The sequence below is a fragment of the Erpetoichthys calabaricus genome, chromosome 4 (genome assembly GCF_900747795.2).
Source record: "Erpetoichthys calabaricus chromosome 4, fErpCal1.3, whole genome shotgun sequence".
NCBI lineage: Eukaryota > Metazoa > Chordata > Cladistia > Polypteriformes > Polypteridae > Erpetoichthys > Erpetoichthys calabaricus.
Genome location: NC_041397.2, coordinates 317,407,321 through 317,538,811, shown reverse-complemented (window position 1 = coordinate 317,538,811; position 131,491 = coordinate 317,407,321). Strand labels below are relative to the sequence as shown.

Genomic DNA, 131,491 nt, shown 5'->3' with positions numbered 1-131,491 from the left:
AAGGACAGCTGCAAGGGCTCTAGGGCAGATAAAGAGGCGTTTGTTAGAGGAATCGGTGAGCAAGTGACACACCATCTGTGGTCTAGCGACTCACGTCCTGCTTACAGAGGAATTGAAGCATTACGCACATCCAAATCTTTTCCTCGGAGAGTCGCAGTCAGGGTGGCTAATGGATCTGTCCTTATGTATGACACTGCAGTTGTGACCCACTGGCCTGGCTACTTTGAGCAGTTGTTCAAAGCTGATCCTCCGGCCAGGATGTTGGATATCTCTGAGTTCTTGAGGCTGCTCCTCCAATTAGCTATGAACTACCCAATCTCACTGAGGCTATAGGGATCTGTGGTATCTGGGGTGAACTTCTCCATGCTGTTCATAAGACTGTCCTCCTGGCATGGCAAGCAATCTTTGCATCATCCCAACTGACTGGAAAATGGGACTTGTCGTCCCTATCTGGAAAGGGAAGGGTGATCGCCTGGATTGCAGCAACTACAGGGGGATAGCACTGCTGTCGGTGCCAGGTAAGGTCCTTGCAAGAGTCGTCCTCAATAGGATCCGTGACCACTTGCTCACCTACCAGCAACTGGAACAGTGGTTTTACGCCTAAGAAGTCTACCATCAACCGCATCCTGTCACTGAGGGATGTCATGGAGTGCAAACGTGAATATCAGCAGAGTTTCCTTGCAGCCTTTGTCGATTTTAGTAAAGCGTTCGACTCAGTTGATCTAGCCGCCTTGTGGGACATCCTAAGGGTTCACAGGATCCCCTCGATGTTGCTGGATATCATGAGCTGCCTGTACACTGGCACTGTGAGTGCTGTGCAGAGTGGAAGCAGAACCTCTGTTTTTTTCCCAGTTGATTCTGGGGTTTGTCAGGGGTCTGTTTTGCCCCTTCTCTGTTCAATGCTTGTATGGACTGGGTGTTGGGCAAGGTCATGGGGTCCAGCAGCTGTGGGGCCTCTGTTGGTGAAGAAAGATTCACAGACCTTGTTGCCTTTGCTGACGATGCTGTGATCATCGTGGAGTCAATGGAGGCCCTGATCGGGGCTCTCGAGAGACTGAGTGAGGAGTCTGAGTGTCTGGGCTTGCGAGTGTCCTGATAAAAACCAACAGCCAGGCCTTTAATGACCTCTTGGGCATGGCCATCAGCAGTGCGTCTGTCTGTGGATAGAGTGTCGACCTTGTTGAGGGGTTTACTTACCTTGGGAGACCATGGGAGGTCATGAGGTTGCTGGAAAGGGGTGTGTGGCACTCCCAATATCTATGCAAAAGGATGAAGGTCCAAGTCTTTAGAGTCCTGGTGCTTCCTGTCTTGCTATATTGTTGTAAGACATGGACGCTATCCAGTGACCTGAGACAAGGACTGGACTCCTTTAGTACTGCGTCTCTCCGGAAAATCCTTGGGTACTGTTGGTTTGACTTTGTGTCAAATGAGCGGTTGCTTATGGAGTCCTGAATGAGGCACATTACCTGCATTGTGAGGGAGCGTCAGTTACGGCACTACGGCCATGTGGCATGTTTCCTCGAGGGTGATCCGGTTCGTAAGATCCTCATTGTTAGGGACCTGAGTGACTGGACCAGGCCAAGGGGTTGCCCACATAACACCTGGCTGTGACAGATAGAGGGTCATTTCCAGAGGGTGGGACTAGACCGTGTATCTGCCTGGGGGGTTGCAAACTGAGATCCCGAGTTGTTTCGTCGTGTGGTGGGTGTGGCAACGCACTGTACCAGTGCATGCTTCCCAACTTGACTTGAATTGATTGTCAAACCAGTTTCAACCAGTTCTGACAACATTGTTCTTAAGTCAGGTGCTCTCAAAGCCACAACCACACAAGGCCAATTACAAGCCACCAATTAACTGAACATGCATGTCTGTGGAATGTGTGAAGAAAACCAGGAGTGACACAAGACGAACTTTCAGATCTGATAAAGACGACGACTGGGTGTCAAATTCAAAGTCGTGAAGCTGAATCTGTGAGTGAGGCTGCACCTCCAATCCCTCGGCCATCAGCAATCCTGATTTGACTTTTGCCAGTTCAGTTCCTCTTCTTCACATTTCGTCTTATTTTGAACCTGTGTCTCTTGATTTTGAAGTTCATTTCTTCTGATTGAATCATCTCCTTTACTGCTTGTGAAGCTTCAGCTTTACTCCATGATAAATTTCTACATAAACTTAACATCTCTCAGCACTCAATGGCCATCTTGTTTTCTGGATAGTAAATCATTGAGCAGCCAGTCATGAGTTTTTTGAAAATTCATTACAAACATTTAATTCTCAGGCAGTTTTTTTTTTTAATTTTAATTTTTAAATTTTTATATTACATGTATCCATGACCTGTGGGGCGACCCTTAAATGTTTAGTTAGCCACTGGAAATGGAAGATCAAAAGACAGGGAACAGAAGGAGAAAAATGAGGATCAGGGGTGTATTGTGAGAAAAGGAAAAATCAGTTTTGTGATGAAGTGTGACAGGGGATTGATTTTGAATTAAAGAGGTGGACGGTGACAATCAAAAGTGTCGTTTAATATAACCAGAGGTCGGTGTGGACAGTCCATTAGAACTCTGCTCGACGGTGACCTTATGGTATTTATCGTTGTAACAGCTGACCCCTTACCCAGACCGGCCAGTACGCTATCAAGACTATTCCGTGGATAACCTGAGGCTTCCTGCTCTAATAACAAGCCATACTCCTTACAAGTTGTACTTTTTCCCCACACGACGAAATAATCAGCAAACAGTAGACAGGAATGTTAAATCAAACACAGATATATTGTAAATGATAAAGACAAAACAAATATTCAATAATGTTAATATGTGCATGCAAAACACCACTATTCCAATGACATCAGTGACTAATTATTATATAAAACACAAATATGCAACTATTTACAAAGAACCCTCCCTTGCCCTTAAACATTAAATAGAAACATGGAACACATGTCCTCTTCCGCTTATCCGAGATCGGGTCACAAGGGCAGCAGTTTGAGCAGAGATGCCCAGACTTCCCTCTCTCCAGCCACTTCTTCTAGCTCTTCTGGGAGAATCCCAAGGCGTTCCCAGGCCAGCTGGGATACATAGTCCCTCCAGCGTGTCCTGGGTCTTCCCCGGGGCCTCCTCCCCGTTAGATGTGCCCAGAACACCTCACCAGGGAGGCGTCCAGGAGGCATCCTGATCAGATGCCCGAGCCACCTCATCTGACTCCTCTCGATGTGGAGGAGCAGCGGCTCTACTCTGAGCCCCTCCTGGATGACTGAGCTTCTCACCCTGTCTTTAAGGGAGAGCCCAGACACCCTTTCAGCCGCTTGTATTCGCGATCTCGTTCTTTCGGTCACTACCCATAGCTCATGACCATAGGTGAGGGTAGGAACATAGATCGGCTGGTAAATTGAGAGCTTTGCCTTGTGGCTCAGCTCCTTTTTCACCACGACAGACCGATGCAGAGCCCTCATCACTGTGGACGCCGCATCGATCCGCCTGTCGATCTCACGCTCCATTCTTCCCTCACTCGTGAACAAGACCCTGAGATACTTGAACTCCTCCACTTGGGGCAGGATCTTGCTACCAACCGTGAGAGGGCACTCCACCCTTTTCCGGCTGAGGACCATGGTCTCGGATTTGGAGGTGCTGATTCCCATCCCAGCCGCTTCACATTCAGCTGTGAACCGATCCAGAGAGAGCTGAAGATCACAGCCTGATGAAGCAAACAGGACAACATCATCTGCAAAAAGCAATGACCCAGTTGTGAGCCCAACGAACCGGACCCCCTCAATGCCCTGGCTGCACCTAGAAATTCTGTCTATAAAAGTCATGAACAGAATTGGTGACAAAGGGCAGCCCTGGCAGAGTACAACTCTCACCGGAAACGGGTTCGACTTACTGCCGGCAATGCGGACCAAGCTCTGACACTGGTTGTATATGGACCGAACAGCCCTTATCAGGGGGTCCGGTACCCCATATTCTCGGAGCACCCTTGACAGGATTTCCAGAGGGACACGGTCGAACGCCTTTTCCAAGTCCACAAAACACATGTAGACTGGTTGGGCGAACTGCCATGCACCCTCCAGGACTCTGCTAAGAGTGTAGAGCTGGTCCACTGTTCTGCGACTAGGATGAAAACCACACTGTTCCTCCTGAATCCGAGGTTCGACTATCTGACAGATCCTTCTCTCCAGGACCCCCGAATAGACTTTTCCAGGGAGGCTGAGGAGTGTGATCCCTCTGTAGTTGGAACACACCCTCCAGTCCCCTTTCTTAAAGAGGGGGACCACCACCCCGGTCTGCCAATCCAGAGGCACTGTCCCTGATGTCCATGCAATGTTGCAGAGGCGTGTCAACCAAGTAAGTCCTACAAAATCCAGAGCCTTGAGGAACTCCGGGCGTATCTCATCCGCCCCCGGGGAGTTTTTTGACCACCTCGGTGACCTCAGTCCCAGAGATGGGAAAGCCAACCTCCAAGTCCCCAGGCTCTGCTTCCTCATTGGAAGGCATGTTAGTGGGATTGAGGAGGTCTTCGAAGTACTCCCCCCACCCACCCACAACATCCCGAGTCGAGGTCAGCAGCGCACCATCACCACCATATACAGTGTTGACACTGCACTGCTTCCCCCTCCTGAGACGCCGGGCGGTGGACCCGAATCTCTTCAAAGCCGTCCGAAAGTCATTCTCCATGGCCTCCACAAACTCCCCCATGCCCGAGTTTGTGCCTCAGCAACCACCGAAGCCACATTCCGCTTGGCCTACCGGTACCTATCAGTTGCCTCCAGAGTCCCACAGGACAAAATGGTCCCAGAGGATTCCTTCTTCAGCTTGACGCCATCCCTCATTGTCGGTGTCCACCAACGGGTTTGGGGATTGCTGCCACAATAGGCACCGACCACTTTACGGCCACAGCTCCGGTCAGCCACCTCAACAATTGAGGCACGGAACATGGCCCATTCTGACTCAATGTCCCCCACCTCCTTCAGGATGTGGTCGAAGTTCTGCCGGATGTGGGAGTTGAAGCTACTTCTGACAGGGGGCTCTGCCAGACGTTCCCAGCAGACCCTCACAACAGGTTTGGGCCTACCAGGCCTGACCGGCATCCTCCGCCACCATTGAAGCCAACTTACCACCAGGTGGTGATCAGTTGACAGCTCCGCCAGTCTCTTCACCCGAGTGTCCAAGACATGTGGCCGCAAGTCCGACGACATGACGACAAAGTTGATCATCGAACTGAGTCCTAGGGTGTCCTGGTGCCAAGTGCACATATGAACACCCCTATGCTTGAACATGGTGTTCGTTATGGACAATCCGTGACGAGCACAGAAGCCCAATAACAAAACACCGCTCGGGTTCAAATTGGGGGGGCCATTCCTCCCAATCACGCCCTTCCAGGTCTCACTGTCATTGCCCACGTGAGCATTGAAGTATCCCAGCAGAACGAGGGAGTCCCCAGAAGGTATGCCCTCCAGCACCCCCTCCAGGGACTCCAAAAGGGTGGGTACTCTGAACTGCTGTTCGGTGCATACGTGCAAACAACAGTTAGAACCAGTTCCCCCACCCGAAGGCGGAGGGAGGCTACCCTCTCGTCCACCGGGGTAAACCCCAATGTACAGGCTCCAAATTGGGGAGCAATAAGTATTCCCACACCTGCTTGCTGTCTCTCACTGGGGGCAACTCCAGAGTGGTTAGAGAGTCCCCTCTCAAGGAGATTGAGTCCAGAGTCCATGCTGTGCATCGAGGTGAGCCTGACTATATCTAGCCGGAACCTCTCTACCTCACGCACAAGCTCAGGCTCCTTCCCCTTCAGAGAGGTGACATTCCACGTCCCAACAGCCAGCTTCTGTAGCCGAGGATCGGACCGCCAAGGTCCCTGCCTTCGGCCACCACCCAAATCACACTGCACTCGACCTCCTTTGCCACTTCTACAAGTGGTGAGCCCATGGAAAGCGGGGCCCACGTTGCCTCTTCGCGCTGTGCCCGGCCGAGCCCCATGGGTGCAGGCACGGCCACCAGGCGCTCACCATCGAGCCCCACATCCAGGCCTGGCTCCAGAGGGGGCTTTATGGCCCTGATAGGATCACCCAAGGCGAACTGGTCCTAGGTGAGGGATGAGACAAAGAGCCGTTCAGAAAACCTACCATGAAGAATAAAAACTTTGGAAGGTGTTTTCCCTCATCATGACGCGGGAACACAAACACAGATTAGTTATACATGGCAGTTGAAATGTCGTGATAAATGAGTCCAAAGTTATTAAAGTTTGGCGTTATTGATATTGGCTGGTGTGATATCTTGTTTCCTCCCAACAACAGAAAAAAACGACCTCACAGTATGTGTCCTCAGCAGTGGTTGGCAAAAGTCCAAACCCCAGGGTTTCTTGGAGCTGGCTGTTGTGATAATAATCCAGATCCTGAAGAAGCAAGTAATGGACTGGTACGATGATTGGAAATGAGTTGAAATATGCGTAAATGATTCTTTTTCTTCCCCTCTCTCTCTCCTCACCTATATTTTGCCTTCAACTCCTCTTTTTTAAATGCAAAATGTCCCGGATGTATCTGGTGAGTTCAACAAGCAATTTCTGTCTCGGGGCTGCGGTCTCTTTCCACAACATTTACCGATGCATATATAACGAACAGTAAATGGGACTATGAAACAAAACGCAACACACAATATACCTATTATTATGTAGCCCCGTTACATCGTAATCCATTCAGATAAGCTCATTACTGTCGACAACACACATTCAACTCTCGCCATTGCAGCTCCTGATGCAAACCCAGCCACAAGGGATACACAAACCAGTGTGTTTCTTTGTGCCGCTCCCAAGCCTGGATAAATGGGGAGGGTTACGTCAGGAAGGGAATCTGGTGTAAAGATCAATATGCAGACAACAATACAGATTTTCATGCCGGATTGGTCTAGGCCCAGGTTAACAAACAGGGTACTGGCAGAAAGTAGGTCACTGTTAGCTGAAGAAGGAGAAGAAGAGGGGGGAAGGCATGTTTGGACACATGAGTAAGGTAAAGAGAGTGAACCTGAGGGTAGGAACTTTGAGTGCTGGCAGTATGACTGGTAAGGGGAGAGATTTAGCAGATATGATGGAGAGATGGAAGGTTGATATGTTGTGCGTGCAAGAGACTAAATGGAAGGGGAGTAAGGCCAGGAGGATTGGAGGTGGATTCAGATAGTTCTATCATGGTGTGGATGGGAGGAAAAATGGGGTAGGGGTTATTATGAAGGAACAGTATGTCTAGAGTGTTTTGAAGGTGAAAAGAGTGTCAGACAGAGTAATGATTATGAAGCTGGAAATTGGAGGTGTGATGATGAATGTTGTTAGTGCATATGCACCACAAGCTGGGTGTGTAATGGATGAGAAAGAAGATTTTTGGAGTGAGTTGGATGAGGTGATGGACAGTGTACTCAAGGGACAGAAAGTGGTGATTGGAGCGGATTTCAATGAGCATGTTGGTGAAGGGAACATTGGAGATGGAGGTGATGGGTATGTATGTGTCAAGGAGAGGAATGAAGAAGGTCAGAGGATAGTGGAGTTTTCCAAAAGGATGGACATGGCTGTGGTGAATACGTATTTTAAGAAGAGGGAGGAACATTGGGTGATGTACAAAAGTGGAGGAAGATGCACACAGGTACATCACATCCTATACAGAAGAGTCAATCTGAAGGAGATTGGAAACTGCAAAGTGGTGGCAGGGGAAAGTGTAGCTAAACAGCATAGGATGGTGGTCTGTAGGATGACGTTGGAGATCAAGAAGAGGAAGAGAGTGAGGGCAGAGCCAAGGATCAAATGGTGGAAGTTGAAAAAGGAAGACTACAAGGTTGAGTTTAGGGAGGAGGTGAAACAGGCACAGGGTGGCATTGAAGAGTTACCAGACAGCTGGGAAACTACAGCAGATGTAGTAAGGGTGACAGCAAGAAGGGTGTTTGGTGTGACATCTGGACAGAGGATGGAGGAAAAGGAAACCTGGTGGTGGAAGGGGGAAGTACAGGAGAGTATACAGTGGAAGAGGATGGTGAAGAAGAAGTGGGATAGTCAGAGAGATGCAGAAGGTAGACAAAAGTACAAGGAGATAAGGCGCAAGGTGAAGAGAGAGGTAGCGAAGGCTAAAGAAAAAGTGTATGATGAGTTGTATGAGAGGTTGGACACTAAGGAGGGAGAAAAGGATCGGTAGGCGAGACAGAAGGACCAAGTTGGGAAAGATGTGCAGCATTTGACTGCTGGCCTCAAGTTCTGTTCAGAGAGGCTCTAACTGGGATTTGCTGCTACTGGGAAGTGTAGTGGACTGGAGGCTTGATGAAGATTGGAGTTCGCATATAAAGGACTGGGCAGGAAAGGAGAGGCCTTGGAATCAATGACAAGTGCTGGGGTTTGCAGTTTTTTAATTCCCAGTATGCTGTGTGTCAAAATGACAAGGAGACTGTCATCATGGTCCCTACAGTCCCAGAATAGCCATGTATCTGGGCTGGCCTGCTGGCTCTCTGTCATCTTATTGCATTTCACACACGGTGACCCTCCTGCCCTGTCTCAACACCTCCTTCACTGAGACTCTCTATCCAGGCTTTGGGCCTTTCTTTTTTTCTAACTCCAGTGTAACAATCTGCTACCTAAAAGTAGATGACAACTGACTAGTACCTCAAATGGTCACTTGATGTCCTCTCAAGTGCAGTTCCTCTTTTACTTGTAGTTTGAGGATAAAATGGATTTTACATAATGTTTTTTTTTTTTTGGGGGGGGGGGGGGGGGGTTAGCAGCTCTCTGACTGAATTTATAGATAAGAATGCAGGCAAGTGCAACTGTCAGTGTCAGGGCCTCCATTATTATTGGGTTTGAGTAGCCAATCAGGGGTGTGTGTGTCATAGAGATGAGCGGGGATGAATACCAGTCTCCTCAGACACCCCAACAACTGCTGTGACCCCTGAGTGTCACTGGATGCCATCTGTTAAGTAGGACAGGCATGTGGTCCTGCTGGAGCAACACTAATGAAAGGCACTATATGGACTAAGTGTCAAGAGTTATTGAATAGTGACTATATGTAGGAGCACAGAGTGACTGAGGTGACTACAATGTTGTCCTCTCATTAGACGTTTTGTGTCCCTCCATTTATCATTCAAGTGGTCCATCTTCTGAATGAATTCATTGTGAATGTCTGAAGACGAGGACTCACCTCTCAGTCAGTCGCTGCCGTAATGACAGAGCTGTTTGTTTTACTGAGTCATTTGATGTTATGTTAGACATTAAACTGCACCTCCTCTTTCTTGTCCACAGATTTGTCTTCACTGGTACCCTGGAATGACTAACGTCGTCAAAAAATGAAAGTTTGGTCAGTTGATAAATACTTGACATGGGTGCAAGTGTGTGTGGGCCTTGCAGTGGACTGGCCCCCCATCCGGGGTTGAGTCCTTCCTTGTTCAGAAGAAGAGAACAGATGGACTGATGGGGTCTCTGATTGGTCAGTAGCAAAACTACTGCCTTCTATGGCTACTATAAATTATACACACCAATTTAGATAGATAGATAGATAGATAGATAGATAGATAGATAGATAGATAGATAGATAGATAGATAGATAGATAGATAGATAGATAGATAGATAGATAGATAGATGTGAAAGGCACTATATAATAAATAGACCAGCTATACACCAGAAAGACTAAAAACAAAGAATATGTCTGATTTCATTGTTGCAGTAACACTGAGTCTCTATATTGGTGTACCGCTGTTGCTATAAAGTAGAATTTCTTGCACACTTTGGCTGAATAATTTGTTGGCTGAAAGTGCCCAGTGTTGATGCGTTGAAGCAAAACGCAAACAATGGAATCTTGAGAACACAAACATGACACCAGAAATGGAGAAACAACCCGAGAGTCAGACGTGTGGCGACTTTAATGGAAGTGACAGAGTGGTTCTACTATCTCTGTATTACACATGTGGTAAATCTCAGCTGAGAAGGTGAAGAAAAAGTATAAAGTGCACTATAAAAGAAGAAAGAATTAATTAAAAACAATAAAACACTTGAACAGATGCCGTTAAATGTTATTGCTATCCAAGATCTGTTTGTTTTTTTACTTTAATATGAGTCCAAATGGGTGAAGCAATCACAGAGTCACATGACTTTCAAAGCTGTAAGATCAACTGATTCTCCTGTAGCCAAGCTGCTCCCACTATTGGCCACTGTCCATATTACACATCTGGAAAAGCTCACAAGTACAAATCTGGAGATCTAAATAGTATTAATTTCGACATAAACCTTTAAAGAAACTGAGTTTTTTTTAGGTTAGATATTTTTAAAAGTCAAATGGTCTCGATGTGCTTTACTTTTTGTCCCCATTTTATTTGAATTTCTTAATAAAAAGTAAAAAAAAAAAATAATCAGTACAATTGTCAGTCAGTTAGTCATTTTCCAACCCGCTATATCATAATACAGGGTCACAGGGGTCTGCTGGAGCCAATCCCAGCCAGCACAGGGCGCAAGGCAGGAACAAACCCCAGGCAGGTAGCCAGCCCACTGCAGGGCACACACACACCAAGCACACACTAGAGACAATTTAGGATTTCCAATACACCTAACCTGCATGTCCTTGGACTATGGGAGGAAACCGGAGTACCCAGAGGAAAACCACGCAGACATGGGGAGAACATGCAAACTCCATGCAGGGAGGACTCAGGAAGTGAACCTGGGTCTCCTAACTGCGAGGTAGCAGCTCTACCACTGCGCCACCGTGCTGCCTATATTAATGCAATTGATATTTGTTAAATCATTTAATACCTTCTGATTTGTAAATACAGTCATGTGAAAAAGTTTGGGAACCCCTCTCTGCCTGCATAATAATTTACTCACCTTTCAACAAAAAAGATAACAGTGGCATGTCTTTCATTTCCTAGGAACATCTCAGTACTGGGGTGTGCTCTGAACAAAGATTTTTAGTGATGTAGTATTTAGTTGTATGAAATTAAATCAAATGTGAAAAACTGGCTGTGCACGAATGTGGGTCCCCTTGTCATTGTGCTGATTTGAATGCCTGTCACTGCTCAATGCTGATTACTTACAACACCAAATTGGTTAGATGAGCTGATGAAGCCTTCATAGACAGGTGTGTCCAATCATGAGATATAAAGGTATTTAAGGTGGTCAATTACAAGTTGTGCTTCCTTCCCTTTGACTCTCCTCTGAAGAGTGACAGCATGGGATACTCAACGCAACTCTCCAAAGATCCAAAAACAAAGATTGTTCAGTCTTATGGTTTAGGGAAAGGCTACAAAAAGCTATCTCAGAGGTTTAAACTGTCAGTTTCTGTAACTGTAAGGAATGGAATCAGGAAATGGAAGGCCACAGGCACAGTTGCTGTTAAACCCAGCAGGTCTGGCAGGCCAAGAAAAATACAGGAGTGGCATATGAACAGGATTGTGAAAATGGTGACAGACAACCGACAGATCACCTCCAAAGACCTGCAAGAACATCTTGCTGCAGATGGTGTATCTGTACATCGTTCTACAATTCAGCGCAATTTACACAAAGAACATCTGTATGGCAGGGTGATGAGAAAGAAGCCCTTTCTGCACTCATTCATTTTGGAACAAAGTGCTTTGGCCTGATGAGACAAAAATTGAGTTATTTGGTCAAAACAAAAAGCGCTTTGCATGGCGGCAGAAGAACACCGCATTCCAAGAAAACACCTGCTACCTACTGTCAAATTTGGTGGAGGGTCCATCATGCTGTGGGGCTGTGTGGCTAGTTCAGGGACTGGGGCCCTTGTTAAAGTCAAGGGTCGGATGAATTCAACCCAATATCAACAAATTCTTCAGGATAATGTTCAAGCATCAGTCACAGAGTTGAAGTTACGCAGGGGTTGGATATTCCAACAAGACAATGACCCAAAACACAGTTGGAAATCTACAAAGGCATTCATGCAGAGGGAGAAGTAGAATGTTCAGGAATGGCCGTCACAGTCCCCTGACTTGAGTATCATCGAAAATCTATGGGATGATTTGAAGCAGGTTGTCCATCAAATTGAACTGAACTGGAGAGATTTTGTATGAAGAATGGTCAACAATACCTCCATCCAGAATCCAAACACTCATCAAAGGCTATAGGAGGACAGCGTCTACAGGCTGTTAGATTTACAAAAGGAGGCTCAACTAAGTATTGATGTCAGATCTCTGTTGGGGTGCCCACATTTATGCACCTGTCTAATTTTGTTATGATGCATATTGCATATTTTCTGTTAATCCAATAAACTTAATGTCACTGCTGAAATCCTACTGTTTCCATAAGGCATGTCAGATATTAAAAGGAAGTTGCTACTTTGAAAGCTCAGCCAATGAGAAACAAAAATCCAAAGATTTAAGAGGGGTTCCCAAACTTTTTCATATGACTGTAAACACTTATGTATACTGTTTGGTGGTTGCCTGTCCATAGAATGCATTCTCCAAATGAAGAAAGAGTCAATTCATGTGCAACATCCACCTCAGATCTGATAACTTATGCATTTGTACTCTGGCACAGTTGCCACATGTTTTGTGTGCAGTCAAGTTGGTTGGCATAAAGCTTTGTGCTCAGGAACAGATGGCACAAGTGTTGTACAAGTGAATAGGACCCATGTAGATGCCAGGCCATTCAATCTGCATTGGGATTACAATGAAAAGATGGTCTCCATCAGTGTCCATATTAAAATCAGACTCCTGGTGCTGTACTTACATGCCACAGAGGAGATGGTAAAGTGAAATATTTATAATTGTATATAATTCATGCAAGAGTAAGTGTGTTTTTGCTGAGAGGCTTTGTTTCTCCCATCCAGATACAAATAAACCTCCTTTGAACCTATAACTTTACAAAGCTGTGAAGTGCCCCCCAGGTCAGCCACAGTTAATCCTGGAGCCTGTTCACACTCATAATGTCCACCTGTGATGTTTTATGTGCCTTTATATATATATATATATATATATATATATATATATATATATATATATATATATATGTTTAGACATCTGACACTGGAAGCCACTGACAAACCCTTCTCTTCTTTGCCAATCTGTAGCACAGAAAACGTTAAAGCAATGCAGTTTTAACAGACGTCATTGAACCGACCAATTAAACTGTCGAACGTCATCTTTCTACGTGCATGCATGTCCTAAGAGTGGCCTCTCCTGTGCCACAAAATTCCTATTAAAATGTGAGCAGCCACCGTGCACGCACACGTAGCTTTGCCGGCATTTGAGACCTGAACTGCACTTCTGTCACAACTGAGAGTAAGCCCCCTTTCCCCCCCCAAGCTACTGCCGACATGAGATCCCTTTGTAAGCCACGGTAAGCTGAAACTAAGATGCTTCACACTGTCTCTTGCTCTTCCAGAACTACGAGGTCATGGGATGCCTTTTTGTCCAATTGGAAAGTGCAGAGGGATGTCTTCGCAGACTGTATGAGCAGCTTCTGGGGAGTGCTACATCAGGTTTCGTGTGAGTGGAGAGATGGCTCTGCCAATGGGCTTTAACTGGCACTGCCAATCAGTGCCCTGAGGATTGTAACTCAGTAAGCGTAGCCATTTTTATTTTTGACTTATTGGTAGTTTGTGGTCATTTGTTGTATTTTGTTTGTGGTTATTGTTCTATTTGAGGCATGGTGGTTAGTGGTTTGCACTGCTGTCTCACAGCTGTCTCATATTTTTGTCTACAAGAGTCAGTCCAGCATAGTTGGGAGATGTTTCTCCAGCCAGCCCTCAAGGGAACCTAGAAGTAAATTCCATCATTATAATTCACTCAAAATTAGTTCATTTCCTCCTTCCCCATTAAATTCAGTTCATTTCACTAACTTCACAGAAGTGTCTGAATATTTGCGCGTTTTCACCAAACAGGAGGAGAAATTAATTCAGCAGGGGCTTGCTCGTTGCTATTAGTGTGGTATGTAAAAGTAAAGTAAAAAGTAATGGAATTACTTTTTCCCTCAATGTAATGAGTCAAGTATTTCTGTTACACTTTCAGAGATGTAATCAGTAATTTACAATGCCTTACTTTCTTGGAGTAACTATCCTAACTCTGCTCATCAATAAACTGTCATTATAATATATGGTACTAGAGACTGAACTTTAATATATAAAAGAGAAAAACGTCATTAGAAAAAAGAACTTCTAAGTAAAAGATTTAGAAATTTAGTTTATATTTTATTGTTAGTAGCCTTGTTGCTCCAACCTATTTTGAGTAATTTACCTTCAAAACCTCACAATACTTCATTCAATCACAGCACAGATTCAGACCACTCAAAGTGCAGAGACACAATCAGGGGGCCTTAGTCTCAATAAACAGAGCACATGAAACATTTTGCCAACAAGTGTTAGATAATTAATATAATACAAAAACACAAAGAAAAAATAATAACAGAACAATTTTCACTCCATAACAATTCAACAGAAACAAAAATAAAACACAAACACAAAAAACTGCATTTACAAAATAAAATTTAAAAGACAATGAAAAGAATAATTACAAAGAAAAGACGCCTAAGCCAGAAGTGAACTCCTGGGGCCTCATGTATAGACGGTGCGTACACCCGTTTCCACACTCACATCAAGATGTATAAAAACTAAACTTGGCGTAAAGCCACGCATGTCGTCATGCCAGCTCAAACCATTGGGTATGCAAGTTATCGGCTCGGTTTTGCAATCTGGCAGCACCCAGCATAAAAACAGTGTTACTGTTCCAGGGTGGCTTCCCTTTATTTTTTAGATTCACATCCCTGACGCGGCTTTATCAGACACACTGAAATTAAGCGCATATCATTTATTAGTTTAAGGCATCTGATTGTAATCAACCTGTAATCATATAATGGTGCATAGAATGGCCAAACTATTCCAAATCCTATAGCTGCTTTAGCGTTGTTACTCTCAGTGCACCACTCAGAGTATTTTAGCCCACTGTATCTGAGTGTGGAATCACAGCTCTACAGCAGCTGATCGGAATCCTCTACGGCAGATTGTGCCAAGAGCAGAGAGAATTCTCGGGGTACAGCACATCATCTCGCACATGCTGCCTGAGCCATGGGTACAGTCTATTTGAACTTCCCTTTCGGCAAATGCTTCAGAGCCTTTACTGTAGGGACCTCGTGGTTTAGAAATAGTTTTATCCCAAAAGCTATAAACACATTCAATTAGTCCAACAAGTGCTCCTGGTTGAATTGTTTGTACTTATAAGTACAATTACCATCCATCCATCATCCAACCCGCTATATCCTAACTACAGGGTCACAGGGGTCTGCTGGAGCCAATCCCAGCCAACACAGGGCGCAAGACAGGAACAAACCCCGGGTAGGGTGCCAGCCCACCGCAAGGCACACACACACACACACACACACCAAGCACACACTAGGGAGAATTTAGAATGGCCAATGCACCTAACCTGCATGTCTTTGTACTGTGGGAGGAAACCCATGCAGACACGGGGAGAACATGCAAACAAGGGAAGCGAACCTGGGTCTCCTAACTGCGAGGCAGCAGCGCTACCACTGTGCCACCGTGCCGCCCTAAGTACAATTACCTCACTGTAAACTTGCATTACAGTTGTAATATTGCACAACCTGAGGCACTTACGCTTTCATAATTTATATTTTCATTTTTTTTATCATATTATTATTATTATTATTATTGTTGTTTTTGTTTTTATTTTACTATTCTTTTTTTTTTTTAACCAATGCTTTTTTAATATATTTTATTAATTTTTATTGTAATCATTCCATACAAACAGATCAATTTATAACCAAACAAATTAAAGACAAATCAAACCCCACCCCTGAGAAGGAGAGCTTAGCTAAAGGAGAATTGCTTAAGTCTTTTTAATAAGACAACATTAAACAAAGGAAAGGGAGAAATAAATATATATGTAAATAAGAGATGGAGAAGGGAATTAAATGCGGTAATAGTTATTTCTCTTATTCTAAAATAATATTGATCAGATCCTGCCAGGTTTTGAAAAAATTTTGTACAGATCCTCTAACTGAGAATTTGATTTTTTCCAATTTCAAATAATATAAAACATCGGTTTCCCACTGACTTATCAGAGGAGAGTTAGGATTCTTCCAATTTAACAGAATAAGTCTGCATGCCAAAAGTGTAGTGAATGCAATCACCGTTTGCTTGTCCTTCTCCAATTCAAGTCCATCTGGAAGAACACCAAACACAGCTGTTAGTGGGTTAGGAGGGATTGTGACCCCAAGGCTGTCTGAAAGGCACTTAAAAAATTTTGTCCAAAATGATGTTAGTTTGGTGCAGACCCAGAACATGTGACCCCGTGAGGCAGGAGCTTGATTGCAATGTTCACAGGTTGGATCTTGCCCTGGAAACATTTTGGACAGTTTTAAGCGAGACAGATGAGCTTGATATATAATTTTTAGTTGAGTAATTCTATGCTTTGCGCATATGGAGCTCGAGTGAATTCTCTGCTTTGCTACCTTCCACTCCTTTTCTGATATATTGATTAAGAGATCTTCTTCCCAATGTCCTCTTGGATCTTTGAAAGGTAGGGACTCTAATTGGATTTTATATAATGTGGAAATGGTGTTTAATTCCTCGAAATTGAGCAGTATTTTTTCCAGCATTGTGGAAGGTGCGAGTTGGGGAAAATCGGGCGATTTCTGTTTAACAAAATTTCTAATATGAAGATAGTAAAAGAAATGTGTAGCTGGGAGGTTGAATTTTGAATGTAATTGTTCAAAAGATGCAAATATGTTGTCTATATAAATATCTCTGAGCATTTTAGTCCCAAACCTTTTCCAGGTATTAAAAACTGGATATGTCTGTGAGGGTTGAAAGAGGTGGTTTTCTTGCAGAGGTGCCACCAATAAAAGATTTTCCATCTTAAAATGCTATCTAATTTGGTTCCATATTCTAAGTGAGTAAAGCACAATTGGGTTATTAGTATATTTGCGATAACTTGCATTTATTGAAGAGCAGAGCAGGGAGTATAAATAAGTACTACAGGATTTTACTTCTATTGCGGACCAGGCCTGAATATTTTCATTTATTTGTGTCCAGGTTTTTATGGCTTGTTTGTTTGCTGCCCAGTAATAAAACTGAAAATTTGGTAGAGCCATGCCACCTTCTGCCCGAGGTCTTTGTAGGGTCGCTCTTCAGATACGTGGGTGTTTTGAGTTCCAAATGAATGAGGTTATTGTTGAATCTAATTGCTTAAAAAATGATTTATTGATAATATATTGGAATGTTTTGAAATAAAAAAAGAAGTTTAGGAAGGATATTCATCTTAACAGCGTTAATTCTTCCGGCTAGAGTGAGATGAAGGGTTGACTATCTATCCAGGTCTTGCTTAATTTTTTCCATACAGATGGCAAAATTTTGTTGATAAAGAGCTTTATGTTTACTTGTGATATTTACCCCTAGGTATTTAAACTGATCTGCTATGGTAAAAGGTAGGGTGTCCGATCTGATATTATATGCCTGTGAATTCACTGGAAAGAGTATACTTTTATTCAGGTTAATTTTAAGACCAGATATGTTTTGAAATTCTGTTAGTGCTGTTAAAACTGCAGGGACAGTGTTTTCTGTGTCTGATATATATAAGACCATATCATCTGCATATAGAGAAATTTTCTGTTCAAGTCCTTCTCTGACAATCCCCTTTATCTGATAAGAATTTCAGCAGTGAACCGCCAGTGGTTCAATAGCGATTGCAAACAACAGTGGCGACAAGGGACATCCTTGTCTGGTGCCACATTCTAGCTTAAAGTAGTCTGAGCAATTGTTATTAATACAAACTGAAGCTTCTGAATAGGTGTACAGTAGTTTGATCCATGCACAAATATTCGGGCCAAACCCAAATTTCTCCAATGCAGTGAAAAGGTAGTTCCATTCAATCATATCAAATGCTTTTTCTGCGTCTAATGATAGTAATATCTCTGGGGTGTTTGATTTTGCTGGTGAATATATAACATTAAACAAGCGTCGGAGATTTGAAGATAGATGTCGGCCTTTAATAAATCCAGTTTGATCCTGTGATATTACCGAGGGCAGCACTTTCTCCATCCTTCTAGCTAGAATTTTTGAGAGTATCTTAACATCATTATTCAGGAGTGAAATTGGTCTGTATGATGCACATTGTAACAAGTCCTTATTTTGTTTAGGAAAGACGGTGATTAATGCTTGTCGAAATGTTTGAGGTAGTATTTGGTTGTCTCTAGCTTCTGTAAATGTTGCCAATAAGAGGGGAGCTAGCAGAGTGGAGAATTTCTTCTACGGGGTAACCATTAGTGCCTGCTGATTTCCCGCTTTGTAGTGACTTTATAGCATCTAGTAATTCTGTTAGCTTTAGAGGTTTATCCAGTTCCTCAGCACTTAAAGCATCTATTTGTGGTGTCTGTAATGTATCCAGAAATGCATTAGATTGTGTGTTGTCTTCTTTGAGCTCAGTACAATATAAGGATTTATAATAATCTCTAAATTTGTCCATTATATTTTTATGGTCTATAATTTCTTTTTCATTCATGTTGGTAATTACTGGTATTGCATTGCGAACTTCTTGTTTGTGAATTTGTTGAGCTAAAAGCTTATTAGCTTTTTCTCCGTGTTCATAGTAATGATGTCTAGACTTATAAATAAGTTGTTCAGCTTCTTTAGTTGTTAAGATGTTAAGTTCTGTATGCAGGGCCTGCCTTTTCCTGTGGAGAGCTTTGCTTGGACGCCTAGCTTGTTCTTCATCTATTCTAGTAATTTTGCTTCTTAGCTCTGATATTTTCTTGGTTTCTAATTTATTTCTGTGAGAAACAAATGAAATAATTTGTCCTCTTAAGAAGGCCTGTAGAGTTTTCCAGAGTGTTCCTGCGGAAACCTCTGTGGGCGTGTTTGTCTCTAGGAAGAAGCTGATTTGTTTGGATATAAATTCTGTGCAGTTCTCGTCTGCCAGTAGAAGAGGGTTAAGGGGCCATCTGCTATTCTATAGGAAAATATGTTTATGGAGGATTTGCGTATTGAATCTCATTATACCATACAATAACAATGAAGGAATTCAATTCAGTTCAATAGAAGAGAGCGCGTATTTACAAAAGATGATGACTGGCTTTTAAGTCGATTTAGATTTCCAGGTGCTATTTCTTGGAGCTCGTGATATCATTGTTAAGACAAAATGTTTATAGTATGTATATTAGATTATATAGATATATTTTTAATTTCATTTAAATAATGTACTGTATATTATTATTAATTAAACATATGGACACGGTGGACATTGATAGCGATGAACTGGCGCCCTGTTCCGGAATTGTTCCTGTCTTGCGCTGTAGGCTTGGATGGATAGATTGATAGAATAATTAAACATGTACTACGAAGATATTTCATTGTTCCTTAAAAGTTTTGAAGACTCTGTGTTCCAAGCTTGCAGATGACTTGCTTTCCATTTATTAAAGAACTGATTGTGTGACAATTGGTTAAGTTGGAGAAAGAAAAGGAAGGGCAGGAATTGGAGGTTAGTATGTTTGAAAGAGACAGTATTGCTGCAATAAATTATTTCATCGAAGGTCGCGCACTGCGCAGAAAGCATCTTGCGGGAGGCAGGAACAATCTCTGGACAGGGTGCCTGCACATCTCTATCACTGCGGGACATTGCTCCCATGTTTAATACATGCTTTAATTTTTTTCATCATGAAAATGATATCAATTATACATCTTAGTATTTAAATTGTTCAGAGAGCTGTAATATCATTAATGCAATGTATTCTGTGTCCTGTTGGCGCAACAGAAAGCCTGTTTAATAAGAAGCAAGTAGTGATTCACACACATAGAGTACATAGAAAAACACATAGAATACGAAGCATTTAATGTGCTACTTTAGTTACTGTATGATGGGATTTGACAAAACGAGTAAATTAAGATTTTAAGATGAAGTTTATGACGTTCTACTTTAATGGCACAATAAACTATGTGATTAAAGTGGAAATTCCAAGATGACATTTAAAGTTTTGTTTCCCACTGTGTTCTTTTTTTTCCCCTTTGCTCTGTACCATGATATGCTTCCATATGTCACAGACAGTGGGCTACGACTCACCTTTTCAAGGTGACTTTGATATCTGACCACTTCTTCATCATTTCAGGCAATGGGCGACTTTCTGAACTTGAACTTTCGAGTGTCTCCACCACTCTGTCACTCAATCAACTTCCTTTTGTTGTTTATTTCACTGCTTAAACCACCAAATATTACGTTTTCCTTGCCTCCACTAGGTATTCGCTGAAATGATTTTTTCCTTTGCTTTTGCCATTATCTTTTCACAGAACGCAAAACATAAGGGCCTATTTTTATATATTTGCATATTCAAAGAGGTGTAACTCTGGGTGGAGTCAGGGTGGGGTGGCAGGCGCGTTCACGTTCGTTACATTTCACGCTTACTAGGATTTATATAACAGTAGAACGTGGAAGTTCCTATGCACAGATTTATGCATCTGGATTTTTTTGTGTGTACGCACATTTCTGTTTTTGTCCGTACTCCATGTTTTAGTGTGAATTCTACACACAACATTATACATTAGGCCCCTGGCTCTTCCATAACACACTTCTATCTGATAAAGTATAGCTTTAAATTCTTTTAAATAATCCTAGTCTTAAAGTTTAAAGGAGTATTTGAGTCATCCACAGGAAGAAGTCCATTTCTGCAGCTTTACTTTCAATAGCAAAATGAGAAAAGCTATCCTTGAATGGTCTATGGGGTAAGTTAGCTTTTATTACTCAAAGATTAGGGCTGGGTGATTTGGGCTAAAATCAAAATCTCGATTAATTGAACATTTTAACTCGATTACGATTAATGAATGATTATTTATTTATTTTTTTTTTTTTGCCCTCGTAGTTCACTGACAAGTTTTGTACAGTAAATATGCTCACATATTACAAGTGAGAGATTTTTGAATGAAGGGTGCATTACTTGATTTTAAAATAATTGAAGGAAACACACTATCTACTATCTGTGATTATTTATTGAACATCAATGTTGAACAACTGAAATTAAAGCACACATTGCCTAAAACGAACAGTCACTTTGTTCTTATAAAAAAAGTCAAAATAAATAACTTGCACTTTTGGAAACAAAATAAATTATTTTCAATGTTTTTCTTATTAAAAGTAGAAAATAAGCAGTATCTCTTCTAAATAAAATAACTCATATATCCTGTAAATAATATTTTAAACAGTGCATTTCTTGCATCTTCTGTAAACAAATATTTTAATGTTGTAATGAAAACAGAACTCTCTAAACACTGTTGCATGAGGTGAGCTTAGCGATCTTGTCATGTCACTATATGAACATGAATTTACTTTAAGTTCTTACTAAGAAACACGAGCATGTTAACCTTTTCAGGTTTCAGGCAGGACCTGAGGCATGTAACAATGTTTCCGCCCGAACTGAAAACCCGCTCTGATGGGGAGCTAGTAGCTGGTATGCAGAGATACTTTTTTGCCACCTTACTTAGAGTGGGAAAGTGTACATGATGCTTCCTCCACCAGTCCAGTGGATTTGCCTCACTATCCAGCATGGGGGACACCAAATAGCTGCTCATCTCTGCTTCTAGCGATTGCTGAAGTGACAGAGTGGGTGTAGCTGAACTTGCTGAAGGTGTTGCCTCACTCCCTTTAAAAAAGCTTCCTAATGACCTCTTTTGCTTTTATGCTATTATATTTAATTAAGCTGACGTGTACTTACCAATTGCAAGGTGTAGGCGGTGTCCAAAACACTGCTGTCGTAACCATCCATTAAGCACAGCAGCTTTGACAACATTAGCACCGTTGTCTGTCGTAATGGCTGAAAGTTTTTCTTCTGCGAGGTCCCATTCAGAAAGCATATCTTTCAGACCTTGCGCAATCATATCTGCCGTGTGATCGGCTGGAAAATATGCCGTCTCAAGGCATCTCTGGCGCAGCTTCCAATCGTTGTCAATGTAGTGCAAAGTAAGGCTCAAGAATGGGTCCATCGTCCTACTTGACCAGAGATCAGATGTGGCTGCAAAATGTTGAACATTTTTCAGTTCAGCAGCTACATTTTTACAACAAGTCTTGTAGGGGAGACTGGGGACGGTTGCAACACTTTTTGCATTCCCCTTATTTACTCAGAGACTGTTTGGACTACACCAGCCAAATTTGTATACTATAAACTTACATCTGTCTGCTAATTACCCATAGTACTTGTAGTTAATTATATTTTACATATCCTGCACAATATTAATTTGAACTGAAGAAGTCAGATGTTGCAACCGTCCCCAACATTGGGGACGGTTGCAACATGTTAAACATATATTAAATTTCAATAATTAACCTTTGCTTTTTCTCTGAACTTGCATAGTACTGTGTAAATCTACAATTATACAATAATATTAAAGTAGATTTTTATTCATATTGAAAGTTCTGTATTTTTATGTCACACGGGATTTTTTAAAAATGCATTTATTGTCCAAACATGGATCTGCTTTAAAACAAGTCAAAAATATTGAATACAAAATGAATTTAAAGTCACCCCAACAATTCTACTGGCTCTCAGGATAAATCTGCCAGTTACTAGAACAATTATAATATAATTCCTACTAATTAACAGTATTTAAACATACATTTATTGTATAATATTGAGAATATCAAATACAACCCAAATAAAGTTGCACAGATATTCCTAAACAGTGGCTAATCACCCCTCATATAAAGTACCCCACATCTATACTGACTAACAGTAGAAATCTGCCAGTTAGCAGAACAATTTTGGGAACTGGCTTCCAGTGAACCTTTCTACAAACAACAAGAACAAAATAATGCAACTCTTTTAGTCAGATTCACAGTTGTGGGTATGGAGTTACCAAGTGCATTGATTGTACAAGCTAGTGTGACAAGTGGGCCTCTTTCTGCTGAGGTAGCTGCACCAACTTGCCTGTCACCACGTCTTGCCACAACCCTGTCGGGAGTTTGAACAGTTGTTATCCCAGTTTCATCCATGTTCCATATGTTTTGTGACTGAAACTTGTGTTTGTCCAAAACCTGGCTTAAATTGTTAAAAAATTGTAAACATTTGTTTCATTAAAACTAGTTGCCCTCGAAAGGCTTGTGGCTTGAGGACGTCTTATTGAGAGAGTTGGGTGCCGTTTTAAAAAACCATTAAACCAGTCAACACCAGCCATACAGGCCTCATTCCACTGTGAGGGAAAGTTACACGTATAGTGAGAGGCGAGTTGAAAATTCAAGCCTACGAACCTGAAATAAAATGTTATAAAATGTAAATAGTTTTTATTATCTTTCACTTTTTACCGATATTACCCTAACCCTCTCACCCTCTTACTCTCTTTATACATTTCTGTTAATTTCTCTTACCTCTTTAGGACTTAACCCATAATCTAAGTCTGCTGCCCTTTGTAAATACTGTTTTAGACTCCTCTCTTGGTCTTCTGAGAACACTCTTCTGATGGTCCAGTACCCTGCACGTGGTAACTTATCTGATCCCTCACTTGCAAGCTTCTCTCTTTCCTTATGGAATCGAAATAAGGTGGTATGACAGATGGAAAAGTCCTTGGCGACTGCCCTGACTGTCCTGCCCTCATTCCTAATTACGTTTGAAGCTTGTTCCAAAATTTCGAGGGGAACCCCTCTGTTAGTAACTCTCTTCCTCACTCTTGGCATACTGGAAAAAACAGATTATTTCTATTTTTAGATCCATAAACTACAGTTAAGCTGTATAGCAGAATACTTCTGACTTAAACTGAAAAAAATGTGCTGATTCTGAACTAAAAATGTTAAAAAGTAATGATATGTAGTCTATTTCAATATGGCTGGTTGGCTTGGGGACGGTTGCAACAAGTTGTTGCAACCGTCCCTGACCTGCCAGCCATGACAGAACACCATGTGCTAGCTATTCAAAGAGTCAGGGAAACATGCTAACAATACTTTTTAAAAGTCAACACCACAATGATTTGAACTAGATATGTTTTGATTAATTAAAATAAAAGCTATGGACAGTAAGTCAAAAATACAACTTGCAAAAAAAATTACTTTCATACCTTCAAAACAGTTATTTTTCAATAAATGCAGCAGCAGATGATGAAACTGTATAGTTTCTCTCTGGTGGAGAGAGGGCCTAACTGAGCATGTACAGTATGAGTATCATCACTCTAGCATGTTTCTAATTGGAGAAATAAGACTTGTTGCAACCGTCCCCAGTCTCCCCTTCATGTCTGGCAGCGCAGTTTTAGAAAAATGTGATCACGATGGCACAGTGTATCTTCTGTCGAGAGTTTTAACGAGGTGTTTAAACCCGCTTCGCTCCACTGTAGCCAAGGGAGTCATATCCTTTGCGATGTAATAACAAATAGCGTCAGTTATTTCTTTCCATCTTCTTGAACTCTTCTCATACTGTGTGGCATTTGTGAACACTTGTGTTATCGACATCTGCTTTGTGGAGGCACTTGTTGCTGGGTCGCTTGTCAGTCTCTTTTTGTTTTTTGTTGAGCCATGCACTGTTCATATTCAGTAACGTGATTGTGCTTCAAGTGTTGAAACAAATTGGTGGTGTTACCTTTGGGCGTCGAAACTGTTTTTCTACAGTGTCTACATCTGACTTCATTTTGTTCGATGTCATCCTTACTGAAGCCAAAATGTGTCCAAATGACGGAGACTGCGTTTTTCTTTGGTACAAGCTGCTCTTGTTGCTCAGTTGTGTCAGTGTTTAAGCTCTCCATGCGAGACATGTCGGCGGAATAACTTAACGTAACGGAGCGGGTTCACGTGACTCCACACGCGGTAGTGTTTTTAAAGGGAAAGTAATCGAAATAATCGACCTGGAAAAATTTGATCGATTATAGGTTCTGAATGTCGATTTCGATTACTTTTCGATTAATCGCCCAGCCCTATCAAAGATAGATAGATAGATAGATAGATAGATAGATAGATAGATAGATAGATAGATAGATAGATAGATAGATAGATAGATAGATAGATAGATAGATAGATAGATAGATAGATAGATAGATACTTTATTAATCCCAAGATAAATCTATACTGACTTAAAAATACACAGCATTTTTTTGGGTCTTCCCACATCACAAAAAAAGAACAGCTTTTGTAATGGATAATGGATTAGAAAGTAATTTAGTGGTTTAACCCTCTGCTGCAATTAACTAAACTACAACACCATTTGTTGGAATGAAGCCATTAAACCATTTGCAAGACCCTTTGATACCTTTGTAAATCCTTCACTTTAGCAAATATCCTCTTCATTTTGGGTCACACATGGTGAGGCCAAATGTTTTGTAGTACCAAAGAGGAAAACTGATTATTTCTAAGAATGATGGACCAGACAATGAAGACAAAATGTCCTTTGATCAACCACAGAGGGAAGTCATTAAGACTGACTTGGGTTAGTAACCATAAAGGATCATTATTATTAACTAAATATCTGCAAATTGCAAAAATTGAGATTATGATATCTTTAGATAAGAAAGTTCCACAAGCTGATCTTCTCTTAGTAGTATAAACGTCTCTGCTACGCCTCAGGGCTCTGATGGCCCTTTATTTCAACATATCACTTTTCTATATCCTCCATTTACTAGCACATCATTATAAGACTGGACTGGGTTGCCCACCAAACTACATTGCAGGCTGTCCAAGTCCGAGCACCAAAATTCTGGTTTACAGTAAAACAGTACTTCATCTATTTGTTCAAGAATGTGTAGAACAGGCATACAGTATAATAGCAAGGAACACCAACTGTTGGATGCCCAGACTTATAAGGGAAGGTGTTGACTTTTTTTTGTAATTTCTTCTGTCTGTTCATTGAGACTCAGGATCCTTTCCCACCAAAGAAACAATCTTTATCTGAGATTTCTAGATATTCTGTGGTGCTTTCATTTATGGTTTTATGATATTAAACACTGTAGCAATTCCTCTTAGACATCAAGTTTCATTCCATGTGGACTTGTGTAACGAGTCGTACCCGATATGCTGAAATGGGCCGATCGCTACCACTCACCTTCCTAACTGTAAAGTGGATAATAAAAGGATAGACCAATATCACCCCATGAAGTGCCCCGCCATACGTCCCCTTTTTGAGATAATCAGCTCTAAACGGTTTAAACGGTCTGGAGTTTTTTTTTTTGTTTGTTTTTTCTGTCCACCCTGGCCGTCGGACCTTACTCCTTTTCTATGTTAACTAATGTTGTCTTATTTTAATTTCTTATTTTGGCTTTTATTTTTCTTTTCTTCATTATGTAAAGCACTTTGAGCTACTTTTTGTATGAAAATGTGCTATATACAATAAATGTTGTTGTTGTTGTTAATGAATATATACAGTATATTCGAAAAGGCAGTTATAAGGCAATTTCAGTAAACAGGAGAGCATATACAAAAAAGAAAGACAAAGAAGAAAAACAGCAATGATCTCCTTCCCCCCAATATACAACAACCCCCTATACAGTACATGTAAATAGAAATAAATACAGTAGAGAACAAACCCCCCCAGCACCCTCCTGAAGTTTAGTCTAGAGTTCAAGTCGACTCTGTATAACAGGTGAATGAATTATAGATGCCAGCTGATGCAAAGAAGTTGAAGTCTTAAATGTAAAATGATTCAGTCAGTACTGTGCCATTATAAAAAAAGAACTTCACGAGCTCACCACAGTCTGATAGTTGTAACGGAAAGCAGGATTCACGCTGACCTTCACCAATCTAGATAGGTCTTTTGAAGCTGCAGAACCTTTTTTGATGGCCAATGCAAATGCATTGATCAGTTAGGTGATTTGTTCCTGTCCTTTTTCTCTGATGGATGTTCTCCTCCTCCTTTGGCAAAATGGCACAATTTATGAAGAGTCCCTCTCAAAACTGGCTGAGTCCATTGTTGAGTTGCTCTCATGGGCTCCATTCCAGAAGAATAGTCGATTCTCTCAGCTCACAGTCTAATGGCTCATGTGGACTTTAGGTTTGTCAAAATCAAAACAAATCACTTCTCATTCACTTTTGTGCAGGTCAGCCACTCGAATAAAAAACTTGAATGAAACACTGGAGAAGTTAATCTAAATGGAACAAGAAAATAAAATAAAAAATATTAGTTTACAGTCGATTAGACCTGGGAAAGTTGACACATTAATGTTTGCAATTAATGTGGCCAGTTTAAGACATTAAAAAATATTGTTGTATCCAGATGGTGTTCATTTTCTTGATTATGCATACGAATATAGATCCAGAGGAGTGGGAGGAAAGGAGAGAGGTGGGAGGTGGGGTGATGGTTTGGTGGGGGGTTATGTCAGTCCTGGTTTAATGCTAGAGAGAAGTCACAAAGTTATATATATATATACAGTCATATGAAAAAGTTTGGGAACCCCTCTCAGCCTGCATAATAATTTACTCTACAAAAAAGATAACAGTGGTATGTCTTTCATTTCCTAGGAACATCTGAGTACTGCGGTGTTTTCCAAACAAAGATTTTTAGTGACGCAGTATTTAGTTGTATGAAATTAAATCAAATGTGAAAAACTGGCTGTGCACAAATGTGGGTCCCCTTGTCATTGTGCCGATTTGAATGCCTGTCACTGCTCAATGCTGATTACTTACAACACCAAATTGGTTGGATGAGCTTGTTAAGCCTTGAACTTCATAGACAGGTGTGTCCAGTCATGAGATATAAAGGGATTTAAGGTGGTCAATTACAAGTTGTGCTTCCTTCCCTTTGACTCTCCTCTGAAAAGTGACAGCATGGGATCCTCAAAGCAACTCTCCAAAGATCTGAAAACAAAGATTGTTGAGTCTCCTGGTTTTAGGGAAAGGCTACAAAAAGATATTTCAGAGGTTTAAACTGTCAGTTTCAACTGTAAGGAATGGAATCAGGCACAGTTGCTGTTAAACCCAGCAGGTCTGCCAGGCCAAGAAAAATCCAGGAGCGGCATATGCCCAGGATTATGAGAATGGTTACAGACAACCCACAGATCACCTCCAAAGACCTGCAAGAACATCTTGCTGCAGATGGTGTATCTGTACATCGTTCTACAATTCAGCGCAATTTGCACAAAGAACATCTGTATGGCAGGGTGATGAGAAAGAAGCCCTTTCTTCACTCACGTCACAAACAGAGTCGCTTGTTGTATACAAATGTCCATTTAGACAAAACAGATTCATTTTGGAACAAATGTTCCCTGCAAAACATTTTCCAGAACATCACCCTGCCTCTCTTATGTTGCCTTTTCCCATAAAATAAAAAAAAAAACAAAAAAAAAAAACAAGCCAACTTCTTCCATTGCTCCATGCTCCAGCTCTGATGCTCACATACCCATGGGTACATTGACCGGTTTGTTGTTACGCAGCAAGCCGTGATGCACTGTTTTCTGACCCCTTTCTCTCATTGTTGGCTTCGAGTTATTCAGCAATTTGTGGTTCAGTAGCTTTTATGTGGGGATGGACCTTACGGGCTATTCTTCACTCCCCACACTCATCAATGAGCCTTAGGCACCCATGACCCTATCGCCAGTTCACCCCACTGCATACTGGGAATACCCCACAAGACCTGCTGTTTTGAAGATGCTCTGAGCTAATCGAATAGCCATCACAATATGGTCCTTTGTCACAATTTGGTCAAAGCTGCTCAGATCCTTACAGTTGCCTATTTTTCCTGCTTCCAACACATCACCATCAAAAACTGACTGCTTACTTTCTGACTAATATATGCCACCCCTTGACGGGTATCACTGGAATGTGACAATCAGTTTTATTCATTTCAGCTGGTAGTGGTTTTAACATTGTTGGATCGATGTATGCTATCTGGCCCACAAACAATTTCAGCAATAATTATATAATCCCTCACCATTACATTATGATCCATATTACTAACCGAGAATGCTAAACCGGATGATGGACGCAGGCACATCCGGCCATGGGCCGTAGCTGCAAAAAGACGTACTGCGCCGGCGCAACAAACAGTCCGCGAGAGTCGGCTGAGGACCCGAGAAAGGCGGACAAAAGAGGGCGAGAGAGGCGGATGAGGGGCCGCGAGAGACGCAGGCGCAAAAAGAGTCCGACAAGAGCACAGAAAACAGGAGTGAGCACATACAGAAAGGAGTCACAAAAATGAGGCTCAACAAGCACCAAAATAAGGAAAAAAAACATTAAAGAGTACTCAAACGAGGGGAAAGCACGAAACACATTGCACACGAAACTAAACACACCAAAAAAAAAAAGAACAGACGAGCGCACAATAGCAAGGCACGACCATACCCCCGCCACCCTACAGGCACGGGACGGGACGGGACGGGACACACACCAAGAGGGGGATTCAACAAGCCCATGGAAGACCAAAAAAAAGAACACAAAACCACCCCACAGACCCTACAAGCAAGGGACGGGACACACACAAAGAGGGGGATTCAAACAAGACACAGGAACACAAAAAGAAACAAAACGCTCGCGCAACAACGATCCCCCCCACACATCCATAAGAAAAAATGTCTCGACTCCAAAAACGCAAAGCTCAACTAAAGCTTCTAACTAACGATGTACCTAAAAGTAAAAACTTTGTGAACTGCGTTAGATCCTACAATAGTTCATTTGCTTTTAGTAAATATCAGGCCACCAAAAGGCAATGGACCATACTGCTTTCCCATATGTGCACAAATACTGCATCGCATTGGAACAGTGCACCCTGAAACAAATCAACAACGCAAATATGCACAAATCTACATCCTAGATCCACATTACGCAATCTATCAATCAAAGTGTTGCATCGCAACAGGCACGGATTCAAAACGAAACACCTCCCGTCTCAGACATACGTTAATGGCAGCAAAGGCTACAACGGGCTTCTCACACAGCACAGGCAAATCGATTACAGCTCCAAAACAACACGTCCCAAATACTACACATGCAACAACGCGCCTCTCAAACGGCACAAGCAAAACATACACCAGGAAAATTCATTCGGATTAATGAATGTCATTTGCAATCATTGTCATTCAGTTCACTTCCCTGAAGAAACAACTGGCAATACAAGTTATACATTTACACGTTGTTGTCAAAAGGGTCAAATTAGACTGCCTTCTTTACATTCATATACTGAATATCTACAGAAGATTCTAACTGACGATGTACCTGAAAGTGAAATCTTTATCAACTGCATTAGATCCTACAAATCGGTATCCACTATGAACATTAACGGTGGCACTGCACGTGACATCCGTCTTGAAAAAATGTTGTTTATTGATGAATGTTCAATGGCATGAAGTCACTTACTCAACACCATTCATAAACTTCTACAAACGTTTATGAATAATAATATTCGATTTGGAGGAAAGGTACTTTTATGAGGAGGAGATTTTAAACAGTGATTAGCTATTCTTCCAGATGCCATGCACTCAGCTATTGTTCAGTGCACCTTAAAATACGCAGACAATTGGCATTACTTTCAAAAGATAGTTAGTAAAAAAGATACGATGTCCAGAACCAGATCATAACAATTGCTTATTACAACTGAGAGATGGTACACTCACCAATACAGATGGACTTCAGCCACATATTATTACAATTCCTCAAGCCTTTATCTGCGACGACTTAGTTACAGAGACATTTGGAACAGCAATCTCATTAGACCAAATGCCCCTTTTAACACAACGCACTATATTATGTCCAAAAAATATTAATGTGGAAAACATAAATACCCAAGTCATTCCATTACTTCCTGGAGAGACACAACTCTTTCTAAGCTCTGACAAACTTGACTCTGATCACAACAATAACCATCTTAAATGACCTTACAAGTTCTGAGCTGGAATTACCTTTTACACTTAAACGGCGTGTACAAAGAAATTTTCAAATAAACCTTTACACTGGGCGACACACTTTATTGTTTGATTTCTATTTGCATCATCTACACCGTCACACTATTCTATATCTCATTCATACATCACGCTCTTTGTCATTCCCAACACCAGGGGTTGGCGAGCGAAGCCCACCCCACAGACCCTACAAGCAACGGACGGGACACACACAAAGAGGGGGATTCAAACAAGACACAGGAACACAAAAAGAAAGAAGACGCTCGTGCAACAACAATCCTCACCACCACCCCCCCCCCCCCCCCCCCAACAAACACACATCCATAAGAAGTGACACCCAAAGCCACATATTCTAAAGTGAACGTCAACACCTTCACACTAGACAGCATAGGTGTCAGCATTGGTGGATCTCCTTACAATAAAGCACTATTAACCGTTCAACTGCAGAAAAGGAAACATATTAACAGTGACTGCGATCCTCCGGAGTGGCAGCAAATCTGTTAATAAATGGTCGTACATGTCACTCAATATTCAAAATACCGGTCCCAATCACAGAGACATCAGTATCCACTATGAACATTCACAGTAGCAATGCCCGAGACATCCGTCTTGCAAAACTGATAATTATTGATGAATGTACAATGGCATCCAGTCACTTACTCAACACCATTGATAAACTTCTACAAACGTTGATGAATAATAATATTCCCTTTGGAGGAAAAGTTCTTTTATTAGGAGGAGATTTTAGACAATGCTTAGCTATTGTTCCACATGCCATGCACTCAGCTATTGTTCAGTCCACCTTAAAATACGCAGACAATTGGCATTGCTTTAAAACAATACAGTTGGTACAAAACATGCGATGTCCAGATCCAGAATATAACAGTTGGCTAATACAACTGGGAAATGATACACTCACAAATACAGATGGACTTCACCCAGATATTATTTCCATTCCACAATCCTTTATCTCAGACGACTTAGTAAAACAGATATTTGGAACAGCAATCACATTAGACCAAATACCCCTGTTAACACAACGCACTATATTATGTCCAAAAAATATTAATGTTAATCACATTAATAACCAAGTCATTTCATTACTTCCTGGAGAGACACAGATCTTTCTAAGCTCAGACAAAGTTGACTCTGATGACGACAATGAACATATAAATTTCCCCTTAGAATATTTGAACACTATTAACCCTGCCGGATTACCACAACACGACCTTGCCCTTAAAAACGGAACAATAATCATGCTATTAAGAAACCTTAACACAAAACAGGGTTTATCCAATGTCACACGGTTAGTCGTCAACACCATGACACGCAATGTTATTCAAGCGACAGTTCTTACAGGATCACATGCTAACAATACTGTTCTCATTCCTAGAATTGACCTTACAAGTTCTGAGCTAGAATTACCTTTTACACTGAAACGCCGACAGTTCCCCATTAAACCTGCATTTGCCATGACCATCAACAAATCACAAGGACAAACCATGGACAAGGTTGGCATCTACCTCTCTGAACCCGTTTTTGGACATGGACAACTTTATGTTGCCTTCTCACGTGTTCGCCGTTCATCTGACGTTAAAGTTAAAATTATAAATAATCCATGCCAAGGAAGACTCATTCAAGGACAAGACACCATCTTTACTGCTAATGTTGTATACAAAGAAATATTCCAATAAAACATTAATATATGACAAACACTCTATTTGTTATTTCTATGGGCATCATCCAAAGCTGCACACTATTCTATATCTAATTCATACATCTGACTCTTTCTCATGTCCCAACGCCAGGGGTTGGCGAGCGAAGCGAGCAGGGGGCGGAGCCCCCTAGTACAGTGCAGAAATGCCCTCTTGAAGACCAAACTCACATACAGGGGATCAAGTCTGCCACACTATGAAGGTCCTTAAAGATAAAATGTAATGTTTTCTGGTAAAAACATCAATGTTGTGCAGCCAACAACTAGATATATGTTGCTAGTGCAGTGTACATGTTTTTCAAGTCACCTTCAGTTTCCACATTTTCAGAGGACCACCAGTTTCATATTGTCTATTTGTTGATGTACACAATTGGAGTGGGACATGAGGGTCGTTACCATCTTCTCTTGATCTTGAAGGAAAGTCAATGAAACACAAATGGCTGCAGCTCAATGATGTGTTGAGGACATTCAAAGACTGCCATCTAAAGTGAAGAATTCAAACCACAGGAGCATCACAAATAAAGTGGTGGATTAGAAAGAATAACTTCCTGGCAAATCCTACTAACTTCATATACTGTAGCCAATAGCACACTGTGGTGCATGACATGTGACACCACTATATCACTTTAAGGCATTAATGTGCTCATTTTACAACACGATTCACCTGTAATTTGATTTGATCTTTACAATGAACATCCATCCATCCATTGTCTCCCACTTATCCGAGGTCGGGTCGCGGGGGCAGCAGCTTGAGCAGAGATGCCCAGACTTCCCTCTCCCCGGCCACTTCTTCTAGCTCTTCCGGGAGAATCCCAAGGCGTTCCCAGGCCAGTCGAGAGACATAGTCCCTCCAGCGTGTCCTGGGTCTTCCCCGGGGCCTCCTCCCGGTTGGACGTGCCTGGAACACCTCACCAGGGAGGCGTCCAGGAGGCATCCTGATCAGATGCCCGAGCCACCTCATCTGACTCCTCTCGATGCGGAGGAGCAGCGGCTCTACTCTGAGCCCCTCCCGGATGACTGAGCTTCTCACCCTATCTTTAAGGGAAAGCCCAGACACCCTGCGGAGGAAACTCATTTCAGCCGCTTGTATTCGCGATCTCGTTCTTTCGGTCACTACCCATAGCTCATGACCATAGGTGAGGGTAGGAACATAGATCGACTGGTAAATTGAGAGCTTCGCCTTGCGGCTCAGCTCCTTTTTCACCACGGCAGACCGATGCAACGCCCACATTACTGCGGATGCCGCACCGATCCGCCTGTCGATCTCACGCTCCATTCTTCCCTCACTCGTGAACAAGACCCCGAGATACTTGAACTCCTCCACTTGGGGCAGGATCTCGCTACCAACCCTGAGAAGGCACTCCAGCTGATGATAAAAAAATAACTGGATTTTGAATAAAGCAATAAATGCATGCCATAAGATGCCCATCAAGGAGGGCTTTGGGAACTATCAAATTATTTAGTTATTAATTCAAAGAGTTAGGTAACCCAGCCACAGGGGATGCACAAACCAGTGTGTTTCTCCATGCCGGTCCCAAGCCTGGATAAATGGGGAGTGTTACGTCAGGAAGGGCATCCGATGTAAAATTTTGCCAAATAAATATGCGGACAACAATACAAATTTTCATATAGCATCAGTCGAGCCCTGGGTTAACAACGACCACCACCAGTACTGTTAGCCAACAGGGTACTGTTGGAAATTGGGCTACTGTTGGCAGAAGAATAAGAAGAAGAGGGGGAGACGTGTCCGGAGGCAGGAGGAGAGGAGGAAGATAAACAGAGTAGAACTGAGGGTAGGAACTTTGAATGTTGGCAGTATAACTGGTAAGGGAAGAGAGTTAGCAGATATGATGGAGAGAAGGAAGGTTAATATATTGTGAATGAAGAGACTAAATGGAAGAGGAGTAAGGCCAGGTGGATCAGAGGTGGATTCAAATTGTTCTATCATGGTGTGGATGGGAGGAGAAATGGAGTAGGGGTTACTCCGAAGGAACAGTATGTCAAGAGTGTTTGGGAGGTGAAAAGAGTGTCAGACAGAGTAAAGATTATGAATCTGAATCTGAATTAGTGCATATGCACCACAAGTTGGGTGTGCAATGGATGAGAAAGAACATTTTTGGAGTGAGTTGGTTGAAGTGATGAACAGTGTACCCAAGGGAGAGAAAGTGGTGAATGGAGCAGATTTCAATGGGCATGTTGGAGAAGGGAGCAGTGGAGACAAGTAGGTGATGGGTAGGTATGGTGTCAAGGAGAGGAATCGAAGAAGGTCAGAGGATAGTGGATTTTGCCAAAAGGATGGACATGGCTGTGGTGAATACGTTTTTTAAGAAGATGGAGAAACATAGGTGTACGTACAAGAGTGGAGAAAGATGCACACAGGTAGATTACATCCTATGCAGAAGAGTCAATCTGAAGGAGATTAAAGACTGCAAAGTGGTGGCAGGGGAAAGTGTAATTAAGCAGCATAGGATGGTGGTCTGTAGGATGACATTGGAAATCAAGAAGAGGAAGAGAGTGAGGGCAGAGCCAAGGATCAAATGGTGGAAGTTGAAAAAGGAAGACTGCAAGGTTGAGTTTAGGGAGAAGGTGAGACAGGCACTGGGTGGTAGTGAAGAGTTACAAGACAGATGTAGAAAAGGTGACAGCAAGAAGAGTGCTTGGGATGACATCTGGACAGAAGAAGGAGGAAAAGGAAACCTAGTGGTGGAATGGGGAAGTACAGGAGAGTATACAGAGGAAGAGGATGGCAAAGAAGAAGTGGGATAGTCAGAGATATGCAGAAAGTAGACAAGAGTACAAGGAGATAAGGCGCAAGGTGAAGAGAGAGGTGGCAAAGGTTAAAGAAAAGTCGTATGATGAGTTGTATGAAAGGCTGGACACTAAGGAGGGAGAAAAGGACCTGTACCAATTGGCTAGATAAAGGGATCAGCTGGGAAAGATGCAGCAGGTTAGGGTAATAAAAAAATGGAAACATACTCACAAGCGAGGAGAGTGTGTTGAGCAGATGGAAAGAGTACTTTAAGAGGCTGATGAATGAAGGGAACGAGAGAGAGAAGAGGTTGGATGATGTGGAACTAGTGAATCAGGAAGTGCAACGGATTAGCAAGGAGGAGGTAAGGACAGCTATGAAGAAGATGAAGAATGGAAAAGCCGTTGGTCCAGATGACATACCTGTAGAAGCATGGAGGTGTTTAGGAGAGATGGCAGTGGAGTTTTTAACGAGATTGTTTAATGAAATCTTGGAAAGTGAGAGGATGCCTGAGAAGTAGGGAAGAAGTGTACTGGTGTTGGTATTTAAGAATAAGGGAGATGTGCAGGACTGTAGTAACTACAAGGGGATAAAACTGATTTTTTTTTTATGAGTTTAAATACTTGGGATCAACAGTACAGAGTAATGGGGATTGTGGAATAGAGGTGAAAAAGAGAGGGCAGACAGGGTGGAGTGGGTGGAGAAGAGTGACAGGAGTGATTTGTGACAGACAGATATCAGCAAGAGTGAAAGGGAAGGTCTACAGGACGTTAGTGAGACCAGCTATGTTATATGGGTTGGAGATGGTGGCACTGACCAGAAAGTAGGAGACAGAGCTGGAGTTGGCAGAGTTAAAGATGCTAAGATTTGCATTGGGTGTGACAAGGATGGACAGGATTAGAAATGAGTACATTAGAGGGTCAGCTCAAGTTGGATGGTTGGGAGAGTCAGAGTGGCGAGATTGCGTAGATTTGGACATGTGCAGAGGAGAGATGCTGGGTATATTGGGAGAAGGGTGCTAAGGGTTTCCTCCCACAGTCCAAAGACATGCAGGTGAGGTACATTGGTGATTCTAAATTGTCCCTAGTGTGTGCTTGGTGTGTGTGCCCTGCCTGGGGTTTGTTTCCTGCCTTTGCGCCCATTGTTGGCTGGGATTGGCTCCAGCAGACCCCCGTGACCCTATAGTTAGGATATAGTGGGTTGGGTAATGGATGGATGTTCCTTTACATTTAAAGAATTTATTTAAAAAAAAAGTAAAAACAAGACAGAAAGCAAAAATGATTCACAAAAGGTGACATTTCTAAACAGACACACCTGAGTAAATAAATTCAAGTGTGAAATCCAAGAACAAAACCAAAAACTAGAGTGAAAATATCAAAAAAAAAAAAAAAAAAAATCACTACAAGGAGGTATTCAAAAAGTGAACCTAAGAACATAAACTGCCACTGCAGCCAACCTATGGCGTAGTTAGAATTTGACAGGCCTGGGGTGGTCCCAGCAACTTAGACTCAAAATAAGAGGGTGAGGTACTTAACATAAAGGACTAATATATACATAATTAACATTGTGCAACAAAACAATACACCTATAATAAAAATAAAATGTAAAAAAAACATATCAAAAAATGTACAAAAGGATAATTAAAGATTAAATAAAAAGAAAACATATCTGACTTAAGGATCAAACCATAGATATTCTTAAAGAATAAAGAGGCGGAGGGTCTTGGTTCAAAAAAAACAAAAGCATTTTATCAATTCTCCTAATTTAGAAAACTACTTCTAACTTCATCAGGATTTGAAAGAGCTTGTGAGCTGATGTTACTCATATAGGAGCTGCCAAAGGATGGCATTTTGTGCAGAGATTGGCACACACATCCAATGAAATGCAGAATGTTTTAGAAACACTGAATAACGATGAAAAATGAAGTGATTTCCAAGCATTTCTCCTAAGTTTAGAGCTGTCAGGCAAGAGAAAAAGAGGAAGGCCTAAGAGAAGGTTTTTGGATGTGGTGACAGAGGACATGCAGGAGATGGGTATAATAGAACAAGATACAGAGGACAGAAAGATATGGAAGAAGAAGATCTGCTGTGGCAACCCCTAACGGGAGCAGCCAAAAGAAGAAGAAGAACTCAAAGAGTTAGGTGAAGGGAGATAAAGAATACAGGCTAGATTATTTTTCCAGTTCTCATTACAACTTTCTTCTGTTTTCACTTGTAATGCTTGCTGAGTATGTAGGGACAGATGATATGTTGGGTCAAACCTTCTGTAAGAATAGAAAAAAGTCTTAGAAACAGCAGAGGACCCATCAGAGCATTCGTTACTCATTTTGTTAAGCAGCAGTTAAGAAATCCTAGTGTCTCATTCAGAAACATTTTTAAAGATTTTTGTATTGGTTAAAAGCACACTGTATGTGAATATGAGAGGGGCAAATAGTAGGCCTTGATGTTATCCAAGGTACCCCAGCAGTGATCTACCTAAAAGTGCGGTGCAAATTATGCCTTGGCATTCATGGGTGCCATTCTGGACTGAGGCTGGATGTCAAATATTAGTCTTGGAAAATGCAAGGAAAGATTTTAAAGAACAGGATAACAGCATGTCAAAGCATCCTATAAATGAAAAGGATTTAGAATAAACAATGTATAAGTAGCAAAGACAAGAGGCACAAATGAAGGATTTGGAGCTTGGACCGCAACTCACATGCCTGTCTTTTTCTTTAATACCCAGGAAGTCAATGACCCAGAAGAACAAGAATAATGCAATGTCTCCTACCGATGACAGAAATTAAGAGTCACTAGAAAACACATCCTGAGATGTTGGTGACAAGTGTTGAAGTTGACACAAGTCTTGTAAAGATGCAGGCCTTTATGACCCTGAATCTTCTTAAACTACCTTTATGTATTTATTTCATTACAATATATGACGAGTAACTTCCTTATATCAGGTACTTAGATCAAGTACTTGTATGGAATTCTGGGAGAAAGGACAACAAGGACTGTTAGAGGATTCCTGTCTGGTGTTTCTGTAGGAGGCTTTCCTTCGGCCTTGAATAAATGCTAACTCCAGAGATGATGTAAACCCTCTTACAATCAAAGCTTCGGGATATTAAATTTGGATGAAGGTTGTGGCATTAACTCATTGACAGAAGGATGAAAGTCCACAGTCATGAACAATGAGGGAAGGAGATGAGAATGGAGGATTCTTGTTGTGTTATTTGAGAAGTAAGCATGAAGGGGAGCACCTGCAGAAGACAGATGAGTTCAGGCCTATACTACCAGTGTGAAACAACAGTCCCAAGAATGCACCAGGGCCAAGAGAAGATAGAAAAAAAAGTTTGATGTCAAAAGAGTGCCAAAACCAAAGGCTTGAATGCTAACCAGTAGTGAAGTCAAAATAAATGTGCCAAAAATGATCTTCTGTGGAAAGCAAAAATTCAATCATGAAAGGTTTATGGACAACATCAACAAATGTGGACAATGAGAGGAGCAGGCCACCATCTTATATAGGTCTGAAATAATGACATTATATGACACATGACTAGCAAAAGACATTAAAATTATAAATAATAGGCTAACACCACACAGAAACACATCAAATGGTGTTATCTACCATCCAAATGATAGTAAAAAAAGTTATAGTGAGTCACAAAAATAATTATATTGACTTACTGAACATAATAAATTACATAGTGATGAAGGATATTAAGTTAATAAAAATGTACAGTAGAATAAAAATAAATTACAAATTTAACTCTGTACATGGCAAAACCTTAAATCATGTCTAGGTCAATGGAGGAAGGCCCACTAGAGGGCAGCAGGTCTCCAGATTTATTATTTTGTCTCATATTTTGGGTCGTCTCTTTCTTCATCCCTTCTTTGCGTGCTTTGTATTTTTTTTTTTGTCAAATAAATACACATTTCTTTACAGACCCCTGTGTTTTGACTGTATGCTAAAGCTGGACAGACACTAGGGGGATGCTGTTACTTTGGTGGTTCATTTTATTTCTCATTAGAGAGAAATGGACATTAAGATTTGACGCTATGTGTATGGTGAGATAAAGTAAATGAAGCCTGAGTACATTTTAAGAAGTAACTTTCAATATCTCCCTGATATGCAGTGTAATATTCAACATTATAGTTATTCCAACAATGTTTTATATCATTCCATCATGGCACATTTGATACATTTTTAAGATGGAAATCTCAACGACTGAAAGGTTGACTCTAATAGCTAGTGGGTATTTGTTTAAATTTACCTTCAGCATTTATAGACTGCAGAGGGTTTTGTTCATTCCATGTTCTTACTTGCTGCTGTGCTTGATCATAATTGTTTCCTGTTGACATAGAAAAATATCAGTGTAAACACATTCAGATGTTAAAGCATAAAGGTGAGATGAGGATGTTTAAAGAGTGAAGTCCAACACGGATGAATCCTAGCTAGAGCAGCTACAGTGGCTTTCAGATTCCCAGAGTAATAGAAAAGGATAGAAAGAATTTTACATCCTTGTGAGCTCATGGAGCTGGGAACAAACACACCCTGTGATACACTCTAGTGGATGGAGGTGAATCCTTCTTCTTCTTGTAAAACAGATTTACACTGAGCAGTGCTGCAAATCCTGAGGGGAAAAACAGGCAGACATGTACTGACTTCACCTCAAAAAAGTATGGGGCTCACATGTGATGAATGTCTAATGATGTTGGTAAACAATTTAAAAGTGGAAACTTGTGAGCTCACGTTTAGGTTTAACATACCAGAGGATGCTGAATTGTTCCTTGATCTAAACACAGCCGCTACAATCACTATGATCACCAGCAGTGCCACTGCCACAATCACTGCTATCCACCAGTGTCTTCTGTCCCCACTGTGTAGCTCATTCTTAGTTTTAACCAGATCTGCAAATCAAACATAGTAAACATACCATTAGCAAAAAGATGAAATACGTACAAAGTGTCAGGGTTATCAAGGCATAATGTGTAATCTTTTTTATTTGCGGAATTTTGCAAAGTAAATGCATTCTTAAGAATATAACATAGGTGACTGGGGCCTGGCTGGCAGATTGTTTTGTATTATATTGTATTGTATTGTATTGTATTATATTGCATTGCATTGTATTTATTTATTTATTCATTCAATGGATCCATTGAATAGAGGCTATCTGGCTAAAAAAGGCATTTCCCCAAAAGTCTCATAGTCCATAAATAGAAAGCAACTAAATCAAAATAAGAAAAACAGCTTATCACATGTTCAAGCCTTCACCACCTTTGCGAGATGTTGGTGGAAATTCTAAATATTTAGGCTACAATGTGACTGCCCCTGGCCAAAACTGATGGGGCAAAAACAATCTTTTCTCAAACTAGTGGGTTACTACCACTGGTTTGTTCCCTGCTTCTCTGAGTGAGCCAACTCACTGACAAAGCTCACGAAGAAGAAGGCACCCAACATGATCGTGTGGAAGCCCGCTACTGAGGCCGTATTCTCTGACTTGAAAACAGCTCTAATGTCAGCTCCTGTGTTGCTTTCTCCTGACTTTTCTCTCCATTCCTTTCTCCACACTGATGCCTCGGACAGCAGCCTTGGCACCATACTGAGCACTCATCAATGGAGCCAAACCTACAGAGGATTTAAAACTTGTAATTTCCATCAAATTAAAATGGAACATAGTGTATCAGCTAGCCTTAAGGTTATGAAAGAGTTAAACCATTAAAGACTCATGCCTGTATTTTTCTTAATGTATGGGAAGCCACCATAATTTACCAGTTCTAGGTCAGGAATGTAAGAAGTGATTTAGTGGACATAGAAAGGTGATTAGGTGAAGGTCCCTGTTAGGGTTGGGTGGTAACTATGTTTTGATTATAAAAATAATGGTGGCAAGCAGGTAAGGGACAGAAAAGCAATTATTTCTGATAAAGCATGAGAAATTATTGGTGGAATGGGTAAAAATTTAGGAATGAAGGATATGTGTTTTTGAAGTGAGGTAATGATGAAAAATGTTCAAATGCAAAGGAGATACTAATAAGAACTGTAATAAATACAAAATTCATCCAACAAAAGGCACTAACTTCATTGAACTTAGAAGGCTTTGTGCATTTTGCAATAAAGTCTATCCTGGTTGCTCATCCCAGTCTCAGAGTGTTTACTTTGAAGTGACAGTGAGTCCATACTTCACAGCAAACATACCATCATGCATCTCAGTCGGAAATTGCTGGATCAGAGGATGAGGTATGCGGCAATTGAAAGGATGGTCGACTCCATCAAGAGGGTCATCACTCAACTCCAATATTACCACCACATAAGATACTTTACCCTGGTTTTGGACCACACTCCCCTCCAGTGGCTCTGTTCCCAGAGGGACTTGAATCCCAGAGTTACAAGTTGGTCTCTGAGCCTCCAACGTTACAAGTTCACAACCTTGAAGAGAAAAGGGACTCTCCATGCCAACGCCAATGCCCTCTTCCATGCCCATAACCTCACGGCTACAGCCACTCGCCCCACTAGGGCCGAGCTGATTGGGATTCTGTGTCACGCATGTGTGTCTGTGGATCTCCTCACAGGCTCTGTCAAGGTATGTAATGAGTACGAGGGGGTGCTGCTGCTAACTCTTTTCTCTCCTTCACTCCATGCAGTGCTGAGAATCTGCCCAGTGAGGTCACCTAGCTTCCAGTCCTGCAAGAACAAAGCCACCAGACTCCCGGAAGGAGGCATCATTCACAAGAAGGAAGTGCTGCCAGACTGACCTGACAAAACTGTCTAAAATGTTCTGAAACCCTTTCTCTTCATTATTTTCTTTAGCCCAGAGTTGAGAGAAGGTTACACCAAGACAGGTGTTTATTTTTATGTTCGCCTTTGCATTAAACGGGATGACCCGGTTGGTGCCCCAAATCATCCAGAGGTCTTCTGTTATTCCTGTACCCTGCCACAATATATACAGTATATACGCACGCACACACTTACACACACACCCACACACACACACAGGCTAACAATTTGTTCCAACGGAAGATTTGATTTGACGTCACTATACTTCCTTAGAAGGCTGGCATCCTTCAACATCTGCAGTAAGATGCTGCAGATGTTCTATCAGACGGTTGTGGTGAGCGCCCTCTTCTATGCGGTGGTGTGCTGGGGAGGCAGCATAAAGAAGAGGGACGCCTCACGCCTGGACAAACTGGTGAGGAAGGCAGGCTCTATTGTTGGCATGGAGCTGGACAGTTTGACATCTGTGGTGGAGCGACGGGCGCTGAGCAGACTCCTATCAATTATGGAGAATCCACCGCATCTACTGAACAGGATCATCTCCAGACAGAGGAGCAGCTTCAGCGACAGACTGCTGTCACTGTCCTGCTCCACTGACAGACTGAGGAGATCGTTTCTCCCCCAAACTATGCGACTCTTCAATTCCATCCGGGGGGGGCGGGGGGGGGGGGGGGGGGGGGGCTTAAACATTAACATTATACAAAGTTATTGTGTGTTTTTACCTGTATTATTATCAATCTTTAATTTAATATTGTTTTTTGTATCAGTATGCTGCTGCTGGAGAATGTGAATTTCCCATTGGTATTAATAAAGTATCTATCTATCTATCTATCAGATTACATCTTGCCTGAAGAAGGGCCCTGGGTTGCCTTGAAAGCTTGCATATTATAATCTTTTTAGTTAGCCAATAAAGGGTGTCATTTTGCTTGGCTTTTCTCTACATTTAAAATAACTGAAATTTATGTCACTTGTGACAAACCAACCGCATGGAAAGACTGGGGGAAAAGAGCATCGGCAGTGCAATACCTTCCCTGGAACGTTAGAGGGAAACTCTCCTGGGTGGCTGTGGCACCATGGATTCCTGCAGGGTATGCTGGGACTTGGCACAGCCCTGTTGGGTTCCATGGGGGCTGCCAAGGGGAGCTGCAGAGCCCTACATTGGGCTATCGCCACACCTGGGAGTGATTCCAGGTCCGATTAATGAGCCACCTGGAACACTCCCAGGACCTGCTTAAAAGGAGCTGCCTCACTCTATTCGAGGAGCCAGAGTCAGGTGGAAGTGGACGAAACTTGCTGGAGGAGGAGTAGAGGTGGAAAGAGGGAAAGAATGTTGTGAACATTTTGCTGTATTTCTGGGGAGCAAAGAAGAAACGCTTCCCCAACTGTAAATAAAACATATTTGCTGTACAATACTTGTATCTCTGCCTGTCCGTTTCAGGTTACGACAGCTGTAGGTGCCCCAGTGGTTCACATGCTTTATATGAAAGTTAAGTTTAAATAATTAGAAAAGGTAAAGTAGCATCACTCAAAATGGTAAAGGCACAATAATGACAGCAGTACTGGATATTTGGACTCATGGAAGCTTGCAAGTTCAACATCCCTTAAACTGTGAAGCAAACAGACAGAACAGAAAACTGGAAGAACTCATTTGAGGGTGTGAGGGTCACACTGCTCCTCTAAAGGGGTGATGGAGGAGACTCAGGCGCAGAGTGTTAAATAACAGAAGGCCACAATCAAACACATAAAGCAAAAAGGCACACACTCCTGGGGCCTTGACCACAGAGTTAGAGGTGTCGTGCCATTTCATAGTGGTTTACTATTCTATAACAATACAAAAAAACACTATAGATGTGGATGTTACAATAAAAGGGGACTTTAGTTACCCAAACATTAATTAGGAAAAAACTAAAATATTGAAGGATGGGAAAATATGTTGATAGATTTAATCAATGGCTGATTTTTTTTTAATTTCATCTCTGTACTTTAAAACACCATTAGGATCTACTGATCAGAATAAAATAAGAATAGCACTGTTGTGACAAAGCACATATTTAAAAAGCAAAACTGTTAAATTTACTGTTACTTTAGTAAGGCAACCATTGTGCCAAACTGGAACAAATGTTTTAATATCAAGATAGCTGTAGAGCAGTGGAGAATATTTACATGAAAAATACATAAATTATGACCAGTTCAACCTAAAATGTACTGTACTAAAAATATTGAATATGAAAATAAAAATAACTCCTCAGGAAAGTTAAATATTAAGAAACATTAAAGTTAAATGTAACCTGTCGCTCATGGGAGCTTGAGGATAACATTCAGGTGCTGTCACCAACTTTTCTGTCACTTCAGAACTCCCTGTGAGGACATATGACACATACAAAGAAGCCCCCCCCCCCCCCCCTTCCTGTCCCAGCCCTATAAAAGTCAGCCAACCCCAGGAGAAAGTATAATCTTCTTGAACCTGAGCCCATGAGGACGGAGGTCCAAATTATTGAGCTGCTTTAGGAAGGGGCTTTCTTTTAAAAACTGCCTTAAGATGCATTGAATTGAAAATGGACAGTGGCATTTTTTGTTTAAGTTTATGCAGTGCCATTGTGCACTTTTTTATTTAAGTACTCAAATTTAACAGGGCTGACCTTTTGGCTCCCCAGCTATTCAACAGGATGTCATCAAATTACTCGCGTGATTACAAACCATATAATACAGTTAAGTACAAGAACTATAACTACTGTGCTAAACCTAGGACTTGTAAGGTTCAAAATAAATGGTCAGTAACAATTTATAAGGAATATTTTGGAAAATGCTAAAGTGGATCTAAAAGGGTTCTTCCACTATTTTAGTGACTGAAGAACGGTCATGGTTGGCGGTGAAGTGCATTATGAACAGTAAGGGCAAATTAAAATATACAGGAAAATAAATAGCAGCTTCTGTTAATTCAGGTTTATCACTTGCAAAAAGGTTAGCAATATGGCTGTTCCAACAGGGTATGTGAGATACATTTGGGGATTACAGCGAGATAGGGAGAGAGAGCAGTGGTGGGGTGGGGGGGTCATTTTAGAATTTAAAAAGTTACAAATAAAAGAAATTGACAAAACCTGATGAACTTTATCTGAGACAGCCTGAGGAAATTACTCATTTTATATATTTGCCCAGAGGGGACTGGGTGGTCTCATGGCCTGGAACTCCTACAGATTTTATTATTTTCTCCAGCTTTCTGGTGTGTTTTTTTTTTTTTTTTTTCTGTCCACCCTGGCCATCAGACCTTACTCCTTTTCTATGTTAACTACTGTTGCCTTATTTTAATTTCTTATTTTGTCTTTTATTTTTATTTTCTTCATTATGTAAAGCACTTTGAGCTACTTGTATGAAAATGTGCTATATAAATAAATGTTGTTGTTGTTGAAATTACTCATTTTATATATTTAAATTAAAAATCACTATGAAGATGATATCATTGCAAACTGGGGGAATTCTTTAAGATCTGAAACAATTAGCAGTTAGGTCCATAAATATTTGGACAGAGACAACTTTTTTCTAATTTTGGTTCTGTACATTATCACAATGAATTTTAAATGAAACAACTCAGATGCAGTTGAAGTGCAGACTTTCAGCTTTAATTCAGTGAGGTGAACAAAACGATTGCATAAAAATGTGAGGCAAGTAAAGCATTTTGTAACACAATACCTTCATTTCAGGGGTTCAAAAGTATTTGGACAAATTAAATAACTGGAAATCAAATGTTCATTTCTAATACTTGGTTGTAAACCCTTTGCTGGCAATGACAGCCTGAAGTCTTGAACTCCTGGACGTCACCAGATGTTGGGTTTCCTCCTTTTTAATGCTCTGCCAGGCCTTTACTGCAGCGGCTTTCAGTTGCTGTTTGTTTGTGGGCCTTTCTGTCTGAAGTTTAGTCTTCAACAAGTGAAATGCCTGCTCAGTTGGGTTAAGATCAGGTGACTGACTTGGCCATTCAAGAATTTTCCACTTCTTTGCTTTAATAAACTCTTGGGTTGCTTTGGCTGTATGTTTTGGGTCATTGTCCATCTGTATCATGAATCAATTTGACAGCATTTAGCTGGATTTGAGCAGACAGTATGTCTCTGAACACCTCAGAATTCATTCGGCTGCTTCTGTCCTGTGTCACATCATCAATAAACACTAGTGTCCCAGTGCCACTGGCAGCCATGCACGCCCAAGCCATCACACTGCCTGCCTCCACCGTGTTTTACAGATGATGTGCTATGCTTTGGATAATGAGCTGTTCCACGCCTTCTCCATACTTTTTTTCTTGCCATCATTCTGGTAGAGGTTGATCTTGGTTTCATCTGTCCAAAGAATGTTTTTTCAGAACTGTGCTGGCTTTTTTAGATGTTCTTTAGCAAAGTCCAATCTAGCCTTTCTATTCTTGAGGCTTATGAGTGGCTTGCACCTTGCAGTGCACCCTCTGTATTTACTTTCATGCAGTCTTCTCTTTATGGTAGACTTGGATATCGATACGCCTACCCCCTGGAGAGTGTTGTTCACTTGGTTGGCTGTTGTGAAGGGGTTTCTCTTCACTATGGAAATGATTCTGCGATCATCCACCACTGTTGTCTTCCATGGACGTCCAGGTCTTTTTGCATTGCTGAGTTCACCAGTGCTTGCTTTCTTTCTCAGGATGTACCAAACTGTAGATTTTACCACTAGTAATATTGTAGCAATTTCTCAGATGGGTTTTTTCTGTTTTTGCAGTTTAAGGATGGCTTCTTTCACCTGCATGGAGAGCTCCTTTGACCGCATGTTGTCTGTTCACAGCAAAATCTTCCACATGCAAGCACCACACCTCAAATCAACTCCAGGCCTTTTATCTGCTTAATTGATAAGGACATAACGACGGACTTGCCCACACCTGCCCATGAAATAGCCTTTGAGTCAATTGTCCAATTACTTTTGAGCCCCTGAAATGAAGGGATTGTGTTAAAAAAATGCTTTAGTTGCCTCACATTTTTATGCAATCGTTTTGTTCACCCCACTGAATTAAAGTTGAAAGTCTGCACTTCAACTGCATCGGAGTTGTTTCATTTAAAATTCATTGAGGTAATGTAAAGAACCAAAATTTGAAAAAAGTTGTCTCTGTCCAAATATTTATGGACCAAACTGTAGATGTTATATTACATAAAAAAGATGACCAAGCCAACCCTAGCATCAATGGTGCAATTAGAGCAATGAAAGCAACTGTTAAAGAGGAGATTGATCAACATGCATTGCGTACACATATACAGTACAAGAGGACAGTCAACACAATTTAGATGAGGAACTTGCATTTCTCAAATGTGCTGGGGCCTTATAAGTCCCTGAAAACTGTTTGATTATAAGTTACTGGGTGGTCCAATTTTTCTGACCTTTAAAGGGCTTCTGAATGCGGAGTGCTATAGAACTATTAAACACAAACATTGATCCAAAGCTGAAGATTATAAGTTATGAGGAAGATCCTGAAGTCCTTCTGGACTCAATGCTGTCATCATCTAGAAAGTTGCGAAACGGGCTGTCAGGGGCAATGTTTGTAAAAAGTCTTATACGTAACTTGTGAGGAAAAGAAGAAAGAAGAGCAGACTGGTCTTAGGGTAAATCAAAGCCGTCAGTAGGGGGGTAATGTACCCAGTAACGTATGCATGATACCCTCAAAGAACAATAAGGAAGAGATGCAAAACTGGAAGGACTTGAGCTGCAGGATAGGAGGAAGCAACTGTGCTCTACTAGAATGAGTCGGTGCATCTGAGCCTCCCTGAGAGAGAGAATGGGGTCACAGAAGATTATTAAAAAAACAGCAAATGTGACCCAAGTATGTGTGTGTGTGTGTGACTGAAGTAGCTTTCAGATGACACACTCCATTTCTGTTAATTCATTTTCACCCTAGCACTAGGAGACTAATTAGAGAATGATAATAAAGACGTCTGGATTTTAATAAACCGGAATTGATGTTCTACACCTTAAACTCTGTGTTGTACAGTGACAGGTGCCATTTATCAGAATAATAAATTTAAGCTTACACTGAATGTCAGTCGATTTCCTTTCCTCCTTAAGAAGCTCGTTTTCCACAGTACAGTAGACACTCGTGTCATCCGTCATGTTTATAGTCAACACGCTCTTCACATCGTACTTCTCACTAGAGATATTTGTGATGGTGGTATTTATCCTGTTGGACTGTGGAGGCACCTTCTTCTGGTTGATAAACCAATGGACCTTTGGCTCGGGGTATCCCCCTGTAGCTGCACATATGAAATCTGCATCCCTGTTGCGCAAATCAGTCTTTGCTGGTCCCTTTATAAGTGGCTCAGAGTAATGACCTGGAAGAGAAGCAGAAGAAAAAAAGAAGATAAAACTAAAAAAGAGAGCCATCTGCTCATCCTGTGTAGCCTATCAAGTGCCAGAACATCTCACCATCCCTGCTGCAAAAACCCTCCATGTACAAATATATAGATCCTAAAATGGATGGCTAGAAACTTCAATAATAGAGTAGATGCCTTACATAACCCATTGCGATTGTTAGCACTGTCTTTATAAACACCACACACATATCACGTTATCCACAGCACATTCTAGGACATTGAAATTCTGACACAGGCTAATTGAAATATAAGTGAAACTAATTAGAATGTCCACTAGAAGTTGGGCAGACTGGAACAACCGAGTCCTGCTGCTAAAAAGGTCAAGGAGTTGAAGATGAATTTATTTGTATAACTTACAGGTTTTTTGATAGTAATAGTAACTCAGGCCATAAGTCAGCGTTTCTCCACCTTTAAGTATTTGCGACCCGAGTTTTCATAACAGTTTTAATTGCGCCCCCCTAACGTTTTTTTGAAAGGAAGCCCACTAATACCAATTTGTTCTTTTTTAATTAACGATATATCATAGATGCATATTTTATTATACCTAGTTAACTTTTATCGATGTTCATCTAACTCTATATTTATTTTTCCAGTATCAGAGTATAGTTTAAGTTAATTTGTTTTGGTTTCAATAGATAATAATAATAATAATAATTCATTACATTTATATAGCGCTTTAGATGTATTTTCGATTCTTGTTTTCTTTTTTTCACATCTTTGCGCCCCTCCCCCCCTTTTTGTTACTTCGCGCCCCCCTAGGGGGGCCCGCCCCTCAGTTTGAGAACCACTGCCATAAGCAATTAGGAGTTCTCTTCAAGGCCGTAACAAGGTAAGCAGCTTCACCCCGAGCCAAGAGGGGGGCACCAGCATTAATACATTCTTCTACCCTCTTCTCAGACCAAAAGATCACCAATCGGAAGAACTTTGAGATCACTTCCGTTTCCTCCTCCAAGTTCCGCACCTTCCAGGAGGCATCAAATGAAAGGACTCTGACAACATGAAGAAGGCGTTCATTACGAACCAACAGACCAGTCTGACCACCTTTTACTCTCACCTTCAGTTTATTGTTTTGTCAGCCCTGGCTGAAATTTTTTCATCCTCGTTTTTGCCTATTTATTTTGATTATTACAAATAAGCAGCTCTATTAAACTGGGTTGTCAGCTTACTTCGCAACAGTTTCTCTGTTAAACTTGTCTTTTTAGAATCTGTAATATTATAAGAACAAATACAGCAGGTAGGGCGGCACGGTGGCGCAGTGGTAACGCTGCTGCCTCGCAGTTAGGAGACCCGGGTTCGCTTCCCAGGTCCTCCCTGCGTGGAGTTTGCATGTTCTCCCCGTGTCTGCGTGGGTTTCCTCCAACAGTCCAAAGACATGCAGGTTAGGTGGATTGGTGATTCTCAATTGGCCCTAGTGTGTGCTTGGTGTGTGGGTGTGTTTGTGTTTGTCCTGCGGTGGGTTGGCACCCTGCCCGGGATGGGTTCCCTGCCTTGTGCCCTGTGTTGGCTGGGATTGGCTCCAGCAGACCCCCGTGACCCTGTGTTTGGATTCAGCGGGTTGGAAAATGGATGGATGGAAATACAGCATGTGTTCTTCTATATATGGTACATATGTTGTGTGTAATTGCAGGGAAATTGATTTAGCACTCTGAAGAAAGCTGGTGGTAGTTAGCCCTGAAAAGAAGCTCCTGCCTTCCTTGGCTGCTCCACCACACAGCTAAGGTCTTTGTCCCAGTGCCTGTGCATAAATGCCACCCACCTCACCTCACTCCACTCACCCGGGGTCAGAGGCAGCCCGTAATGTCAGAACGTCCCCCAGCTCTGTGATCCAACTGCAGGCCAAGGGCAACATCTGAATTTTGCTGCCCACAACACAACCAGGTGCCAATCAGCTTTAGCAGAGGGGACATGTGATCAAAGTGCTCTGCTTAAGTGCCGTGCCCGCTCCGCCTACATTACGCCACTCATGAAGGTCCTTTTAGGGAGTTGGTCTCGTCCGTTATAGGAGATGAAGGTCCTTTTAGAACCAGCTAGTGCTAGTGTAACTAGTGTGAAGTATGTGTTTGGTGTCCTTTGGTTTGGCTTTTTGAAAGGCTCAGTCTAGTGTTGATGTACTGGGATGTTTTTAGTGTGGGTTTAGTTTGATTTATTTTCTTTTAAATGTGATTTTTACTCTTTACAGGACTTTTGTAAGCCTTTGTTTTAAATGTGATTTAGAAAGAAAGAAAGAAAGAAAGAAAGAAAGAAAGAAAGAAAGAAAGAAAGAAAGAAAGAAAGAAAGAAAGAAAGAAAGAAAGAAAGAAAGAAAGAAAGAAAGAAAGAAAGAAAGAAAGAAAGAAAGAAAGAAAGAAAGAAAGAAAGAAAGAAAGAAAGAAAGAAAGAAAGAAAGAAAGATTATGTTAAGTTTACTACAAACATTTTAACAACACCTTTAATTATTGTGGTGAGTTTACTGTTTGTTAAATTTTTGAAGCGTGTTCTGCTGAGAGATGTTGTACAGACCTGTCAGTGTATAGCGTTACAAGAAAACTGCATGAGGCTAAGTGGAAATTAACTTCCCGCTGTCCTCAGACAGTGACATAGCTTTCTGTTTGATCATATCAGCATCCATGTTCCTTGATGTCACAAATACTCAGCTGGTCAGAAAATGTACAAATGGTGTAACAATTCAGGTGTATTTTGGGATAGAGTTAACGGACATGAAATCAAATTAATTAAATTAACTTATGCAATGTACACTTTAATCATGTCTAAATTGTTTGATTTATAATCGTAAATTGTAGAGTACTGAGGGAATTCAAGGAAAAATGTGTCTTTGTCCCAAGCATTGTGAGTGGCCCTGTATTTTTGTGTCGACTCGTGCATTTTTTATGTCACACAATTCAGTACAGAAGTCTGTCTTGCCCAGTATGCCCTGGAATCAATACCAATACAATTCTTCGTCCATCCCTTGAAATCAGGGTTTCACTCGCAATCTTTTCGATAATAACTTTGCCATCATTCAAACAAGACGTGTTGGTTATGTGTAGTGTATAAAAGTGGGCTCTCTATATTGAACACATTTTCATTATTGACCTGACGCAGAAAATGGGAAACAAATAAATCAGTCGCTTTTTGACTACTTAAAAATTATAGCCAAGCTATTAGCTAAATCATTTCAAGTTCAACACAAAAAAAAAAAAGACACCTTCTTGGGTGGAGTCATAATTGTGTTAAATGACTGGCCATTAGCCAGTCGGCCTGTGCGAGTGCAGCTCATTTGTAACTCTGAACAAAGCCTGGAGGCAGTTTACTGTGCCGTGTCAAGCTCCAGGCAATCAGTTGTTAATAACCTGTTTTGAAAAGGCAATATAGTATTTGTGTGTTGTTTTCCTTTAATTAAGTTGTTGTCCACCTTGAATTTTTAGTCATTGTGATTGGCCTGTGCTGAGTTGGAATTTGGCCAATCAGAGTGCTTCACTTTAGAACCTTACAGATTAGTTTGGTGGCGCCTTAACAGTAGAGTAGGAGCTTCATTTGTTAAATGTGAAAGTTTGCATAATTACATATAAAGTAAGTGGAATTAAATTATTTGTCCTTAAAGTATTGTTTATGTAATTTGGATATATATAATATTTCAGAACAGTTTCTAAACATAGATGTTTTAAGGAAGCTAATGAATAGTTGAACAGACTCTATTTGGAGTTTCACACATATTTATTGTCATAGAATTAAAGTAGTACAGTTTCCTCATGTATAATATGTATATATATTAAGAATAATTTACCTATTTAAGTTGAGTAAATACTTTATAGTTTTAATGTTCTAGCAATTCCCTGATATTGATGTTACCTTGAGTGTAGTACGCCATCTAGTGGGTAAATAAAGCACCCTGTTAATAACTAATGTTAACATTGACACATTTAAAAGAAAGAAACTGTGATAGCTTATTTATGTTTATTATTTTCTTTAGACCATACCTTCACATTTGTGTAACTTTGGAAGAAATTAAAAAAATAGAATTTGGACATCTTCATCCATCTCTGACCGGATGTGTGTAGTGGTTGTAATTTAATCCTGAACCAACTTAATTCTTCACTACAACCTGAGAAATGAAAAGTTGCTTATGTCAACTGAAAATGTTGCTACACTTGCTGGTAGGGGTCTGAAAAGTCATTAGATATTGTAATAAAGTTACTAAGTTGCCAACACTGGCTCCCCTAATTAATAAAGGCATATGATGAGTTTAGATAGGGAGCTGCTGCTGATCTATGGACAGAAGATTAAAGCTGAGGGTCATTCAAAAGCATTGCATTCTGGTTGTCAGTTTCTATGGTGCACAAAGAAGGCTGATTGTTCTGAAAATAGCAGGGATGGGGCAGGATTACAGCTTGGACTTGCCGAAAAAGTCAATTGGTGGTAAAACATTGAACAGACTGACCTGAGGTTATGGTTTATCTCTGTCTCAGGAGATGCTATTTCTTCTGATTGTCTTGAAACTGAAATACAAATCTTTAAGATAAGTGCCACCTATGGTATCCCCATTATACAATAAATCAGTTTCTTTTCAAGTTCTTAGTGTGATCAGTAGAGGGCGTAACAGCACCCCAGACACAACCACAGTGACACAAGTCTTGGGTTCAATTTTAATAAAGTACTTTAACAAAAGGCTTCTTCTGAATAATAAACTCAAGCACAGCTCTTCTCTTCCCCCTTACCTTTCTCGTTCCACTTCACTAGGTAAGTGTCGTCCGCCCAACTAAAACTCACCTGGATGAGGTCAAACAGCTCCTTTGATCTTAGACCCGGGAGTACCCTTTGGAAGCTCTTCCTGATCATGTGGAAGCCCCAGAATGTAGGGATCACAGATCACTGCAGTACCCCTGGTGGCACCCAAGAAACCCGACAAGGTTACCCCATGGGACTAGAGTTCCCAGCAAGCCTAGCAAGTATCTGTACAGGGAGCATCACCCAGTGATACTGCCACCTAGCATTACCTACCCTTGTCCTTCCATTACACTGTTTCTTGGTCCAAACCTGCCTGGACACCAGCATACCTACTTTCACGCAGGCATCTCCTGGCCGTAATCCTCACCTTCCTTCTTGTATCACCCATCCAGGTACAGAACCTTGCCCCATCCCGGTGCCGCCCATCATAATAATTATTTGGATAATTTTAATGAATCACTTGTCTCTAAATAACATTAACTAGATGCGTGGAGTTTGCATGTTCTCCCCGTGTCTGCGTGGGTTTCCTCCGGGTGCTCCAGTTTCCTCCCACAATCCAAAGACGTGCAGATTAGGTGGATTGGTGATTCTAAATTGGCCCTAGTGTGTGCTTGGTGTGTGGGTGTGTTTGTGTGTGTCCTGCGGTGGGTTGGCACCCTGCCCAGGATTGGTTCTTGCCTTGTGCCCTGTGTTGGCTGGGATTGGCTCCAGCAGACCCCCGTGACACTGTGTTCGGATTCAGCGGGTTGGAAAATGGATGGATGGATGGATGGAAAGTTATTCCAGTTGCTTTTCTTCTTTTTTGGGGTAACACTGATAGTTATTTTTCTTTTGCTAGTTTCACTTTATTCTTGATAGGAGTTGAAAACTAGCGGTTACTTAAGTGGTGTGATATTGTTACTAAGGTTGAAAAAGATGAAATTGTATTTACTGTACTAAATACCTCTTGGATTGTATTACAGTATTTTGTATCTTTTTAGGATCCCTTTATATGTTCAAATAAAAAATATAATAATACATAATTACATAATAGTTTATATTATTTCTACACCACTAGAATCCATCTGCAAGCCCTGGATCTGCCCTCCAACAATTCACCTTGAGGCTTCAACAGAGATTTTAGCTCTCCAGTAGTTACTTTTAAAAGATTTGAACAACAGTTAGTCATAAAATATCCACATCAGTCGATTTAGAGTTAGAATCTGCTGTCTATGGAAGCTCTTGAGCCACCACACGCTCATCTGAGCTCCATTTCCTAGATATACCTAGATTGCACAATACCATACATTGCATCAGTGTTCATATTGCCTATTACAATGATGCTACTTCTTTGTCTTGTTTGAGTTTTCATTTTAATTTTTAATTTTTTTATTTGCTCTTAATGTTATTACACTGTGGGCACTGAGCTTCGCAGTTTTGTCTGTCTGTATAATGATGACAATAAAGTTCGCTTTGACTTTGATTTCTAACTACATGACACTGTAAAGTGCTGTTTAAAAGTGTGAATTTAATGTTTCCTTATATTGGCAGCTGGGCGGCACGGTGGCACAGTGCTAGCGCTGCTGCCTCGCAGTTAGGAGACCTGAGTTTGCTTCCCGGATTTTCCTGTGTGGAGTTTGCATGTTCTCCCCGTGTCTGCATGGGTTTCCTCCCACAGTTCAAAGATATGCAGGTTCAGCTCCATGCTCCCCTCGTTGGTCAGGGAGCCCTTGAACCCAACACCGTTGGTAAGGTCACTGATGAGCTAGACAGTGAGGCAATAACATTTGAGCAAGGGGATTGTTCAAAAGTGCAAAGTGCTTTTATTAAAAGACAATCAAAACAGTGTTCTAATAAAGTGCTGTGCAGTTCAGAAGTCTTCAATAAATAAATAATCCGTAAAAAGAAACGTGGAGGTTAAAATACACAAAAACAAAACAATCCTTTAAAACGAGGTTTAAAATGCACTTCAGGAAGCAGTCTTAAAAAAAAAAAACAAATGACACGCCCGATGCTCCTTTTCTGTTAGCGTTAGCGTCTCACCCGCTTCTCCCATGCGGGCCCTGCTGCAGGCGAGACGCTCTTAATGCAGCTGACCTTCTGCCTACTTCTACTGTTACTGTCAGTCGCCTTTCCGATCCTTGCCTCCGGTCGGCTCCCCCTGACAGTGACCTGGGAATTCCTCCAACGGCCAAGGCTCTCACATGGAGGACACCACATCCCAAGTCCTGACTCCCGCTGCCATCCGCGGAGAATCATCCACCTTCCAGTCACTCCCGTCCTTCATACAAAACTCTGCAGGAGCGACAACAACTACTACACCCGGGGTGTCGGCCTAACACCCAGGTTGCCTACTCAGCTGCTGCGAGCCTGTTCACGCTCGCACCGGCGCACTCGCTCTCTCTCCCTTCCTTGCATGCTTCCTTCCGTAACCTCAGTCTTTCTTTCACTTTTTCCCTTCTAACCGGCTCGTGCTTCCCTTTATGCTGAGGGACATAGGAGCTGCAGCACATTAGCCACAGGAACAATCACGGATGTGGGCAGTCTCTCACCTGTGCACTTAGGTGAGAAACGCCCACACTGCAGATTGCCCTGCGGCTCGCTACAGCCACCACGACCCCTCCTAAGCCGCGAGCACGGTGATTATTTATTTTATATAAACTGGCCTTTGCTGGAAGAGCTGTGGACCCATAACACCACATATTGGGGATCCTAAATTGTCCTTAGTGTGTGCTTGGTGTGTGGGTGTGTGTGCTCTGTGGTGGGCTGGCACCCTGCCCGGGGTTTGTTTCCTGCCTTGTGCCCTGTGTTGGCTAGGATTGGCTCCAGCAGACCCTGTGACCCTGTAGTTAGGATATAGCGGGTTGGATAATGGATGGATGGATTGTATTGGCAGCTTCCCGTATATCAACATAACTGCAGTAAAGATTTCTTTTGCATTCTCCAGTACAAACACTGCAGACCTAAGACTTCTGATACTACTTGTGATTTTCTCTCCTGTAGCTGGAAAAATGAGAAGTCTCAAAATTCCCACAAAGAACGGTTCACTTTATATTAGGACCAGAGGTGGGTAGTAACAAGTTACATTTATTCCGTTACATTTACTTGAGTAACTTTTTAAAAAAACTGTACTTCTAAGAGTAGTTTTGTAGCAGTCAGGGGCCGCTAAGATTCACACTGTCCAGGCTGATGGTGATTTATTTATTTTAATATAAGAGATCCCAGGAACGTCCCCAGCCTTGGATTGACCCACACACACTCACAACAGAGACCAATAAAGCACACTGGGAAAGGCAAACAATTAAGAATATAATGAAATACAATTAACTAAATGAAAACAGTAATACCACCCCTGACCCCTTCGGCGATATTACTTTTAACATATACAGTAATCCCTCGCTACTTCGCGGTTCACTTTTCGCGGATTCACGACTTTGCGGATTTTATATGTAAGAATATCTAAATATATAACGCAGATTTTTCGGTGCTTCGCGGGTTTCTGCGGAAAATGGGTCTTTTTACTTGCTTCCTCAGTTGGTTTGCCCAGTTGATTTCATACAAGAGATGCTATTGGCGGATGGCTGAGAAGCTACCCAATCAGAGCACGCAGTTAAGTTCCTGTGTGCTGCTGATTGGCTCGGTGACGGAGTGCTGCATTAACCAGGAAGTCTCATCTCACTCATTCAGCATTAACGTGCTACTCCTACAGGGGCCGTGTCCAAGCACCAACAGAAGATGCAAATGATTGCAGAAAAGGTAAAAGTTTTGGATATGTTGAAGGAAGGAAACCGCTACACCGCTGCAGGACACCATTACAGCATAAATGAGTCAACGATTCTTTTTATTTAAAAAGGAGGAAAAGCATATAAGATCTACGGCTACTTTTTCTTTTAACAAGGGCGCAAAACCAGTTGCAAGTGGAAGTGACAAGGCAGTAGTCTGGATGGAGTCTGCTTTAGGAATCTTTGCAACAAGGTCGACGACGTCATGACCGCCTACAAGCTGCTACGTGTACTTCGCTATACAGTAAGTGTAAACTTATCTACCGATTTTATATTGCTTAGCAGTTGTCCCTGTTATTAATAGAGTAAAGGGTGGGTTGTAAACAATACAGGGAGGGTTTAAAAACATCCAAATACACGTTAAATAATTAAATAAATATGGTGTCCCTACTTCGCGAAAATTCAGTTATCTCCCGCGATAAGTGAGGGATTACTATATACACACACAAACACCACACAGCAAAGTCCATGAAAACCAATCCGGATGAAAAATGGGAAGTGACAAAATTAAGCTCAGCGATCTGTAGGTTGAAAGGGTGAAGGGAAAACACAGTCCTACCGGTAGTTACAGAAAGGATGAAATCAGATGGATGGTTCAGGAGCGCTCCTCTCTTCCAGAAAACCAATGAATCCAACACAGTCCTCAGTGCACAGGTGGACAGACGATCCAGACCCCAACAAAAGAATACAGTCCAGGACACAATGATTAATTAAAGTTCCAATAACAGCAGGCAGCACGACAGATGAACGCAACACACAACGCACCAAACAAAACAAAACTTTTTTCCTTTTGCCCTCTGCCCTCTTTTAAACCTCCTTTGACCACCTTTGACCCAAGCAGCCCCTACAAGGACTGCTGGGAGATGCAGTTCTTATAAAGTAGCACTGCTACAGTTTTACTGCACCATACTTTTTACTTTTACTTGAGTACATTTGTGAAGAAGAAACGCTACTCTTACTCCGCTACATCGGGCAACAGTCAAATCGTTACTTTTTTCCATTAGATACGCTATATTTTTGCCAGAGAGAAGCCGCCAGTGGATCTACTGCATGACAGTTTCACCAATCAGACGTAGCAACAATAATCACAAGACTCTATTTCACCAATCAGATGTAGCAACAATAATCACAAGACTCCGTTTCACCAATCAGACGTAGCAACAATAATCACATGGCTCCGTTTCACAAATCAGACGTAGACATGCAGTCACATGACCACACACAAACTGTGGCGGCATAGCGGCACAAACTCCTCATAGACAGTGGACAGGGAAAGAAATAATATATGAAAAATGAGAGCCAACTCCTGCTGAAGCTTAACCATCACTTCACTGAGTGAAGAACAAACACATTTTAACCAAACATGCACAGACATAGACAGTCGAGGTAAAGAGTTGTAATGTTACTTTCTATCAGCTGTGCTATTTGGAGGGCAAGTGACTATGCAGTATTCTACTGTCAGTGTACAGGATATCTCGTCACTGTAAGTACTTTGCACTGTTCAGACATATATGTTACCCACTGTAGGTATCGGCTTCAAAAGCTTTGTTGTGAAAAACTGAGATTTAAAAACTTTGTGTTATTTGTGCATCTTTATTTTGTAAAGATGTGATTTATTTTTACTCATTTTTTATTTTATTATTTGGAAATAGCAGAATTTGCACATTATTTTATATTTTTGTCTGTCTTATTACATTTCTAAAAAAATAAATCATTTATTATGATCAAACAGTTACTCAGTACTTGAGTAGTCTTTTCACCAAATACTTTTTTTATTCTTACTTGAGTCATTTTTTGGATGACTACTTTTTACTTCTACTACTCTAACTTGAGTAAAATTTTTGGCTACTCTACCCACCTCTGATTAGGACTAGCTGTCCCCCGTGGCTCCGCCTGCGTAGTAGTGAAATGGGATAAACTTTAAAAATCAATAAGCAAGCTAAGTAGATGCAAGGTATGCTCCAACACATCACGAGAGGTACCCTGATTCGAACAGAAGCTGGCGCGTGAGTGAGGAGGGCCCCATTCGGCTCCCCACTCCTGATGTCACACTTCCCCCTCCCCTTGGCCAGCAGCCTCTGTCTCGGATTAGCGAGAATATATCACTCCTGCAAGCAAACTCTGATTCTTAGCGCGATGAGAGAAGTTGCAAAATCAACCAGAATGTTCAAGCAAATTATAGAAACAAACCCGATCTAAATCCATTAAGTAGTTCTCTTGTGAAAAGCGGACAGACAAACAGACAGATGTTGGATTTTATATAGAGAGAGATATGGCTATGTCCACCAAGGACATTGAACTTAATAATAATAATAATAATTCTTTACATTTATATAGCACTTTTTTTAAGGAACTAGTCACCAATCTGGACTGGCTGTAAAGTGAATTGTCAAGTAAGTGTTATGAAAGAGGAGTCCCAGGGCATGTAGTTCCAAAAAGTTGCACTAAAGGGGGAAATGCCACCAAACCCCAGCTAGATAAATATGCACACAGAAACTACATAAAAAGACCAAGATTTATTCCTCACAAAAAGTCTTCCAAACAATATGAAGCTCTGCGGAGCACAAAGACCAAAATGGAATAGGTCGCATCATTGGAAACAAGGTCCCATTACAGATATCTAAGGGTAGTCAAAAGACAGAGCAGAAAAGTAACAGCAAAATCACAGTAACACTCACCAACTCCTTAGCACATTTGAAATGAACCTCTAAGAACTGTGGGAGACCCTGCGGATTTACAGGGTGGTGACTGGAGGACCATCCACAAAACATACAGAACATGACCCAAATAGCTTAAATAGATAGACACAATGAAAAACACAAATAATCAAGTAAAGTGATGACATCCACATATATAAAGAATAAAAATGAACAAAACAGACCTAAAACATGAAATGGAAACTCAACCTGGCTGAAACACAACAGCAAGCACATAAATAAATACAGATTCAAATTGTAAATATTTCATACAAATGTTAAACAGATTGAGCAATACAAAGATGAACAGTAAAGTCCATAAAGTAAGCATCAGACGACATGGTGCTGTTTCATAAAAAGTAGTAATGCAAGTTTCATTTTGAGTAATACAGTACACAGCCAGTGAGTGTACAAGTAATTTTAAAAGCTGCCACAAGTGAAATGAGTCAATCTAGTTTTTCAGAGTTCTTCACCGGACCATTAGGGGTATGGAAATATCAAACCCAATGGTCATTTTACACATGAGCTGTACAACATATTTGAATATTTGAATAAGCAGCTCTGATATCAACCTGTAGTTTCAGTGGCCGATTGCTTACTGACTGCTCTGCATTTTAATGATAATATTAAAAACTCAGTGGACTAGAATAGTAACGTAGCGTAAAGATTCACAGAACTACAAATGTCAGAACATTTTTTTTGTGTTTTTTTCTTACCTGCCACTTTAAGAAGCCACTTGTCCAGATACCCATTACGGTCCTCGTCTATGAAGAACCAACATTCGTAGACTTTTCTATCATTTGGAGAAATGTGAGATACTTTCAAAGACAAATTCCTTGGAGCCAATTCCGTAATGAAGAGCTCTGTTCTGTTCCTGTATTGTTTCTCCTGATTTGTCAGTTCATGTTGTCCTTTAACAAATGCATCCACTATATCACCTTCAGCTCGCCATTCAAAATTAATGTCTTCGATGGACACTGGAGTCATAAAATTAAGTTCACAGGGCAGTATGGCTGCTTCTCCAATGATCCCTATAATGGAACCTTCACCTGAAAAATCAAGAAGTGAGAGACTCAGTCAGAATCCAAGCTTTACCAGCTACTGTGAGGAAAGAAAAGAAAATTCTTTTGAATATCTCCAAGATTATTGTATCACAGTCACTAAAACACTGGAGTGCAAACCATAAAGTTGTTGACTCAACCATCACTTACCGACTTCTCCCTGTGATTCTGAGTGAGAAGCATGATCAGCTTGTGAAAGAAAGCAATGATAAGGAACCATAAGCTAAATGATAATGATTCAATATTTTTGTTTGCAGATTTGATCATCAATGTATGGAGAAGTAATGCTTTTCACGGACTCCACTATGCACATCTCATGGTTCCCTGACCACATCTTTTTCTCCTTTATTGATTTTCCATTTACCTTTAACTGTTTCTCTGTGGTTTGTTTCTTTTTGAATAGCTTATTTAATAAGGGTATGAGCCTCTTCTTGGCCAATTCCCACAGGTGCTGCAGCAATTAGGAATGCAGTCACTTGAGCAAGATGCAGTAGAAGGACCTGCCTAGGCCTCAGTTCTTCACTGTGCCATTCCATCTTCTCTCTGTTGTCCCCCTCAAGTTGGCCTGTCTAATCAGTGAAGTTCTTTATTGTTATAGTTCTGAATTTGTGGTTATGGATTTGCTTCATCCTGTAATGATGATTCTTATTTCATCCTTTAGGTTTACAGGTATTTTTTTATTTGATTATTTAAGATGTATTTAATTAAAGATATCAGTTTTGTTTTGGCGGGTTATCTATTCTTAATTTCTTTGGGCCTGTTTCTTTTATAATGTCCTTTAGTAATTTTCGTTGCTTTGTTTGTCCCATTTTCCCTGTTGATGAATAGTAATAATAGTATAATGACTTGACAGAAAGATCAAGTTTATGGGACTAGTCACCAGTTGGACTATAAAACAATCCCGGAAGAATCGGTGTACCTGCTACATCAGAGCACTATTGAATATATCAAATGAGGCAAGCAAATTGCAGACCGCAAAGAACCAATCATAGTCACACAGCCAGCGAGGGGCAGACTCAAGATGCAAAAAGTTACAGGGGTCATCTCTCCCCGTCAGAGCCATAAAAAGGGAGGTGGGACTTGTGCTGGGTCATCGCCTGACTGAAGAGCTGTTAAATATCATAGTGCATAGCGTGAAATGTGTGGTGTGTTCCAGGGCCATAACACTGGAGCAACTTCCATGTACAGTGCAGTTGTAGTTGAGTGCATGCTGCGTGTTCGGGAGCTGTGACATTGCAGTGTTTATGATGTGTTCCAGGGCCTCAACACCGGACAACAAATTGGGCATCTCCTTCATCCATTAACAGTCCAGTTAAGTAGGTCCAGATTCACAAGAATTTTGTTACAGCATCATTTTCCACGTGCTCTCTATGCTACAACTGAATAAACAGCAGAAACCCTCCATTTCTCTTTTTGACATTCATTATGGTGCAAGTGCCTTCCGTTGTTAGACTCACTAGTTTGTGTCTACCATATTAACACTAATAGTAAAGAAGCTTTATTTACACAGCATATTTACTCACACCTAAGGTCACTTCACAAGATTATTTAACAAGTAAATTTATAACAAAGAATGAAATTTGAAATGATAAATTGCAAACACAGAGTGCAATAAACTAAATACGAGTAGAACATGAATATAAAAATGCTAAAGAATAAATGTAGAAAATGAAAAAAATAATTATGGATTATTAAATAATTATTAAATGCATGAAGTATTTAGTTTCTTTGCAGCCTTTGTTGATTTTCGTAAAGCGTTCGACTCACTTAATCAAACTGCCCTGTGGGACCATCCTGACATCCAAGTCGCTGGAAATCATGACCAGCTTGTACACTGGTACTGTGAGTGCTGTGCAGAGTGGAGGCAGGACCTCTGCATTTTTCCCAGTTGATTCTGGTTTTTGTCAGGGGTGTGTTCTGCTTCTACTCTGTTCAATGCTTGTATGGACTGAGTGTTGGGCAAGGTTGTGGGGTCCAGCAGCTGTGGGACATCTGTTGGTGAAGAAAGATTCAAAGATCTTGAGTTTGCCGCCGATGCTGTGATTTTTACAGAGTCAATGGAGACTATGATCGAGTGAGGAGTCTGAGTGTCTGGGCTTGCGAGTGTCCTGATAAAAACCAACATTCAGGCCTTTAATGACCTCCTGAGCATGGCCATCAGCAGTGTGTCTGTCTGTGGAGAGAGTGTCGACCTCGTCGAGAGGTTCAATTACCTTGGCAGTGACATTCATGTCTCTGGTGACTCTTCCTGTGAAGTCAGCAGATGGATTGGGAGAGCATGGGGGGTCATGAGGTCACTGGAAAGGAGTGTGTGGCGCTTCCAATATCTATGCAAAAGGACGAAGGTCCAAGTCTTTAGAGTCCTGGTGCTTCCTGTCTTGCTATATGGTTGCGAGACACATTACCTGCATTGTGAGAGAGCGTCAGTTATGGCACTACAGCCATGTGGTGCGATTCCCAGAGGGTGATCCGGCTCACAGGATCCTCATTGTTGGAGATCAGAGTAGCTGGACCAGGCCAAGGGGATCCTGGCTGTGGCAGAAAGAAGGTCATTTCCGAAGAGTGGGACTGGACCATATGTCTACATGGGGGGTTGCCAACCAGGATCCTGAGCTGTTTCGTCGTGTGGTGAATGTGGCAACGCACTGTACCAGTGTATGCTCCCCAACTTGACTTGACTTGACTTGATATATTACACTGATAGAACTTGCTAATATGTGGGAGTTTTGGGTGAACAGATCTGCCTCAAGATCAGACTTGTAAAAGGAACTGCTGAAACAGCTGTTATGCGTTGCACTGAGAATGGCAAGAAGATGAATTAAAGTGACCAAGTTGAGGAACCATTGAGCAAGCCAGAAGCCAACACCAAGAATCAAGCCTATCTTTTGTCTGATCAGAAAATCGTAAGCCTGACCTGAAACATTATACCTTTTGGCCTGTCTAGAACTGGCTTGATGCTCCTGCCTATCCTCCTTCATAGTTTTTCATTGAAGAAGGGCTTGTTTCCCCTCGCCCAATACACACTCACTCACTCCTCCACCTACTTACAGATAAAGCCCCTTCTGGCTAAATTTGGTTCTTCCATTCCTTATGTGAGAAAGTTCTGGTGGAAAGTAAAAAAGCTCCTAGAATCGATTTCCTTTTAGCATTCAAAAACTCCCCTATTCCAAAATAAAGCTTTACATAATGGTGGACAGCCCATTTCTTTTCCACGTTAATTAGGCATTAATACTCCAGGGGATGTCTCTGATGACTAGGACTAAGATATTAAAGTCCAGGTTTTACATCCCCTCTTCATCTTTTTTCTTATGTCTCCAACTGGGTTAGTCGATAAGACATGTGGTGTGTTGCTTTCCTCTCCTCTTTCTTCTAATCAGCTTTTTTCCTTCACCCATTCTTTCTCATCTTATAACAAACCAGTTGCCACTTAAATTACTACACTTCACAATGTCTCCTACAAGCCCTTATCCCTTGTATTCTGAGTCACAATGTGATCTGCCATCTTCCATTGCCTTGTCATGGAACACCATTCTTTAAAATATAACTCTGGCTTGCATTTTCCATTTAATTGTGTCCATTACTAGGAGTTATCCAAAACCCAGCTTTGTCACGTCTGCTTCTTAAATGTTCCTAGAACCTTCCTCCACATGTTTTGGAACTGCTCCATTGTCACTCTCTGTTATCTTGCCTGTTTTGAACTCCCTCTCCTCAATGCTCTTTGTCCAAGTTCCTTTGTTACATCATATTTTCCTTCTCATGGACCTTTCCATACTCCATCTCAGCCCACTCCAGCAGGGGTTGATGTTCCTGGGTATCATCATTAATAAACTTTCTCTGGTCTCTCAAAGTAAATCTCCTTTGCTCTGCCTCTGTTGATTTTCAGAGATAATTTTTCTTCAACCTAGCTCTTCTTGGACACGTAGCACTTAGCATGGAGGATTAGTGGAGTATCTGGTTCCAACATAAGGTGGTGACTTTCGGTCACCAACTTATCGGTGAATGGCTACGGAGAACACATGTGTGCTGTAATGTTGGCTTCAGGGCTCTAAAGGGGGCTGAGTGTGGCTTCAGTTTGGGGTTCTCTGATTATGTTATGAACTAAGAATCCTTAAACCCTAAACAGCTCCAAACAAACTTCTAAAAATATCTACTGGGGGGGATTTACAATAGAGTTTTTTTATGTAGTGGCTCACTTCACGTACTGTCTTTACTGCGACTCTCAGTATAAAACTAACCCTGTCCAAACAGGGCTTTATTTGTCTCCAAATAATGACAATTAACAATGAGCACAGCAGACAAGCTGGGCCTTGTGAAAAGCTGTAACTCCTTCAGTGTCAAAGCCAATAATGAGACTATTAGCAAATAACCTCTTAAATAACCAGATCATGTTGTAGCGGTGCTACGTGAATGGGGACATCTTAATGTGTTTTGTGCCGAGTCGTGTCTTTTGTAGCGTTGTCCCGTTTATATAGTTTATTGTGTCTGTTTAAATGTTTTCTTTCTGGAAACAGGAACGAGAACTAAGTAAAGCCATTATCCCTCGATGTCATTTTCCTTTCCACCCATCAATTCCATCCAAGTTATTTCCATATAAACAAGAGGACTAAAGGAAATAGGAGAAACAGTTACCTCTTGGACATTTACGCAAAGATCAACACAAAAAAGCCGATACAGAATTTGCACCCTTTCCTCACTTGCTGCGTGCCAACGCCAGACATTCAACTACAGCCATCTCTATACAAACCCCGGGGTTCTGGTTCATTCCGTTATGCAGAGGATATCACGGTGAGACTGTTTTTTGTCATTTGTGGAAGGAGCAAACAACCATTACATCTGTGTAATATTTGCCGTAAGACAATTCCAAGCAGACAAGGTCACTTCCATCAATCAACTTCAGTTTAATCTTTTGGACTTTCATGTGTGTTTCGTGTTCTCCGTGTGTCGTTTCTGTTTCATGTTCAGTGTAGGGACAAGGAAGGGGTTGCATTGTATATTAATTGTTGCACCTTTTATTATAACATTCTGCCATTCACTTTTCGGGTTGTGTGTGTTATGTTGGAGTGAGTTGGGGGTGAGATATATATACATTGTTAGGAGTTTGTTTTATTTCTTTTTTTTAATATTCACTTTATTATTTTACATACTTTTTGCCTTTTTGCTTATTTTGATTGTCAACTGGGGAAGTGATTTGGAAGAAGTAAGGCTTATCTAGTCTAACGTTCTGTAAGGTTGCCGAGCCTCGGATCTTGGCAGTGCAGTTGCCGATCCGGACAATTGGGTCAGCCGTTACAATGTGTAAAAACAGATTGAACATCATAATGATGATGATAATGATGAAAATCTTAAAAAGAAACTACACTAAATCATCCTCCGCTTAGCACATGCAAACGTTGCTACATTTAGCTACAGTTTTAAAATTTGCAATCTGAAGACTTTCATCATCTGTGCCAAGGGTCCACTCCACTTGTTAACTGTCTTTAGTAAGATACAGTAACAATGTAATTAACAGCTATCACTTTCAATGTACTTTGGTGGATTTATAATGGTTATTTTTTATTTATTTACTTTTAGTGTGTTTTATATCTTGTATGTTAGTGTGAAGCACCCAGAGATAACATTGCTTAAACTGTATCCTGTTTGAATAAATTATGTTATATATTAATTAAGGGACTCTATGTGAAAAGTCCAATTAGTAGGAAAATGAGAAAAGAGAGTTGAGAACTGGGACAAAAACATTAATATTTCTAAATCTGCAGTACTTATGTTTTCTAAATGTATAATAAGAGATATAAATCTGGACTGGTGTCCCCTAGACTTTCTCATATACTTAGTGTGGGAGATGGCCGGCTGTTCATCCCGGCCGCTAGATGGAGCCCTCCCTGTAGCATGGGAGTGCCCCGAAGACCAGCAGGGAATTATGGACAATGGAGTTTTTATTCCCAACCCTGCTGGACACCGTAGGGCCCACCAGAGGACGCTACAGGGAGGCTCAAGGACTTATACGTGCCCTATAACCCGGAAGTACGTCATGATCACATGACCAGAAGGAACAACGTGCTTCCGGGTTGAAGAAAAGGACTTTTTAATCTGACCCGGAAGTGATAAGGAATCACGGACTGTAGGATTGGAACCACTTCTGGGACAGGGATTATAAAGGATTGTGGGAAACCCCAGATGAGTGAGCTGAGCTGGGAGGAAGGGTGGCAACGCGTCTGGGAGTGGAGGATTGTGATTATTGTGATTGAGTATTGATTTTATGAGTAGTGTGGAGTGGAGGGTGCTTTGTGCACTTTGTTATTATAAAAATAAAAAGTCTTGGACTTTTACCTGGTGTTTGGCGTGGTATCTGAGGGTTCAAGGGAGCTCTGGCGCCCACTACTCTTACATAGATATGGGGATGGATATTTGAGGAGTAAACTGCAAGACAAGGATTATATGCATCATGGTGTTGGGAATCCATATTTCAGAAAATTCTTCTGTATTTAATGTGAACAAATTAGGTATTCTTACACTTTTTCAGGGTGTTTCTATGTCAGGAATGTGTTTTTTGCAACCATTGTTTAAAATAAAACTTACTGCAATTGTTATATTTTTTTTCTGTTTTCTTCAAAACTTTAGTTATTTATAGACACCATTGTTTTGTGCTAGGATACAGTAGCATGTCCCTAGAAGTTGCAACCTCTCAGTCACAAAGCCTTGGGTTAAAAGGTCGTCTTTCACAACACTTTTCTCATCCAAAATTGCAGATAACAAAACCCTTTTTGGACCTTCCTTTTGACAATTTCACAACTCTTTTTTATAAGTTGTTTCTGGCTTAGACTTGTTCTTACATTTTCACTGTGGTTTTTAAATTTGTCCATGGTGTTGATCAATCTCTTGTTTTAGACTTCTATTCTGGCATTTGAGTATGCCTTTTTTTCCTGCTCACCATCATAAAATACTCCTTGCTAGCATGCCTAGAATAACCCATTTGGTATGGTTAAACATAGAATTGTTAAAAAAATATGATTATGTGACATAGTAAAACCCCAAAAACAAGGGTAACAACAGACAATATATTGTGGGAAGCGGCTGGGGGTGGCACCCCGCCGGAAAGGACCTGAGGAAGGATAACGCCTCCTCCAGACCACGAGGGGGCAACCACCCTGGTGGCTTTTGGGACCAAGGGAACAGAGCTTAGAAGCTCAACCTTATAGGGGCCTGTGGTCACCACCAGGGGGCACCCCAACGCCACATCCGGAAGTGCTGGGGGGGAAGAAGACCAAGGACACCTGGAGTGCTTCTGGGTGCGCAGCCGGTACTTCCGCCACACTTGGGAGTGCCGGTGGAAGCTAATCGGGAGGCACCTGGAGGACGTCCGGGTGTGTATAAAAGGGGCCGCCTCCCTCCATTCGATGGCTTGAGTCGGGAGGAAGAGAGACGGAGCTCGGAAGGAGAGGAGTGGAGGTGGCCTGAAGTAAGGAAAAGGCATTGTTGAGGCCTGGACTTTGGGGGAGTTTTGGGGTTGTGTGGTACCTTTGTAAATATAAATTATGTATAATAAACGTGTGTTGGGTGAAATATCAGTTTCCACAATATGCAAATTAAGAACACTGGAATTTCCTGAAAATCAGAATTTGAGCACTTGGGACTTACGGACATGTGAAAGGCTTTGAGAAGTAGACCTGTTTAGTCTTATGCAGAGGAGACTGCATCGGGCCCTAATCCTGGTCTTCAAAATTGTGAAGCAGAATTCTTTCAACTTCCAGGGTTTCTCACATACATGCAGACACCAGTGGAAATTAAGAACTTCTGTCTGGTAATCAAGAGGTGCCGGGTTCGATCATGGGTCCTCCCCACAATTAAAATTTTGAGTAGTGAGCTGCTATATACTTATTACTATATTACAGGGAGATTCACTCGAAAGAGGCCCCGAATATTCTGTAATAAACTTTCTCTAGGATGAAGCAATCTGAACGAAACAATGTGCAATGTGCTCCACAGTCTATGGATCTTCGACCAAGCCGGGATGCCCCTGCGTTGGAGCGATGAGGTAGCCACCCGACAGCCATGGTGATGTTTAACCTCCATTTGCAACTTCTGGCTGCATACCTCCAGTGCCCCTTCACTCAGTCACTTGACTCATCAGGATGGTGGTGTACAGTATTGAGCAGCGCATCTTCATGTTGCAAACCTATTGGGTCACCAATACATTTAAGCGATGTCAGAATCAACTGGATTATCGTCAGTTAACGAAAGGTTACTTCCAGCAAGATGGAGCAATGTGTCACACATCGGCAAGGAGCACAGCAGAAATTGAGTCCTTCTTCAGCAACAGGGTAATTTCAAAGGGACTTTGGCCACCACAGTTGCCGGATCTGACACCACCAGACTTCTTCCTTTGGGGTCTGCTCAAAGTAAAAGTCTATTGGAATAAGCCTCGCACTGCGGAAGATTTGAAGGAAAACATCCAATGTGAAATTGCTGCTATTCGTCTCCTGAGACACTTGCCGATAAGTTCAGGAACACGGAGCACCTCGTCGAAATGCGTCTGGCAGGAAACGGAAACCACTTCTAGCACTGCATGTAATGCAATCGATTACACATACATCAAGGTATATAGCATATTTTTTTGGTTCAGATTGCTTCATCCTAACGTGAGTTACAACAGAATATTCGGAGCCTCTTTCGAGTGAATCTCCCTTTATAATAAAAACAGACATTTGATTTGAGTTTGTAACAGCTGGTATAAATTTATAGTACTTGTAAAAGTTAGCATTGTTTTTTTTATTTAGTTTTGTTCTGTCAGTCATGTTCACACTCCCCCTGATCTGATGCTGTTATTTTAATAATAAAGATGTTCTAATAAAGATGTGGTGTAACAAACTTGCCTCTCCCTCTCTGAGTTGATTCCATTTATCTAAATTCTTTTCACAAAAGCAGCGATGACCACAGTTGGTGCTGTGGTTGACGTCTGCTCAGAACTATTTGTTGTACCGGCAATCAAAGATACGATGCCCTGTGACTGCTATCAGACAATCATGTGGTATTTGCGCTCTGACAACAAAGACACCCGTGCAGAACGTGGGCTCTGACTTCAGCTGACTCAGTGGAGGATGGGATAGCTGCCAGTGATGATTGACACATTAGCAAAATAAAAGACGCTGATGAGGAGGTGCTAGGGAATTTAAGGTGGCCCAGCATTAGAAATATTTCATAGGCTTCAGGCATTCTAGTGTTAAGGGAAAGTACATTTAGGTCTGAAGCTGGAAAGCTCTCCTTTACGCTGAGAGTTGTGGGGACAAACTGCCAAGTCATGGAGTTGAAGCAGAAATCTTAGCAACCTTTAAGAAGGATCGAGATGAGATATGAGGACAGCTCAGCTATTAGCTTAATGAATGAGCGAAAAACAGACTGAATGGTCTCCTCTCGTTTCTCAGGCGCTCTTACTGTGTGTAGTTATGTTATAATTAAACTAAGAGACTAATCAGAGGGAATGTGCCTAACTGTTTGGGAAGCTGAGTTGAACAAAAAACAGCAGGCACTGTGGGCTAAAGGACTGGACTCGGGAAGCATTGCCCTACATGGCAGGTTGCATCTTATATGTCAGTCAGTTATCATCCAACCTGCTATATCCTAACACCCATCAGTTAATTCATTATGAAGACTCCTTAATCCTAATTAGGGTGGTCGCGGGACGTCCTTTCCAAGCAGAATCATTCACTCTTCATTTGATTAGCGCTATGAGACTCTGAGCATTGTATGTGTTTCAAACTATAAAATGTTGCACTCAAATATCTGTTTATTATTATTTCTTGGAGCGCCTCTTATGATAAACACCATCATGCAATGCTTTAAAAAGTAAATACTGGAAGTGCACAAAGCAGCACCCAATATTGAGGGAAAACAATATGATAATACATCAGTCACATGACATGGGAGGAGCCTGGAAACTCAAAAGTACAAGCAAATGAGTAACCATTAACTGTAAAAAAAGATGGACAGGTAGTAGGTATGGCTGGAGAGGAGAACTGGTGATAGAAAATGGTGATTACATTCAGGAAGAGCAGATCTCAATTAATAACAGGTTGGGGTGGGGGGGATTGAGCCATTTCCAAACAGACAGGGATCAGAAAGCAGGGTAAGTCCAAATGTGAGGACTACAGACCACCAACACCATCTGATCTGAGGTCAGCCAGCATGTATTTGTTATAACCTGAGCATCAACAGCACCAATGAGCTCATTAAAATGCACAATGGAGTAAAGAGGGCAGAATAGCAGAACAACACAATGAGCATTACATGAATTATCACCTTTATTAAGCAGTAGACATGGAAAGGAAAACAGCTTACCTACACACTGAGGTATGAATACGACAGCAAACAGAATCAACGTGGACAAAGCAAGCGTCATTTTCTGTAAAAATCAAAAATAAACACTTAGTGATAACATGGCTGTGGAGCTCAATAACAAGGCAGACTGATTCATTCACACTTCTCGACAACTCCTAGAAAGTACTTGGAAACACAGATTTCTAAATTAACCAGGAATCAACCCAAGTAACAACCTTTCTGTCCAGTGAGACAACTAGGAGAGATTAGTTTAGATGCTGAAACAGGTGGGGGACACCCCATACCTAAAAGAAAGGCAAAAAGTCACAGCGGGAGCATCTCACAAAGAACACCACTTACATGATTACGTACAAGAGCTTTTAGGTTCATTCTAGGTCTTTTGTTATTAACCTTCTGGTACATTTTGTTTTTTGACTTTGGCTTCTGACTGTTTCAATTTTTAATGATCACCTCGTTTCTGGTATTTAACATGGCCTATTTTTTGAGAACCGTTCTGGTTTGCTCCTAATGTGTTAATAATATTTTTAGCCCAATATTATCTAATTTAGTCCTTGAGGACTGATCACTCCACTCAGAATTGAGATCACCCAAGTCAGCGTTTATCAACCTTTAAGTATTTGCGACCCGAGTTCTCATAACAGTTTTAATTGCACCCCCCTAACATTTTTTTGAAAGGAGCCCACTAATACCAATTTGTTCTTTTTTAATTAATGATATATCATAGATACATATTTTATTATACAGTGCATCCAGAAAGTATACACAGCGCATCACTTTCTCCACATTTTGTTATGTTACAGCCTTATTCCAAAATGGATTAAATTCATTTTTTTCCTCAGAATTCTACACACAACACCCCATAATAACAACGTGAAAAAAGTTTACTTGAGGTTTTTGCAAATTTATTAAAAATAAAAAAACTGAAAGATCCCATGTCCATAAGTATTCACAGCCTTTGCTCAATACTTTGTCGATGCACCTTTGGCAGCAATTCCAGCCTCAAGTCTTGTTGAATATGATGCCACAAGCTTGGCACACCTCTCCTTGGCCAGTTTCGCCCATTCCTCTTTGCAGCACCTCTCAAGCTCCATCAGGTTGGATGGGAAGCGTCGCTGCACAGCCATTTTAAGATCTCTCCAGAGATGTTCAATTGGATTCAAGTCTGGGCTCTGGCTGGGCCACTCAAGGACATTCACAGAGTTGTCCTGAAGCCACTCCTTTGATATCTTGGCTGTGTGCTTAGGGTCGTTGTCCTGCTGAAAGATGAACTGTCACCCCAGTCTGAAGTCAAGAGAGCTCTGGAGCAGGTTTTCATCCAGGATGTCTCTGTACATTGCTGCAGTCATCTTTCCCTTTATCCTGACTAGTCTCCCAGTTCCTGCTGCTGAAAAACATCCCCACAGCATGATGTTGCCACCACCATTCTTCACTGTAGGGATGGTATTGTCCTGGTGATGAGCGGTGCCTGGTTTCCTCCAGACGTGACACCTGGCATTCACACCAAAGAGTTCAATCTTTGTCTCATCAGACCAGAGAATTTTCTTTCTCATGGCCTGATAGTCCTTCAGGTGCCTTTTGGCAAACTCCAGGCGGGCTGCCATGTGCCTTTTACTAAGGAGTGGCTTCCATCTGGCCACTCTACCATACAGGCCTGATTGGTGGATTGCTGCAGAGATGGTTGTCCTTCTGGAAGGTTCTCCTCTCTCCATAGAGGACCTCTGGAGCTCTGACAGAGTGACCATCGGGTTCTTGGTCACCTCCCTGACTAAGGCCCTTCACCCCCGATCGCTCAGTTCAGATGGCCGGCCAGCTCTAGGAAGAGTCCTGGTTTTCTCATAACTCATCCCCTGTAGTCCTGAATCAGCCTAGTTGCTCTTCTCTGGACCTTCTCTAGTGCTGCTATGTCCTTTTTGTGGCCTGGAGACCAAAACTGCACACAGGACTCCAGATGAGGCCTCACCAGTGTGTTATAAAGCTTGAGCAGAACCTCCTGTGACTTGTACTCCACACATCAAGGCGCTATATAACCTGACATTCTGTTAGCCTTGCCCTGCAGGGACCCATAGTTCAGTAGCAACTGAGGGAGGCTGCCCTCTACCATCTTGGGGAGGATACTGTCCCAAAGAAGTTCTCTCCTTTCATCCTTCCAACCAGCTGACGTTTCGGTCACATAATCAATCTATTATAGAGTGCCTTTCACACTACTCACACAAACACATGGTGCCAAATTCATTAGGCACTAATTCTTCCAGAAAATTCTTGAAATTAAAAATGTACGGACATTCACATTTCCCCTATTTTTGCTTGTTGTGTAACCATGGCTAAATTACATTTGGGTACAATAAATGTAAATGCATGTCAGGACGATTTAAAGAGAAATTTATTTTGAGATTTTTTTTAAAATTAGAAACACTTAGTCATGGGTTTCCTATAAGAGTGCAGGACTGGGGAGGGGATTTTTTTTTTTTTAGCCATGGCGCCAGTGTAAGTGCAGGGGTTGCAGTGCCGATATGAAAAAACTGTTCCTTTCATATCTATCTATCTATCTATCTATCTATCTATCTATCTATCTATCTATCTATCTATTATATAGTGCCTTTCACATCTATCTATCTATCTATTATATAGTGCCTTTCACATCTATCTATCTTATAGTGCCTTTCACATCTATCTATCTTATAGTGCCTTTCACATCTATCTATCTATCTATCTATTATATAGTGCCTTTCACATCTATCTATTATATAGTGCCTTTCACATCTATCTATCTATCTATCTATTATATAGTGCCTTTCACATCTATCTATCTATCTATCTATCTATCTATCTATCTATCTATCTATCTATTATATAGTGCCTTTCACATCTATCTATCTATTATATAGTGCCTTTCACATCTATCTATCTATCTATCTATTATATAGTGCCTTTCACATCTATCTATCTATCTATTATATAGTGCCTTTCACATCTATCTATCTATCTATTATATAGTGCCTTTCACATCTATCTATCTATCTATTATATAGTGCCTTTCACATCTATCTATCTATCTATCTATTATATAGTGCCTTTCACATCTATCTATCTATCTATCTATCTCACAAGGCTTCTGCCTTAACTGGGTTGCTCACCTTATCCTGGCTTTGTGTCTGCATGTAAACGCTCTCATTGTGACACATTTCTTTGTTTTCTTAGAGCACACTCAGAATATTTTGTTGACCAGAACAGATCAAAATTTCTTAAACCTGCCCTTTCTTTTCACATATTTTACTGAGACAGATATGATGGATCAAAAGGATTCAATGGGAATAAATAGCTAAACATTTGTTGCTTCTCATTATTGCTTGCCTTCTGGTTAATGAAAAAAAGAAACAATGAAGGGTTGTGAATCTTAAAAAAAGCAGTTCAATTAAAATAAAAGCAAAACACATCTGTGTCATTAGCAGCAGTCATTGGTTACTACTTGAAATTAAAAATGTGGCTGTAAAGCTGGTCACCCTTTCTCTAGTGCCCATGTTTTCTCTAAAAATTCCTGTCATCCTCATTTAGGTTTTTTCTACTACTCTATTAAAAACATAGAAAATTCTAACAATTAACACTTTGCTATATTTAAGTAAACGGGTCTATAACTAAAACAACAATCAGTTACATTTAATGGCGAATAAGCCAATTTAAACAACTTTAAAGATTAAATGTTGGTCTTGATTTGAAATAGTCCAACCTAATGATAATGGTGAGAGAACTGTTTATTGCGTCAGTTTTGCTGATATAAACAGTATGATGGAATGTGATTGACTGTTCCTTAAAGGAAATGATTAATTGATTAACAGACTGTAAAACTAAAAATTTTAAACTTTGCTTGATGTGCACCAATGGAGCGGGGCAGCATATGAGTAGGTCAGTCAAGGAAAGTTTAAAGTATGAATGGGGGGGCAGGAAGTTTAGGACAGTCCAGATTTAGAACTTCACGTGAAGGGATGAATAATAATACTTTTATTACGGTAGATAGCAATAATAAAAACCTGGTAAAATAACAAAGATGAAGATGAATAAAACACATGGAGGGACAGATTTTTAGGATGGAAAGACAGAAAAAAGGAGGGGCTGCCATTTATGTCAAACAGAATTTAAATGCATGTATTATTTAGATGGATGATAACGGAGGATTAAGATTTCACTGCAAAGCATTAGGGAAAGAAGTCCTCATTTTAGGAGTGTGTTATAGACCACCCAATGCACACAATAATTGCAATGTGCATCTTTTAAGTAATATTGAAAAGGCAAGTTTAAAGGGGGATATTATAGTCATGGGGGGCTTTAACTACACAAATATTAACTGGGATAACCTTGAAAATACCTGAACATAAGAGTAGAGTTTTTAGAAGTAATCAGTGACTGTTTTTTTAACACAGTTATGTTAGACCACCAACGTGGCCTGTCTAGATCAGGGATCTCAAACTCCGATCCTGGAGGGTCCCAGTGGCTGCAGGGTTTCAATCTAACCCTTTTCTTAATTAGTGACCCGTTTTTGCTGCTAATTAACCTTTTTTGAATTAATTTTAATTGACTTGTTTTTTTTTAGATTTGTTCCCCGGAATTTCTTCATCATACCCCTGAATTGCTTCACTTCTCTCCTTAAACAGAAATGAAATGTAAAATGAGGGAGCCAACAGAAGACCAACTAAGTCAGGGCCTCAAACTCCAACCAATTTCACTCAAACCAGTTGCTTAATAAGGCGTTGATTCTTGTTAATTAAATCCGTTCTTTAATTCCACGGCTTGTTGCTGCTCTCATTGTGCGATAGCAGACATGTCCGAAATTGTTGATTTTTTTCTTTGCTTTTCTAAGAGCAACTGTTCAAATGTTTTGTGGACCTGAGCAAATCAACATTCCTGAGACCTTCATCTTTCTTTATTTTCAGATATTGTATGACGGACACAGTTTGCTGGTCCTGTTTTGGTTTTTTTTGTAACCCATTACTGTTTGGCTGCTAATAAAGGAAAAAGAAACAATTAAGGGATCTGAGTCATCAAGAGCAAGTCATTCATCCGTCCATCCATTATCCAATTTGCTATATCCTAACACAGGGTAACAGGGGTCTGTTGGAGCCAATCCCAGCCAACACAGGGCGCAAGGCAGGAACAAATCCCGGGCAGGCAAGTCAATTAAAATGAACTCAAAAAGAAGTGAATTAGCAGCAAAAACAGGTCACTAATTAAGAAAAAGGTTTGAATGAAAACCTGCAGCCACTGCGGCCCTCTACGACTGGAGTTTGAGCTCCCTGGTCTAGATTTAGTATTTTGTAATAATCAGTATAGAATTGAGGGTGTAGAGGTGATTGGACCACTAGGGTCAAGTGACCATAATATAATTCAATTCACAAAGTTTTGGAAGAGTGCAGATTGAAAGACTAAAACTCTATACAGTGGACCCTTGACTTACGAACTCAATTCGTTCGCGAGGGACGGTTGTAACTCAAGTTGGTTGTAAGTCAAGACTATTTTTCCCACAAGAAATAATGGAAATACCCATAATGCGTTCTGAACCTCCCACAGCAACACTTACGTAACCTTTTCATAATAAAAAAGGGTTGTATAATGTGCATAATTTACCAAAACAACAAAAATCTTTCTAATGTACTAACCAAAAAGTTATAAAAAGTGCCTAGCCTGCCAGAAACAACAATTTCATACTGTACTCACCATTTAATTTGACATCTTTGGGCTGCAGGAAGGGAGGAGGAGGAGAATGAAATGGAAGGTGGTTATTGTTTGGAAGGAGCCTCCTTATACAAATCTTTTCTTTGTAAAATCGTCGAGATGATGGATTTCGACATGCTGTACATATTAGCGAGATCGGTCACACGGACACCACTCTCATATTTCCACACAATTTCCTTCTTCGTTTCAATTGTGATCGCTTTCTTTACCTTCTCTTCCTTCCTTACTTAGCAATTATCAAAATAAAATTATATAAATCACTGCACTGACCGAAATTGCATCCACAAACACATGTATCTGGGCTCCGACTGATGCTTACAAACACTCTCGGCTGTTTCTTTACAATCGCACAAGCGGATACAAGTGACCGCGTTCGGGTCGTAACACAAGATGTTGGTCGTAAATCAAAACAAAAATTTTGGTCGTAAATCAAGTTGTTTGCATGTCAGGCCGGTCGTATATCAAGGGTCGACTGTATATATATATATATATATATATATATATATATATATATATATTGTGGTATATGGCCGGCAGTTCATCCCGGCCAATACTCCCACACCACCAGGTGGAGCCCTTCTTGTAACATGGAAGTGCCCCGAGTTCCAGCAGGGCATCATAGACAGTGGAGTTTTACATCACAGCCTTGCTGAATACCATGGGGGCCTCCAGGGGACACTGCAGGAAGGCACGAGGATTTTTATAGCCCGGAGGTACTTTCTAGTCATGGGAATGGAATTAATCTTCTACGCGGTGGTGTGCTGGTGAGGCAGCATTAAGAGGAAAGATGCCTCATGCCTGGACAAACTGGTAAGGAAGGCAAGCTCTATTGTTGGCATGGAGCTGGACAGTTTAACATCTGTGGCAGAGCGAAGGGCGCTCAGCAGGCTCCTATCAATTATGGAGAATCCACTGCATCCACTTAATAGTATCATCTCCAGACAGAAGAGCAGCTTCAGCGACAGACTGCTGTCACTGTCCTGCTCCACTGACAGATTGAGGAGATCGTTCCTCCCCCAAACTATAAGATTCTTCAATTCCACCCGGGGGGGGGGGGGGTAAACGTTAACATTATATAAAGTTATTGTCTGTTTTTACCTGCATTATTATCAATCTTTAATTTAATATTGTTTTTTGTATCAGTAAGATGCTGCTGGAGTATGTGAATTTCCCCTTGGGATTAATAAAGTATCTATCTATCTATCTATCTATCTAAACAAAGTACTTCCGGGATGAGGAATAGAAGGAGTTTTCACCTGACCCAGAAGTGTGATGAAATCACGTGGACTGAGAGAAAGAAGCACTTCCGGGTCAAGGACTATAAAGGACTCTGGGAAAACCCAGCAAGTTGAGCCGAGTTAGGAGGAAGGGTTACTGAGCTGCTGGGAGTGAAGGATTGTGTATTGCGATTATTATTGTAGTTATTATTGGAGTATTGTGGAGTGGAGGGTGCTTTGTTCACATTATTATTATAATAAATAACATTATTAGACTTTTACCTGGTGTCTGACGAGTGGTCTGAGGGTTCAAGGGGACGACAGCGCCCCCTATCTGTCACAATATATATATGCTGTCAAATAAATGAACCACATGCCGTGGCACAAGGCTTCGCCTCCGAGGTTCGATCCTCGAGAGGGGGTGCAGTGAGTGTGTACGCCTGATTGATCCCAAATAAGGGCGAAACACGTGTTGCGTACTCTTTGCATTATTTGATATATATATATGCTTAATGATCGAGTGACTCACCCGGAACGATGCTTCGGTGTGTCTGCCTTTGCTTTTGAATTCAACCGAGTGAAAAATGACGGCTGTCCGATTAACTGCGATTTTAGTTCCCTTTCTTTTCTCTTTCTCAGATCGCTTTTCGGAAGGAAGTCAGTTTCGTAGTTTTTATGAACAGTTCCAAAGTGCCTTTCCACATTTTCCTTCTTTGGAATAGCAATGATAGATTGACAGATCAGACAAACGCACTTCGATTGTGACATTGTGAGAAAAAAAAAAATCCTCTTCCAATTCCACATCCAGCCCCCCACACCAATTTTTTCTTTTTTCATATCCCTTCTTCAGTCGATAAATTGGAAGGCTAAACAGATCACTTAGATAGCCGGAATTTTGCAGTAGCTCGCGCGTTTCATCGTGCGTGCGGGATGACCAGTGTGTTAGAAGAAAAGAGATCTCAGATTGGCTGCCCTGTATGTCAATCAAGTGGCAAATGCCATAGGGAGGATATATGACAGACTAACATTTAAAAAAAAAATTTTTTGAATGCAACGCGATCTACCTGCACTACCCTTCTGATCTACCGGTCGATCACGATCGATGCATTGGGCACCCCTGCAATAAAAGAACAGTCAAGGAGGAGGTGAAGGGCATCAGGAATAGTAAAGGGGAATTAAAAGATACAGACACGGAAATAGCAGAGGCTCTAAACTTGCATTTTTCTGAGGTCTTCACATTTGATGATGGCCTCCCAGAGGTAACAGGGACTACTAAGGAGGTACTGAGGGATTTGGAAATTGTAGAGGGAGAAGTGCTGCTCAGATTAAATAATTTGAAATCAAACAAATCACCAGGACCAGATAATATTTATCCTTGAATTCTTAAATAGGTTAGCGAATACAGATATAAACCCTTGATGCATATTTTTGGTAGTTACTGTGCACTGGGGACTATAAAATGGCAAATATTGTCCTGTTATATAAAAAAGGTAATCTGGAAGATCTAAGCAAATATAGGCCAGTAAGCGTACCGTGCATCACAGGTAAATTAATGTAAGGAATTATTAAGAATAAAAATGAGCAACACCTGGCAAGGACAGGAGTTTCATTGAACAGTCAGCATGGGGTCAGAAGAGGGAGGTCGTGTTTTGCTAACATGCTGAAATTCTGTGAGGAGGCAACAAAAGGAGCAGATGAGATTATTTATCTGGACCTTCATAATGCATTTCATAAGGTGCCACATGAGAGGGTGGGCATCAAACTAAAAGAAGTGGGAATTCAGGGTGATGTTTTAGATAGGTGCAGAACTGGTTCAGACACAGGAAGCAGAGGGTGATGGTGTGAGGAACATCATTAGAGTTGGCTGATGTTAAGAGTGGTGACCAGCAGGGGTCAGTGTTGGAGGCCACTGCTATTTTTAATATATACAAATGTTTGGATAGGAATATAAATAACAAGCTTGTTAAGTTTGCAGATGTTACCAAGATAGAATCCATTGAATCATCACAGAGGGACTTGGAAAGCATAAAGACTTTGGCAGATTTGTGGACAATGAAGTTTAATGTCAGTAAATGTAAAGTATTACACATAGGAAGTAAAAATGTGAGTTTCGAATATTTAGCAGAGAGTGGACTTCTTGGATTTTGAAACAAGATTTCCAAGATTTCTACAAAAATGGTGGCTGCAAAACAATTTTTCCACAGCAGAGGAGGAATGAGGATGATTACTCTGTGCCTCCATGTCTGCACATAAGAAGCAGTTCCTGCTCCACATTATTTATCCAAATTTATGTGTAAGCTTATTCACTTTCTCTTTGCATTTGCTGGCTTACTCTCTCATTGTATTGTGTTCATAACAATTCCTTCTGAACGCTTTAAAATTACTTCATTTATTTTTGTCTGACGCCTCCTGACTCACCAGTACAAGAAATCCCCCACATACAATATGCTATTTGACTCAACTTCATGTTGAGTTAAGCAAAATGTCAAATATTTTGGGTGTTCCCACTATTTTTGGCTATCTTGACCCAAAAAATCTTCATTTTTAAGCAATTTTATAACTATATTTTGTGCAGGAAATCACACCCTTATGATAAAAAGTAAACCAGGGAAACCCACGGATTCGTTCCCTAATGGGATATGAGGGGTCAAATTTACTCCTTTTCACAGAAAATCAATAATATACAATAGATGTGTGTAATGTATGCTATTTCAAGGTTGCTGATCGTGAATATGATCATATTTTTGATATCTGATTCTTTACTTGTGGTCCTAGTCCTCTAAGATCAATTCCCTGAAGGTTAAAAATAACAAATTTCACACATAAGCATGTGTGGTATCATTTTAGACTACTGCAAGATCAGTGATTACGGATATATTATTTTTGATTTTTGATCCTTTAATAGGACTCTAGCTTTCTACGGACCAGAGGGTAAAAAAACTTTTACGTCATTAAGAAAATCATTACATTTCTTATGAACATCCCGAATTAGAACGCATTATGCTAATTCAGTCTTTCTTCACTTTTATACTCTGCAGTTCTACTTTATTTCTAATGACGTGCTAGGTTGCTGAATAGTGTTTATCAGCAAAATTTGCCAAAGTGTTTATCAAAGTAAGTTTGCTGGGTTCACAGAATAATTCCCTAGAAATGCGAGATGGGTCCAGCTGCAGACCAGGGGCGGACTGGCCATTAGGGCATTTGGGCAATGCCCGGTGGACTGCAGATTCTGGTCAGGTCATGGGCCGGCCGTTTCATGAAATACATTTTATGTACTGGTTACTGTTTGACATTATAATTAATTAATTTTCTAAACTACTAAACGTTATCTGTCCGGTACTGTGATTTAAATAGTTCTATATAATACGCCGTATTACATCATCAAGTTGTTTTAGTTGTCAGTACACAACGTTGCTGCAAAAATTTGGTCAAAACTGCCTTTTGACGATTTCTGTTTCGATGCCGCTACATTTAGGTTAGCATATATATTATTGCAATTTATTTTATATCATATCTAGTGTTTAAATTCTTCTGTACTAATAATCAGATTAGATTACGTATTATGCATTTTATTCTTCTCTGGTCGTCAGCGTGAGCAATAATTAGGGGTTTTCAGCTGCGATTATTATAATGAAATATTATTTTTATTTCATGAAATAAAGTTATAAAGCACAGGATAGGAATTTTTCATATTAGGACGGAACATTTATAGTTTATCGTTAAGTTAATGGAACATTTCAATCATGTGAGGTTTTAGTTATAACCTGGGTTATCATTTATTCCATTGTAAATAAGCAGCTAGTAGCCTGCTAAGGTACTGTCATTTGGACATGACATTGACATTTGACATGTACTCTAATAACGTGTAAGCCCCATTACTAACTTATTATTTTCCATTAAATTTTATTTTTAAGCATGTCATCAAATTTTAAGTTGAGTCTAAACAACAGTGTACAGATTAAGCCTGGCAACAGTTTAGACAGAGTTCATATCATAGGCTCATAGCGAGTAGTGAGCCGCGTACTCACAAATTTTAAGAAAATTACAATGAATAATGGGCTGAGTGGGTCGACCTTGTCACTTCACTCGTTGAAGTATGCCTGGGCCAGTTTTCAGACCCAGTTCGCTCCTGCTGCAGACCCATTCAGTAGCTCCGTTAGACAACCAATTGGATTGCAGATTTTTGTCACCAGGTTTACTCAATTTACATCAGATAACCCTGACCATCTCTTAACTCTTAACCATCAGGTCAGGTCAGGTCAGGCTGGGAAGCATGCACTGATACAGTGTGTTGCCTCACCCACCACATGAAGAAACAGCTCAGGATCCTGGTTGGCAATCCCCCAGGCGGACATGCAGGAAGTCCCACACTCCAGGAATGACCATCTATCTATCTGCTACAGCCATATATGTTATGTGGGCCTCCCCTCACTGACATATAATATAAACCAATAACCTCCTCACTGGAGTGGAGCTCTGCGGGTCCACAGCTAGATCAGCAAGAAAAGCACTGTATAATTAATTATTATTATCTATATGTATAATTCACTAAGCCAGAAGACAAGTAGCCACCCATGGAAAGCACGTCAGAAGGGGCGTGGATTCACTAAGCCGCCGACAAGTAAGCCGCCCATGGCGCACGCAGGAAGGAACCACGCCCACCAACTCTAAAACCATTGGATTACGATGACAACTTGCAGAGCCACGCCCACCAACTCGGACGCGTCGACTGGGAAAAAACGCCGTCATTTATTTCCGTCTGGGCTACAGTACACATGCACCTCTGAGCCACGTTGACTTTTCGCTTACGACGCACGACCACGTACACCATAGCAAACTGTTTTACACGCTACATGCAGCAATTCGTTTCCGCGACAAACATGCGTCTTCTTAGATGGTCCTGCAGGAACACGGAAAATGTTTCCCGCCCACCAAAGCAGGACCATGTAATAAGAGGCATGTTTGTCGCGGATGTGAATTGCTGAATGCAGTGTCTAAAACAATTAATAGGCTGCAACAAAATTATGAAAGTATCGGTGCATTTTTTCACACAAGCTGTGTGTGTGTGTGGGTGGGTTGGTGTTAGTTAGTTAATTAGTTCCTCAAAGGATTTCAACATTTAATATGCACAAGCGGTAACACTGCAAAATCAGCCCAAACCAGAAAAGACGGCTGGCAAAAAGTGGCTGACAAATTAAACGCGTGTGCATTGTACTTACTGAAAGCAGCGGTACGGATTTTGCAAATGTTCATTTTTTTCCCTCTGCTTAAAAAACATTTAAAAAGCAGCGTGATTATGCGGCGTATACTACGTCGCTGCTTGGTATGCAGCGTTTATAACAGTTTGTTTGTTGCGGATAATTTGCCTTTTACTATATAAACGCGTGTGCATTGTACTTACTGAAAGCAGCGTTACGGATTTTGCAAATGTTAATCATATATAATCCACCAAGTTGTCCGACCATGCGGGCGCATTTTTTCACACAAGCTGTGTGTGTGGGTGGGTTGGTGTTAGTTAGTTAATTAGTTCCTCGAAGGATTTCAACATTTAATCATCATCATCATATGTAATCCACCAAGTCGTCCAACCGTGTGATACAAACGACAGAGCACCGCCCAAGAACTCGAACCGCTAGAGGGACACGCCCACCAACTCTAAGAGCACCAACTCTAATACGCCTGCCCGCCTGACTGTTACCAGCGTTCACCGCAATGTGCTGGAGTGTAAAACCATCACAACTATCAGACGCTGTCTATATCTAAGAAGATATATAGATACTCATTATTCATACGGCACGCGTCCACCCACGCTCTCAAGGCATTCACAGTGCCTGCTCATGTGCTCGAACACAACAACTCGCCACACACAAATCTTGCTTCGTTTGACTCAACACGGGAAACCTCACCCTGCCCGGACACGGAGAGGATTGACAGATTGATAGCTCTTTCTCGAATTGTTCCCCACGAACGAGGAATACCCACTGACTGCGGGTCATACGCTCCCTCTGAATACGTCCATGCCCTGTGTACGCTCCCCACCCCCCTCCTACTACTGTGGTCGGGTAACTTGGTGGATTATATATAGAAAAGCAGCCGAAACCGCAAAGAAGAATGAAAGGACAATGTGGCTCAGAGGTGCACAGACGACAGAGACTCAGGTGAGGAGTTGGGGGCAGCAAGTCTTTGATAGGCTGCAACAAAATGATGAAAGAACCGGAGCATTTTTTTCACACAAGCTGGGTGGGTGGGTGTTAGTTAATTAGTTACTCGAAGGATTTCAAGATTTAATATGCACAAGCGGTAACAAAATAAGCTCAAACCTGAAAAGACGGCTGGCAAAAAGTGGCCGACAAATTAAACGCTTGTGCATTGTACTTACTGAACGCACCGTTACGGATTTTGCAAATGTTCACTTTTTTCATTCAAAGCGCTATGCACATGGGGAGGAACCGGGACGCCAACCCAAAATCTTCCACAGTCTCCTTACTGTTAACCAGCAACACTACCACTGCGCTACAAGGCAGAAAATGCAGTTAAAGAATGCACCGGGCTCAATTTTATTTTCACTTCTGTTTGGACAACTGTGTCGTTCAGGAAGTGTTCACCCATCAATACATAATTATGTGGCGTATGGTACGCCGCGGGTTCGCTAGTTATTATTATTATTATTAAGAAATTTTCTTTGTGGCTGGCTAAGTCAAATTTTTCTTTTTTCCAGTGACCCATGATGCTTCTCGAGGCCAATGTGACATTATAGAGCTTTAGCAGTCATTCTGGACTGGAATGTCACCACCTGATCTGCGCTACTTGCCCAATTTGCTTTCTTCATGCGTGTGTACCGTAAGCATATTGCACCTGATACTTTACTGCGCTGCCCAATCAGCTTTCCACATGCCTGCTGAACCATTTTACTGCATATACACACATGTGTGATGTTGTGATGTTACTACCCGATTGGTACACAAGATGGATTGGCACCCCATATGCATTTAAAAATAAAAAATAATAATAACAAAAAAAAAACTTAGTGAATGTACCCATCAAATGAAAATACTGTTAACTGTAATGATTGTATAATGAAAATAATGGATCGTTCTTAATAGATTCATTGCATGTTGTGTCTTCACTTAAACATGTTATACTCTTTTCTAAATAGAGCAAATCAGGTAGTGACAAGGACAGCCCTCCAAGTACATAACGCTCATTTCTTGAATCACAGGATCTGCGGATGTTAGTTAGTCGTAGTGATAAGGGGACACACACAGAGACATAAGACACTCATAATACTGTGGCTCTTGAGCTTAATTTTATAGGAGAGATATGGAGGTACAGTAGTTAAGTTAGCGCTGCTGCCTCACAGCACATGTCTCATATTTGACCAAAGTAATCAGTCCAGCATACTAGGCAGATGCTTCACATTGCCTTCAAGCTATTGAACCATTATAATCCATTCAAAACCAGTTTAGATTCTCTTTCCCCTTTGACTTCAGTGTATTTCCCCGGGTTCACTAACATTCTTGAACATTTCCATATTTCTGCTCAACTTGAGGCAAAGCAAATTCCATGGGGCTCATTTATCACTACTGTTGATATGGGATGCTGAGATGCTTTATTTGGAAGAAGTTTGCCAGGCTGTGGTTGTGCTCCATGTTTTAGGAGTCAAATCCGCTTCTTATTTATTAGAAACACCATCTTTTTTTACTGACTCTTATTGTGCTTGAGCTAAAGCACACCAGCAATGCCTTTAATTTGTTAGGAACATGTTATGTCCAGTGTAGTCACTTCTAGAAATGGACAACAGCCAAAGCGCTGACAGAACAGCCTGACAAAGAGAAGACACAACTCCTGGGAGATCCGAAATGGGTCTTAGAATTTTACTAGATAGTGCATTGACTTGGATTGGTTTACTTGTTTCACAATAAAATGCTTTGGGATATACACTTTTAATATTTAAAATTTTACGTTGTGTATGTTCTGGATGTTTCCTCGATAAAAAAACACCAAATTTTCATTTATGGTATTTTTTCTTTGTGTACAATGTTTTTGCATTTTATGTCGTAATTGTTGTGGTTCACCAAGGCTTATTACTGTGGCTTACATTTACTTCTTATATATTTAATTCTGTCATTGTTATTGTTATTGCTATTGTTATTTATTAAGTTTATTTTGTTTCCTTGTTTCTTATTTCTATTTTCTTTTGTATTTCATGTAAAATGTTTATTTCTGAGCTTCCTGTCTTTAACCCTTCTAAATGTGGGACGTTAAGGAAACACTATTACATATTGTGGGGCTTTAATGACTTGGCATATACAGTACTGTACAAAAGTTTTAGGCAGGTGTGAAAAAATGCTGTAAACAAAGAGTGCTGTCAGAAATATAAATAATGATTGTTTATTGTTATCAATTTACAAAATGCAAAGTGAGCGAACAAAAGAAAAATCTAAATCAAATCAATATTTGGTGTTCCTACCTTTTGCCTTCAAACCAGCATCAATTCTTATAGGTCCACTTGCACAAAGTCAGGGATTTTGTAGGATTCTAGTCAGGTGTCTGATCAACCAATTCTACCAAACAGGTGCTAATGATCATCAATGTCACACGTAGGCTGAAACACAGTCATGAACTGAAACAGAAACAGCTGTGTAGGAGGCTTAAAACTGGGTGAGGAACAGCTAAACTCTGCTACCAAGGTGAGGTTGTGGAAGACAGTTTCATGTCATGGCAAGATTGAGCACAGCAACAAGACACAAGGTAGTTCTACTGCATCAGCAAGGTCTCTCCCAGACAGAGATTTCAAAGCAGACTGGGGTTTCAAGATGTGCTGTTCAAGCTCTTTTGAAGAAGCACAAAGAAACGGGCAATGTTGAGGATCGTAGACGTAGTGGTTGGCCAAGGAAACTTAGTGCAGCAGATGAAAGACACATCAAGCTTATTACCCTTCGAAATCGGAAGATGTCCAGCAGTGCCATCAGCTCAGAACTGGCAGAAACCAGTGGGATCCAGGTACACCCATCTACTGTCTGGAGACGTCTGGCCAGAAGTGGTCTTCATGGAAGAGTTTCAGCCAAAAAGCCATACCTCCAACGTGGAAACAAGGCCAAGAGACTCAAGTATGCACGAAAACATAGGAACTGGGGTGCAGAAAAATGGCAGCAGGTGCTCTGGACTGAGGAGTCAAAATTTGAAATATTTGGCTGTAGCAGAAGGCAGTTTGTTCATCGAAGGGCTGGAGAGCGGTACAATAATGAGTGTCTGCAGGCAACAGTGAAGCATGGTGGAGGTTCCTTGAATGTTTGGGGCTGCATTTCTACAAATGGAGTTGGAGATTTGGTCAGGATTAATGGTGTTCTCAATGCTGAGAAATACAGGCAGATACTTATCCATCATGCAATACCATCAGTGAGGCGTATGGTTGGCCCCAAATTTATTCTGCAGCAGGACAACGACCCCAAATATACAGCCAAAGTCATTAAGAACTATCTTCAGCGTAAAGAAGAACGAGAAGTCCTGGTATGAAGTGATAGTATGGCCCCCACAGAGTCCTGATCTCAACATCATCGAGTGTGTCTGGGATTACATGAAGAGACAGAAGGATGTGAGGAAGCCTACATCCACAGAAGATCTGTGCTTAGTTCTCCAAGATGTTTGGAACAACCTACCAGCCGAGTTCCTTCAAAAACTGTGTGCAAGTGTACCTAGAAGAACTGATGCTGTTTTGAAGGCAAAGGGTGGTCACACCAAATATTGATTTGATTTAGATTTCTCTTTTGCTCATTCACTGCATTTTGTTGATTGATGAAAATAAATGATTAACACTTCCATGAAAGCATTCTTTGTTTACAGCATTTTTTCCACACCTGCCTAAAACTTTTGCACAGTTATATATAATATACAGCATTTTCTTACCTTTTCAAAGTGTTTATAACCTGTATTTTGTTTAAATTATAGTAAATGGGGTTTGCCTATGGGAGCCCCAACACTTCACAGTTGTTTGTGTTCTTTCTTACTTTATATAGATCTCTCTATTATATAAAAAAATCTTGGGACAAGATTCTTTTCTGGCGACGAGATGTGATCTTTTGAAGGGAGACGCTTTGGAAGAGAAATCTTTTGAAGAGAGACACTTTCACATCCTGCGAGACAGGCACATCATGTCATACTTACAACCTTTGGAAGCAAGTCCCGTGATACACATGCAGAGCAGGTTAGAGATAATGGAAGTAGGAAAATTCGAAAGTCTCAAAAAATAAGGATAGGAAAGATCACATTAGCACAAACAAACGGAAAATATTACATCGTGAAATAACGGAAAAGAGAGCGCATAATGTTTGAGGACAAAAGGACAGCTGCTGTACAGGCTTTTAAACGTTCGAAGCACTGCCCGAAATGCCGATCATGCAGAATGAAAGCAGCAGCAAGCCAGTAGCTGATCGAGCAAAGAGGAGGTAAAAAAAACAACTGTTACTTGTTTCCCATTGGATCACCAGTTAAGAGGGGTTTCAGAGGAGCGACCGCGTCATCTCAGTTTGCATTAAGCCACACTCTTCACAATGGCACGAGGCACTCGTGGAGGGGGTGGAGGGTCGGGGAATTGCTATGCAAGCGAAGTTCAGATCACTTGGCATGACAGCAGAAGCAAGCCAGCAGCTGATCGAGCAAAGAGAAGTTAAAAAAATTTATTTGTTTCCCATTGTATCACCATTTCAGAGGGGTTTCAGAGGAGCGGCTGTGTCTCCTTGAGGTGTGTTCAGCTCCCCTCTTCACAGCGGCTCAAAGCGCAGGCAGGGGGGCAAAGCCCTCTAGTATATACAGTATATATATATATATGTGTGTGTGTGTGTGGTAGGTCACTAAAGACTCGACACCTACATAAAAATCAAGCTACAATTAACCATAACAGTGCAGACTTTTATAGAATATTTCATTTCACTGTGCATCTAATTTTTAATATTATAATATTGGGTCTTGTTCAAAGAGTGGATGCCATCTCCTTCTTGTTGTTTGTTTTAGACTGGCCTACTCCTACTACAAACCCTGAACTTAAGGTTCATGGGGGTAAGGCCAGGTACACCAGGGTCCCTAATCTTAAAAATTTAGAGTAAGTGCCTAATCTTAAAATAGTGAAAGGGTGCCTAAACTTAAAAACAAGTGGGGTCCATTTTTGGCTTCCGCTTTTTGAATAAGACCCATAATATTTTCAACAAAACCTAAATAATAATAAATTACACAGCCATACAATCACAGACAAGTTACCTCTTTGTGATCATCGTAACATGGCTCCAGGCACAGTGTGCAGTGATCAGCTGTTTTACAGTCATACTAGACACACGTGAGCTCCTGAATACTTATTCTTACTCTTACTTGTCTGTTTTTCTCTAAGCAGCAAGTCTTCTATTCAGTTTCTTTTTCTTTTTATCTCCCTGTCTTTCTGTACTTATTTTATGTACTTTTCTAATACATGAGTAGAAATGGAATCCTGCAATGGTGAATGTTTAAAGTGTACAGGCCAAACAAAACCGGGGGGTGGGTTTTTACAAAGAAACCTTTGGACGGAACCTCTGCAGCTCTGCTGTTTTGCCACAGACTTTTTAACAATTTGTTCCCAGGCGTGTGATCTCACTCAAGAATCACGTCTGACTCCACAAGACTGCAAAGCGGCTGACTGTGTGACCTTCAGTGAGTCCATTTACTAAACTCTGCCTGATGACCACAATACATTTATGATCACAGAATTTCTCTTGACTGGTGTGCAAAACATATAAAATTAATGTGTGTGTGTGTGTGTGTGTGTGATAAGGAGATTCCTGCAAACTTGGCAAGTGATGTTAGGTGTGGACTAAGTAAATTAACTCCATTATTTGGTTTCGTCCGTTTAGAGGAGATGGACGTCTGAAGCAGAGCTCCGCTAGCAGTGGCTTTATTTTACCACGTATTTCATATTATTTAGAGGTATCCTGTATTTAGCCCGACCAAGGAACTTCCACTACAATATACAAGCATGAGTAACAAGAAGAAAAGTCAGAAAGAACCGGAAAAGAAACTTAAAGCTGTATCAAAGTCTGGACAGACTTCCGGCCTGAGTGCAAGTACAAGGTATGGCCTCACGGAGACTGACCTGGAACAGGCAGACGAATGCGCAGATTTCCTGGGACCCCGCTCCATTGTTTCGTCTCCAGTCGAGAGTGAAAATGGGAGCGAAGGTGCAAGTGATACAGGTCGCGATGGATCGCCGATTTCTGAGGATCACTCGAGACTAGAAAGGGCCCTGCAGGATGTGCGCTCATCTACTCATTGCGAGCCTGCAGCGCCTGCTGTAACAGGAGCTGCATTTCCACTCGCGGAGCACGAAAGCCGAAGCGAACTGTCCGAACCGAACAGTGCTACACTGGCCACTGCCATGGTTACGGCCATGAATGAGCTTAAGAATGAGCTTAAGAAAGATAACATGAATGATCTTAAGAAGGTCACCATTGAGCTCAAGAAGGATAACAAAGATAAGGAAACGCGTCTATTTAAACGTTTTGACGTGAACTTTAAAGGCATGTTGGAGAAATTAGTGGAACACATAGAAGAAACTAATTCCAAACTGAAAATGCTTGATGACCATATTAATGACGTTTCAGATCAGCTGGAAGACATTAAGCAGGGACTCACGGCTCGAGCTGAAACAGCGGAACAACTGGCGTCTAACGCCGATGAAAAAGCCACAGCTGCGAACTCCGAATGCAAAAAACTTGGAGACAGACTTGCAGCCCTGGAGGACGGGTGCAGAAGAAATAATATAAGAATTGAGGGTATACCTGAGAAACAAGAAAGCTCAAGCTCAAGCCCAGTGAAATTTGCAGTAGAATTACTGTCTAAAATAATTGGAGATGACTTTAAATTCGACATTGAGATAGCCATGGCTTATCGCACAAAGATACCAAGCGCCTTTAAACCCAGGTCTTTTATTGTCTGCTTCGAGCGACTACGATGTAAGCTTGATGTGATGGCACTTCTCATACGCAAGCAAGAGATTATATTCAAAAATAATCTTATTCGTATTTTTCCCGACTTCTCACCATCAACAGCTGCAAAACGCAGATCCTACATCAACATTAAAAAGTTGCTACGGAAAGCCGATATCAAATACAACCTCTTGTATCCCGCCAAACTGAAAGTGGAAGTTCAAGATCAACATTATATTTTCCTAAGCAAAGAAGAAGCTGAAAAGGAACTAAGAAAGCTGTTTCCATCACTTTTTTGAAAGTTAATAAGGAGCCGTATTCTATCAAGGCTCGGGAAGGACCTATGATCTGCTCTCTGGATCCATGTTTAAAGAGACTGGTATTATAATTATACATCTCTCTTTTTTTTTTTTTCCTTTTCTTTATCCGGACTTTATATGTTTATGTTTTAATCAGAGTTATAGAGTTATAGACGTGAGTGTGAAAATGTGGAAGTAATTAAAGTAGGATTCGTTTTTTTTTTCTTCTTTTTATTTTTTTTTATTTTACTATACCTTAAAGTAGACTGTTTAACTTCATACCCTTGGTTTATTGCTTTTTCTAGTATTTATACTATTACCATTATACTATTACAGTAGGAATTACCAGGTTTATCCTAGACTAGTTTTTAAAATCATTCCCAGGGTTGTTTCTTTTTTTTTTTTTTTCTTTAATCTTAATATCTTAACTTAAAAGCGCTGAAGATTATTTCAAGCTTAAATATTGCTAATGAGAACATCTTCGACAGATAGTATTAAGAATTTAACTGCAAAAGATATCTCTGTTTTAATTCTGTAACGCCGCTGCAGGGTGGGGTTTGTTCTGTTTTGGACGTGCTCTGTCTCTTCGTATGTCAGAGGACTGGAACATCACGAAGTGGGATCTAGCCTCATGTGGGGAGGCAAAATGGGGGGGGTGGGGGGATAAAGGGGGGAGAGAAGGAGAGCAGGTTATATCTAATCTATTCTTGTAATTCTTATAATTATAAATATCAATGCAACAATAGGCTAAAATGCAATAACTCATGGGGAATCTTGAAACTAAGATTAAAACTGCCATATTACCAATTAAAACTATAAAATGACATTAAAAACTCAGAATCAATGTCTCCATGATGGGACAGTTAACTTTGTGAGCTGGAATGTTAAAGGCCTGAATCACGAATTAAAGAGAAAGAAAGTATGCTCTCACCTAACAGGCTTAAACGCTAAAATAGTATTTCTACAGGAGACCCACTTACTAACCAAGGATCAGTTCAGATTACAAAAAGACTCGACTGGCCAAATGTTCCATTCTAGCTTTATAAAGAAAACTAGAGGGGTGGGAATTCTCATACATAGAACAGTTCCATTTGTAGCATCAGATGTAGTGTCGGACCCTGAAGGGAGATATGTGATGGTCATGGGCAACTTATATAACAGTAAAATGATTTTGATAAATGTTTATGCACCCAATGTTGATGATAAGGAATTCATGCAAAATCTATTTGCATCCATTCCCAATGTGAACACTCATAAAATTATAATGGCTGGGGACATTAATTGTGTTTTAAATCCACTCTTAGATAGGACTCCTGGGACAGGGGGGACGACATCTAATACTGCAAAGATAATTACACAGTTTTTGAATGATCACAACTTATCAGACCCCTGGAGGTTTCTTAACCCAAACTCAAGAACATATTTGTTCTACTCACCAGTGCATTATAGCTACTCAAGAATTGATTACTTTTTTATAGATAATTTCTTGCCTGCAATTAAATCATGCAAATATGACACAATTGTTATTTCTGACCATGCCCCTCTAGTCTTGGAGCTAAAATCAATAAGCCCCTCACACTCACCTCGCAGATGGCGCCTTAACCCTCTTCTATTGGCAGACGAGAACTGCACAGAATTTATATCCAAACAAATCAGCTTCTTCCTAGAGACAAACACATCCACAGAGGTTTCTGAAGGAACACTCAGAGAAACTCTAAAGGTCTTCTTAAGAGGACAGATTATTTCATATCTTTCCCACAGAAATAAATTAGAAACCAAGAAAGTGTCAGAGCTAAGAAATGAAATTACTAGAATAGATGAAGAACAAGCCAGGCATCCAAATGAAGTTCTCCACAGGAAAAGGCAGGCCCTACATACAGAACTTAACATCTTAACAACTAAAGAAACTGAACAACTTATTTATAAGTCTAGACAGCATTACTATGAACACGAAGAAAAAGCTAATAAGCTTTTAGCTCAACAAATTCATAAGTTCACAATGCAATACCAGTAATCACCAACAAGAATGGAGAAGAAATCATCGACCATAATAAAATAATGCACACATTTAGAGATTACTATAAGTCTTTATATTCCACTGAGCCCAAAGAAGACAACACACAATCTAATGCATTTCTGGATACATTACAGACACCACAAATAGATGCTTTAAATGCTGAGGAACTGGATAAACCTCTAACGCTAACAGAATTACTAGACGCTATAAAGTCACTACAAAGCGGGAAATCAGGCCCTGATGGTTACCCCGTAGAGTTTTATAAGAAATTCTCCACTCAGCTAGCTCCCCTCTTATTGGCAACATTTACAGAAGCTAGAGACAACCAAATACTACCTCAAACATTTCGACAAGCATTAATCACCGTCTTTCCTAAACAAAATAAGGACTTGTTACAATGTGCATCATACAGACCAATTTCACTCCTGAATAATGATGTTAAGATACTCTCAAAAATACTAGCTAGAAGGATGGAGAAAGTGCTGCCCTCGGTAATATCACAAGATCAAACTGGATTTATTAAAGGCCGACACCTATCTTCAAATCTCCGATGCTTGTTTAATGTTATATATTCACCAGCAAAATCAAACACCCCAGAGATATTACTATCATTAGACGCAGAAAAAGCATTTGATATGATCGAATGGAATTACCTTTTCACTGCATTGGAGAAATTTGGGTTTGGCCCGATTATTTGTGCTTGGATCAAACTACTGTATACCAATCCAGAAGCTTCAGTTTGTATTAATAACATTTGCTCAGACTACTTTAAACTAGAACGTGGTACCAGACAAGGATGTCCCTTGTCACCACTGTTGTTTGCAATCGCTATTGAACCACTGGCAGTTCACTGCCGAAATTCTTTTCAGATAAAGGGGATTGTCAGAGAAGGACTGGAACAGAAAATTTCTCTATATGCAGATGACATGGTCTTATATATATCGGACCCAGAAAACACTGTCCCTGCTGTTTTAACAGCACTAACAGAATTTCAAATGATATCTGGTCTTAGAATTAATCTGAATAAAAGTATACTCTTTCCAGTGAATTCACAGGCATATAAAATTAGATTAGACACCCTACCTTTTACCATAGCAGACCAGTTTAAATACCTAGGGGTAAATATTACAAGTAAACATAAAACTCTTTATCAACAAAATTTTGGCGTCTGTATGGAAAAAATTAAGCAAGACTTGCATAGATGGTCAACCCTTCATCTCACTCTAGCTGGAAGAATTAACATTGTTAAGATGAATATCCTTCCTAAACTTCTCTTTTTATTTCAAAACATTTCAATATATATCAATAAATCGTTTTTTAAACAGTTAGATTCAATAATAACCTCATTCATTTGGAACTCAAAACACCCACGTATCTGAAGAGCGACCCTACAAAGACCTCAGGCAGAAGGTGGCATGGCTTTACCTAATTTTCAGTTTTATTACTGGGCAGCAAACATACAGGCCATAAAAACCTGGACACAAATAAATGCACATACACAGGCTTGGTCCGCAATAGAAGTAAAATCCTGTAGTACTTCTTTATATTCCCTGCTCTGCTCTCCAATAAATGAAAGTTATCGCAAATATACTAATAACCCAATTGTGCTTTACTCACTCAGAATATGGAACCAAATTAGAAAGCATTTTAAGATGGAAAATCTTTTATCGGTGGCACCTCTGCAAGAGAACCACCTCTTTCAACCTTTGCAAGTATATCCAGTTTTTAATACCTGGAAAAGTTTTGGGATTAAAATGCTCAGAGATCTTTATATAGACAACATATTTACATCTTTTGAACAATTACGTTCAAAATTCAACCTCCCAGCTACACATTTCTTTTACTATCTTCAAATTAGAAATTTTGTTAAACAGAAATTGCCCGATTTCCCCTACCTTGCACCCTCCACAATGCTGGAAAAAATACTGCTCAATTTCGAGGAAACAAACACTATTTCTGCAATATATAAAATCTTATTAGAGTCCCTACCTTTCAAAGATCCAAGAGGACATTGGGAAGAAGATCTCTTAATCAATATATCAGAAAAGGAGTGGAAGGTAGCAAAGCAGAGAATTCACTCGAGTTCTATATGCGCAAAGCATAGAATTATTCAACTAAAAATTATATATCGAGCCCATCTGTCTCGCTTAAAACTGTCCAAAATGTTTCAAGGGCAAGATCCAACCTGCGAACGCTGCAACCAAGCTCCTGCCTCACTGGGTCACATGTTTTGGGCCTGCACCAAACTAACATCATTTTGGACAAAAATTTTTAAGTGCCTTTCAGACAGCCTTAGTATCACAATCCCTCCTAACCCATTAACAGTTGTGTTCGGTGTTCTTCCAGATGGACTTGAATTGGAGAAGGACAAGCAAACGGTGATTGCATTCACTACACTTTTGGCACACAGACTTATTTTGTTAAATTGGAAGAATCCTAATTCTCCTCTTATAAGTCAGTGGGAAACCGATGTTTTATATTATTTGAAATTGGAAATAATCAAATTTTCAGTTAGAGGATCTGTACAAAATTTTTTCAAAACATGGCAGGATTTAATCAATATTATTTTAGAATAAGAGAAATAACTATTATTGCATTTAACTCCCTTCTCCATCTCTTATTTCTTTTGTTTAATGTTGCCTTATTAAAAAGCCTAAAGCAATTTTCCTTTAGCTAAGCTCTCCTTTTCAGGGGTGGGGTTTGATTTGTCTTCAAATTTGTTGGGTTATAAATTGATCTGTTTGTATGGAATGATTACAATGAAAATTAATAAAATAAAAATATTAAAAAAAAAAAAAAAATTAACTCCATTATGAACAAGACTGGCTAACTGAATTAATGATTTAAAATGACTATACACTGTAATATTTTGTGGGATGTGTACCAAGTGTTAAATGTGTAGATTGAATAAACTGTTACTTCATTTCATATAAATGTGGTACAATTTATTTTCAATATAGCAATTGTTTTACAGGCTTTCCCTGGGTACTCAGTATTTCCCTAAACTTATTTGCTTTAAACTACATGAACTTGTCCTGTGATCTGCCTTCTACTTAATGTTGTGGCAAAGGACTCCAGTTTGCAGGCTCGGTGCAGGGTGAGATGACAGTGGCATGACAGTCATTAAGTTCCTTTCCCTCTTTAACCCTAGAGTGGAAGATGATGGCGAGGAGGACCTGACACATCACTTTGACTTGTGCTCTGGACGTCCCCTTCATTCTACGCTATCCAATATTAAGAGCAACTCAAAACAGGATGTTACTGTTCATTCATGGACCAGTGACTCCAGGAGTCGACACCTCTTACTTAGAAAATTCTTCAAGTGGTTAGAGATGCTGTGTCACAGAGCAGGCTATCCCACTACCAACTCTGCCTCCACCCAGAATGAATTTTGTATTGCCTTAAATTAAATGGAGTATCAATTTTGAACCCAAGCTTTTCAGCTGATTGCTTCTCTATTCTTGTACAGCATGTACAGAAAAGGAATGAGGATTTGAATTGGAGTTGTAAATGTTTAAAAATAAATGCTATTTTCCATTTTTGAAAGAATAAAGTTTTAAATAAATAATGAGATAACGAGTTAATTCACCCGGGGGGGTAAACGTTAACATTCAACATTATACATAGTTATTGTCTGTTTTTCACCTGCATTGTTATCATTCTTTAATTTAATATTATTTATTGTATCAGTATGCTGCTGCTGAAGAATGTGAATTTCCCATTGGGATTAATAAAGTATCTATCTATCTATCTAATTTTGTAACAGTGAATGAGAAGTAACTTAAGTTAAAGAACAATGAAATATGATCATTTTACAAAATTTAACAGAATGTTGTTACGTAGCTAAATGCAGTAATACTAATACTAATGAATACACAATATGAGGTTTGAAAATCACGAGTCTACCTTATGAAAAGGATTTAGGAGTCTTAGTGTACTCTACGCTCTCAACAGTGTTCAGTAACCATTAAGAAATCCAACAGAATGTCAGGTTATATAGCGCCTTGACGTGTGGAGTACAAGTCACCGGAGGTTCTGCTCAAGCTTTATAACACACTGGTGAGGCCTCATCTGGAGTCCTGTGTGCAGTTTTGGTCTCCTGACTACAAAAAGGACAAAGCAGAGCTAGAAAAGGTCCAGAGAAGAGCGACTAGGCTGATTCAGGGCTACAGGGGTTGAGTTATGAGGAAAGATTAAAAGAGCCGAGCCTTTACAGTTTAAGCAAAAGAAGATAAAGAGGAGACCTGACTGAAGTGTTTAAAATGATGAAGGGAATTAGTCCAGTGGATTGAGACTGTGACTTTAAAAAGAGTTCATCAAGAACACAGGGACACAGTTGGAAACTTGTTAAGGGGAAATTTCACACAAATATTAGGAAGTTTTTCATCACACAGAGAGCCACAGAAACATGGAATAAGGGACCAAGCAGTGTGGTGGACAATAGAACTTTAGGGACTTTTAAAACTTGACTTGATAACAAGGTCGGTGAGTGACAAATGCTTAGAAGCCTCAACACAATTTCTGACCCACCTGCTTCAAATGTTTCGCCGTTTAAATGATGATTCAGTAAAATTTGAACGTCCATTTAATTTTAGTACATTGCCAGTCTCAGGGCTGGTCCTGTTACACAGTGCAGGTGCTTTCATTTTCTTGTAAAACCCTCAAAAGTTACTGAACCTGTACTACAAAGTGACACATGCATCCCTTCTAATTTAATTCCATTCAAAGTAATGTAAAAGCTGGAATTGCCCAAGAGGAGTAGACGACCTGCACTGTCTCACAATTTCATTCACTGCCACCATCTTTCTTAATCACTGGTTGGAGCCACCTTGAGTCTGCATCATTTGAAAACCTTAACAATCTAATACAATGAATCTCTTTAAAATACCCTTTATTAATAAGAACTGAGGTGCTTTATATGAACAGGGTTCTCTCTAAAAAGAATATAAAAAACATACAAATAATTAGTGAACAAACAAAAAAATTACTTACAATAAGAATAAATGATTAGCAATCAAATCATCACTTCCGCAAACGTGAATGTAAGAACAGTCAGTCAGTCAGTCAGTCATTTACCAAAGCGCTATATCACACGGGGTCTGCTGGAGCCAATCCCAGCCAGCACAGGGCACAAGGCAGGAACAAATCCCAGGCAGGGCGCCAACCCACCGCAGGGCACACACACACACGGGACAATGTAGGATCGCCAATGCACCTAACCTGCATGTCTTTGGACTCTGGGAGGAAACCCACGCAGACACGAGGAGAACATGCAAACTCCACGCAGGGAGGACCAGGGCAGCAGCGCTCGCCCTTGAATGTAAGAACATCGACCGGAAATTTTTCATACTTAGAACGCCCGCCCACCTTACGCCCCAAACTTTTTAAAGCCAGTCCACCCGAAAAGAAAACAAGTCACACTCTCTCACACACCCACCCACCAATTAAAAGCAAACTTCCCGTTTTCAATGAAAGCCTGGACACAGTGAAATCTTGCTGTCCGTCCACAGAATTTTAGCTTACCTGTGTCCGACTTAGTCCGAAGTAATTTAAAAGGATGAGTGGCCAACACTTCACGCTCGCTCCTGTTTTCTACAGTAATGCGCCCTACGCGCGGTATCCTGAACAGGGAGGGCCGAGCGAGTGGGGGCGCGCACGCGCGCGCACTAACGGACTATGTACTTCGTGTCCAGCGTCAAATGTTCTGAAGCAAGCAAGACGGCTAAATAAATAAATAAATACAAGAAAGCCCCGCGATTATAGTAGGTCTGCATGAGTCATTTAAAAATGTGATAACTAGCGTCGAATCTCGCTGTGATTGAAATGAACAGCTGCGAAGAATCCGAGAAATCAGCTGATCTAAAGGCATCAAGACTGGATGGGGAGTGGGGGCGACAGGGGTGGGTTAAGCGGCTTGCTAAAGGCTGTCCAACGTGCGGCTGCCGAAAACAGGAGGCATACATATGATTACATAGACCTAAGGAAACTGGAAAATAAATACATCAATAGAGAGAAGGACAGACGTGAAAGGCGCTATATAATACATCTGAAATACATTAGTATACACTAATAGAGAGACGGGTGGATAGATAGATACGCAACAATGGTTTCGAGTTAAATCGCAAATCTCACACATATCAGTGGTTTCGGAACAGACGGTCCTGACCCGTATGCACCGACGGGACCTTTCACTTCTGCTACAGTACCCTTGTTCAGAAGACAACACCCTTGTATTCACTAACCGGGTTTCTGTTAGCTGGACAGCAAATAAAACTTTCACTAAACATCCATTACACGCCCCTTTGAATGTCGCGGTAACCTTCGCCACACCAATCGCGCATCTCGACTCACCTGTTTCCAGCTCAGTCTCGTCAGCAGGTGACAACCGTAAACGACCAGTTGACAAAAATGCAAATGAACCGGAGAGGTCAGTTTGGTGACGGTAAAAAGAACGGCAAAGTGATCTTTATTTAAAAAAACAGCCACAAGTAGATCTCGTCTCTTCAGCTCAAGGACAACTTGACGATTTACTTTCTATTTACTCTCTCTCTCACACACACAGGCGGAAGCACGAGCGTAGCAGCGAGCGGAAGCACCGAGCAGCGGCGTCTCCCACAGGCACGTAACCCTTCGCAATAGTGATGGGCGGAGTGAAGCCTCATGAAACATCAACACGTTTGAAGCAATTGTGTCGGAAATCGTATCGAAGCTTCGAAGCATTTGACACTCACCTCTCTAGGGACACCTCCTGGCCATTTGTATTAACAGCACATTTTAACAGTAACTCATCTCTATCCCTCCTTTAACCGTCACCTTATCGTGGTGGAGGGGTTTGCGTGTCCCAATGATCCTAGGAGCTCTGTTGTCCGGGGCTTTATGCCCCTGGTAGGGCCACCCAAGGCAAACTGGTCCTAGGTGAGGGATGAGACAAAGAGCGGTTAAACAAACCTCCTATGAAGAAAAACAATTTTGGACGGCGTTTTCCCTTGCCCGGACGCGGGTCACCGGGGCCCCACTCTGGAGCCAGGCCTGGAGGTGGGGCTCGATGGCGAGCGCCTGGTGGCCGGGCCTGCACCCATGGGGCTCGGCCGGGCACAGCCCGAAGAGGAAACGTGGGTCCCCCTTCCCATGGGCTCACCACCTATGGGAGGGGCCAAGGAGGTCGGGTGCAGTGTGAGTTGGGTGGTGGCCGAAGGCGGGGACCTTGGCGGTCCGATCCTCGGCTACAGAAACTGGCTCTTGGGACGTGGAATGTCACCTCTCTGAAGGGGAAGGAGCCTGAGCTAGTGCGCGAAGTTGAGAGGTTCCGGCTAGATATAGTCGGACTCACCTCGACGCACAGCTTGGACTCTGGAACCAATCTCCTTGAGAGGGGCTGGACTCTGTACCACTCTGGAGTTGCCCCCGGTGAGAGGCGCCGAGCAGGTGTGGGTATACTTATTGCCCCCCAACTTGGAGCCTGTACATTGGGGTTTACCCCGGTGGACGAGAGGGTAGCCTCCCTTCGCCTTCGGGTGGGGGGACGGGTCCTAACTGTTGTTTGTGCGTATGCACCGAACAGCAGTTCAGAGTACCCACCCTTTTTGGAGTCCCTGGAGGGGGTGCTAGAGGGCATACCTTCTGGGGACTCCCTCGTTCTGCTGGGAGACTTCAATGCTCACGTGGGCAATGACAGTGAGACCTGGAAGGGCGTGATTGGGAGGAATGGCCCCCCCGATCTGAACCTGAGCGGTGTTTTGTTATTGGACTTCTGTGCTCGTCACGGATTGTCCATAACGAACACCATGTTCAAGCATAGGGGTGTTCATATGTGCACTTGGCACCAGGACACCCTAGGCCTCAGTTCGATGATCGACTTTGTGGTCGTGTCGTCGGACTTGCAGCCACATGTCTTGGACACTCGGGTGAAGAGAGGGGCGGAGCTGTCAACTGATCACCACCTGGTGGTGAGTTGGCTTCGATGGTGGGGGAGGATGCCGGTCAGGCGTGGTAGGCCCAAATGTGTTGTGAGGGTCTGCTGGGAACGTCTGGCAGAGCCCCCTGTCAGAAGTAGCTTCAACTCCCACCTCCGGCAGAACTTCGACCACATCCCGAGGGAGGTGGGGGACATTGAGTCCGAATGGGCCATGTTCCGTGCCTCTATTGTTGAGGCAGCTGACCGGAGCTGTGGCCGTAAGGTGGTCGGTGCCTGTCGTGGCGGCAATCCCCGAACCCGTTGGTGGACACCGGCGGTGAAGGATGCCGTCAAGCTGAAGAAGGAGTCCTACAGGACCCTTTTGTCCTGTGGGACCCCGGAGGCAGCTGATAGGTACCGGCAGGCCAAGCGGAATGCGGCTTTGGTGGTTGCTGAGGCAAAAACTCGGGCGTGGGAGGAGTTTGGGGAGGCCATGGAGAACGACTTTCAGACGGCTTCGAGGAGATTCTGGTCCACCATCCGGCGTCTCAGGAAGGGGAAGCAGTGCAGTGTCAACACTGTATATGGTGGGGATGGTGCGCTGCTGACCTCGACTCGGGACGTTGTGGGTCGGTGGGGGGAATACTTCGAAGACCTCCTCAATCCCATTAACATGCCTTCCAATGAGGAAGCAGAGCCTGGGGACTCAGAGGTGGGCTCCCCCATCTCTGGGACTGAGGTCACCGAGGTGGTCAAAAAACTCCTTGGTGGCAGGGCCCCAGGGGTGGATGAGATACGCCCGGAGTTCCTCAAGGCTCTGGATGTTGTAGGACTGTCTTGGCTGACACGCCTCTGCAACATCGCATGGACATCAGGGACAGTGCCTCTGGATTGGCAGACCGGGGTGGTGGTCCCCCTCTTTAAGAAGGGGGATCGGAGGGTGTGTTCCAACTACAGAGGGATCACACTCCTCAGCCTCCCTGGAAAAGTCTATTCAGGGGTCCTGGAGAGGAGGGTCCGTCGGATAGTCGAGCCTCGGATTCAGGAGGAACAGTGTGGTTTTCGTCCTGGTCGCGGAACAGTGGACCAGCTCTATACCCTTAGCAGGGTCCTGGAGGGTGCATGGGAGTTTGCCCAACCAGTCTACATGTGTTTTGTGGACTTGGAAAAGGCATTCGACCGTGTCCCTCGGGGAATCCTGTGGGGGGTACTCCGAGAGTATGGGGTACCGGCCCCCCTGATAAGGGCTGTTCAGTCCCTGTACGATCGGTGCCAGAGCTTGGTCCGCATTGCCGGCAGTAAGTCGAACCCGTTTCCAGTGAGAGTTGGACTCCGCCAGGGCTGCCCTTTGTCACCGATTCTGTTCATAACTTTTATGGACAGAATTTCTAGGCGCAGCCAGGGCGTTGAGAGGGTCCGGTTTGGTGGGCTCAGGATTGGGTCACTGCTTTTTGCAGATGATGTTGTCCTGTTTGCTTCATCAGGCCGTGATCTTCAGCTCTGTCTGGATCGGTTCGCAGCCGAGTGTGAAGCGGCTGGGATGAGAATCAGCACCTCCAAATCCGAGACCATGGTCCTCAGCCGGAAAAGGGTGGAGTGCCCTCTCAGGGTTGGTAGCGAGATCCTGCCCCAAGTGGAGGAGTTCAAGTATCTCGGGGTCTTGTTCACGAGTGAGGGAAGAATGGAGCGTGAGATCGACAGGCGGATCGGTGCGGCATCCGCAGTAATGCGGGCGCTGCATCGGTCTGTCGTGGTGAAAAAGGAGCTGAGCCGCAAGGCGAAGCTCTCAATTTACCAGTCGATCTATGTTCCTACCCTCACCTATGGTCATGAGCTATGGGTAGTGACCGAAAGAACGAGATTGCGAATACAAGCGGCTGAAATGAGTTTCCTCCGCAGGGTGTCTGGGCTTTCCCTTAAAGATAGGGTGAAAAGCTCAGTCATCCGGGAGGGGCTCAGAGTAGAGCCGCTGCTCCTCCGCATCGAGAGGAGTCAGATGAGGTGGCTCGGGCATCTGATCAGGATGCCTCCTGGACGCCTCCCTGGTGAGGTGTTCCGGGCACGTCCAACCGGGAGGAGGCCCCGGGGAAGACCCAGGACACGCTGGAGGGACTATGTCTCTCGACTGGCCTGGGAACGCCTTGGGATTCTCCCGGAAGAGCTAGAAGAAGTGGCCGGGGAGAGGGAAGTCTGGGCATCTCTGCTCAAGCTGCTGCCCCCGTGACCCGACCTCGGATAAGCGGGAGACAATGGATGGATGGATCATCTCTATGAGGTTGTGATATACACCTTTGAAGTCAAAAATTATAATTGGCAATAATGTCAAGCATTGTAAATCGACATACGCTTAGCAAGTAATTATTCTGCAGTAATCGGATCAACGTTGACTAGTTATGTTAGGCGCTAGCACGGATTACCGTTGTTTAGAAGTAAATGTATGCGTAACGGTGACTTGCACAATTGAAGAGCTCAGTTCCAAAATCAGCTAAGTACAAAAGATAAATTTTTGAGATAAATAGGAAAATCTGGGTCCGTAAGCAGATTTTGAAACTAAATCCCTAAATCTATAGCGCTACACTGTTGCAATTAGTAGGTTTTGAAGCTCAAATATATTTTCGGTGCATGACCAACTGCATAAAAAGTCACAATCACGTGTTCACTAAATTTTACCAAAAGGTGTAATTAGCAGATTTTGGAACTCACATCTTCAATTACGCCAGTCACACAGCGCCAGGTCTCGTGTTCAATAACAAACCTGGTCAGCATCTGTCTGGGGATTGCACATTGCCGTTGCCTGATGCGTTTGATTGATAGTTCCGATTATGCGGCAATGCTCCTTGAAAACCTGGTTGGTGTTAGACTTCTAACCGGGAATTTAATCTACATAATGTACATTCATATTCTAATTCCAATGTAAAACCAGCATATATCAGTATTTGAATTAAACTCTTCAACCAAACTAGACTACACCTCGTGGAAATGCGATTGGTCCATCACTAACTGTCACTAAATTTTGCAATAACTATACTGATACGAACTGGCGCTACACATCCACATCATCACGTGCATTGGAAATGAGACGCTGAGCTTTTGACGCACAAATGTTTCAAAACGACACCTTGAAGCTTGTTTAAAAGTGCACGTGAGATGATGAAGGGGAGGTAAAGCCAAATGTCACTGAGATATGTCGTGTGTTTACTTTTATCAGCACTACTTCACCCCATGTCAGCCTTGTTAATGATGACGCTGTAGACTCTTCATCGATTGATAGAGACGCCGACATGAAGATCTACTAATGCACTGGAAACAAAGAGCAGGCAGCTATCCATATTTATAGTAATTTAAAAAAAAATCTGTCTTTGCCAGAAACATTTATTCTTGTTTATGGTAAGAGCAGCCCATACTAATCATTTATCTCGAAGCATGCGCAAATAAGACTTGATACACGTATATCACCTAACGTTCAAAGTACAAGACCTGCAGTTTACCTATTGTAACATAATATAGCTAATACAACTAATGAAACCCTCTACGTTAGCTAGATCTACCATTTCATCATACACATGGAACAAGACACATATTTTCATTTGATAAATCTTTATCACACTGCTGCCTCACAATAAGGAGACTCAGGTTAATTTCCCGGCTCCTCCCTGCGTGGTGTTTGCATGTTTCCCTCGTGTTTGCGTGGGTTTCCTTCGGGTGCTCCGGTTTCTTCCCACAGTCCAAAGACATGCAGGTGAGGTGCATTGGAGATCCTAACATGTCCCTAGTGTGTGCTTGGTGTATGTGTGTGTCCTGCGCTGGGCTGGCATGCTGCTGGGGATTTGTTCCTGCCTTGCGCTCTGTGCTGGCTGGGATTGGCTCCAGCAGACCCCCGTGACCCTGTGTTTAGATATACTGTAGCAGGTTGGACAATGACTGACTGACTGACTGACAGACATATTGAACATTAATACAGTAATTATAGCAGTAATAATGAACCTGAGGAAGAAAAGGAATATTTATGAGAAGGGACAGAAACAGTGATATCGTAGCAAACAGTATAAAAACAACATATAACACAGTAAATAGAACATATAGAATATCAAACAAGATATTACACTTCACCAGCAACCACCCGGTATCTCATAAACGGAGCTGTGTTAAAACTCTATTCAGAAGAGTCCACACCCACTGTAATACGAAGGAAACAAAAATGAATGAGAGACGCTATCTCTTCCATCTTTTAACTTCAAACGGATACTCAAAAACATTCATTAATCGGAGCTTACACAGAAGACGCCAAAAAACTCAGCAAACAATTGAACTGAATCAGAACCCCCACCTCACCTGGCACTCACTCCCTTATCACCACAATGTGTCAGAAGGTACAGCGGGCATCCTGGCCAAGTCAGATGTCAGAATAGTGCACAAGTCAAGTCAAGTCAACTTTATTTATAAAAGCACTTTACATACAACAGCCGCTGACCAAAGTAAACCCACGAACAATCTGCGCACGGTCCTGTTTAATGCTAAAAACAAGAAATCGATAGCAGAAACACGAAACGCAGTTTATAGTATTCCACGCAGTTCTTGCTCAGCAGTATACATAGGACAAACTTCAAAAAGAATCGCAACATGTATACAGGAACATCGCAACGCCATCAGAAGAAAGGAATCACTTTCATTGATCTACACGCATACTAAATCAACAGGACATACATTTAACTGGGACAAGTCAAATTTAAAGCCAGTACTAAAAGCGGCAGAGAGCTGGCCGAATCTTGGCTATCAAATGAGAATGCCATCAACAGACACTTGGACGTAAATCCAGCATATGTAAACTTAAGAAGAACATGTTCATAATAAATAAACTGTACACCCAATACCCCCCTCCCCCCCATCACACTGATTTAGCCACCCCCCATCCACATAATGTTTTGCTATATATTGCCTTTGATTCTTGCAAGTCTAAGCATTATCCTCTGATGAAGACCCCTGGCAGGGGTTGAAAGCTCAGGAATAAAAACTACTTTATGATACATGATACATTTTTTCTCCCTTTGTGGATCTCCAGCTCCAAATATATATATATACAGTAATCCCTCACCTATCGCGGGGGTTACGTTCCAGAGCTCCCCCGCGATAGGTGAAAATCCGCGAAGTAGCGACCTATATTTATTTTATTATTTATACATATTTCTAAGGCTTTATTAAACCCTTCCCACACTCTTATAAACCTTTCTCACTCTCTTGTTAACCTTTCCCACGCTCTTATAAACACTTCCTATGCTCTTAAACACTTTCTGCATTCTTAAACACCGCAGACCAACACTGCACACTGCACGCAGCGATCAGACGTCAATGTGTCTGCACTCGCTTTGTGAAGGGGGGCAGATGAACTCACGCTGAGCAGAAATGGACTTTGTGCTGCTTCTGCCAAAATGCCTGCTTGTCGCTCTGCGCGTTCGGGAGGAGGAGTGTGTGTGTGTGTGTGTGTGTGTGTGTGTGTGTGTGTGAGAGCTGAACGCACCTTCGCTCAAACACCCCCCCCCCCCCCCCGGAAGCGCAGTACGCTCCTGCCAATTCGCATTGTCAAGGGGGTGGGGAGCAGAATGAGCGCTAAGGAGAAGTGGACTTTGTGCTGGCTTTGTGCTGCTTGTCGCTCTGCGTGTCAATAATTTAAAAGCCTGTACATCACCAATTTTCCTGTCTCATTGTCTTGTCTTGCGTGAAGTTAAAATGTTTTATAATAGTGAGATGTTACTCATATCCTTAGCCCGACATCCACATATCATATGTGTTAACAAAGTGTGTTTTATAAGTTTACATGTGTTTAAAGCATGTGGGATGAGTATTTTAAGGCTTAAACTATAAAAATGTTTATTTATATGGTCTTTCTATATCGCGGATTTTCTCCTGTTGCTGATGGGTCTGGAACATAACTTCCGCGATAGGCGGGCAATCACTTGTATTTAAAAACCCGCGAAGTCGTGAATCCGCGAAAAGTGAACCGCGAAGTAGCGGTACAATCATATATATGTTGATTTCTATATTCAGTGAATACACGCATAACACTGTTCACTATAGAAGTGAGGCAGTGCAACACAGAGACTGGAATATTTATGAGAACAGCCAGAGTATTATGGTGAAGGAAGTGTTTTGAACCATATTAGTACAGCTGTTCTTATGCATTCTAATAGTCAGCATTTTAATATGCAAAATTTGTCATTTTATATTTTGACACTAAGTAATGTACTGCACAATAATTTCAGTTGTGTTGATGATCCAGAAAGATTTGTTTCACCAATCACAACTCTGTTGAAATTTTGTAACACTGTGGTGGAATATGCAGTGTAATGTAATTAATATAACTTCCTAACTCTCTCGGGTCAAAGCAGTAACCTGACATAAGGAGTGGAAATGTCCCGCCCCCATGCATTGCGGTTCGAAGCAATGAGCAGACATGCGTAGTACTGAGATTGCATCCTGATGGGGTGTCGAAGCCTCAGACATGCTGAGTACTGAGATCGTGACGGGACACCGAAGCCTCTGACATGCGCACTAGGTTAACTGAGGCTTCAAAGCGTCGAGCAGATTCGAAGCCTCAGACATGCGTAGTACTACTGAGATTGCGTCATGACGGGCTTCGAACAGGGATTTGAAGCCTCAGACATGCGTAGTACTGAGCTCGTGACGTAGCGCCGAAGTCTCAGACATGCGCATTGGGTTAACTGAGGCTTCGAAGCGTCGAGCAGATTCGAAGCCTCGGACATGCGCACTGGGTTAATTGAGGCTTCGAAGCGTCGAGCAGATTCGAAGCCTCAGACATGCGTAGTACTACTGAGATTGCGTCATGACGGGCTTCAAACGGGGATTTGAAGCCTCAGACATGCGTAGTACTGAGCTCATGACGGAGCTCTGAAGCCTCAGACATGCGTAGTACAGAGATTGGATCATGATCGGGCTTCGAAGTCTCGAGCAGACATGGTTACTGAATCTTTGTGAAGCCTCAGCACACTCAAAGGCATTGACCTCTATATTTTGAGAGTCTATCTGACACTTAACTCTCTAGTTATATTTTGTAATTCGTATTGACATTACACACTTCACTTAATATAGTTAAACTACAATTCAGGTAGTTGCTGAGAAGTAATTATTGTTCTTGTGGTTTGCTGTGATTTCCTTTGTCTGATACATAGTGTCAAAGATATATTGTCATATATCAACTTTATATATATAAAAAGATTAGGTATATCGTGCAACCTTGTTATGGAACGCTTAATTTTGTTCAAAACCGTACGTCATATAGTATACATCTATAAATATAATTTTTTTGTCTTCATTAGGAGAATACAACAATGATACTCTCGTGTCAATTAAACCAATTTAACGTGCATATGTCAAACAACATATTTCCACATCCGCCACAGTAAGAACAGTAGTAGTAGTTCAGTTGTGCGAAGCTCGTTGATTATCCTGATTAGGTGGCTCAATGGTATCGCAACTGTCTCTCGGTAAAAACACCAGCGGTTCGCGTCGTCGATCCTCCACTTGTTAAAGGTTTTTTTCAATTCCTCCATTTAACAATATTTTCAGCTTGGACGGATAGCGAGCGAATCGAGCTGTCAAGGGAAGATTGGGCCGCCATAGACGGGCGGGGGCACACGTCCCTAATTATATTGTGTATGTAAAGAGTTTCACTGTAAAACGTAATAAGCTTCATATTTGTGTGTTTGGAGACCCTGGTGTCGTACTGAATTTGTATTGTAGAAAAACAAACTACTGTCCAGCATGCCTAAATGTGTCTTTTCGTTTCTGATCGCTATACGGCACTACCAATTTAAGACAATTCGCTATAAACAGTTTCAGCCAATCAGCGCCTTCTAAACATGCAGAATGACAGTGTGAACCTTTATTGTAGCGGCGCAGCATCTTCGTACAGTCCGTCATTGTCCTGTTAGACTATTTACTGTTAAGTGCTGCTTGAGGTAGCGTTTATAGTACAACAGGTAGCCTACGTAGTTCTTAAATTGGTATTGAAATGCACACACAAGTCTCCTAAATTATTTATTGAAATGCCTACGTTTACAGTGTCCATTTTATGAAATCGTAGTTTTTACTTGTTCCCGTTATTAGGAATTACAATTTCTCAGTGTCACATATTATTCGTTACTACTCGCGAGTCCCGCATCATTGAGATTCTGATTTATATTCGGTATAAGCAATTTTTTAAAAGGAGCGTTCATTGAACTGACTATAGCAGACTTGTCATCTTCTTAAAATGACTTTATTGATTTGATGTTGACAATCGTAAGGTCAAAAACCAAGGAGGCGATGAGTTTGCACGGACTGTGCTGTTTCTTTTTTTTTTGTGACATCGCATCAGTAGAGAGTGCGTCAAATTAACAATGCATTCTGTCCTAAATGACAGCGCACACGCTTTTTTATATTTCCTAAAGGCCGATGTGTCTCAGTTTGCTCATTAATATATTTTGACAGTGTATTTTAGTGAGAATGATTATAAACATATTACCCATGTTCATTTCCCATGTAGATATGTAACGTTTGGTGAGAATAAATAAAAAGTAACAACACATATAATAGTTATGTTGCATTGTTTATGATTAACAAAATTCATAGTTTATCTGAAATGTTCTACTTATACAGTCGATTTATTCCACTTCTGAAGGTGTCCATTGTCGGTATTCTCCATTGCAATTGCCCCAGAGTGTAACGTGTGCCAGTGCAACTGAAGGGTGGCAGACGAGCTCACGTAATGGGTGACAAGGCACATCCTCACCCTGATGCCGAGGCTCTTGTCATGAATATTCCCATCTTGTGCTTTTTCTCGTTCCTGCCAGTTTATTATTATTATTGGACACGTATGTAGAGGGAATGTGTGTCTTATTTTATGTCTATGAAAGGAAGGACGGTAAAGCCTTGAATGACACTGAGTGTTGATACTTTGGGTGACACGACAGGTGAGGAGCAGGGAACGTTAAATGTGACAGTGACTGCGGGGGATTGTGGGACTGGAAGATGGTTTAAGAATACAGAAACGACAAAAGCTTAGTCTTTCAATAATTCTATTTACATTAATGATTTACTCCGTTGAGCTGCAGTTCGGAAGATTACTTATTTACCCCCCGGCGCAGCCTTTGATAAGATGCATTCAGAAGGAAAGGATGTTGCTGACAAAGTCAGGTGCTTTTTGAAAGTTTGGCTCCAGATGTGCTTATCCAGCTTCTCCTTCTAGTCAGTACTTGAGTGATCTTTATGTTCACCTCTGGATGAATTCGCAAAGTTTCTTTACAACGTTTTTGTCTCATTAACGCAAAACTCGCGAAGCTTTCCTAAAATTGCAGAAGGCAGTTGTGATTAGTTATGCAGCACACGCTTTTACTCACATTGCTTTTTGGAAATCAGTAATACAAATCAGCTACAGATCTGGGAATCACTGAATAGTAAAAACGTTTAATGAGAGTGTCTTGCGCATATACTGGTGTAATGACCACGTCGGCTTTAGTGAAGCGTTTCTTAGCCTCTCTGATATGATCGACATGGCGTAGAGTAGATTCGGGATTGTTATAACACGTGCTACCTTACGCAAAATATGCTCATTAATTTGTTACAGATTCTAGGTGGACACGATTCCACACCAAGGAAAAAGGTGCCCCATGTAAATCGTTCATAATGTCTCCAAAATATATTTGTTAACTTTCAGACAAGTACTACTTAACTGTTTTATACAAAATCCTTATTTCAACATATGCGAGCCTAAATTAGGATTTGATCTCGGGTTAGCGAACCTTATCGCTGTAGCAAGAACAACTGCTTTTACACTTTGAGCCAAAGCGCTTTAACAGACTAGTGAATGACCAAATCGACTGCTGACTGCGCAGATATTAATGACATCATTACGCAAGCGTGCCTCAAAATCACGTGACGGGCGCATTTGAAGCAAGCCTCGAAGCGGCGCTTCGATCTCCAGTGCTTCGAAAGCTCGACACAGTGTCGAAACATGAGTATCGAGCGGCACATCAGTACTTCGCAAACACCCGAGCAAGTTCATCGGAAGTAAAGCCGGCAGCTGACCAGAAGAATTAACCGGCAGTGAGAAACTTGAAGCCGACGGTCTCTGAAGAAGAAACCACTTAAGTATACTACAGAAAACGGAGAAGATGACATCAATACTAAACATAAGTTCTATCTGCTCTCTGCCCGTTGAGGGCACGTTTATATGTTGTGTGTCCTGCAGCATGTACAGTTCAGGTTTTCCGGCCGACATTGTAGACAGCTTCACCTGCCAAAAGTGTTTAGTTAATTTAGAGTTGGTCGGGAAAATATGCGAATTGGAGGACCGCGTTAGGAATCTGATAGCGATTAGGCAAACCGAAAATTGGATCGACTCGGTTTGTTTAGACAATTCGGCTACTTCTGATTCGGCTTCAGTCTCTCCTGGCCCCACTGTAGTCAGTGCACGGCCAAAGTCAGCAGCACCAATTCAGCCACAGGGCGAGTGGGTAACAGTAAGACAGGGGTCTAAGAATCCAAAATGTAGTCCCCCAGCACCCAGGTCACCAATTCGGACCCAGAACAGATTCTCAGCACTCCGCAGCGCGCCTGTGGAAACTGAGAATAAGAAAGGGCTCATAATTGGCGATTCCATAGTGCGGAATGTTAGAATTCCAAACTATGTTAAACCAGCAGTTCATGTTAAGTGCCTCGCAGGGGCCAAGATTTCTGGCATAGAGTCCGCATTGGACCGTGTCGGCGACGATGAAGTATCTACCTTATTGCTGCATGTCGGCACTAATGATATTTATTCACAGCAATCTGAGGTATTAAAGAGGAACTTCATCTCTCTTTGCATCAAAGCTAAAAGAAAATGTCGGAATTTAGTTGTATCTGGCCCCTTACCAAGATTATATAGAGGGGATGTGATTTATAGCAGATTGCATTCCCTTCACTGCTGGCTAGAAACCTGGTGTGCAAACAAAAGCATAGCGTTTGTGAACAATTGGGATGATTTTTGGGAAAGGCCTGGATTTTTCAGAAGAGGTGGTCTTCATCCTAACTGGAGGGGATCTTATGTATTATCCCAAAATATGGCAGCAAAACTGCCTGGTTGACTGATTAGAGCACCACCCAGGCCGCAGTCATGTGATCTTAAATCACAGGCTGTTGTTTATCCCACCTGTTACTTTCCGGAAGCTGTTACCCATAATCCTTGTCTTGGGGCATCCAGTAAATTTAGTCTTGATACAAACCTTAAATTAATTGATAACCAAAAAATAAGGTGTATAATTAGACCAAGGGATAAAACCAGACCCTCCACCAGGGGCATCTGTAATAGAAATTTACTACAAATTAAAACAAAAAGTATATCACCAATTCAGAAAGAAGCATACAGTTTTAAATGCTGCTTATTGAACATTCTCTCTCTTGGCACTAAAGCTGTTTTGGTAAATGATATTATATTAAGTACAAAATCTGATCTGTGTCTTCTCACCGAAACCTGGCTTAGTAAATGTGACACTGTCTCCCTAGCTGAGGGTCACCAGATGGCTACTCGTTCCTTCATAAGTCTAGAGATTCAGGTCGAGGAGGAGGCCTTGGAATAATTCACTGTAACAAAATGCAAATCACTTCTAAAAATTTAGGCAACTTTACATCCTTTGAGGCATTCACTTTAAATATTAAAACAGATTCCAACACAATTATAGTGCTAGTCTATAGACCACCAGGGCCGTATTCATTGTTCATGTCTGAATTTAACAACCTTTTATCTGACTTGGCTATAAATTATGATCACGTAGTACTGATGGGAGATTTTAATGTACACATTGATGTGGAAACTGACACTTTTAGCAAATGTTTTACTTATTTGTTAAATTCAGTAGGATTTTGTCAGAATGTCAAAGGTCCAACTCATAATCATAACCACACATTAGATTTAATTATAACTTACAAAGTTGAAATTCAAAATTTAATTATTACTCCATTAAATGAAGTTATTTCTGATCACTACTTAATTACATTTGATTTAGTCCTGCCCTTGCCAACACACTCCCAGATTAAAACAAAGACAGTGCGACATCTAGATTGTAATTCTGCTTCAAAATTTATAGATACTTTGAGTAAGTCGAGTGTAATTGTGGAAAACCATTTAGATCAGCTAACATCAAATGTAAACACGGAAAACAATTTAGATCAACTAACATCACATTATAATGTGACCTTGAGAGATGCTCTGGACACAGTGGCACCCCTTAAAACAAAAGTGATCAAAGCACATAGAAACTCTCCCTGGTTTAATGAAAACACTCGAGCTCTTAAATTAGAGTGTCGAAAACTGGAACGCAGATGGAGAACAACAAAGCTACATGTCTTTCAAATTGCATGGACAGAGAGTGTTAATAAATATAAAAAAGCCCTCTTTAAAGCTCGGTCAGAATATTATTCTACATTAATAGATAGCAATAATAAAAATCCTCGGGCACTGTTTAGAACAGTGGCTAAATTAACAAATGGAAATTCAGATCAACAGTGCAAAATACCAACAGACATTAGCAGTACAGACTTTATTAACTTCTTTAATGAGAAAATTAAAAATATAAGATCCCAGATCTCTGCATCACAGTACGAACCAAATACTAGCTTAGTAGACCCTGTCTCACGTTGCACTCAGCACTTCAGTAATTTTAATCCTGTAACTGAGCAGGAAGTCTTAAGTTTAATTTCTAAAATGAAGCCCACTACTTGTTCCCTAGATCCAGTGCCAACAAAACTAGTAAAAAGTGCAATGGATGTTCTTGCAGCGCCTATCCTAAACATTATCAATAGTTCATTATTGCATGGCACAGTACCTGATACACTAAAAGTGTCAGTCATTAAACCATTACTTAAAAAGTCAGACCTGGACCCACATATACTAAATAATTATAGGCCTATTTCAAATTTACCGTTTCTCTCTAAAATACTAGAAAAAGTAGTCGCCAGTCAGCTTCAGACACACCTTATGCATTACAATTTATTTGAGAAATTCCAGTCTGGTTTTCGCACTGGTCATAGTACAGAAACGGCACTAACACGGGTTGTAAATGACATTCTGATATCCTCTGATGAAGGAAAGTCCACTGTAATTATGTTGTTGGACTTAAGTGCAGCATTTGACACCATCGACCAATCTATTTTACTGCACAGGCTAGAAAATGATGTTGGGCTTACAGGCACCGTGCTCGCTTGGTTTAGTTCTTACTTATCAAATCGATTCCAATATGTACAGAAATGTGCTGACAGTACTCCATCATTATACACAGAAGTTCAATATGGTGTCCCGCAGGGCTCAGTACTGGGACCTTTACTGTTTTCACTTTACATGCTTCCACTAGGATCTATCATTAGGAAACATAATGTTAATTTTCACTCGTATGCAGATGACACCCAGTTATACCTTTCATTTAAATCAAATGAAGTTTCTCCAATGTTGTCTTTAATTAGTTGTGTTAGTGAATTAAAGGAGTGGATGAATAAGAACTACTTGTCTTTAAATACAGATAAAACAGAGATGTTAATTGTTGGAGGGAATGACGCTGATCACAACAATATTTTGTCGTCATGTAACTCAGTGGGAATCCCAGTCAATTTTACTGACTCAGCCCGCAATCTAGGAGTTATCTTTGACTCTAGCATGTCATTTAAAGCGCATATTACAAAGTTGTCCAAAACATGTTTCTTCCATCTTAAAAATGTTAGGAAATTAAGGCGCTTTTTAAATAAATAGGATTCTGAGAAACTAATTCATGCATTTATCTCTAGTAGGATTGACTACTGCAATGTGGTGTTCACTGGATGTTCAAACTGTTCTTTATACAGCCTCCAGTTAATCCAAAATGCGGCTGCGAGAATTATTACAAGAACAAGAAAATACGAACACATACTGTAACTCCAGTTCTTAAATCCTTACACTGGCTCCCGGTTAAGTTTAGGGCAGATTTCAAAATCCTTCTTTTAACATATAAAGCATTAAATGGTCGAGGTCCGGCTTACTTGTCTGAACTTATCATGACTTACAAACCTGAGCGCACATTAAGATCTCAAGATGCCGGTCTGCTTATGATTCCAAGGATTAGATAGATAACAGTGAGAAGTCGAGCTTTTAGTTACAGGGCCCCTAAACTGTGGAATGGTCTGCCTGTTACTATAAGAGATGCCCCTTCGGTCTCAGCTTTTAAATCCCGGCTGAAGACTCACTACTTCAGTTTAGCATATCCTGACTAGAGCTGCTGATTAACTGTACAGACTGCATCTCTGTTGTTAGTCATTAGCACTTAAACATAAGTAACATGACAGTTAGAATTGGATACTAACCCTCACTTATTCTGTTTTTCTTTTCGGTACTCAAATGTGGCACTTGGTGCCACGGCCCACCTGCCAAGTTGTTTTGCCTGCCTAAGGAAAAGTCATCCGTGATGGAGGATCGCAGGAATAGTGGGAAAGAGGGGTCCTTTCATCGGATTGGCTGGCCCAGCACTGTTTCAGCCGTGGAATGGCCAAATGGGGGAGGCAGCTTGAAGGATGAGGTCTCCAGGACTCTACACAAATCCAAATCTTATTATGGGATATATCATCTACTGTTAAATTCTGCTCTGTACTTCTAAAATTTATATTTTTTATTTCTTACTATATTGAGAAATTGTTCTGTTCTGTGTACTGCATTGTATTGTATTGACCCCCTTCTTTTGACACCCACTGCACGCCCAACCTACCTGGAAAGGGGTCTCTCTTTGAACTGCCTTTCCCAAGGTTTCTCCCATTTTTCCCTACTAGGTTTTTTTTGGGAGTTTTTCCTTGTCTTCTTAGAGAGTCAAGGCTGGGGGGCTGTCAAGAGGCAGGGCCTGTTAAAGCCCATTGCAGCACTTCCTGTGTGATTTTGGGCTATACAAAAATAAACTGTATTGTATTGTATTGTATTTACAACACACGTCACGCCCCCAACTTTTCTCTCCCCTTCTCTAGGGCCCATATTCCTTTTTACTGCAGACTCGGTGCTATTTTTACACACACGCATATAAGCTAAGGGGGGATTGGACATGATATAGAGGGAGCAGGTTTGGAGACCATCCGTCTAGTAATAGAAAGCACAGAAAGAAGCACAGGGCTGACATGAAAGCAAAACAAAAAAGACAAACACACCAGGGGGGTATTTTTCGTACGTGGTTTGTATTCTAATATTAATATTTCTATTAATTTTAAGAGTAAAGTGATTACTGGTAACTTACTAATACTCTCAGACAACTGATATAATGCATCATCCATCCATCCTTTTTCCAACCCGCTGAATCCGAACACAGGGTCACGGGGGTCTGCTGGAGCCAATCCCAGCCAACACAGGGCACAAGGCAGGTACCAATATAATGCATCATACATTCCCAAATGCACTTAATCTAATTCAGGGTCGGACAGCCAGATCCTGGGCCATGTGGGAGTTCATCACATGAGCCACTCGTTCACATACTGGGAATCATCAATCAACTCTCTGCACAGGGAGGACATCTTGCGGGGTTCACATGTACAACAATTAGGGTGAGGTACTCAAACTCAGATTGTGGGATGTGTAAAGCAGCAACATTACCCACGGGGCTACAATGCTACCCATCTAAAAAAATCCATCTATCCACTTCAAAATGCCTCTTAGTACAGTTAAGGAGCAAAGTTGTCAAAGCCCTCTCTTGCAGCATTGTAAGAAGAGACTGCAATCAAACTCACACATGCGCACATACACCCCCACATCGAGGGGGATTAAAGTCTCTGATTAATGTAATCTACACACCTGTGTCACATGATGTCATGTTCTTTTGTATCCCACTTAATCCACACCAGGATTATGGAGGGGCCTGGAGCCTATCCTGACTAGCACAGAGTGCAAGGCAGGAACAAACTCTGGACAGGGGGCCAGTCCATAACAGGATGAACTTGCACACTTATCCAACACACATTAAGGACAATTTAATGTCACCAATTCACCTAACTTTGGACGGTGGGGGAAAGCCGGTTATACCCGGAGAAAACCCACACAGACTTGGGGAGAACATGCAAATTCCACACTCGGTTGAGCCAAAACGTGAATCCTCGCCTCCTTACTGTGAGGCAGCAGCACTACCACTGGGTCACCATGCAGCCCTGCGTCACATGATGTGACAGCAAAATTTCATATTGTTGAAAAAATCCACAATGACACGGAGACAATGAAAACTTTATTTTTGCATGCCTAATACTCCAAGTTAAAATAAAGCCATTTATTACTCTACAGTTTATTCTCCAAGTTAACATTCTGAGAATTAAGATCATCCGATTATAATCACCATACTGTCTCTAGTAAAAACACTTGCTTCATGTTACAGAAAATTTTAACTTTGTGAAATAAAATCCATGGTGACTGCGTGATAACAAGGCCATAGTATCAGGCCTTCATGTTTGCTGTTACCTGATTAACTGCACCTATTAAAATTTAATTGTCTCCTATACTAAAAACAATATTATTTAAGTAACACTGTAAGATGTTTATATAGTATAATTATTTTAGTTACTAAAATTTAAACATTAACGTATAGCATTATTTACATATCTCTGGTGGGTTGGCACCCTGCCCGGGATTGGTTCCTGGGATTGGCTCCAGCAGACCCCCGTGACCCTGTTTTCGGATTCAGCGGGTTGGAAAATGGATGGATGGATGGATTATTTACATATAATTTATATTTATACATTTTGTTTACTATACAGAAACATCAGTCTTGCTTTTGAGTCTAAATGACTGTTTTATTTCAAAAGGTTTATGATCTCATATTTTAAATCTCTAACATGAACAGTTGTGAAATAAAAATGCATAGTAAATGAAATTATAACCCGAGGTTAAAGTGCCAACAATAAAATAAGTAACACCATAAAAATGCTTATCTTAGTGCTATCAATAATGAGTGTAAAATAAAGAAATGGTAATTATATGTAGCTTAGCATAATTATGACATTATAGCAATAACAGAAACTTAGCTAAAGAACAAAGATGGGGATGAGTGTAACATAGAGGGATACACATTTTTTTAAGAAGGATAGACAGAACAGAAAAGGAGGTGGGGTTGCTGTTTAGGCCAAACAGAATTTAAATGCAAGTCCTCTTTAGCTGGATAATGAGCCACATCTTAGTGAGGACATCTGGATTCGCCTAGACAGCATTTGGGAAACAGGCCTTATTTGAGGAATGCATCATAGACCACCCAATGCAGACAGTAATTTCATTTAGTAATATTAAAAATCCCAGTTCAACTGGGGATTTTCTAGGCAATAGGGAACTTTATGTACCCAAATAATAACTGGGCTGATGTTGCAAACAGCAGGAGTTTTTAGACGTAATCACTGACTGCTTTATAACATAGCAACGCGGGGTGAAGCCTGTCTAGATTTAGTATTTTGTAAAAATCAGGAAAAAACTGAGGGTGTAGATTTGATTGCACCACTAGGGTCAAATGACCCTGATGTAATACAGTTCTCAGTGTTTTGCTAAAGAGTAGATGAACAGATGCTGCAAAGTGTAAAAGGAAAAAAATGGGTTAAGCTTTTAGGTGTGAAGACGGTTAACCCCTTAACCGCCCTCTGCCGGATATATCCGGCATCGTAGCTTTATTGCTGACGCCTTACTACCGGAATTATCCGGCACATTTGCCTGTGGTTATGTGAATGCCTGGCGTGTAGTATAACTGACAGTTTGGCGTGGGTATTATTACTACATTGTATTTTGACAACTCTGCGCTTGTATTGGCTGCTCACGTGATGTGATTCGAAAGTGAAAGCTGTGAATATGGCGAAATGTAAACTGACTTCAAGTGAGGTTTTGCAGGCGATTTTGGACAATAATTCTGATCACGATTGTAACAGTTCTGAAGAAGATTTTAGCGACAATGATGATCAGCAACGTGCGCTGCATGATACTGTGAATGACGACGCATTGGATGAAGGCGATGAGTGGGTGTATCCCCAGCATCTCAACTGGACTGCTGCCCGTTATCTGAGCCAGATATGAAAGATCCAAACCATGACCGCTTGTTCAGGCTACGTCCTTTGATTGACCATTTATTTGAAACATTTCAGCAGGTAAATACTGCTTGAATAAATGTAAAGTAAAAAAACGAAAATTGTTCAGATTTCTCCTGGCATGGGGAATATTTAGGGAGTTGGCGGTTAAAGGGTTAAAGAGCACGGCAAGAGCTTTAAAAACATTTTATATACAGTATAATGCAGGATAAGTTCAATCCCAAAATTTGTAAGTAAAAAATAGCAAATATTATACTGTTAAAATAAAATCTCTTTGGAAGACGGTCTGCGAGTGTAATTATTTCATGTCTAAATCACAACAAAAGACACCTCTCAATTTCAGCACAATTCTGCATTTTAATAATTAGTAGTATATATGCTTTATTCAGTATTTAAATTCTATTTGGCTACACCCACACAGCATCCCAAGTACTAGAAACTGTCCATTCAGCTTTCATAGACAGAGTAGCCAGCCATCGCAGAGCAGGCCCCTGCAGTCAGACATGCTGATCCAGTCTCTCTCCCATGCAGACATATGGGGGCATGAAAACATGACAGAGACAAACCTGCAAATCCACTAACTGCAAACTTTGAAGAATAAATGGTCAAAGTGGTTCAATATCAGAGCAGAGAATGCTGTACAGTAAACCCTCGTTTATCACGGTTAATCCGTTCCAGACTCTACCGCGATAAATGAATTTCTGCGAAGTAGGATTCTTTATTTATAAATCGAATATTTTTGCAGTTAGAGCATAGAAATCCTGTTTACAGCCTTGTAAATACGTTTTTTAACTTTATAGAGCCCTCTAGACATGAAATAACACCCTTTAGTCAAAGGTTTAAACTGTGCTCCATGACAAGGCAGAGATGACAGTTCCGTCTCACAATTAAAAGAATTCAAACATAGGAGGAGTGCGCATCAGGAGCAGAGAATGTCAGAGAGAGAGAGAGAAAAGCAAACAATCAAAAATCAATAGGGCTGTTCGGGCTTTTAAGTATACGAGGCACCGCCAAACAAAGCAGCTGCAAGGAAGGGAGCAATGTGAAGGTAGTCTTTCAGCATTTTTTAGAGAAGCGTCCGTATCCTCTAGGCCAGTGTGTGAACAGCCCCCCTGCTCACACCCCCTCCGTCAGGAGCAGAGAATGTCACAGAGAGAGAGAGAGACAGAGAAAAGCAAACAATCAAAAATCAATACGTGCTGTTCGGGCTTTCAAGTATGCGAAGCACCACGTGGGAGGCATATCGTATATCATTGAGGAGTTTTATTTAATACGTAATACGTGCTGTGGTTGGGTAGCTTCTCAGCCATCTGCCAATAGCATCCCTTGTATGAAATCAACTGGGCAAACATGTACCATAAATTAAAAGACCCATTGTCCGCAGAAATCCACGAACCAGCAAAAAATTTGCGATATATAGTGTATTTAGATATGCTTACATTTAAAATCCGCGATAGAGTGAAGCCGTGAAAGTGCGAGGGATCACTGTACCACACCAGGAGTGTTTTGACAGTGGTCTGCAATATCTTTATAACTTTTCTGTGTTGTAATTTTTAATTTTCTAAAAAAAAAAAAAAAAACATGCACATTGTCTGGGGAGGCCCTGGTCTGCTGAGATTCTTCAAAATACTATAATATATAAAATTACTTAGTTGGTAGTGGAACTTTCATCACGCCTGCTTCTACTCTCACAGGGTGTTTGCTTCTTGCAGTCCAATGTTAGCTGGGTAGCCCTGCGCAGTTCTACTGTTTAATCTGTTGTCAGCGTACCTTACAATACAATGAAAAGCATTTTATTTATGGTCCTACTGCTGAATAAACATACAGCATCAACACAGGACAGTACAACTACACAACAGAACTAAATTACTAAAGTGAACAATAATAAAGGCCGGCACGGTGGCGCAGTGGGTAGCGCTGCTGCCTCGCAGTTGGGAGACCTGGGGACCCAGGTTCGATTCCCGGGTCCTCCCTGCGTGCAGTTTGCATGTTCTCCCCGTGTCTGCGTGGGTTTCCTCCGGGCGCTCCGGTTTCCTCCCACAGTCCAAAGACATGCAGGTTAGGTGGATTGGCGATTCTAAATTGGCCCTAGTGTGTGCTTGGTGTGTGGGTGTGTTTGTGTGTGTCCTGCGGTGGGTTGGCACCCTGCCCAGGATTGGTTCCTGCCTTGTGCCCTGTGTTGGCTGGGATTGGCTCCAGCAGACCCCCGTGACCCTGTGTTCAGATTCAGCGGGTTAGGAAATGGATGGATGGATGGAACAATAATAAAAGAAAACAAACAAAAACATTCAAACCTTAAAATAAACATAAATATCACATACAGCACTGTCCATAATGCTTGAAACAAAGACACCTTTTCTTTGATTTACCCCTCTGCTCCACAGATTAAAGTTACAACTCCAACATTGCAGACTTTCATTTAAGGCGATCTGCAGACATTTTGGTCACATGTCATATAGAAATTCTAACAATAGGATGAAAATGTTAAATCAAAATACATAATATCAGAGTGCTTTAATCTAAGGCTACAATGCATGAATTCATCCTTAAGGTTCTTAATGTCACTAGTCTATTGATTATATTGTCCCTTTTTGTCCAGTATGAGGGCATGGAGAGGTGAAGCCAATGGTGGGAATAATGGGCTTAAACCAAATGCATAGAAGGGAGGAGGGGGGCTGACAACAAACCGAAACAGCTAAACATTTTATTAAATATTACCTTTTATTGTTACAACAATGCCCCTTTTTTTGGCATGTTACAAAAGCGCTGAGTTAAGTTGCAAAATTTCATAAAAGTTACAAATGTGCCCTACAGGTATTAAATGTGCCTCTTTTAGGAGATAGATAGATAGATAGATAGATAGATAGATAGATAGATAGATAGATAGATAGATAGATAGATAGATAGATAGGATCTATCTATCTACAGTATTATGAAAAAGTTTGGGAACCCAAATCAGCCTGCATAATCACGGACTCTACTTTAAATAACAAAAGATAACAGTGGTATGTCTTTCATTTCCTACGAACATCTGAGTACTGCGGTGTTTTCTGAACAAAGATTTTTAGTGACGCAGTATTTAGTTGTATAAAATTAAATCAAATGTGAAAAACTGGCTGTGCAAAAAAGTGGGTCCCCTTGTCATTGTGCTGATTCCATCATGCTGTGGGGCTGTGTGGCTAGTTCAGGGACTGGGGCCCTTGTTAAAGTCGAGGGTTGGATGAATTCAACCCAATATCAACAAATTCTGCAGGATAATGTTCAAGCATCAGTCACAAAGTTGAAGTTACACAGGGGTTGGATATTCCAACAAGACAATGACCCAAAACACAGTTGGAAATCTACAACAGCATTCATGCAGAGGGAGAAGTACAATGTTCTGGAATGGCCGTCACAGTCCCCTGACTTGAGTATCATCAAAAATCTAGGGGATGATTTGAAGCAGGCTGTCCATCAAATTGAACTGAACTGGAGAGATTTTGTATGGAAGAGTGGTCAACAATATCTCCATCCAGAATCCAGACACTCATCAAAGTGAAAACAAGTTTTCAGAAAGGTTTTACATTGTTATCCTTTTTTTTCAAATTTTCATTAAATAAAGACAAAATGAATGGAGATAAACAATAAATAATTAATTAAAATAGAAAAGAACCTTAATAAATCCATTGCACATTTATTAAAAATCAAAAACTGAAATCTCTCATTCTTACTCATATTCAGTCCCTTAATTCACTACTTTGTACGAGCCCCTATGGCAGCCATACCATCTTCAAGTCTCCAAAGGTAAGTCTCTACAAGCTTTGCATTTGGGCCGTTTATCCCATTCTTTCTGGCAGATCCTCTCAATCCCCATTAGATTGGATAGGAAGCGTCTTTAAATGGCCATCTTCAGCTCTCTCCTGATTGGGATTTAAGACTGGGCTTTGGCTAGGCCAATCAGGGACACTCAGAAACTTGTCCTGAAGTCACTCCAGCACTGTCTGGGCTGTAAGCTTCAGGTCATTGTCATGCTAAATGTGAACCATTGACCCAGTGTGAGGTAGTGTGCACTCTGGAGCAGGTTGTATTCAAGGACCTCTTTATATTTGGTTGACTTCATCTGTCCCTCAGTTCTGGATCAGTCTCCCTGTCCCAGCATCACCACAGCATGATGTTGCTGCCACCATTGTGCTACATAACAAGCATGGTATTAGGGAGTTCATGAGCGGTTTCTAGCCTTTTATTTTCTTCCAACTTTCCAAGTGTGTGTGTGTTTGCAGTGATGGACTGGCATCCCAGGTATAGAGCTGGTTTAACAATGGAGTTTAAGCAATAATTTTAATGCAGTAAACATGAATCCGACAATGTGGTCTACTAACCTACCATCCTCAAACCCACGTAGTCCAGTTCAGAGTCATGAAATATTCAGGCCAATCTCACTAACGCTGGACACAAGGCAGGGGGCAGCCCTGGAGGTGGGTGGCAGTCCATCACAGGGTTTGCTTCTGACACCATGTTCACACTAGAATTTACCCAACTCGTACACCAGAATGCATACACGCACGCATCATGGCTGCCACGCATTCATTTGACACGTCGTCTTACATTTATGATATTCCAGCTCTCTGCACACTTAGAATCCTTAAAGTTATACTTGATATCACTTTCGTGATGAAATGCATTGAAGTATGTATGTTACATTTTACAGATGAGTCGTTAAGTTCATTTAAATAATGAATTCTGTTGATAATTACACACAGTGGCAGAGCGGTATGGCTGCTGTCTCGCTGGGAGTCACGTCCCTGGTGTTCCCTGCCTTCAGTTTGCATGTTTTCCTGGTGGGATTCCACAGTGTGCTCCGGTTTGGGGATATGGTGATGCTAAAATGACACTAGTATATGTGTGCGCTTGTGTTCACCTTACGATGAGGTGATGCCCCGTCCAGGGATTGTTTCTGTCCCTGGATTGATGGGTGTAATCATTAAACATCCATCCTTTTCTGAGATATCGTGGCACGGTATCTTCGGAATTTAATGGATGTTTCAGGCAATTCACAACACAGCAAAGCTGAACGTTTTCTCACCCCCTCCCTTAGGGTGGAGGAACACGAGGTGAGACGCTCGTTCCTGGTTGTCAATCCTAGGAAGGCAGCAGGTCCCGACAGTGTCCCTGGACGTGTGTTGAGGAGCTGTGCAGAACAGCTGGCTGGGGTCTTTATAAACATCTTTAACCTGTCACTGTCCCAGGCCTCAGTTCTTCCCTGTCTGAAATTCTCCATCTTATTTCTTTACCAAAAAAATTGCCCATATCCTGCCTGAATGACTATCGGCCAGTATCTCTCACTCTGGTGTTGATGAAGTGTTTTGAGAGACTGGTCCGGAGTCATATCATGTCCTTCATCCCTCCTACCTTTGATGCTCACCAATTTGCTTACAGGGCTAACAGATCTACTGAGGACGCTTTTGCTGCTGCTCTCCATGTTACCCTGTCCCATCTGGAGCACCAAGGGAGCTACACACGTCTCCTCTGTATTGATTTTAGCTCTGCTTTTAACGCCATCCTCCATCAGAGATTGGTGGGCAAGCTGCTAGCCCTGGGACTCCCGTATTCCACCTGTCTCTGGAGACTTCCTGACAGACCGCACACAAAGGGTTAGGATGGGCCCTCACATCTCTTCAGCCATCAGCATCAACACTGGCTTTCCTCAGGGCTGTGTGCTGAGCCCTCTGCTCTTCATGCTGTACACAAATGACTACACCCAAGCCCACCTCTGCAACATCATTGTCAAATTTGCAGACAACACCACTGTGCTGGGGCTCATCTCTGGGGAGGATGACGAAGTGGAGCGGCTGACAGCGTGGTGCACTGACAACAACCTGCTCCTGAACACAATTAAGACCAAGGAGCTCATTGTGGACTTCAGGAAAAAGAAAATGGACATCAAACCACTCTACATCGGAGGGGACTGTGTGGAGAGCATGTCAGACTTCCGCTTCCTGGGAGTCCACATCATGGAAGACCTGTCCTGGAGTGTGAACACAGCTGAGCTGGTGAAGAACGTTCAGCAGAGACTTTATTTCATGAGAATCCTCAGGAAGAATAACATCCCCCAAAAACTGCTGGTGTCCTTCTATCGCTGCTTTATCTACAGTATCCTGTGCTGCTGCCTCTGCGTGTGGTTTACCAGCTGCACAACAGCGCAGAGGAAGACACTTCAGCGGATCGTAAAGACTGCCCAGCAGATCATCGGTTGTCCTGTACCCTTTCTGGATGCTGTACAACTCTCACTGCCTCAGGAAAGCAGAAAACATCTTAAAAGACTCCTCACACCCCGCTTATGACATCAGGCAGAAGATAGAGGAGCATCAAAACAAAGACTAATAGACTGAATGACAGTTTCTACCCTGTTGCTATTAAGGCACTGAAGTGCCACCTCATCACCTCCAATGCAGCAGTGCAATAGATGACGTCTTGCTCAATAGTCTTCATGTGCAATATTAAGGCCTTATGTTGAATGTTTGTGTTCTACCTTATTTCTTCTTATCCTTTCTTATCCTTTTGTAATTATATTTATTTATATTTTGACACCCGCAGGGATTGCACCTAATTTCGTTGTATTTGTTACAATGACAATAAAGATATTCTGATTCTGATGATATCTCGCACTTCCGCCTGGTGGAATCTTCCAGATTTACATAAAGTACGTGCGCAAATATAAACAGCACGACGCTTGTGTAGCAGTAGCGTCCGCTAGAGCACACGTCACGTCACCTTGGAGATGTGGGAGGAAAACTGGAGTATCAAGAGGAAGGCTGACAAAGACACACGAGAACATATCAGCTCCATACAATCAACAGTTTAGGGCAGATTTCAAAATCCTTCTTTTAACATATAAAGCATTAAATGGCCGAGGTCCGGCTTACTTGTCTGAACTTATCATGACTTACAAACCAGAGCGCACATTAAGATCTCAAGATGCTGGTCTGCTTATGATTCCAAGGATTAATAAAATTACAGTGGGAGGTCGAGCTTTTAGTTACAGGGCCCTAAACTGTGGAGTGGTCTGCCTGCTACTATAAGAGATGCCCCTTCGGTCTCAGCTTTTAAATCCCGGCTGAAGACTCACTACTTCAGTTAAGCACACCCTGACTAGAGCTGCTGATTAACTGTACAGACTGCATCTCTGTTGTCAGTCATTAGCACTAAAACATAAGTAACAGGATAGTTGGAATTGGATACTAACCCTCACCTATTCTGTTTCTCTTCTCGGTACTCAAATGTGGCACTTGGTGCCACGGCCCACCTGCCAGGTTGTTTTGCCTGCCTAAGGTAAAGTCATCCCAGATGGAGGATCGCAGGAATCGTGGGAAAGAGGGGTCCTTTCATCGGATTGGCTGGCCCAGCACTGTTTCAGCCATGGAATGGCCAAATGGGGGAGGTAGCTTGATGGATGAGGTCTCCAGGAGTCTAAAATTATCGAAATCGTATTATGTGATATCATCTACTGTTAAATTCTGCTCCGTACTTCTAAAAAAAATTTTATTTTTTATTGAGGATTTGTTCTGTTCTGTGTACTGCATTGTATTGTATTGACCCCCTTCTTTTGACACCCACTGCATGCCCTATCCTTTCCTGAGGTTTCTTCCATTTTTTCCCTACAAGGTTTTTTTGGAGTTTTTCTTCGACTTCTTAGAGAGTCAAGGCTGGGGGGCTGTCAAGAGGCAGGGCCTGTTAAAGCCCATTGCGGCACTTCCTGTGTGATTTTGGGCTATACAAAAATAAATTGTATTGCATTGTATTGTATTGTATATGAGCAGGCAATTCTTCAAGTGGCAGCACCGCCTGCTGTGTCTAACATTGTGTTCGTAAGAATTGCTTTGGAACGCGTGTAGAGAAAAGCCAAGCAAAATGACCCCTTTTATTGGCTAACTAAAAAGATTACAATATGCAAGCTTTCGAGGCAACTCAGGCCCCTTCTTCAATCTTGCCTGAAGAAGGGGCCTGAGTTGCCTCGAAAGCTTGCATATTGTAATCTTTTTAGTCAGTCAATAAAAGGGGTCAATTTGCTTGGCTTTTCTCTACATTCATAATGGCTAACACGGTACAACACCCTAGTACTACTTTGGAACGCATGGAAATCACTTCAGTTTATTTATTTATTTATTTATTTTTCTCCAACTTCTCCTGACTCACCAATACGAGAAAACCCCTGCATAAAATATACCCTTCATCTTGTATTGATGTCCAGTTATTTAAGACGTTGAGCCTCCTCGGGGTTCTCCTCTGTTTCTTGTCCTTTAGACCCTCATGTTTAGTCCATTTTTGGACCACATTGTGTGCAAGAAATTACACCCTCATGATAAAAGGTAAACCAATAGGTGTCTTCGGCAAACAGGATCAGAAAGACTTGAGCTTGTCTATGCCACATCAGCTGACCCCTGGGACCCACTAATGGGATATGAGGGGTCAAAGTTTCTTCTTTTCACTAAAGTTAAAATATATATAGGTATGTGGAGTGTTGTTTTATCCCATTTTAAGAGGTTGCCGATCAATAATACAATAATAGTGTTGATATCTGATTCTTTAGTGGTGGTCCTAACCTGTAAGAGCCACACCTGTACGGTTTAAAATACAAACCTTAAACATAAGCATATGGGGCATCATTTTAGACTGTATCAAGGTCAGAGATTATAAATCTGATGTTATTTTTGATTTTTGATCCTTTAATTGGGATCTAGCACTCTATAGACCTCCATCAAAGGGTGAAAAATGACACATTTCCATTACAACTGAGAATATGTAGACTGGAAAGATTTGAATGGAAGCACACATTTTAATATTTAAAATATTTGACTCAGCTATTCTTGTTTATTACATACTTAAGTAAATCATGTCATGCATGCACGTCTGAGGATCACTTTGCCGGCTCAGGCCAGATATGCGGTACCACCCTGGGTTGAGAGGGGGCGCTCTCACTAGCTGTCTTGTCTCTTCCCTCTGCATCCTCAGAAGGAGGTATCTCACTTATGGTCTTTGACAGGGTGGAGCTCCTCAGTTGGACCCCCACATGTACAGAATCACATTGGCTTATCTTTTCTGTTGTACTGCTGTGCCCACAGGTGCTTTTCTGGACAAAGTTTCTATAATTTTTGTAGCTTTACAATTTAATGGGGTGGCCAGGTTGGCACCCCAACTTTTTTTTTTTTTTTTATAAGGTTCTGCAAGTCACTCTGTTCCACAATCATTGAGTTTCTTATGAACACTTTGAATAAAGGTAGTTTACTGTAACTCAGACATTTTCTTCTTAATGTCAAAATTCCAAGAAAATTTAAAAAAAAAGTAAAATAAGCAGAGCGGCACGGTGGCGCAATAGATAGCTCTGCTTCCTCACAGTTAGGAGGCCTGGCTTTGCTTCCCGGGTCCTCCCTGTGTGGAGTTTGTTCTCTCCATGTCTGCGTGGGTTTCCTCCAAAAGTCCAAAGACATGCAGGTTAGGTGCATTTGCGATCCTAAATTGTTCCTGGTGTGTGAGTGTGTGTGCCCTACGGTGGGCTGGCGCCATGCCTGGGGATTTGTTTTCTGTCTTGGCTGGGATTAGCTCCAGTAGACCCCTGTGACCCTGTGTTAGGATATAGCAGGTTTGATAATGGATGGATGTATAAACTAAGCAACTCTGACCAAAACCCCAAAAAGAGGAAGCCAGTCTGTAGGTGTTATTTGATTCTGAAGCCAGTAGCCATGTCATTCCAGCATTTCCTCACTTTAACAACAAACAAACAAACAAATAAAAAAACAGCTTAATGTTACAGAGGGCAGCACGGTGGCGCGCTGCTGCCTCGCAGTCAGGAGACCCGGGTTCGCTTCCCAGGTCCTCCCTGCGTGGAGTTTGCATGTTCTCCCCGTGTCTGCGTGGGTTACCTCTGGGTACTCCGGTTTCCTCCCACAGTCCAAAGACATGCAGGTTAGGTGCAATGGTGATTCTAAATTGTCCCTAGTGTGTGTTGGTGTGTCTGTGTGTGTGCCCTGCCGTGGGCTGGCGCCCTGCCCGGGGTTTGTTTCCTGCCTTGCACCCTGTGTTGGCTGAGATTGGCTCCAGCAGACCCCTTGACCGTGTAGTTATATAGCGGGTTGGACAATGGATGGATGGATTAATGTTACAGAAGACCCTTTTGTTCAGTGTCTGCAGTGCCCTTTCACTTGTTTCACGTTTCCCAGGGGCTTTCACATTCACGCCCATGGAAAAAATTGTGCCTACTGTATTTTTTATTTTTTTTTTGTTTCCACTAAGTTTGTTTCCAAATCAGTTGGTCTTTCTCCTTCTAATTGATCTTATTGTTTAATGAGCTCTCTTCATTTATAAAATAGGGAGTAGTGTGAGATTTACATTTATAAGAAACTATTACTGGGTATAAGGGCACTAAAAAAAATTGCCCAGTGGTAATTTTTTTTTTGCCCCAAAATGAAAATTTCACGGAGTAAACCCACCGTGGTCTGCAAACTTTGTACGTCTATGGCAAGTCCAAAAAAATACCTCCAATAGGGGTACTTCCCTAAAAAAGCGTAGACGCAGTCACTAAAAGGTTTACACTAATTCAGACCTCTTTTCACGTTTGTTCTGATTTATTTGATGTTTGGTTAGGAAAACAAGAAACGGAAATCTGGGTAGAAACGGAATGTCCATTCCGCATTAAATGAAGCCCAACGTGTAAATCTGCTGAATCAGAGGTGAACCGCGGCGCCCTTCTTATTATCAAGGCCGTGTTAGAATGCGTACAATCAAAAGTACTGAAAGTTCGCAATGAGAAGAAACAAGTTGGGGGGGGGGGGGGGGGGGGGGGGGGGGTAGGGAACTAGGCAAAATTAAGGAATATTTTTCTTACAATAAGGTTAAAGCCAATGTTTAAACATATAGTTGCAAACTTATTTAATCCGATCGATTGATTGTGGGTTAATTTAAAAGCAACCGTACCTTGTCTGATGTGACGTCGCAAACGTCATTTACTCGTCCATCGCCGTCAAGTCGCCCAGCGCTGCGATCCTGGGTGCGGCACACCCGATCAAAAGAGAGGAGATATTAAACTTCACCCCGAAACGTCAGCAATTTGACTGAAAAAAAGTTGCAGGCGAGCTACAAAGCAACCTCTTTACCAGAAATCAGAAAAAAAAAGGAATCGAAAGCAAAAGTAAATGAATCTGCGCTCACCCCCATCCAACCCTTCCTTATCAGTATGCTGCAAAGTGATTCATATCGATTAACATAAAATAAATTATTAATCCATCTTCATATGATGAGTTTTATGAAAACTGGATTTGACAGAACCGAAAAAAATCCTCAGGATTTTTAATTAGGAGAGAGCAGAAAAGAGCGCTTACTAGCTTACTGGTTCCTGAGCCCACTTTCATCAGTTGAAGATGACAGGAAGGTCCAGATAATGAAAAAGACGTCAACGGCTCTTAATGGGACCCCGACAAACCAGGACTTTCTGTTATTTTGAAACCCACGTGAAGATTTCAGCCACGTCTCAATTCACACGTAGGTGTTGCGTTCAGGTCTAACTGGTTAATGCCGGTTCAGCCAGGGTTTTGTTCCGTTAGCAGGGCCGGCTCAACCAGTGTCTGCTACTATAGGGGGAGCTATACATGACCCTCCAAAACTGTACAAAAATGATACAAAACTGTATAACCCTTTCTATGACATGACTTTCTTTAATTTAGAATTATTGCCATCCTGTCCTTTGATGTTGCTAACGTTCCGTTTATAATCTGGCAGTTTAAAATGATTATGAACTGATTTAGATATTCACATTCATGCTGTGCAACAGAATAATTAATATTACGATTGTAACAGAAAGTGTAATCACCTAAAATAAATTAAAAAGAATCCTACATAGTTAACTACTTGTATTGATAATACTGTATGTCAATACCATAGTTGAAATATCCATCCATTACCCAAACCGCTATATCCTAACTACAGGGTCACGGGGGTGTGCTGGAGCCAATCCCAGCCAACACAGGGCGCAAGGCAGGAAACAAACCCCAGGCAGGGCGCCAGCCCACCGCAGGGCACACATACACACACTAGGGACAATTTAGAATTGCCAATCCACCTAACCTGCATGTCTTTGGACTTTGGACTGAATATACAGTACCTTCATATACAAACAATTTCCAAGAACTGCAAAAAGGACAGTTTAGAGAAATGACAAGTATAATATAATAACTAAATAGGCTATAGATAACTTGGTGATGTGCATTTATTTAAAAGAAATGTTACAAAATCATTTCTTAATATGTTAAGCTTTGTTGACATGGGTCATGTTGGTTTAACATAATATAATTCACTTAATAGAATTTTAAAAAAAGTAATTTTACGTATAAATATTATATTTCACATTAAAACAATTTTATTATGTTCAATCTTTTATGCCTTTTTTCAATTTTATAAAACCTCTG

At 41.4% G+C, this 131,491-nt stretch overlaps 1 protein-coding gene across 1 annotated transcript; it reads right to left on the bottom strand.

Annotated features, from left to right (window-relative positions):
- Positions 1-20,927: 20,927 nt before the first annotated feature.
- LOC114669704 (butyrophilin-like protein 10) lies at positions 20,928-130,549 on the bottom strand. Its single transcript, XM_028825892.2, has 8 exons — positions 130,409-130,549; positions 70,885-70,948; positions 60,208-60,540; positions 47,992-48,288; positions 39,958-40,098; positions 39,462-39,539; positions 21,749-27,002; positions 20,928-21,532 (listed from the first exon to the last, which is right to left on the bottom strand). Exons 1-7 carry the CDS (start codon positions 130,436-130,438, stop codon positions 26,998-27,000), a joined length of 948 nt encoding a protein of 315 aa, XP_028681725.1. The 5' UTR covers positions 130,439-130,549; the 3' UTR covers positions 20,928-21,532; positions 21,749-26,997.
- Positions 130,550-131,491: the final 942 nt, after the last annotated feature.

Coding starts and splice junctions, on each gene's coding strand:
- LOC114669704 (XM_028825892.2), bottom strand. CDS start 130,438: ATGAAAGTGGGCTCAGGAACCAGTAAGCTA. Junction 60,541..70,884: donor ATTCATACCTCAGTGTGTAG/GTAAGCTGTTTT, acceptor TTGATTTTTCAG/GTGAAGGTTCCATTATAGGG. Junction 48,289..60,207: donor GTGGCTTCTTAAAGTGGCAG/GTAAGAAAAAAA, acceptor CTTCTCTTCCAG/GTCATTACTCTGAGCCACTT.